The sequence below is a fragment of the Rutilus rutilus genome (assembly GCF_951802725.1).
Source record: "Rutilus rutilus genome assembly, chromosome: 14".
Lineage (NCBI taxonomy): Eukaryota > Metazoa > Chordata > Actinopteri > Cypriniformes > Leuciscidae > Rutilus > Rutilus rutilus.
The window spans coordinates 31922709-32039557 of NC_140219.1; the positions used below are offsets into that span (position 1 = coordinate 31922709).

General features: G+C 41.3%; 4 protein-coding genes, 1 long non-coding RNA gene and 2 pseudogenes across 15 annotated transcripts in view; 4 read left to right on the forward strand and 3 right to left on the reverse strand.

Moving 5' to 3' along the window:
• LOC311303467 (uncharacterized protein) overlaps nt 1-553 on the reverse strand; it is a 17446-nt gene extending 16893 nt beyond the window's left edge. For all 5 annotated transcript variants that reach the window (XM_084429974.1, XM_084429973.1, XM_084429972.1 and 2 more), the window contains exon 1: nt 1-553. This exon is cut by the window's left edge and continues 240 nt beyond it. The gene's annotated coding sequence lies outside the window, so the exon portion shown is untranslated.
• A 61-nt stretch (nt 554-614) lies between these two features.
• Nucleotides 615-10462, reverse strand: LOC311303470 (uncharacterized protein). 4 transcript variants are annotated; one of them, XM_084429981.1, is made up of 7 exons: nt 9930-10462; nt 8672-8800; nt 8086-8187; nt 6123-6208; nt 3265-3382; nt 1856-1957; nt 615-1666 (listed from the first exon to the last, which is right to left on the reverse strand). In XM_084429981.1, the coding sequence occupies exons 4-7, from the start codon at nt 6203-6205 to the stop codon at nt 1658-1660; spliced, it is 312 nt and encodes a 103-aa protein (XP_084286107.1). In that variant the 5' UTR covers nt 6206-6208; nt 8086-8187; nt 8672-8800; nt 9930-10462; the 3' UTR covers nt 615-1657. The 4 variants fall into 4 exon arrangements, 2 of the variants coding, with proteins under 2 accessions (XP_084286107.1, XP_084286106.1); XR_014629758.1 differs by lacking the exon at nt 3265-3382; XM_084429980.1 differs by lacking the exon at nt 8086-8187.
• Nucleotides 10463-22824: 12362 nt separating this feature from the next.
• On the forward strand, nt 22825-34515 carry LOC311303455 (zinc-binding protein A33-like). The gene is made up of 6 exons (XM_084429957.1): nt 22825-23409; nt 23846-23941; nt 24054-24284; nt 31288-31310; nt 31392-31510; nt 31889-34515. The coding sequence occupies exons 1-6, from the start codon at nt 23014-23016 to the stop codon at nt 32431-32433; spliced, it is 1410 nt and encodes a 469-aa protein (XP_084286083.1). The 5' UTR covers nt 22825-23013; the 3' UTR covers nt 32434-34515.
• Nucleotides 34516-41189: 6674 nt separating this feature from the next.
• Nucleotides 41190-44627, reverse strand: LOC311303323 (cyclic nucleotide-gated channel alpha-2-like; annotated as a pseudogene). Its single transcript has 6 exons — nt 44604-44627; nt 44464-44483; nt 43491-43667; nt 43267-43374; nt 42751-42843; nt 41190-42610 (listed from the first exon to the last, which is right to left on the reverse strand). The product of its transcript is annotated as a cyclic nucleotide-gated channel alpha-2-like (transcript).
• Nucleotides 44628-49717: 5090 nt separating this feature from the next.
• LOC311303464 (zinc-binding protein A33-like) lies at nt 49718-56412 on the forward strand. 2 transcript variants are annotated; one of them, XM_084429966.1, is made up of 6 exons: nt 49718-50304; nt 50784-50879; nt 50992-51165; nt 53091-53113; nt 53195-53313; nt 53664-56412. In XM_084429966.1, exons 1-6 carry the CDS (start codon nt 49930-49932, stop codon nt 54260-54262), a joined length of 1386 nt encoding a protein of 461 aa, XP_084286092.1. In that variant the 5' UTR covers nt 49718-49929; the 3' UTR covers nt 54263-56412. The 2 variants fall into 2 exon arrangements, with proteins under 2 accessions (XP_084286092.1, XP_084286093.1); XM_084429967.1 differs by lacking the exons at nt 50784-50879; nt 50992-51165.
• A 10555-nt stretch (nt 56413-66967) lies between these two features.
• LOC311303324 lies at nt 66968-90500 on the forward strand (annotated as a pseudogene). The gene is made up of 12 exons (XR_014630326.1): nt 66968-67392; nt 68449-68544; nt 68657-68891; nt 69009-69031; nt 69113-69231; nt 74645-75184; nt 87355-87845; nt 88278-88373; nt 88486-88716; nt 88834-88856; nt 88938-89056; nt 89207-90500. The product of XR_014630326.1 is annotated as an uncharacterized misc_RNA (transcript).
• Nucleotides 82104-83378, forward strand: LOC311303479. Its single transcript, XR_014629763.1, has 3 exons — nt 82104-82275; nt 82774-82829; nt 83037-83378. It is a non-coding gene; the product is annotated as an uncharacterized lncRNA (long non-coding RNA).
• Nucleotides 90501-116849: the final 26349 nt, after the last annotated feature.

Below are 116849 nucleotides of genomic sequence, written 5' to 3' on the forward strand. Positions count from 1 at the left end.
AGCGCACGTGCAATTCGTGTCGCAAGCTTCTTGCGGGCTCCCATTTTTAATAATCCCAGTCTCACGTGAGAACTCCGGTCTTGCACACGTGATCTCGCATTGTTTCTTTGTCACATCTCGCGTGTCTTTGGTTGTGAAACGTAGTTTGCATGCCACCAGACAGAGTTGTCGGCGATTCTTCCTATTGTAAAGTCATGCAGTGTGAAACCTTCTGTCGCCGATCCATCGTGCAGCGTGAACACAGCGGCGACTGAATCCTGGCCAAGATCGTCATGCAGTGTGAAAAGAACAGTGACCCGACTACTTTGAAAATCGTGCAGTCTGAACTCGGCTTTTAGGTATTTGATCTGTTGAATCGGCTAAGCTGCGTGTGCTAGAAGATGGAAAGCAGCAGGTGCAAGTGGTTGGGCTTCAGGAACATGAGGTCAAATGCACTGAGGACTTCCTCAAACTCATTAAAATGGGAAACAGCTGCAGGTAAGCCAATGCCCACTCATCCCGTAGCCACGACGTCTTTCAAATAATTATACGAAGGAAGGGCAAGACGCATGGCAAATTGTCACTCATTGATCTGGCAGGTAACGAGCGTCGAGCGGACACGTCCAGTGCTGATCGGCAGACTCAGAGGGAGGGAGCCGAAATCAACATGAGTCTGTTGGCTCTAAAGGTCAGCGCCTTAAAAATACCACACCAGAGCAAACTCTAGAGCATGAGCAACCTTTTGGTCAAGAGGTGCCATTTTGAATTTAAGTTAATCATTGTGATCTTGCATGTCCCAAAATATTAGGAATGTATCAGAGCTCTGAGCCGTAATAAGCCTCACACCCCATTCAGAGCGAGCACGCTAACACGGGTCCTCAGAGACTCATTTATCGGTGAGAACTCCAGGACATGCATGGTAAGTTTGATTAAGCCCTCTTTCTCAAACATTGGGATTGGGAATTGCACAGCTGTAATTGTGACTGTTGCCTGCTCAGATCGTCACCATCTCTCCTGGTATGACCTCCCGTGAGAGCACGCTGAACACTCTTGAGATTTGCCAACATTTGCTGATGTCAACAGCCTCCACTGTCGGCAAATCTTCAAGTTCGACCCGAAAACTCACTCATCTTCATGAGGAACGGGTCACGTCCAACATATCTGTTTACTAACTCCTTGTATCTATTTCTTGAAACTGGTTCTAAATTCGTACAATACGGACTCTCCGCAACGGTTTCCTCCATAGACGTATTCTCCATGTTTACTTCCTGCCCTCCATCTGAAATCGCCCCGCCTTCGCGCGTCATCATAATCACGTGACTGAAACCCAACCGGCGTTAGCCCATAAGATTTCAGCGAAAGTGGAGAAGGGAGGAGTTCCCATATACGTCATAGCTGACGTAATGTTTCGTTCCCGCCTCTCAGGGAACCGAGGTTATTATGATTGTAATAACCGGAGACGTTTTAACCAACAACAAATGTGAAAAATTCAAACACAAACACTGTTTTTAGTTCCCACACGCCCGTCTATTTGACTATTCCCATCGTCCCATAAATGAGGCATGGCGGCGACCTTCGGCAAAGATCGTCGTGGGGACTTTTGTGAAGATAAAGAGCAGCGATGGTGAGTTCATATTTGGGTCGCTTGTAACCGTCCGTCAGAAATGGCATCTGGCATCTACATAGCCTGCAACATATCAGTGGGGAGCATAATTAGTTAATTCATGAATATGAATTATGTGAATTGTGGTGAAGTTATCTTTTTTACAAAGTTTTTACAAACATGCAAGTTCTCTGGTCAACATTTGTAACAATTAATAATTATTAATAACAATGAATAATAATGCTGGTTACACATCTTAGTACAATAATTTACCTTGATCATGTAATGTCCTATTCCCACTGATCCCCTCTGATAGGGCTTGGCATCCGACCAGGGCTCCAGACTAACTTTTTTCACCTCCGTCCTGGAACCGTCCTGAAAAACGATTTGAACCATCCTAAAGTGAATGTCAACCGTCCCAAAATAAACATGTTGTTTCTGTACTTTGTTATTATCATCTATAGCTGTTAGTCACATAATAAAAACACCATTAAAATGTTTATGATATATATTATTATATTTATTTAGCTCCATTCAAAGTAGTTATCTGTAAACAGGTAAAAAACAGATTTAATAAAAAATAACAGGAGTTAAATGCTTTTTTGTATTCATGCAGAACAAATCTTTTTTCTTTTTTTTTTCTTCTTTTTTTACATATACGAAAATTAAGATAAAAATACATACAGCTCAAAACGTTTTTGAGTTGGTTGGATTAAAAAAAATTACAAATAAATACTGGTGACTAGCCTACATATCTCAAAAATATCATCATTCTTTATTCTTTCAAGCAGCAGACATACTTATTTGTATGAACTAAATATAATGAATCATTATTAAAGCTATTAACGAGCAGTGAATGCTTTTCTCTTTTTCTTTTGTTGCTTGATCAATATTAAGAACACAGACCGCATTAGGTTTATTACCCACTGTCACTTTAAGACATCGGATCATGTCCAATGACATGCGGATCCAATTGCACTGATGCACATCCGATACACTCAAAACTGTTTAAGACATAACCAACATAGTTTACGTGAATACTCTCCAAAACGGAGATTTCGACATAGTGTTGTGTGCATTTGCCCATTCAGACACGAAAGAGAGCTCAATAGGTGTCTATGTGCATGGCGGGACGCTTCGGGTCGGGTGTGCGCGCACAGAAAACCGTACCGAATAGAGCTCTTTTTTTGCGTCGTCACTCTTATTCAGATCTATATGTCTGCTCTACTCATTCTCCCAGACGTTTACATTTTTTAACGTTATATGAGACATGCAGCGCATGTCAACCCGTGTGGCGCTGGGTAGATCAGCACGTTACAGTACAAATGTGCGCATCTACCACAAACGCAGGACATCAGTTCTGACTGGATCGCTTCCCAATTCGTCACTATCTAACATTTTTGTCTAGTTTTTATTCGTTGACGAAAATGTCAATAGATTTTTGTCATGGTTTTTGTCATTCAAAACTAGTTTTTATTTAGTTATCGTCTCGTTTTCGTCTGTGAAAATAAGCCATGTGATAGATGTACCGCGAAACAAGTCTCCGGGTGAGTAGCCGGCCAGTGATAGTAACTATAGTAACAGCGTGAGAAGACGCGCTCCGTTGTAGTCAGCGCTTGGTCAGTTAGTATTTAAATTTTCTAAATAAAATTACCCTAATAGTAATAAATGAACACACATACAAAAATGTCTTTCGTCCTGTAGGCGTCCTGGAGAATATTTCTGTTCGTCCTAAACACATTTTCTGTCGTCCCCAGGACGATAGGACGCCGTTTGTCTCGAGCCGTGCATCCGACGTCACTGCGCAGTGCATAATATATATTACACACACACACATACATACATACATGCATACATACACACACATATACATACTTTACACTTCAGTTCCAATTGAACTCATGTGGCAAACATACTTACAAGTGTTATAAAGAGAATTTCTCGTGCTTCAGTCACAGTGATAAAAAAAACCTCTAGATCAGGCTGGGTTACACCTCGGAGTATCTGAGTGGATCAGCTGAGTGCTTTGTTTTGATCACATTCATTCAGCGCACTTTATTAGCCTTAATTAGCTTGCTCACTTTGCTGCAAAGTCGACAGAATAGTGCTAAGTTAGAAAATGCAGTATAAATCACTGTGTTGGGCGATATGCTCAATTTTCATCTCGTCCTATCGTCAGCCTGTTCGATCGGCGATACACGATATTATTGTGTGACTCAGAGTTTTCCATTTATTATGTCAGTTGTGATGTAAATAATAAAGTATTCCAACATGTAAGCGGGAAACTTACGGACACATATTATCCTCTCATGCCGTTACATAGGATTTTGACAGTACTTCTGCACCAGATGAAAACACATTTCAAGAAAGATTCAGAGTTTGCGCCCGCGAAAAGCTCGCTCTGTCTGGACTTTAAATGGATTAACACGTTTACCTGACCACATGCATGGTCGGCTTATTAAGCATAATCGCATTAAGAACATGGATGTAAACGTGCTCTTATTCCCTAAAAGTGAAAGCAAAATGGTCCTAACTTTTGGCATCTGTCTCTTCATTAAAGTCCGCGTGAATCGGAAGTTGCAACCGACTTTATTTCAGTGTTGTGACGTATTTCCAAGTGAAAGGGAATATTGAACAGAGGGCAGGGTTTTTGCTTTAGCGCTCCTCCTCTCCATCTCTGCTCATAGCAGACTAACGGTTGGAAGGGAGTAGGGATGGCGAAAACTACACATTTTCTTGATTGACCACCGAGCCTCATTAGCCGGTTGAAACCGGTTAACCGATTAGTTTAAAATATGCTACGCTATTTGAAATAACAGCCATTTCGAGCCGCGCCTGCAATTTCGCAACTCTATCGCATCTCTCTGCCGCTCTGCCTCCCACTCGCTCACACACACTGCCGCCCTTCCACTCACGTCACTTTTTTTAAATCCCCTACAGCGCGAAACATGAGTCCCGCAAACGCGGCGCCGAGGAGCTTGTATGTAATTGGAGGACAAATGGCTCCTTAGTTTCGAAATGGTTTGGGTACAAGGTGATCGTGTTGAAAATAAAGGCGTTGATCTAGCGTTAGAAGCTCATTTGAAACATTGCCGCGGCTCATTAAAGAAAATGACAGCTCCGAAGAGACGCCGCTTTAGTTTGAGGTAGTGCTAACAATAATAAAGAAAGATGATGATCATCATCACTTTACATCATAGATGATGTGCTACTACTGTATTTAAGCACGGTATCACACAAGTTGCAACTTACATCTGTGTCATTCTTTTAGTGAAATGGTCCCACACACTACTTTTCTTTGCACGCTTCATCCTGTCGTCTGCCCTGGCTCTAACCTCGCGTGTTTTAGCCTGTAGCCTTTACTTTTCGCAAACCTTGTGAGCATGTGAACCCAAACGCTGTGACCTCGCGCCAAATGTTTTTATTGGTTTATTAAGTACAAACAGTTAGTTAGCGAGTTATGAAAAATTGAGTGTGAGGGATTTGTTCACTTCACACAAAAATATCTTGGAATGAGATGGCTAACTGTAGTAGCGTTTAGTCCACTGTCTATAATAGCCTGATTTAGAGATCACTTTTTTTTTCTTTTTTTTTTACCGACTACCGACAACTTTGATCGGTTAACGTTGATACGGTCAACCATCGGTCAAACGGTCATCGGTTAACATCCCTAGAAGGGAGGGTTAAGGATGTTAAGGGCAGTCATGGCCTAGTGGTTAGGGAGTTGGACTGGTAACCCAAAGGTTGCTGGTTCAATTCCAGAGCCGGTGGGAAATGACTGAGGTGCCCTTGAGCAAGGCACCTAACCCCTAATCGCTCCCCGGGCGCCACACAAAGGCTGCCCGCTGCTCTGGGTGTGTGTATCCACGTTTGCAGTGTGTGTGTTAACTACTCACTACTCTGCTCCTAATGTGTGTGCATTAACTTGGATGGGTTAAATGCAGAGGTCAAATTCCAAGTATGGGTTACCATACTTGGCCGTCACGTGTCACTTTCACTTTCACTTTCATACAGACGTCATCAGAGAAGGGACGCCATTCCAGGGCGGAAGCAAATTTTCAGATTTTGATTAATGATTACCACGACAAACAATTTGTTTTCTGTGTATTAACTTAAACGGATTAATTGTTCACCTCAAGACAAAGTAATGTGCGCTAACAAAGTAAATAGGGTGTATTTTGATTTCATGATATACGTTTTCTTTTAAGGCGGTGTTTGAAGCTGCTTTTGATTTTCACAGATGACTTATTTGCTGTGTTTGGATCTAAAGACTGTTAGCTATTAAGCCTATATATTTTTAGTGCTATTATTATTAATTTGTAATTGTATTGTTATTAGTGTTATTAGTCAGTCATTAAATGTTTTGTGAATATGCTATGGAAACAAAAAATGCTGGCGAACAGCAATGTCGTTTTCATCTTGGCTTAAACAACTGTGTAAGAGTGATGCGTCTCTTTTATAAAAAGCACTATTGACAATTTGTGAATAGATCACAAAATAGACTGAGGAATAGACTGATGTTGGATCATCTGAAGATTACCTTTCTGCTCGTCTCCTCAGATCTTTTAACTTTTGTGCCATGCAGACCTTGATCTCAGTGCCTCCGATGTGTCTTTTTGACATGGTCTGTAAGAAATGAGATTGATAACATTACAATTTGAAAACAAGTTTGGAATTAGCTGCCAAAGTGGGCCTAAATAAACCAGTAATCCATACTGTGTAAAACAGATGTCAATGATTCATCAAAAAGTGCAAAAGCATTATTTTCATTAGAGTATGACCTCTTTAAATTGGAGATGTGAAAAAGAACATTTTTGTATGCTAAAGGAGTCATGAAATTGATAATCAAAATATTCTTGATATTTACACATTTAAGAGGTGAGATTAGAAAATGATCACATTTACAAACATTGGACATTTTTAGCGCAAAACACTTTGCAAACTTTATGAACTCCAGGAACAAAATATAAAATACTGAAACTGCATTTAAAGCGTCAATGATTTAAAGTGCCAACGATTTCGATTCTGGCGCACTGCAGCAGCTGACCACTAAGGAGCGAATGTACAGTGAAGTGACAACGTGACATTAGGGGTGTCGAAATTAATCGTTTCAACGATGCATCACGATGCAAACGAGGACGATTCGGTATTGGTATAGTAATAGACCATAACCGATTATAATGTACTGACACTTTTCTGACGTCATTTGTCGGGTACGTGCTTTGTCGCGGTAGCACTGAGGGAGGCGAGACGCGAGTGTAAACGCAGCCATAGTGTACCTTTAATTAAAGTTGTATATTATTTCCATGAGGATAAAGATGTTTATGTCAGTGAGTGGTCAGTGTGAAACAAAGCAAAGGCGATACATGTATGTAGGGCTGTAATCAACCAAAGAAAATCTTGGTGGACTGAAGTCCTGAAATTTTCGACTAAAAATCTACAAAAAATTACATTGGGAAAAAAACGTTAAATTAATTAGCTGCACACTGTGCGCAGTACTTGGGAGACTTGTTTGTCCGCCTAAATGAATTATAAATAAACATAAAAAACTAGTAGGCTATTTGCAGTATATTAAATCATTTTTGACCTAATTATTTTGCACTGAAATGAGTCTGACACACGAGTCTGTCGGCTCTGACAGCGTTGCATCACGTGCACCTGCGCAATATCATAGCCTATGATTTCTGAAAATAGTACTATGTTGTCAACTAGTGATATCATGACAAGAACTTTTGAGGAATATGCAACATAATTTAGACAATTGTTTTTGTCATATGTATTATAATAACTGACAGACACTATCATTTCAGCCGCTCTGTGGAGCTCAGCTTCGCGGCTGAGACACGTATAGACTATTAACTTTTAAAAAAAAATGCTGCCACACTGCCGATGTCTTTGTTGACATGGTAGAAGAGGACTGACTGACTATGAATTAAACGCTCTCACAATTAAATAAATAATATTCAGCAAACCTTCTAGTAGCCTACTTTCTTCAATCTGTCACTCTTCTCCGGTGAGTTGGGCTAATCCAAAAGAAGTGAAAACAAGGGGGGTGTTCTGAAGACAGACTGTTACCTGTGAAACAGGGGTGCTCTGAAAACACCCCCATTAGCAATTAGTGCTTTCCACCTGATGAAATGAACGCAGCAAAAAATCGACCAATCAGAATTTTGGTCGAGCCAGAACGTATCGACCAAATAATCGACTAATCGACTGGGAGATTACAGCCCTACATGTATGAATGATCAAATTAAAATTGTTCACCCAAAAATCTCAATTTTGTCATCACTTACTCACCCTCAAGCTTTTCCAAACCTCTTTTTTGTTTAACAGAAGAAAGAAACTCATACAGGTTTGAAACAATTTGAGGGTGAAATTTTGGGTGCACATTTCTTGAAATTACCACCACAAAACCAGTAGTTTTGATCACAAAACTCACTAGGAGAAAAAAATTATAATTGCAAAATGCAGTACAGGTGGAACTGTAAAATTGAAATGCTTACCCTCTTGCATTTGAAAGTTTAATTTTCGCAAACGCCTTATCTCCTTTTCCTTGGTTTTTCAGCCTCTCCCTCAAGCTCCTTTACATAATTTTTGTAGTCTCTCTATCAGTGTAGAAAGAGGAGAAGCATACAAGAGAAAGAAAATAGAGAAAGCCACTTGAAGTGCTGAAGAACTTTCTAGAATCTTGTAATTATGAAAAGATATCTGTTATCTGTTGCTCAGGTAGAGACAACTAATGAATTGTGTTTTGTTTTCTCTCACCATGTACTGCCTATTTGGTGACATATGTATAAAAAACACAATTTTGCCACATACTCCCCTCTTCAGTTACAAATTGATCGCAATGCGATTTTTGTGCGTTTTAAAAGTTGATAATATATTTGTTTCAAATGTACAGTTTGCAAAAGGGCATGTTACAGTCTCATGTTGCTTTAGATGGCTTGCAAGAAGGCTAGTCTTTTCCTCACAGATGTCACTGAACTCACAAACTGAACAACTGAATGTAGAAAACTCTCTTGCTTTTTTTTCAGAGTGAAATCTTGCCAGATGAGTCTTTAACGCACCTTTGGTTTTGAATGTACTCACACAATGTATGTAAATGCAGTGAAGTGTTCTGGTCACGTGCCAGCGTTTCAGTAGATCTTGCTGTAGGAGAATTGACTGGCTTTTGTCAGAAAACTTGCAATGACGACAGATCATCACTTTGGCTACACCCTGATGGAGAAATAAAAGTACAATTGATCACAAAAAATAAAAGTACAATTGATCACAAAATAATAATAATAATAATTTTACGCTTATAAAATAAAATAAATTAACATAACTATATTAGTTAGGCCTGTTTAAATGTGTGATGAAACCGGAGTTGCAACCAATTTTACTCCATATTGTAATGTATTTACAATTGAAATATACTTAGGCTATACAATACAAAGTGTTTCAAAAATTGAAGAACTCTAATCCAAGATTATGTGATCACTAATATGAATCACTTGCCACCAGTGCACAAATTTGAGTACACAAAATAATATTATCAGCTGATTCACGACCTAAGAAGCTTATTGAGGCACCCACTGATAACGGCCTTGTGAAATGTCGTCCTCAAGAGCCCAAAATGCGGTTTCAAATTGAGCGCCATTTTATCGTACCTGGACCGTTAGATATTCAGGTTTATGTCGGTCTCTTCACGGGACAATTGCAAAAGTTTACACAATCTTAACCGCATTCATCACGCTCACGTTACTCTAAAATAGCGCATCAATGTGTTTAACATTAACAGTTAACTTAGGCTACACGTTTCATAGATTTCAGCATTTCTCGCATCCATAAAAGTATTGTAGGCCCAACGTTACCTTTATATCATTCATTACGTCATATCAACTCTTCAGTCTTCACATTACGGAAATATCATATAACACACCGAAATTAAACATTACACATTATAGTAACACATTTTACAATGTTTTTTGAATTAAAAGAGGTGATATACCACGTTCCCTAAGCTAAAAGTACGTTATAAGGGGGGCTTTCCCCTCGTACGTTACGCTTGTAAATATCCACACAAAAACAACGAATATGTTTACGTTGTACGGATATGTTGTACATAACGTTAATACGTTTTTGTCGATAAACTTGAACATATTCTAAAATTTAACATATTCCGTGCCGAGTGAACTTGACGTAACGTTACACTTAACTTTCTCTCGGACATAACTTATAAAACATTTCTAAATACCAATCACAAATACGTCTCAGGACGTAACAACACACAAAAACATCGATTATGTTTTACATTTTTGTCGTTATTAGGTCTAAAATTGATCATTTATTCAGTGGCACTTACCTGCAGTAAGTTAAAGTATGACTTTGACAAAATGTCTCCCTCAGTACCGCAGCCGAGCCGCTGCCTTGTAAAACCCGCGAAGTCAAATGAGCTGTATATCCTTCCCAGTGTTGCCAGATTGGACTAAACTTATGATGATAAATGCAGTTTTGATAACGAATAGAACGATTAGCCTACAACAACCCGCCAATCAAGCTTGAAGTCCGATTGGACAGGATTCCCCTGAACCTTATTGGCTAACCTGAAACATACCTAATTTAAACGTCATCCTACATTATATAATTTATTTTATAGTTCGTTTTCATGAAAATTATAAAAAAAATACTGTTTATAGTTAAAAATAAAACCCCGCCCGTTGCATCAAAAAACAAGCCCGAATTTTAAAGACCCGCCCAATGCATTTTTTTCCGGTCGGACGTGACCAAAAGGAGCCCAATCTGGCAACACTGATCCTTCCGCGAAGTCAAATGAGCCATAATCCAGATCCTTCCATGTAGCGATGCGCTTTTATTTTGTATTTATTACCAAAAATAGACGGCTTAAATTAAATATTTTAAAAATAAAGGTTTTATATATTAAAGTTGTGTGGCCATCCGCTCTCATAATGCAGAAACGAAACCTCGACAATTTGATAAATGTTGTTTTGATATTATAACATTTTATTTATTAGGCTATATATTCATTTTAACAACAAAACAACAAATATGTTCTATTTTATTAAAAATATTTTAATACTTAATACTTTTAGCAAATATTGGCTAGATTTGTGTTTATCAGTCCAGTCAACATTAGCCATTCTAAAGTTGACTGGATTTATTTTTTCAAATATATTTTTGCAGACTTAATATAATATGTCTTCTTAACTAATCCCAAGCATGAATATTGGTTCACCTTAAACATTTGTGCTCTTCCAACATTTTATTAATTGGCTTTTTTACATTTGTAGTGTATGTATTGCCTTTTAATTGATCTACATTGCCTTTTTATTTACATTAATCAATTTTGCGAAAAATTTGTGCTTGTCAGTACTTAATTATCACTTTTGTATCCGGCACTAGACTGCATAGCTCAGCTTATGGGGATGAATGAAACATCAACATCGTGTAAGTTGTGTTTGGGGATTTGTCCATATAACATTTTAATTATGAACGAGATTCAAAAGATCCGAGTCAGTAAAATATCTGAACTTCCCATTACAAAGAAGCTGAAAATGTACAGTATTTGTGACGTGGTAACATGATTCACATGTCATATTTTACAACATGTGCAAATATATTTCACATGAGCTCCACATTATAACCTATAGTAACATGTTTTCCACATGTGCCACATGCTCCATTATGTTCACATGTGGTGACATGTTGTTCATATGTGGTGAAACGTTATTCACATGAGAACACATGTGATCACATGAGGACATCACATGTGGAAAACATGTGATAACATGTGAAATTCATGTGTTTTTTCTGTAAGGGTAAGCACTATCAGTAACAAGTGTCATAAGCACATTTAATAACAGATGATTCTATCAGACAATGTCCTTATTCATTGTGTGTGTGTGTGTGTAGAGATAGAGAGAGAGAGAGTAGGCCTACACATTAAATCTTATTGAATCATATAAGCTTATATTATATTTTGTCACACTTTAATGGGAAAATTAATTTATTTAATGAACAAATCAAACACAAACATGTAAGGCTTTTACTTGTACACATAACATTGAAACTATGGAGTGTGTTGTGGTTGCTTCATCTGCCAGAGCTTCTTCTAACGCAGGCTTCTGGCTCCTTTATGTTAAATAAGCACCAGATGGCGCTGTTCTCGACACTCTCGAAGCTTTGAATCTTTTCCCGGAACAGTCAGGAGAAAGCCTCAGTGATTCATGAGGCTTCCTTTCCCCATCCCTACCTAATGCTATATAAACACAGACACAAAAAACACGTTGGCTAGCTAACATTCCTCCGACGAAGTGGTCGCTGCAGACACGGGCATTAACAGACTCAGAAGGGAAACAGATTATTACCTATTTTGACTGTAAAGATAGCAAATTATGTAATATTGTAAATCTCTTTATTTTACTAGGTAAGTTCCATATTCATAAAGCAAGATTTTAGGCTTCCTACACTATTAAAAATGTTGTTGGGGATAAAGTACCATAAGGACTCTGGTGCTCTCAAACATTCCTTCAACCATTTCACCTTAAAAGTGTAATTCAAGTCCCCAAAGTCCAAAAGTTCAAATCCACCTTCATCCTTAAACCAGAGAGCACCGCTTTTTTACATGATGGTGTCTGTTTTTCCACACAAAGTTTGTAAATATAGTATTTATATCTTTACATGTTGAATCATGGACATTAAGAAGGAGAGAGCAGGATAGACAAATCTTGAAATGCCTTCTGCTTTAATCAGCAAATGTCTCTTTGAAGCCATAAATTTAGTATTGTTTTAGATTTCTTCAATTTAGGCGAAAAATTTAGTTGTTGCCGTTCCTTGGGATCCTTGCAGATATGAATACCTAAATATTTTACACATTTCTTAACAGGTATATAAAAAAAAAATCCTCTTCATTCTGATACAGTAAGATTTCACATTTAGATTTATTAAGTGTTAAACCCGAAGCAGCTGAAAATTGGTCAATTAGGGTTATAGCATTACCAATCTGATATTTGTCACTCAAAAAGAGAGCTGTATCATCCGCTAATTGAGTTACTCTAATTTCCTTAACAAAAATAGACAATCCTTTAATAATAGGACTATGTTTAATATGTAATGATAATAATTCAACCACCAGCAGAAACAAAAACGGTGAAATAGGGCAGCCCTGTCGAACTGATCTCAGTACAGGAAATCTTTTTGTGGTGTTTGGATATAATATCACAGAACTATCAATATTTTTTATAAAGCATTTCAACTGTAGATATAAAATGTTGTCCGAAATCAAAAATCTTAAGTAGCCTACTTTATTGTTCTACCGTATCAAATGCTTTATAAAAATCAAGAAATACTATCAGTGCCTCAGTATTGATGTTATCAGAATAGTCCAGCAGGTCGAAAACAAGTCTTATATTGGAGCTAATGTGACGGTTAGACATAAAACCTGTTTGTGTTTCACTTATTATCTCATGAAGACCTCTTTTTAGCCGTTTAGCAAAAATGAATAATAAAATTTTGTAGTCAATATTTAAGAGTGTAATAGGTCTCCAATTTTCTATCATTAAATGATCTTTATCATGCTTAGGGAGAAGACATATTAAACCTTGCTTCATACTCGTGGACATTTCCTTTCTTAAGTGCATTCTTTAAATAAATCAAATAGAGGATTTTCAATAATTTCCCCAAAATGCAGATAAAATTCGACTGAAAGCCCATCATTACCCGGCGATTTGCCTTTTTTTATTGAGCTAACAGCCTCTGAGATTTCTACTTTAGTAATGGGACGTTCCCAATCCAATTTAAATTGTTCAGATATAGTTGGTGTAAATGCTTTAACTGATTCAACAAATCTATCACAATCATTGAAATGAATATTAGATTTATATATATTGCTATAAAATGTACCAACATATCCTGAAATGTCTAAAGAATTAGAGGTGATGTTATTATCAATTTTAAGAGTAGTTAAATGATTTCTCTTACGATTTTGTTTCTCTAAAGCAAAGAAATAACTCGAATTTCTTTCCCCTTGTTCCAGCCATTTTGCTCGAGACCTTACAAATGCCCCTTCAGCCATTTCAATATACATATTATCTATGTCCTCTTTTAATTTTTTCATCATTGTTTCTTCTTCCTCTGAAAGATTATCCTTAGTCATTAAAACATTTAATTTATCCATAATACTTATTTCTTTGGCTATTTTATTATTTTTTAATTACTTTGCTTCGTTTAATTGCTATTTCTCTCACTTGAAACTTGAAAAATTCCCAATTTTGTATGTGATTCACTTCGTTATTATCAAATATGCTTTTTGCTGTTTTTTTTACTAAAGCACAAAACTCATCATCTTTTAATAAATTATTATTTAGTTTCTAATAACCACGTATATTACCCTTTTGTTGTTTTGTTCCTGCTAAATGGATTGAAATTAATTTATGATCAGAAAATAGGGCATATGTGATGATTCTGACACAAACTGCAGTCAAGAGGGAGATATAAGCCATAGATCAACTCTAGACTGTACGGATCTACTGACGTTGCTCCAGGTAAATTCGTTAATGTCAGGGTTTAAAAACCGCCAAACATCTATAATTGCCAGTTGTTCACAAATATACACAGTACTTTTAAATCTTGAATGTGGAGTTAATCTTACAGGTACTGTATCTACAAAGTCATCTGGAGCATCATTATAATCGCCTCCAATAATCAAATATGCATCCTTATATTTGTTTTTAAAGGCTTCCAGTTTCATACAAAGTTGTAAAAACATTATTTTTGCTTGAGCTGTATTGTTATAGTTATATAAATTACAAACTATAAAGAATGAATTGTCTAATTTGAAAACTAAGATTATCCATCTACCCTCAATTGAGGTCACTGATTCAATTATATCTCCTTTTAATGTATTAAGTAGAATGGCGACACCTGCTGATTGTTGAGAGGCATGACAGAAATAACATATATCACCCCACTGTGCTTTTCAAAGCTTCACATCATTGTCCACCGAATTAGTCTCTTGTAAAAATATCAAATCAGCATTTTTTTCGTCTACTGAATAAAAATACTGCTTTCCTCTTGGTGCTATCACGAATACCCCTGACATTCAACGATATTATTTTTAAGGAACTAAAATGGAAGTCTGTCATAATGCAAGAAAAGAAAAACACTGAACTGGATGTCTGTTAAAGTTATAAGAACTAGTTAAAGAAAAAATACTCTGAGATAGAAAATATCAGAGATCAGCTTACCGCCAAGTATAAAACTCTGAACACGAGTACCTCAATTAACTCCTAAAATTCTTATTTTAACTATTGGAGTGAACAGATTGCTCTTTTAATTGTCTACCAGGAGAGCAAATTAACCCATTATGATCGGTTGGCATAATTAACTTGAAATTGTACCTCACATTAAGGGAAGTTTAACAAGTTATGTGGTGTGTCTCACACCGTTAATGATGACAGCAGGACCCTGCCATTTACTCACAAGAGGCCACAGTATATTTCTGCATTGTCTCTCCTGTTGGGTTAAATCCTCAGTCATCCGGAGGTTCTTTTTCTTCATGACAACAGCGTTGAGGGAAGCTCTCCATAGTTTGAATCTGAAGGTGCGCATGGTAAACTGAATGATGATTGGACGTGAGCTCTTATCCTCTCTCGGGCGTCCGACCCTGTGCACAGTGTCCACCATGAATCCAAGCTTGCTCTTTTCCTCTGGAATGATTTCCGCAATAATCTCCACCTCATTCCTCCCATCCTCGTTGCTGCTTTCTAGAAGATTCAGAAGACGAAGATTCCATCTCCTACTGTACCGCTCCGACAACTCTTGTTTCTCCGATTGTCTTCTGGTCACTCATTTCTTTACTGTGTCCTCAGTACCTTTCCCACTGGATTTCCAACCCTTTCACATTTTCTTGCACTCTAGCAATCTTGGACTATTTTTCGTTACCATTTCTTCAAACTTCAAAAAAACGGTTGTTTAAGCCATTAATGGCTTTTAGGATGTCAGCATTTGAAACTGTTTCCTCTTCTTTAGTACAGACCTTCTTGGGATTTGGACTTTTTGTGGGAGTATCAGGAAGTACAGGTGTACATAAACCAGAGAACGAACTTTCAGCCTCTATATCCATTATCAAGCCTTCCTTTCTCACCTTCTTGGCATCTCTCTTTGACATCTTAGCAAACTTATCCTGGCTATTTAGCAAAACTTTAGCAACTTTGGCTAACAACGAACAGTTCGTAAGCTAATTGCTATTTCACAAACTTTGACCAGCTAAAGTCCTTTTATTCGAGCGAAAGAACTTACTGGATGCAAGAGCAACGTTCCATTCCTTCGTTTATCGATGATACAGTCTCAATAAGTCAATTTAAATCATTGGCACTCGGTCAGAGTCTCGGAGCTCAGAATAAGACGTCTGCACAGGTCGCCATCTTGGACCAACCCATCTGAATTCCGCGCTCTCGCGATGCAGCAGCGTGACGTCACGTGAAACCAACCTATTCTGGATTATTCTGATTTTCAAATTTGTGTTCATTGTAATGGTCTTGTTATAGTCAAATCACCTTCATTTATATAGCGCTTGATACAATACAGATTGTTTTAAAGCGGCATCCCTGTAGTAAACAGGAAAATAACAGAATCAGTAGACCAAACAGAATTAAATTCTGTTCTAGCTCTGAAAAAAAAATGAATGTGTTGACTTGTTCATATACTCTTTGTTTTGGATAGGAAATAACATACTTGCTGAGAGCTCTGAGCTCGAGACTTGACCCTGTAATGGAAAAAAATTGATTTCCATTGATCTTTAACATATATTGCAAAGTAATCTGTCACATGTCTATATTGTGGAATGTGAACAGGATATATGTATGTTTGTACATCTGTCTCCGTGCAGAGTGAGCCAGGATGGGGATAGCTGAAGAGTGAACATCTGACCTTAGAGGTCAGGATGCATCTAAATTTGTTGGTCCCAGTGTCAGAAGTAGTGATGTGGAAAACTACTAGGAAAAGCAACAGCTGAAGGAGACCTTGGTAAAGAATATAAAAGGTGTTGCACAGCTCCTCCTCCGTGTCTTACACTCTGCAGGCAGGTAGGCTCTGAATGTCTGTAAGACTGTCTGAACTTCTCTCGCAAGGGAGAATTTAAAAAAGACTAAATTTGACTCAGTGTCTCTTACACAGTGATGATTGTTTAATTATTGTTTTTGCCAAAACAACCCGAAGCCAGAAGTCCAACACCAACCTGACAGAAACTCAAGAAAGTGTTTATTTTGTTTAACGTGTTTATATTTTATTTAACATTTGTATCTCTTGAATTGAAATGTTGCATGTATATTTTTAATAAACGTTAAAGAAAATCGTAAATGGGCTTTTTCGTTTAGACTTGTTTTGGGATCCTTTATTAATTTGGATGTATTTTTTTATTATTAATATGGATTTATTATTATGCAACAATAACAAATACAAAACAAGACAAAACAGTAACAAACAATAATAGACAAAATAGATACAAATTAAATGAAAACAATATAACAGGCCGAAAAATGGCACATCTTTCACACTGTTTACAAGTCAAAACGCCCTTGGTGTCATGATCAATGAGACGGAAGCAAAGATGCAAGTAAAACTCTTTATTTGTAATATGGTCAGATCGAGGGTCTCTGGAAGGCTGGTGACGCAGGGACTAGATGGTCAGCAAACCGGTAGACGAAGTGATGAGGTGATGTCAGTGAATGGTGAAGTAAAGTAATGGTGAACGCCAGGTGAACACGAAACAGGAACAAGAGCACAAGACTGAAACGCAGACTGGAACAGGACCAAACACACACGGAGGACATCAAACAACGATCTGACAAAGAGAGAAGAGTGCGATGAGTATTTAAGGATGATAGAATAGACTGCAGCTGGTGAGGGGAGTGAGATCAGCTGGATCGCTGATCTCTCTGAAATGAGCGGTAACGCCCACTCGCACACACCCACACACACATAACAACAAGTACACGAGACAAGAAGGAAACAGTGAATTCATGAACCGCGACAGTACCCCCCCCCCCCCCCTCCTAGGAACGCCTCCTGACGTCCCCAGACTCCCTTACCTGTCGATTGTAATCATCAATAAGGGAGTGATCCAGGATGTCTCTAGCAGGTACCCAACTTCTCTCCTCCGGACCGTAACCTTCCCAGTCCACCAAGTACTGTAACCCGAGTCCCCTCCGCCTTGAGTCCAGAATACGATTAACCGAATATGTAGGTTCCCCTTCTACGAGTCGCGGTGGGGGGGGGAACCGGGACTGGCGGATTAATACAAGAACGAAACACAGGTTTTATTTTGGATACATGGAAGGCGGGATGAATCCTCCTGTACACTCGAGGGAGTTTGAGGCGGACTGCCACCGGGCTAATGATCTTGGTGACAGTGAATGGGCCGATAAATTTGGGAGCAAGTTTATTAGAGACGAAGCGGAGAGGAATGTTCTTTGTAGAAAGCCACACTTTTTGACCAACGACGTATACGAGAGGCTTAGACTGGTGGCGATCGGCTTTAGCCTTGGTGCGCGGGGCTATGTGCGGTGACACCTCTGGATGAATGCGTGAGCAGAGGGGACCGCGACTTCGGTTTCCAGACTGGGAAAGATTGGTGGCTGGTATCCTAAACTACACTCGAACGGAGATAGACCCGTAGATGAAACTGGTAACGCATTGTGGGCGTACTCCACCATTGACAGATGTTGGCTCCATGAGGAAGGATTCTTGGAGACCAAACACCGCAACACTCTTTCCAAATCTTGGTTGGCTCTCTCGGTTTGACCATTGCTCTGGGGATGAAACCCTGACGACAGACTGACAGTCGCTCCCAACAATCTACAAAACTCTCACCAAAATTTGGACACAAACTCGGGTCCCCTGTCGGAAACCACGTCTGTCGGGAGGCCATGTAAGCGAAAGACGTGATCTACGACGGTCAACGCTGTCTCCTTGGCTGAGGGTAATTTGCGCAAGGGAAAAAAGTGGGCCGTCTTCGAGAACCGGTCCACCACGGTCAAAACTACCGTGTTGCCCTGAGAGGGCGGGAGGGTGGTGATAAAATCTAGCGCAATATGGGACCAGGGTCTCGAAGGGACAGGCAGCGGTTGAAGTAACCCATCTGGGGGTCGATTGGAAGTCTTACCAGTGGCACAAACCGAGCAAGCCAAGACAAAACTGTGAATGTCGTGAGCCATAAGTGGCCACCAGAATCGTTACTTGACCAGAAATTTAGTGCGATTAACTCCTGGATGACAAGCCACATTGGAACAATGCCCCCACTGAATGACGTCGGACCGTAATCCCTCCGGCACAAATAACCGATTCGGTGGGCAACCGGGCGGAGGCGTTACCCCTTCTAAGGCCGTCCTGACCTTCGATTCGACCTCCCATGTGAGTGTGGAGACAAATAGGGTCTCAGGTAAAATGCACTCGGGAGTAGACGGGCGTTCGGAACGGTCAAAAATGCGTGATAAAGAATCGGGTTTGATGTTTTTGGAACCCGGGCGGTACGAGAGAGTAAAATCAAAACGACCGAAAAAAAGTGCCCACCGAGCCTGCCTGGAGTTTTAGTTCTTTTGGCGGTTCTAATGTATTCCAGATTCTTGTGATCAGTCCAGACGATAAAAGGTACCCCCGAACCTTCTAACCAGTGGCACCATTCTTCCAATGCTAACTTGACTGCCAACAACTCTCTGTTACTAATGTCATAATTACGTTCAGCAGGAGATAAACGATGGGACAAAAACGCGCAAGGGTGCATCTTGTCGTCTGAGGGAGAACGTTGAGATAACACTGCACCTACCCCCACTTCTGACGCATCGACCTCCACGATGGGGGCTGAAACAAAGCAACCTTTCAGTTTGACAAACACAGCCTCGGCTGTGTCTGACCACCTGAACGTAGTTCTGGGGAAGGTCAAGGCGGTCAGAGGTGCGGCTAGTTGGCTGAAATTGCGAATAAAACGCCGGTAGAAGTTGGCGAACCCCAAAAACCTCTGTAGGGCCTTACGGGAATCTGGACTTGGCCAATCTACCACAGCCTTAACCTTCTCAGGATCCATACGCATTCCCTCAGTTAAAACGATGTACCCCAGAAAAGGAACAGACTGTGCATGAAAAGCGCATTTCTCCGCCTTGACAAAAAGACCATTCTCTAGCAACCTCTGAAGCACTTGTCGAACAAGACAAACTTCCTGGAGAGAAGATGAAAAAATCAATATGTCGTCCAGGTAAACATATATGAATTGATCGACCATATCTTGCAGCACGTCATTGACGAGTGCCTGGAAGACCGCTGGGGAGTTGGACAACCCGAAAGGCATGACCAAATATTCAAAGTGCCCCCTGGGGGTGTTAAAAGCGGTCTTCCATTCATCCCCCTCCTTAATGCGGACCAAATGATAAGCATTACGTAAATCCAATTTCGTGAAGATCGACGCTCCCTGCAACCTCTCGAAGGCTGAAGACATCAACGGCAAAGGATAAGTATTCTTTACCGTGATGCTGTTCAGCCCCCTGTAATCAATACAAGGTCGCAGAGATCCGTCCTTCTTCCCCACAAAAAAGAACCCCGCCCCCGCTGGAGAAGAGGAAGGGCGGATGAATCCCGTTGCTAGAGAATCAGAAATATATTTCTCCATAGCCTCCCTTTCTGGAGCAGAAAGCGAATACAACTTGCCTTTAGGCGGAGACTTACCTGGCAGTAAATCTATGGCACAGTCATAGGGACGATGCGGAGGAAGAGAAGCAGCACGAGACTTACTGAACACTTCCTTCAGGTCGAGGTACTCCGCGGGCACGTTAGACAAATCCACTGCCTCCTCCTGAAACACAGAGACAGAAACAGACGGACAGGCAGACACAAGACAAGACTCATGACATTTAGTGCTCCAGGTCAAGACAGATCTCTGTTGCCAGTCCACTCTAGGGTTGTGACGGATGAGCCAGGGGTGCCCGAGAACGATGGTTGCCAGAGGTGAGTCCAGTATATAAAAAGAAATTGTCTCGGAGTGGTTGCCTGACGTGATGAGGGTGATGTCTTCAGTGGTGAGGGAGATGGTGGGAAGTTCTTGACCATTGAGGGCGTGTACAGCAATCTTGTGTGTGGGGGGTTTGAGGGGAATCTGAAGTTTGTGTGCGAGTGTGTGGTCCATGAAATTACCCTCAGCATCAGAGTCCAGAAGTGCCTGACAGTCGTGGGTGTTGGTTGACCATCTCAGTCTTACCGGAAGGAGGGTAGATGTGGATGAGGTCTTTTCGGCGGAGATCCCACCCGATAGTAGCCTCATACTTACTATCGGGCTTTTTACCGGACGGTTGAATGCAAAGTGGCCTGCTCCACCGCAGTATAAGCAGAGGCCCTGGGATCTCCACCTTTCCTTCTCCTCCCGGGAAAGCCGAGCTCGCCCTACCTGCATGGGTTCGTGATCGCAGACAGGGCTGACCACGTCCCCGCCGCTGGAACGTGGATCCTCAGCTCCTCCAGAAGTGCGGCAGGACCCGTCGCTCGACACGGGACAGTCGTGCATCTACTCTCAACGCCAGCTCGATCAGTCCATTGAGAGATGTAGGCAGGTCCAGGGCGTAGATCTCCCTCTGGACACGGTCAGCCAACCCATGCAGGAACATGTCCCACTGCGCCTCTTCGTTCCATTGACACTCAGCCGCTAGGGTTCGAAACTCAATGGAAAAGTCAGAAACTGATCTCTCTCCCTGACGCAGATCTGCCAGTACTCCCTCTTTCCCGGCGACGGCCCGATCAAAGACTCGTTTCATTTCAGCGGCGAGTGTCTGGAACGAGGCGCAGCATGGATCTTGGTTCTCCCACACCGCCGTTCCCCATAGCGCCGCTCTCCCAGTCAGCAGCGTCAGGACGAAGGCGACCTTGGCTCGCTCACTGCTGAAGGTCCTGGGTTGGAGAGAAAAATGCATAGAGCATTGTGTTAGAAAAGCTCTGCAGTAACTGGGTTCACCAGAGTAGGATTCTGGGACTGGAAGACGGGGCTCCGACTGGGAGGGGCTCTCTGGTGGTGTGGGGGGAACGGGCGGCGTGGGCGGCGCAGTGGGAGCTCGCAGATGTTGGAGTTGCTGGGTGAGCTCGGACACCTGCGGATTTAAATATATTCATAGATTTAATAATGACGGCTGGCATTAAAGATGCTGAAGCAACGTTTTAAAACGTAAGCCTAAAATAAACAAAAAAGTGTTGTTATCAGTGTCCGGACCACTCATAAGCATTAGAGACCCCCTATAAGGACCAGAACAAATTAAATTAATTGAAAATAGAATACTAGAAACATAAAACTAGATGTTTCTTGTTTTTGTTTCATTATTGGTGACAGGATAAGTTATTTTCCACGTTTCTGATCAGATGGGATGCATTTCCCTTTTCTGACAGTAGATGGCAGGGTTGCTCACGCTCTCACGCCACACAGTGAATAAATGCGACTATACGCTGACAGACGAAACATAGCAGGATACTTTCGATAAGTAACAAAGTCTCAGCCTTTGTACGTTTTGTTACGAAATAAAAAATGCATATTGTGCATGCAATTGTGTACAAATCGGTTATTAAATTAACCTTTAATAATAATGTACCAGCCGAACCACAGAGTTCACAGTGTAGTTTTTCTCCTTGAGAAAAATTAACATACTATGTGTATGTATATCCAAATGAATAGATATTGAATCAACATTGATTAGCAAACTTGATGCTCACTCCATGCTGAACTGGAAGATGGTGATGTAAGTTTTCCTACCAGCATTAAAAAATAAAATAAAAACCCTCTGAATTCAGAAGCACATACTAGTACACTACTCGTACTACATTTACCATATTCTTTTATGGCAGAAATAGGAAGAGTAGTATGCTTGTATGCTGTCTGAATTCTGTAACTGATACTGTAACGTGCCAGAGAAAGCAGGAGAAGGTGAGCATCTAAATGCAGTTTTTTTATAATTTTTTTAACACAAGGTAAATAAAGTAAAACAGATATCAACATGAAAAACTACAAAGGACTACAAAACATGGCACAGAACAGGAAATAACATTAGTCCACACAAAACAAGGGGAACACAAGACAGGAATCATGACGGATACCATCCATGACCCCCCCCCCCCCCCCCCACACACACACACACACACACACATGTACACAACCACACACACACAAACTCCACCCTCTTACAAACCTTACCAGGAAGTGACTAGTCATTATTTTTGCCTTTCATTTTTACTGAAAGCTGAAACGAGTCAGTGTTGTGAAGAACAGAGGAGGACACATTATATTATAGCATTTTTGTTTATTTCTGAATTAACCCAGATTAGATTTTAATTGTAATAGTTGTTTAAACAAAGTTCAGAAAGTGAAAGTAAATTGTAGATCATTGGATCTTTTACAAGATGAGGAAATGGATTCAAAATCTGTGGAAGAGCTTTCTTGTCCCGTTTGCTGTGAAATCTTCAAGACTCCTGTTATTCTGTCCTGTAGTCACAGTATTTGTAAAGAGTGTCTACAACAGTTCTGGAAAACTAAGAAAACTCAGGAGTGTCCTGTCTGCAGGAGAAGATCTTCAAAAGATGATCCTCCAGTTATTCTTGTGTTAAAAAACTTGTGTGATTCATTGATAAAGGAGGGAAATGAGAAATGTTCATCAGGATCTGAGGAGATCTGCAGTTTACACAGTGAGAAACTCAAACTCTTCTGTCAGGAGGACAAACAGCCTGTGTGTTTAGTGTGCAGAGACTCAGAGAAACACGCGAATCACACATTCAGACCCATCAGTGAAGTGCTTTCATCTTACAAGGTAAGACAAATGTCTCTCATTTCATATGCTGAATACAGTGCTAAACATAGAAACAGTATTATTTGTGTATACAATAGACCAATAGACCATTTTTACTCAGACTAAATCTTTATATCTCTCTGATATAAAATTCTGCTCTTCGACCCTCTGATGTTCAAATCTTCTTGAATGTAACAGCATTGGCACAAAACATCTTTTGAAAAGATAGAAATGTTCTGTATTTGCACAACCACAAATTTACAACTGCATGGATATAATAATTAGAATTTGCCATGATGATTTCTTGATGTTTCTTGATGTCCTGCAATTTTCAGACACAAATGCTTCCATGAGAATGACCCATTCATCATATGAATAATTTAAAAACATCCAAACATACAATGTTTAAACCTCTTAGAGCTGCATAAGTTTCACAGATTTTCATCTTAACCTGTAGGAGGAATTTAATACAGCACTGACGTCCTTACAAAACAAGCTCAAACATGGAGAAGAAATGAAAGAAGAGTGTGATGAAACAATTGAACACATCAAGGTGAGGATATAAAGAGTTAAATACTCAACATTCACACACAGAGTTTATTATTGACATTAGTGGAGTGTGTGTTCATACAGCGCTGACTGAAGTGAATGTGATTTGATTTCAGTCTCAAGCTGAGCACACAGAGCGTCAGATTAAAGAAGAGTTTGAGAAGCTTCATCAGTTTCTCAGAGACGAAGAAGAAGCTACAATCACTGCACTGAGAGAGGAAGAGGAGCAGAAGAAGCAGAGGATGAAGGAGAAGCTGGAGGAGATGAACACACACATCTCAGCTCTTTCACACACAATCAGAGACATGGAGGAGATGATGAAAGACAATGACGTCTCGTTTCTAAAGGTGACAAATCAATCTGGCTTCATTCTCTGTGCAGAAAACAACTTGTATAGAGAGACTCATTGACACTGAGGGCCCTATCTTGCACCCAGCGCAATTGACTTTGTACACTGACGCATGTATCATTCCTATTTTGCACCCGCGCAAAGCGGACTTTTCCCTCCACAGACGCACGTCGGTTAACTAGCAAATACACTTGCGCTCCCCGGGGCGGTTCAGCGCAAAGAGGAGGCGTGTTTCGGCGCAAACGTTCCCTCATGCTATTTTGCAGGTTTAGAAAACAATTCCGCCAGTGACCAGGAAAAACCTAGTCTAAAGTCAGTGGCGCGTTGCGCATGTTATTCATGCTATTTTAAGGGCGCATGCTTGGCCATAATCAATGTAGCGTGTGCACAACGCGCATTACAATTTGATGCTCTCATCTACACAGAAGCAGCCGTTTTCATTTTTGCAAATCATACATTATTACTAGGAAAAATATTAGGTCTTGTAGGTCTTGATAAGCCTAGGGCTTCTACGTATCCCTTTTCGAACAGTGTGATTATTATGCAAAAAAAAAAAAAAAAGGTTTTGTTTTTCTTGATTTTGTTTTATTTTTCTTGATGGATATTTAATGTGTTGCTGTCTTTGGTTTCATTTATTTTTTAATTGTTCGAAATAAAGATTTCATTCATTTATTCATATTAATACACGAGGGAAATCATTGTTGTGTCCATGAAGATGTGAAAATAAAATAGGCATAAATCTAGCTTACACATTTAATCATACGCCCAAATTATCATACGCCTGTTTAACCGAAGCTAATTTGGGTGTGTTTGTTTCTCCATCCCCAACGTCACTTCTCTGTGTTTTACGGCCGTGACGAGGACGTCGGTCTCCTCGGCTGTGAACCGCTCCTGGCGCGCGCCTGGCAAATCCGCCGTTATAATAGGAATCCGCTTAGAAAAAGCGCGCCTGCTCTTAAAGGGAATGTGAGATGTCGCTCTGATTGGTTTATTTCACGTTACGCCCAAACCACACCTATGAATAATGAAGCTACTTCAGACCAACCCCTTTTAGATTTGCGTCGGGCGCAAGAGTAATTTATCCCGCCGGGAAAATAGCAACAGCGCCGAGACCCGCCCACAAAGTTACTTGCGCTTTGCGCTTTGACACTTGCGTTTCAGATCGTTAAAATAGGGCCCTGAGGGGGCGCTGTTGCGCGTTGAGAATGTAAGACGTGTTTTCGTTCGCTCTCGGGGAAGGTGACAGATTTACTCATATATTGAACAGCAGGATCTTTTTTTGTTTTGTTATATAACTTAAAACCAACCTCCTAAACTCTGGTACTATTCTTACACTGATTATAAGTGTAAATATGTCGTCGTCTCGCTCAAAAGGTGACGCGGGTAAAGGAGGCCGCAGCAAAGCACCGCTCTCCTCAAGCGACGCGAACGGGTCCACGGTGAATGTGTGCCCCGCGGATGAATCGCCCGGGACTGTTACTTGTCTTCAGACAATGTTGGACTCTGTCAAGAATGAGATTTGTCAGAAAATCGATTCTTTATCTTCTGACTTACGCTCTGAGATCACTACAGTGCGATCAGACGTCAAAGGCTGGTTGGAACCTTTGCAACAGATGGTCGAAGCCAACACTAGTACCATAAAAGAACTGGAGCGATCTTCGTCTGATCATAGCGATCATATTACAGAGCTTGAGAATTTGGTAACGTCGCTCAGTGAGCGCGTAACTCATCTTGACTCTAAGTGCGAAGATTTGGAGGGACGTTCCAGGAGAAACAATATCCGCTTAGTGGGGCTTTCCGAGGGCTGCGAGGGTTCGCGCCCCACTGAATATGTGGCCCAACTTTTGCAGGAGATTTTGCACCTCCAGGATAAACCCTTGCTGGATCGAGCACATCGTACGCTCCGTGAAAAACCAAAGAAAGGAGAACCTCCTCGCCCTTTTGTCATCAGAGTGCATTACTTTCATGTGCGTACTGAGATTCTTCAAAGAGCCGCGGATCTCTCCCCTCTCTATTACAACGGAAAGAGGCTGTCCATTTTCGCGGACTACACTACGGCTGTGGCTAAGAAGCGGGCTTCATTCAGAGATGTTAAACGCATCCTCCATTCATGTCCTGGAGTCAAGTTTGGCTTGCTTTTCCCTGCAGTGCTGAGGATCACGTTACCTGATGGAGTTTCACACAAGTTTACGGAGCCATCTGCTGCACTAAACTTCGTTCGCAGTAACGTGAAACCTGCGGATGCGTCAGGTAGCGAGTCATAGTAATTTACAGATGGGGCAAGTATCGGCCTGAGCAACACAGATGGATATTATGTTTTTTTTTATAATTTTTTTTTTTATTGGCTGGTGCTTCATTATTGAGAGCTCATGATTGTAATCATCATGCCCCCTCTACTATCATCTTTGTGAACTATTCTTTGCTGATATAGGGGACTGGTTAGAACTCCATGACTGCTGTTCTGTTCAGTGATATTTTTATATTTTCATACTTAAAATACTGTTACCTTTTTCGAAGCAACATTACGCGAGTTGTGTTAGCGCTAGTGTTGTTACAGTGTGTCTATTTAGGGGTTAATGTTAAAGGGGGTTGTATCTGTATCTCATTTGGGGAGATGCTTTTTTTTTTTTTTTTTTTTTTGTGCCACCTACAGTGTTTTGCCAGATTATTTTATTATTTTATCATTATTACTTGTACACTTGATTTATTACTTTTACTTTAAACATGTCACAGTCTAAGACAGGGTACCGAGCAGGAGGTAACAACTTAAAGTTTGTTAGTTGGAACTGCAAAGGGGTAAACGAACCAGTGAAACGTAGTAAGGTACTACATCATCTTCATCATTTGGGGGCACATATCGTTTATCTCCAAGAGACTCATCTCAAAACAAAAGACCATCAGCTACTAAAAAGAAGATGGGTAGGCCAGGTGTATCATTCCACATTTCAGGGTAAAGCCAGAGGGACAGCAATCCTTATACATAAATCAGTGCCCTTTGTATGTTTAGATGTTAAAACGGATCCTAATGGCAGATTTGTCATCGTCTCAGGGAGAATTGGTAACACAGCACTTCTTTTAGTTAACATTTACGCCCCTAATTGGGACGACGACAAATTCTTTAGACACTTATTTTCCTCATTGCCAGACACTTCTTCATATTCTATTATTATGGGAGGGGACTTCAACTGTTGGCTTAATCCTGACCTTGATCGTTCTTCTCTCAGACGTAATTCACCCTCAAAATCTGCCCGGGTAATTCAGTCTTTTATGGAAGAATTTGCCATTTCTGACCCATGGCGTTTCTTTAATCCATGTGGTAAAGCATTTTCTTTCTTTTCCCATGTTCATCAAACATTTACACGCATTGATTATTTTTTAATAGATAATAGACTTATCCAATCAGTGGAGTCGTGCAATTACAATGCTATTGTAATATCGGACCATGCACCAGTTACCATGAATATTTACGTTGAGGGGCTCAATGGTACACGCCCACCGTGGCGATTCAACACCCGCATGCTATCGGAAAACAGTTTTGTGGAATTTGTTTCTCAGCGAATAGATTTTTTCATATCCACAAATAGCAGTCCGGAGATATCTGCATCTCTTTTTTGGGAAACCCTTAAGGCATTTCTTAGGGGGGAAATAATTTCATATACTTGCCATAAGGCAAGGTTAAACAAAAAGAGGCGTTCTGAGATAACGCAGAAAATAACTAAATTAGATAATATATATGCTGTTACCCCATCTCCAGATATTTATAAGGAACGCCAAGCATTACAAGCAGAATTCGATATACTCTCAACAAGTCATGTAGAGAATTTACTGCTCAGAACTAGGTCTAGGTACTATGAAGAGGGAGACAAGGCAGGTCGGCTGCTAGCTCTCCAACTGCGGCAGGAAGCAACTTCCCACCTTATTTCCCAAATTAAAACACCTTCAGGGACAACAACAGATCCCATATTAATTAACAACCATTTTAAAGATTATTATACTTCCCTTTATACATCTGAGCAAACTGCCAACCTCTCTGACTTTGATCATTTTTTTAGTACCCTCAGTATCCCTACAGTGGATTCTAATTTTGTTGATCAGCTAGAAATACCCATCACTATAGATGAACTTGCTAAAGCTGCTTCCTCGATGCAAAGTGGCAAATGCCCTGGACCCGATGGGTATCCAGTAGAATTTTATAAGATATTTTTTAACAAATTGGCTCCCATATTATTGGACATGTACAACGAATCATTCAATTTATCAAAACTCCCTCAAACACTTAACCAGGCCTCAATCTCCCTGATCCTAAAAAAAGATAAAGATCCTTTGGACTGCTCTTCATATCGTCCTATTAGTTTGCTTAATGTTGATTTTAAACTTTTATCAAAATTATTGGCGGTGCGTCTAGAATCTGTATTGCCTTCAATCATATCTTCAGACCAGACTGGTTTTATTAAGGGTAGGCATTCCTTTTTTAATATTAGGCAATTATGTAATGTTGTTTATAATTCCTCACCCCCTTCTATCCCAGAAGCTGCTCTGTCATTGGATGCTGAGAAAGCATTTGACCGGGTAGAATGGGAATATCTTTTCTATACATTAAAAAAATTTGGTTTTGGTGAGAATTTTATTTCATGGGTGAAGTTGCGGTATTCTGCTCCTCAGGCCTCAGTTAGGACTAATAATATTCGTTCAGAATACTTCAATCTTTACCGTTCCACCCGCCAAGGATGCCCTTTAAGCCCCCTTCTTTTTGCTATTGCCATTGAGCCTCTTTCCGTTGCTTTAAAGTCTGACCCATTAATAAAAGGAATAACAAGATTAGGTATTGAACAGAAGGTCTCATTGTATGCAGATGATCTTCTTCTGTATATCTCTGATTTTTCTATTACAGTACCTGCGGTTCTTAACAATTTAAAATTATTTGGTTTTATTTCTGGTTACAAGCTAAATTTAGGCAAAAGTGAATTTTTCCCATTGAATGCAGTGGCCAATAAATACCCTTTGCATACTTTACCATTTAAAATTGCACAGTGCAATTTTAAATATCTCGGGGTCTGTATAACCAACAGATGTCAAGATCTTTTTAAATTTAATTTTGATAATCTACTGCTTCAGGTTCAGAAAGACTTTGAACGATGGTCGATACTTCCTATATCCTTAGCTGGTAGAATTAATTCTGTAAAAATGAATACCCTCCCAAAGTTTATGTATTTGTTTCAGTGTATTCCCATTTTTCTCCCTCAATCATTTTTTCAGAGAGTAGACAGATTAATTTCAGAGTTTATTTGGGATAAAAAGACTGCTAGAATTAGCAAAGCACTTCTTCAACGACCTAAGTCTCTTGGGGGTATGGGTTTACCCAACTTTAGACACTATTACTGGGCAGCTAATTTCAGGGTCTTCCAGTACTGGTTAAATCAGGCCCAATCACAGTGCTCACCCATGTGGCTTGCCATGGAAGTAACTTCATGTATTCCTACTACATTAACTGCCCTGTTATATTCCCCTATTAACAGTTCATTTTCTCCTTATACAAAAAATTATATTGTAAAAACTTCACTGCGAATCTGGAGACAGTTTAGGCGGTATTATGGATTGCAAACATTTTCTATGTCTGCCCCTATAGCGTCAAACTTTGCTTTTTCACCATCAATGATGGACAATACTTTTTCCCAGTGGGCAACACACGGCCTATCAATGTTTAAAGATTTATATATAGATGATGTTTTTGCATCCTTTCAACAACTCGTGGATAAGTTTTCACTGCCCAGAAATAATTTTTTCCGATACTTGCAGGCTCGCAGTTTTATCCGTAATATGTACCCTCAATTTCCTAGGCTCCCCACTCCCACTTCCATAGATTTATTTCTTGAGCCACTACCTATTGGAAAAAGGATGATTTCTTTTTTTTATGACAAAATATGTTCCCTACATAGAAGCTCACTGCTATCTATAAAAACTCAGTGGGAGGAAGACTTATTAGAGGAAATTTCAGATGAACTATGGGAGAGTATTTTATACAGGGTGCATTCCTCATCTGTGTGTGTCAAACATGGATGGATCCAATGCAAAATACTCCATCGCACTCACTGGAGTAAGGTCAAACTTTCTAAAATTTATTCTGACATTGACCCTATATGTGACCGTTGTCGTCAGGCTCCTGCAACCCTGGCGCATATGTTTTGGTTTTGCCCAACCCTACATGGGTATTGGACTGATATTTTTGAGACAATGTCAGAGGTAGTTGAGACAATAATTGAACCTGTGGCTATAACAGCACTGTTTGGTACACTTTCTTTGCCAGTTCACTGTCCACGGTACAAGGCAGATTTTGTGGCCTTTGTGACCCTCCTGGCCAGACGTCAGATTTTACTGCATTGGAAATCATCTGTCCCGCCTACTCACACTTTATGGATTAAAGACGTTTTTCACTGTATTAAACTGGAGAAAATCAGATACTCACTGAAGGGCTCTCTCAAGAACTTTTACAAAATGTGGGGTTCTCTCCTTGCATATATGGAAACATACACTCCTTGCATACTGGAAAATAGTTAATTGTACTTTCTTCTAGTGTGTTAGTGCTCCTGTACTCATACTTATTGATTGTGTTGTTTAGACATTTACCTTGGTTGGCACAGGTGTTTTTTTTTTTTTTTTTTTTTTTTTTTTTTGGGGGGGGGGGGGGGGGGGGTAGTGGGGAGGTTGAGGGGTAATTTTTGCATATTTGATAATGTATGGGTTTCCTTGAACATTCTTATTTGGGGCTAATATTTGTTCCCTTTATATTAGGTTTGTCCTGGACCCCTGCTTATCTTCTGATCTTACCCTTTTTTTTACACTTTTTCTCTACATATGTTGTACAACTGTGTTTTGGAATGGTTGGAATTTTGTAATATGTGGAGAAATTTATAAATAAAGTGAGGAAAAAAAAAAAAAAAAAAATAGGGCCCTGAGAGTGTTTGACAAGATATTAAAATGTTTTCAAACTCTATATTTTCCAGAACTATAAAGTCACGATGGAAAGGTGAGTGAGCTGCTCGTATCTCTTCTCTCAGTGGATCTGAACTCAAATTCACTGCAGTTCTGACTCCTGAATGTTCCTCAGAGTCCAGATCTCACAGCCGGATCCACGGATGAGTTCTGGAGCTTTGATCCATGTGTCGCGTTATCTGGGTAACCTGCCGTTCAGAGTCTGGAAGAAGATGATGGAAACTGTCCAACACAGTGAGTCTCAGCAGACTTGACACCAGTGCAGAAGATAGTTCACATATAAACACACACAACATCAACATTTGATAGAAATATATTTAATAATTTCCAAGTGAATCTGAACTGTATTTCAGAAAATCATCAGATCATGCAGCGAACTCATAATGAAAAGTTTATTCCTCATTATCTATGTTTATGTATTAGGATAAAATAGTGTTTATTGAATACTGATATTAAACCTGAAGCCTCAATCAATTCTGACAGTAACTGAGAGACCATTGTCATGATTTTATGATTCATGATTTCTTTCAACAAAGTCTTTATATGTGTTTTACATTTACATTTCTAATACATCATATTTCATCCTGTAATCTGATGTTATTCTCTTTGCAGCTCCGTTGACTCTGGATCCAAACACAGCACATCCTCATCTCACACTCTCTGCTGATCTGACCAGTGTGTCGTACAGTGATGGAGATAAAACACTTCCTGATAATCCAGAGAGGATTGACAGTTATGCATGTGTCCTGGGATCTGAGGGCTTTAACTCAGGAACACACTGCTGGGATGTGGAGGTTGGAGACAATACATACTGGATTCTTGGAATAACCACAGCATCAAACCAAAGGAAGGGAGAGGTTTTCTTTAAGTCTAATGTCTGGTATGTGCGATACATAAACAGCAAATACAGCTCAGAATCCCCAGAGCAACCCGTCACTGTCTTTACTGTTAACCAGAAGCTTCAGCGTGTGAGAGTTCAGCTGGACTATGACAGAGGAACAGTGTCATTCTCTGATCCTGTAACCAATAAATGTCTGCGCACATTCAGGACATCCTTCACAGAGATGGTCTTTCCATTCTTATATAATGCCTACACATCTTCTCCTCTGAGGATCTTACCAGTTAAACTGTTTATTACAGCAGAAAATCACAGTTAAATCTGATTCTGCTTCTAGATTAATTCAGTTTTGCAAATTATGCTTTAATAATAACACTGTAATAAAAGGGTCTCATTGATCAATCACACTTAAATGTAAAATTTAGAGCTAACTTAACACTTGTGTGTCCTAAAGGACATTTTTGTCTTTTTCAGTTTAGTTTTTGGATGTTTCCTGTGTTAATGTACCCTAGAAACCCAGAGTTCTCGCGAGAGCACAAGTTGAATTTGCTCAGCGGGTTACTCTGGTGTCGAGTAATGATGCTCATTAAATATGCCCCTGTATCCAAGCTGCACCAATCACATCGGTTTATCTGATATAGGCGGGCCAGAGGCGAGCTAAACAGATGACAGCGCTGTGACGTCGAAGTCTTTAGTAAACATTGCAAGATGGCTATGGATGAACACCAGTTGTTTGAAACGGCTTTGGCCGCTACAATGAACGAGTTAAACTTGGCTTTTTATCTAAAAGAGGAACAGAAGACGCCGCTCGAATCGTTCCTTTGCAAGAAGGACGTTTTTGCTGTTTTGCCGACCGGATAGGGCAAGAGTCTAATCTACCAGTTAGCTCCGCTGGTAGCTAGGCTTATGGAAGGTTGTGATTGGTTGTAGTGTTATCCAATTGCGTGCAGTGAGATTTTCAAATTTTCATTAGTCGATGCCAGACCATTAATCTTTCAGATTTAGGTCTGGATTTCCAGGCTAGTGTTAATGCCAACTGCATAAATTTTGACACAAGTGTGTATTTTTATTGGAATTTTCTTATTTCACCCTCATCTTTTTCTGACGATAAAACACTTCCTGATAATCCAGAGGATTGACAGTTATGCATGTGTCCTGGGATCTGAGGGCTTTAACTCAGGAACACACTGCTGGGATGTGGAGGTTGGAGACAATACATACTGGATTCTTGGAATAACCACAGCATCAAACCAAAGGAAAGGAGAGGATTTCTTTGAGTCTAATGTCTGGCGTGTACGATACATAAACAGCAAATACAGCTCAGAATCCCCAGAGCAACCCGTCACTGTCTTTACTGTTAAACAGAAGCTTCACCGTGTGAGAGTTCAGCTGGACTATGACAGAGGAACAGTGTCATTCTCTGATCCTGTAACTAACACACATTTACTCACATTCACATCCACCTTCAACGACACAGTCTTTCCATTCTTATATAATCACTGCACAACTTCTCCTCTGAGGATCTTACCAGTTAAACTCTTTATTACAGCAGAAAATCACAGTTAAATCTGATTCTGCTTCCAGATTCATTCAGTTTTGCAAATTATGCTTCAATAACAACACTGTAATAAAAGGATCTCATTGATCAATCACACTTAAATGTTAAACTTTGAGCTGACTTAAAAATCTGAGTTCTGTTAAGTCATTCTGTTTAAATATGTATATATGTATATATAGCACCATATGCAAACTAATGCACTTCAATTTATTTTAAGTACATATGCAGTGACAAATATAAGTCATAACACCATGGATAAGACAAAATGTCCACTGATGATGTAACAGGACCCGTTCTCAGCACCAGAGACTGCAGTGCATGCTGGGATTTGGTGACAGCAACAAAAACATCAACACTGTTATTGAACTGAATGGAATCAACGTTGAACTGATTCAAAGTGAATCAACACTGAACTACAGCTGAACAATGACACTGTCGTCTTTTTAGAGCTGCTTTACAGCAGAATTGATTTATGTTTCCATCATTGATCATTATTTCCCTGTTTATCTGTAAAGCTGCTTTATAAAATAAAGGTATATAAATATATTAGCATTCTGCTAATAATATATAAATTCTGCGTGTTATAAATAAAGGTAATTTGACCTAAAGTCGCAATGAAAAGGAAATAGTGACGGATCTTTTCTTACATTTTGTGACGCACATCCAAGTGTAACATAATAAAAAAAGAAATAGTGCAGGGCAGGTTCATCAGTTGGTAATGAATCAGATGTTGAGATGTGGATGTTGCACTCAAAAATGAATGTGAGCTTACAGTCGATTGTAGAGTTTAAGGAGAATAAATGATTGGATTAAATATTACAAAAATTCAAATAAATAAAAATATACGTGTTCATGGATGAATCGTTTACAATAAGATCTGCGCTTTTTCAAAATAAATATAATTTCATTACATTTTTTTTTATTTTTTTTTATGCACTTGTCACAATAATCCTGTGTAAGTTAAATTTTACTGAAATAAAAGTTCAAAGTTAAATGATTTTCTCTACTCTTCCCTGAGTCAAAGGAATATTGATAAGGAACTTGATATAAGGACATCATGTAAGTATTAACAGTGTTGTTGTCAACTCTTCACTATAAAGTAGATTCTGTTGACTATAAAATAGCACTCTGTTGACGAAGGCTGTCCCAATGCGAAGGCTCCTCCAAATGTGTCCGTCGTTTCCCGAGAGATAAAGGATTCAACAGATACAACAGCTCATTCGCTGCCTTGCAGAATTCAGAATTTCAGGAGAAATTGCTGGATTACAGCCTTTGAATTGGGACACAGTCTGAGTGTGTGTGTGCGTGTGTGTGTGCCTGTGTGTGTGTGTGTGTGTGTGTGTGTGTGTGTGTGTGTGTGTGTGTGTGCCTGTGTGTGTGTGTGTGTGTGTGTGTGTGTGTGTGTGTGTGTGTGTGTGTGTGTGTGTGTGTGTGTGTGTGTGCGTGTGTGTGTTACCAACTCCCTCTGCTGGACAGGCTCATGTAGTGTAAGGGAGGATGCTGTCACACAGTATTTCCCAACCCTGCAGCCCTAGTGAGAAAAACCTATACCAAAATATATTTAAAATACATTTATTTTACTCTAAGTATACTACAAACCCATTAACATATTTACTGACATATTGTTTTAGACTTACTGGTATAAATATTATAAATAAACTTTATTTGGAGTACTTCTTTATTGCACAATGCACATTTTTTAATTTTAAGCCTAAAATGTTTTAATATCACATTTAGTAAGGATAGTATGATTTCTGTATAATATCGGTCTTTAAATACAAGATATTTAAAGTGTGCCTAGAGTTTACTTGCATTAGTTCCATTTAAGCACAATCAAATATACTTGACCTGCAGTTAATGATTAAAGTGAAAAAATGTGAATACACTTTCTATTTAATTATCAATACAATGACTTTTACAACTGAATGGCAACAACAGAAACTACTGTAGGATATTTCTCCCCCCAAACACAATATTGAATTATTTTACTGAAAGATTAGTCAAACTCATTAAAACCAGTAACGTGCTTGAAAGTGAATAATTAAAAGAAGCTGCTCAAAACTAAGCGTAGTGTCAGTTTTGGCGGGTCACGTTAGCACATTAGAGCACGTTAGAGTCCTACACTCAGCTGATCCACATATTATCAGCAGCTGTCACGTTTCTCAGGAGCTCATTACCCTCCTCCCTCCCCAGCTCCTCTCGTCCAGTCAGGATTTGGCATTCTGATTCCCCTTGAATCAGAATAAATTCTCGAATTATGTTGTATCTTGAATTAATGATATCTGCAATACATTCATGTTGGTTCTGTTCTGTTTACCCTAAGGGGGGTTATTGCTGCTCTTATCCATGCTAGACTGCATGGATGTGCAGGGAGTTCTTGCCCAGAACAGAACCATACCGCCAATCCAAACTGTATGCTAATTGTCAATCGTATTTGACGATAGTGGTCCTGACAGAATTATTCAGAATCTGAGACTGTGTTTGTTTTTGCATGCAGCTTGCGAGGACAGGTCATGTGCATTATTTTTATCATCAGATTCAGATTACAAAATTACATTCACAAATCAGGTAAATATTTCCATGATATTACCATAAATCTGTAACATAAGGTAAAGTAGAGTGTGAGTAACGCAGCTAACACTGGCACAACTGTGAAAGAAATGTTAATCTTTCCTTAAAGATTAGAGAACCTTCTGCTCGAGGTGAACCAAAAACAACTGATACCAGCTCTCAGTGATATGTGTCGGGTCCCCGTTTTGATAACAGTAACTTTCTCAAATGTTTACAAAACAAGCGGGAACCCAGTGTGCCTGTATCTTTCTCTATTGCTGTTCTATTACATGATAGAAAGTCTAAGGCCTTCAATAGCCGTACAGCAAACCTAACTAATCTGGTGCCTATTACACGTCAAACTAATATTGCTGTGGGGAAAAGTAAGTCTGTTAAGTTAGCTCTTTTAAACATTCGCTCACTTAAAAATAAATCACTTCTAGTCAACGACTTAATAACCACAAACAACCTGGATTTTATGCTTCTAAATGAAACCTGGCTAGAAGACAGGTACAGTGCAACAATCCTAAATGAAGCAGCCCCTCCTAACTTTACTTTTATGAGTGTCTGCAGAGCTGTTAAGAGAGGTGGAGGTCTAGCTGCTCTTTTTAAAGATAGCTATCAATGTAAGCAAATATCATTTGGGAATTACCTGTCTTTCGAATATCTGGGTATTGTGTTAAAAGGTGCTCCACGCATTTTACTTTTCATTATTTACAGGCCTCCAAAATACTCTCCAGCCTTTGCTGAGGACTTTGAGCCCGATCTCACGGGAAAACGTACAAATTCTACGAGGTGGCTTATTCGTACGAATTCATACGACCTGACTCGTACGAATTAGTACGTTTTGTGCAAAATCGTACATATTTGACGAATTGGCCAATTCGTATGAATTTCATACGAATGACCTACCCCTGACCCCGCCCCTAAACCTACCCATCACGTGGGTTTAGACAAATCGTACAAATTCGTACGAGTCAGGTCGTACGAATTAGTACGAATTAGCCAACTTTTTATCATTCGTACGAATTCGTACGAATTGGTCGTGAGATAGCGTTGGGACTTTACAGAACTGTTATCAACAATTACCTCAGAGTTTGACTGTTTTGCCATTGCTGGAGATTTTAACATCCATATAGATAATGGAGAAAACAATATGGCAAAAGAAATCAAAACTGTTTTAAAAACTTTTGATCTGACTCAGCATGTACATGGACCCCCACACAATCGTGGACACACTTTAGATTTACTTATCAGTAAGGGTCTAAACATTTCATCGATTGTTATTAAGGATGTAGCACTGTCTGATCATTTCTGTATTTTCTTTGATATATTGATCTCTCCTGCCACTGAAGCTAGATCTGTGTCTGTCAAGAAGAGATGCTTAAATGAGAACAATAGTGTCCTATTTATGAAGGCTATATCCTTAACACCAAGCATATCTGCAGACTCTGTTGATTTTCTCCTTGATTCTTTTAACTCAAAAGTTAAAGGTGTAATTGATGATATTGCTCCTGTTAAAGTCAGGAAGAAGAGTGGCAGACAAAAGGCACCTTGGAGAAACTCAACAGCAGTGCAAAATATGAAAAGACAATGCAGAAAAGCAGAGCGCATGTGGCGGAAGACAAAACTTGTAGTCCATTATAACATCTACAAAGACAGCCTTCATGCTTTCAATATGGAACTAGGCAAAGCTAGACAGACTTTCTTCTCAAATATTATAAACAGCAATTTAAACAACACACGCACTCTTTTTGCTACTGTAGAGAGACTGACAAACCCCCCAAGCCAGATTCCCAGTGAAATGCTCTCAGACAGCAAGTGCAGTGAGTTTGCTTCTTTCTTCTCTGAGAAAATCAATAATATCAGAAAGGTGATCAGCACATCCTTGACTTGCGCTGGGGTCAGACAGATCAAACCACCTGAGAAAGTAGTTACTATGTCTGATTTCAAAGAAATTGATGGCAAAATTTTGGAAGAAACCGTACAGCACCTTAAAACATCAACCTGCACTCTTGACACACTTCCCACATCGTTTTTCAAAAGTGTGTTAAACAGTTTAGAAGCAGATCTTCTAGAAGTGGTAAATGCTTCACTTCTCTCTGGGAGTTTTCCAAACTCCCTAAAAACTGCAGTTGTCAAGCCCCTCCTGAAAAAGAGCAATCTGGATAAGACCATATTAAGCACCTATAGACCGATCTCAAATCTTCCTTTCATAGGTAAGATCATTGAAAAAGTTGTCTTCAATCAGCTGAACAAATTCTTAAGCTCGAATGGATACTTTGACAATTTTCAATCTGGTTTCCGACCGCACCACAGCACAGAGACAGCGCTCATAAAGATAATAAACGATATTCGCTTAAATACTGACTCAGGCAAATTATCAGTGCTGGTACTACTCGACCTCAGTGCTGCATTTGACACTGTCGATCACAACATACTTCTGGACAGGCTGGAAAACTGGGTGGGGCTTTCTGGGATAGTCCTAAAATGGTTCAGGTCATACTTAGAAGGGAGAGGTTATTATGTGAGTATAGGAGACCATAAGTCTGAGTGGACATCCATGACATGCGGAGTCCCTCAAGGCTCAATTCTTGCACCACTCCTGTTCAACCTGTATATGCTCCCAATGAGCCAAATAATGAGAAAGAACCAAATTGCTTACCACAGCTATGCAGACGACACACAGCTCTACTTAGCCCTATCGCCTAACGATTACAGCCCCATTGACTCCCTGTGCCAATGCATTGATGAAGTTAACAGTTGGATGTGTCAAAACTTTCTTCAGTTAAACAAAGACAAAACTGAAGTCATTGCGTTTGGAAACAAAGATGAAGTTCTCAAGGTGAACGCATACCTTCACTCTAGGGGTCAAACAACTAAACATCAAGTCAGGAATCTTGGTGTGACACTAGAGTCAGACCTTAGTTTCAGTAGTCATGTCAAAGCAATAACTAAATCAGCATACTATCATCTGAAAAATATAGCAAGAATAAGATGCTTTGTTTCCAGACAAGACTTAGAGAAACTTGTTCATGCTTTCATCACCAGCAGGGTGGATTATTGTAATGGACTCCTCACTGGCCTTCCCAAAAAGACCATAAGACAGTTGCAGCTCATACAGAACGCTGCCGCCAGGATTCTGAGCAGAACCAGAAAATATGAACATATCACACCAGTCCTCAGGTCTTTACACTGGCTCCCAGTTAAATTTAGGATTGATTTTAAAGTATTATTACTGGTATATAAATCATTCAATGGCCTAGGACCTCAATACATTGCAGATATGCTCACTGAATATAAACCCAACAGATCACTCAGATCATTAGGATCATATCAGCTTGAAATACCAAGGGTTCACTCTAAACATGGCGAGTCCGCTTTTAGCTATTATGCCAGCCGCAGCTGGAACCAGCTTCCAGAGGAGATCAGATGTGCTCCTACTGTAGTCACATTCAAATCCAGACTCAAAACACATCTGTTTAACTATGCATTTACTGAATGAGCACTGTGCCAATGTTCGTCCGACTGTTTGTACTGTATTTTATTTTGTATTCTTCTAAACTGTTTTAATTATTCTTATTTCTTTTTATTATTTTAATTTCTTCTATGTAAAGCACTTTGAATTGCCATTGTGTATGAAATGTGCTATATAAATAAACTTGCCTTGCCTTGCCTTGCCTAATCAGAATAAATCTATATTAACAAATATGTTTTAACTGTCACCACCCCACATCACAATTATTTGTAACTCTGGGGGTCCCGTAGCCTGACGTCGTCATACTCATATTCTAGTCAGAATGTGAGTCTGATACTGCTCCATTGGGCTGTGATTATGGGGCGTGTTTCAACCGAACCAGGAAAGAAAATGCCTCTGCACTCAATTGGATAGACCTACAACCAATCAGAGCAACGGAGTAAGTGACGTATGTTTTTCATTCATATTTCCGATCGACAAATGCCTTGATCAGGGTTCTCTGTTCCTCTTTTAAAATGAATGCGCTGTTGATATCTTCTATAACAGACGCGATGGCAGAATCTACACATGATGTTTTATAAACAAAGTTTGGGAGGAAGCACGTTCAAATAATCAATCCAATCAACTTGTCATCAAACAATTACCGTCTACCCAATCAGCATGAGAAGAAGCATATATATATATATATATATTCACTCTGTCAACTCACCTAACATTCCTTGACAGTTTTCAGCATCCCTCCACTCACTCTCGGCTTGTTCTTCCACAGCCTGGAATACGGGGGGAGTACTTTGGTTTCGGGCTGAATACCGAGCCCGGAACCTCTCCTCGGACAGCACGCCAAATATGCATTTATTCTATCTGACTTATTTGTAAGTGTGAACTCGTGAAATCTCAATTCTCCAGCGGCAGTCATCTTTGTTGTAAACAAATTCAACCCAAGCGCTCTTTGGTGACGTGAAAGATTACGTTACTGTTGATCATCTGTCCATCATCGTATAAAGCCCGTCCTGGCAATTTGATTGGTCTGAACAGCTTTTGTTCGGGCATAATAGCTCCACAACGGATCAAGTCCTGACCGAACTTCCCGACCTAAAAATTTTGTGGGCGGGGCTAAGTTCGGCTGGCATCCAGGCTTTTATTTTCTAGAAGACTAAAATGTCTGGAGTCCTCATCTCATGTGGGTATAGACTAGTTTAATTGTATTTGTCAGAAGTACGGTTAATGTTTTATGTGGGAATTTTTTTTATTTTGGAAAACATCACACAATAAGCAAACAAAGTAAAGGCAGGATGGCCAAAAACGTAAGGAAATTATGTTATTTTGTGTATAACTAGGGTTTGTTCCATGACATTTATAAATATAAATGAAACAATTCCACATGTATACTAACTGTTTTGACAGCTATAATTGTTGTAAAGTGTTCATATATTATTGCTATTGAGTGGTTATTAAGACTAGTACAAGGTTCTCTCTTAAAAATAAGTGCTCAGAGTTGGATGTTGACCTCACTGTGTGTACCATCACCATCAATAGTGCTTTCATTGCCATCCGAGAGGAATCCGCTTCCAGAGTGATGTGTCCTACACTCCAACGCTGTAAGTCTCTGCTTCAGCCGCTGTTGAGTAGCTGTGTATTCAGCCAGTAACCGAGCAAACCGAGTCTGTAGTATTTCAAGAGAAGCTTCCAACCTCTCCACTTTCTCCTCAACCCGCTCTTCTCCCATTCCACCGGCCTCCAACTCCTCCAGCAGACCCTCTTTCAGGAGAATCTGTCTTCCCCTCTCTTCCAGAACTTTCTTAGCATCCGGATACTCCATTACAGCCTCCATCAGGTCATCCTTTGACAAACAAAAGAGGTCAGAGTAGCCAATGCTACGGATGTTAGCTGTACGACGGTTGCCCATTTTGCTCCCTTTGATGTTGAGGATGCTAATCTCGCCAAAGCAGCTGCCGCCCGTCAAGTGTGCATACTGGGTCACCCCATCATCAGCCACAACAGCAAGGCGACCCTCTTTAATGATGTACATCTCTTTTCCTATGTCTCCCTTTCGGCAGATGTAGTCTCCAGGGCCGAAGACCTGAGGCCGCAGCTTGAGCACCAGTTCCACTAAAAGCCCTGCCTCACAGTCCTGGAAGATACGGACCTTCTTCAATGTTTCTAAGTGCACATTGATTGCAATCTCAGCCCGCAGTTTGTTTGGCAGATTCTTTAGGACATCCTGCTCATCAATTGCTTTCTTGTTGGTCCACAAGTAGTCGAACCATTTGATGACTCTAGCTTCTAGCTCTTTGCTGACCTTTCTGAACTGCATGTAGTGTTTGATGGCATCAATGTGAGCTTGGAACTCGGTCCGTGTGGCATTCATGTTTGATATCATGGCTCCTACATTACCAACAATGGTGGCGAAAATGAGAACGCCAACAAGGAAATCAAAAACAACAAAAAGATACTCCTCATCCCGCACCGGAGCTGGCATTTCCCCAATGGTCGTCAAAGTGAGGGTTGACCAGTATAGGCAGTAGACATATCCTCGTGTTAGAGTCCCAAACTCAGGGTCAGAAATGTTTGGGTAGACCCACTGGTCGGATCCAAAGCCCAGAGACTTGGAAATGGCAAAGTAGATGCAGGCATTCCAGTGAATGATGACTAGGATATAGAGCACCAAGATGCAAATGCGGAAAATGTTGGGGCAATTTGTGCGGGTCTCTGTGCGGTCGAAGAACTCGAACAGGCGTGAGAAGCGCATCAGCCGATTGAAACGCAGCTCTGGTACGTGAATGCCAATGACGATGTAGGCTAGATCCGTGGGCAGTATGGATAGGAGGTCTAGCTTGAATTGCAAAGTATGAAAGTAGCTTTCTCTTAACTTGGTAAGGTCCTTCACCAGAAGACCCTGCTCAAGGAAACCTATAGTGAAGATATACATTGTCAATTCTTGATGATTGCTCATATACACTTAATTTTAGCACCAAAGCACCTATCTAATCAATAGTGCGAAGTGTCACAACAACTCTTTAAAAACATGTGAGATGCTAAAAGATTCTGACCTGTTCTCAGTCTTGCACAGGTGTCCAGTATATAAATGACATCAGAGAGAAAATCCAAAACCAGCCACAGAATGAAGCTCATCAAAGCAGGCTCTGTGTTTGGGATATGAATAATGAAACACCATCAGCTTGAGTCAGGACTAACCCTTTCACATATGGCACAACAACACTTATTTACATGAATCATCATCAAAATGAGTGGCTAGATCACACACTCTTGCTCATGAGGTCTAATTATACCGCTTGGATTTAATGGACGAACAGCTGCTACAAATTATTTCATCACAGGCCATATACATGCAGTGTTCAGCATGCAAAATTATTAGGTTTATTATTTCTTACACTTACAGTATTTAGATTAATTTACTGAATAATTTGCGGTCAAATTTTTCATTGGAATCATTGGATTTATTTTAGGACCTTAGCTAAGAAATGCTATTGATGTTCAATATATCAGCTTTAAACTCCAAATAAAATGATTTGAGTGTAGATAAATTAACATATCTTTTGTCTTACCTAGCCACCACAAAGCACCAGTTGTACAATACAGCTGTGGCAATAACAAACAGCCAGCGGTAGTACAGGTCATCAGCAGGTGCCAGTATGAAAACATCAGACTTTTTCCTGATAACCAAATGCATTTCATAATTTTATGTGGTTGCATGTTTGTTAAAAAAGGCAATGTAAATTTCATACAGCTATGTATGAATGGTGATAATGGTGTGACAGGACAAACTCACTTGGTTTTGGCGCTGTTGTTCCCATCATGAGCATCAGATCTACTGATGCTTATCCGACTGGGAGCAACTTGAAGTTCAGGTCCTCGGAAGCGCTCTAAAAAAGAATCTGGCCTTTCCTCTTCTTCCTGAAGGCTCTTATGGGCCCAGTCTCTAAGAGTGACTACCATACTCACCAACCTTGGAAACAAAGGGAAATAATGAATCAGTGTGGAAATACCCATTGTGAGCAATTGACCAGAATTCAATTTCAAGAGTTCACCTTCCATCCAAGTCTAAATTGAAATAAACTAAATAGCCTTCTAGATGTTCCCTAACTTCATACATGGAGAACGTTGAAAGGTACTGCAAAGGATCTCAACAAGAGTGTCCTGTCCTTTGGTTCTGGGGAGTCCTGGGAGAAATTGCCTGATTAATTTGGTTCAAACGTACTTTACCAGGGTTCCTAAATTCTGTAGTTTCTGCTGTATGTAAGGATGTGAAGCTTAGGAAAATTACAGATCTACGGATCTCGCAGCACATTTCAGCTGTCTCTCTTTAAACAATGCACAGATAAGTGCAGGGAGTACCCCTATGTGCTTCAGTGGTGACCTAAAAGAGTTCCCCTCTAAAAGAGCAACACAGTGAATCCCGTCTTTTAAAAGATGCCTGTCTGTCTGCGTCCTTTTGGATGTGGCCAATTTCTCTCTCCTTCAGATGGCCACAATCGCTGTCTTGAATGCCTAGGTCGAACATGAACATGGCTATGTTTACGGTATGTATTGTAGCGCTCCACTAAGGGGAAAGAGGAGAACACACACGGAATGCAGTGTAGCGTCACCCCGGAAGGCGTCTTTATTTGTTCTAACAGTGAGAACTTAGGTGCAATCAAACTCAGTCTGTGTTTAGTGCAGTGTTCCGTAGTAAGAAGTGAAGTTCCTCCTTGTCCAGCGAAGAGAGGGGAGATTAGCCAAATAGCTAGGTGATCCGTACTCACTTGGGGAAGTCAATCACTCTCTAGGTAAAGAAAAGACACAGAGGTTAAAACCGCACCCAGTGAGAGTCTATACGGCTCTCCTCTCATCTTCCTTGCTGGAGTTTTTATCCCCCTCTGAGTGATTGCCTCATCGTCATCACCTGGGATCGCCAGGTGTTCCCCATGATTAGTGTTGCCAGGGGTGACGAGTAGGGAGCCAGAGATTTCTTGTCACAGTATATAAATCGCCAGGGCGGTATCCACTTTCATTGCATGTCACAACTCGCCCACCATCTCCTGTGGAGTCAGCAGCATCTGAAGTCACTGCGAGCCACTCATATCCTAGGTGACCCCAGTCTCGCAGTGGAGACTCCCTCCCCAGGTGGATAAGCTGATTTGGAGTAAATTATGTAAGGCACAAATAGATCTGTTTGCTTCCCGGGAATCCTTCCACTGCCTTGTGTTGTATTAACTGACCTAGCCCTCAGCATCAACGCACAACTGGCCCAGGGGCCAGGGATCAGGCGAATCAGGGAGAAGGACAAGAAGTCCTATTAGTTGCACAATCTGGCACCTGCATCCAGAACACTGGAACCTCCATGTCTGGTCCCTGGATGGGACATGGAGGAATTCAGGGGGCTATCACCAGCGGTGATAGATACAATCATTCAGGCAAAAACCCCCTCTACTAGACGGCTATATGCTTTGAAGTGGCATCTTTTCACTACATGGTGTTCTTTCCGAGATTAAGATCCACAGAGGTGTGGCATTGGATCAGTGCTTTCCTTCCTTCAGGAGGGCCTAGATAAGTAGTTATCCACTTCCACCCTTAAGGTGTATGTGGCTGTGATGGCAGCAAATCATGACAATGTGGGCAATAGTTCTTTTAAAATATTCAAGGCATTGTATGGAACAGATAGAGACCAAACATGATTTAAAAAATGATCAAGTCATCGTTCATGCATTCGCTTATCAGTTATTAGGTCTGTCCTGTGAACTGTTGTGTTAACAGTCAATAACCATCAACATAAACTGTGCTTTGCATGAAGTTGAAGTGGATGTTTTGCAGTTTATATTAGTATAAGGCCTTCAAACATATGTATGAATGGATTAACCCTCTGAGGTCGGCAATCACGCCGGCATGATCTGCTCGCTTTTTTCCTTATCAGTGCAAAGGAGACTCTAAATAGTATGTTAACTTTGATGTTACAAACCAGTTTCATACATCAATCGATCCTGTTAAGTGTGTATTATTTTTGTGTATACTCACAATAAAAACAAAAGTGTTGTGCTTTTTGCCAAATAAAGAAAAATAAACATGATGCGAGTTCAGCTTTCTCTCTGTCAGTGAAGTCAATTCTGAAACGCGTCCGAAAATGAACCATAACTCAGCGAATACTTAGTCAAACAGGCATACAGACACACAGGCATGAAGCTTGAATTATCTTCTTTTGAATGAAGTAATTTATATAAAAAAAACAAATATTCTCAGTTTATGTAATCTGTATGAAAAGAGAGAGATGTCAGTCGTTCTCATCTCAGCTCATTATTTTTAATTTGACTCAGCCCGTGGAGAGCGCGCGCTATTCAAACGCAAATTATCTGAGGCAATCCATGTAAACTGTGAACACCCCCATATTAGCTCAAGAAAACACATTGTACTTGTTTACACCGTCTCGCAGCGCTGTGAGGAATAATACTATCGTAATAATAATAATGGAAAATGTACCACAGAAGTGCGGGTATTTCGAGGAGCAACGGATGACGCTGAGCTGAGGAATACTGTAGTAAGTTTTTTTTTCATTCTCAAGTGAATCGCGTTTCTGTGTGTGAATGAATGAATGGCAGAGATGCGCGCTGTTTACCACAACTAGCAAAAAGACGGTTTAAATTTGAATCGCGTTTCTGTGTGTGAATGAATGATCCGCTTTTATATTCCTTATAATAAAAACGAAAGACCTATGTTACAGACATATGAAAGACAACATTTCGCTGACTAGTTTTGGATAGATTATACATTTTTATTCTAAAATATAAGCTTTTGTTTGCCAATTTTTGCTCATATGTTAAATAAAGTATGTTTTGTCAAAAATAAAGTCATCAAATAATATGTTATTAGTGTTTTTTCCAATGTAGCCTAGGCTATATTCAAAGTAATGAATCCTTAACTTTGAAATATGTATGTTAAAATGTATACTTTAGTTTTTACAAAGAAAGATTACATTTGAATTGTTGTAATTGTAACCTTTTTAATAAAAAAGGTATATGTAAACAAACTATTAAAAGGTATAAGCCTTTTCTTTAAATAATTTTTATTGTGTTTTATTAGTGACAAATTTGGGGAGAGGATACATATTCTAAAACTGAAAATACAGTATGAGAATTAACTGCACAATTACTAGACATGTTTTCCTTGGATATTTTGCAAGCACAATTTGTGGGAAAATAAAAAAAATTGAGATGCTTCTAACTGTGAACCAATTTGGTAGAATATATATACTGTATCATTCTGATATGATTTTTTTTTTTTAAATCAATGTTGGAAGCCGTTGTGCTGCTTAATATATTTTTATAACCAATGATACGTTTTTTTCAGGATTCTTTGAATACAATTTTGATTGCAATCAACAATTTTGATTATTTATTTTGCTCACATTTGATTTGCTTAGAGCCCGCATCAACGGGGCACAAGCATTTACTGTGAGATACCTGCCTTTACTTTTGTTTATTTATTGCTCACAATTGCTTTGTTTATAGCCGACTGATTATTTTTTTATTTTGCTCACATTTGATTTGCTTAGAGCAAATTTAGAACATTTAGTTCCTCCACATAGAGGAATTACAATAAAACAGATTGAAAAACAAAACCTTTGAATCTCCTCTCAGTCTATTCTTTGTTCAGGCTGCCTCACTTGATGGCCCATTAGCCATTGGGGGAGTGTCTATGTCACACCCCTGGTCTGAATCTCATTAATATTGATAGGCCATTACCACTCCCACGCATAAACCTCTTCTGACAAAAAAAAAACTGACTTACAAAGTTTAAATCAATGTATTGTTTTTATGTGAACGATTAGGCAGGATGATTTTCAGATCATTTTGAAGAAAAAACTCTAGGCGACAACATCCATTAGTCAAAAGTCTTATTGACACATATTTAGTATGTGTTTTGTGGCCTTATTTCAGAAGCTTTAGTTTTTAGTTTTTTTCAATAACCATGCATAAATATTATTCTCTCAAAAATACAAACATGAACATATATGTTGCTCACATATTATGGTAGCCCTGTTTGTGCTAAATAGAGTGTAATTACACCTTTGCCATTAATATGTTTATAAGCAACTGAAAAAAGCACAAATGTCAGGGCATGTCAAAACATCTCAAGGACCCCAAAAAACACATCAGACCCCTGAGGGTTAAGATAGGTATCTGTGGTCCTGAAGGAATTTTTATGGCGGTTCTTGCCTAAACCCAAGGAATGAGTTTGGTTGTTAGAGTCCACCTGTGACCAATGGGAAGTCCTCTCCTTGGTGGTGGTGGGTGCAGAAGGTCCCCGTTCCTGTCCTGTAAGAGGTATCTGGTAGTTGTCTTAGCATCTTATCTGATGTTGCTGAACATTTGTTTATGTTCATTCACCAAGGATCCAATCACAGTGTGGCACATCTTCTTCCACACCAGCAGTTAGAGGGGCCTTGCCATAAACTGGTCCCTGGAATGCCATCTTAACTGATTTTCACCACAATAGCTACCATGAAAATACTAAGATGTTGTTGTTGTTGTTTTTAAAAGTCAGTGGATCAGTTACACAAAAGAGAGTCAATATTAAAATGATGGATTTAAATATATTCATAGATTTAATAATAACGGCTGGCATTAAAGATGCTGAAGCAACGTTTTAAAACTTAAGCCTAAAAGACACAAAAAAGTGTTATTATAAGTGTCTGGACCATTCATAAGCATTAGAGACCCCCTATAAGGACCAGAACAAATAACATTAATTGAAAATAGAATACTAGAAACATAAAACTAGATGTTTCTTGTTTTTGTTGCATTATTGCTGACAGGATAAGTTATTTTCCACGTTTCTGAACAGATGGGATGCATTTCCCTTTTCTGACAGTAGATGGCAGGGTTGCTCACGCTCTCACGCCACACAGTGTATAAACATCCAAATGAATAGATATTGAATCAACATTGATTCACAGACTTGATGCTCACTCCATGCTGAACTGGAAGATGGTGATGTAAGTTTTCCTACCGGCATTAAAAAATAAAAATAAATATTGTCCAGACAATACCATTGCTACTTTTTACCATATGGTGTGGCAGTGTCCAGAGGTCAATAGATTTTGGCATAGTGTTTCATCCATCCTGTCTAGTATTATCAAAGGACCCATCCCTCTTTCTGCTCAATGACACATCGTCTCTAAAGCTAACTATTAACAATAGGCGTCTTCTTCTCAATAGGATCCCTGTGGATATCATAATGATGGAGGAAGGATGGACGGGTGGCAATGGGAAAGGGTTGAGAGGTGTGTGTTTGTCCCCCTTTTTTTTTTTTTTGTTAACGGTTTAATACCTTGAGCGAATCTTGTTAGGTTAGGGGTTGGAGGGTGGGCTTGGGCTGGGTAGGATATGGGGAGGAGAAGAGAAACAGGCATCAGAATAAGCAACACTTTACTGTGCCTCTGTTATATTTTCAATGATGATGTAATCAGCCTAAGGTTTTTCTTTCTCTTGTGAAGCTGTTTCCTCTCCAATGTGTAAATAATGATTGTAAGAAAATAAATAAATAATTGATCACAAAAAAAAAAACTCTGAATTCAGAAGCACATACTAGTACACTACTCGTACTACATTTACCATATTCTTTTATGGCAGAAATAGGAAGAGTAGTATGCTTGTATGCTGTCTGAATTCAGCAACTGATACTGTAACGTGCCAGAGAAAGCAGGAGAAGGTGAGGATCTAAATGCAGTGTTTTTTATTTATTTATTTTTTTAAGTAAATAAAGTAAAACAGATATCAACATGAAAAACTACAAAGGACTACAAAACATGGCACAGAACAGGAAATAACATTAGTCCACACAAAACAAGGGGAACACAAGACAACACCGTCACACACACACACACACACGTACACACAGGGCCCCACAAACTAAGAAATACAGTACAAGTACATACACACACACACACACACACACACAAACTCCACCCTCTTACAAACCTTACCAGGAAGTGACTAGTCATTATTTTTGACTTTCAATTTTACTGAAAGCTGAAACGAGTCAGTGTTGTGAAGAACAGAGTTTATATATATATATATATATATATATTATATATATAACATTATATTATAGCATTTTTGTTTATTTCTGAGTTAACCCAGATTAGATTTTGATTGTAATAGTTGTTTACTCTTTAAACCAAAGTTCAGAAAGTGAAAGTAAATTGTAGATCATTGGATCTTTTACAAGACGAGGAAATGGATTCAAAATCTGTGGAAGAGCTTTCTTGTCCTGTTTGCTGTGAAATCTTCAAGACTCCTGTTTTTCTGTCCTGTAGTCACAGTATTTTTAAAGAGTGTCTACAACAGTTCTGGAAAACTAAGGAGACTCAGGAGTGTCCTGTCTGCAGGAGAAGATCCTCAAAAGATGATCCACCAGTTATTCTTGTGTTAAAAAACTTGTGTGATTCATTGATCAAGGAGGGAAATGAGAAACGTTCATCGTTACACAGTGAGAAACTCAAACTCTTCTGTCTGGAGGACAAACAGCCTGTGTGTTTAGTGTGCAGAGACTCAGAGAAACACACCAATCACACATTCAGACCCATCAGTGAAGTGCTTTCATCTTACAAGGTAACACTAATGTCTCTCATCTCATATGCTGAATACGGTGCTAAACATAGAGTATTATTTGTGTTTACAATAGACCAGTATTTATTTTTACTCAGACTAAATCTTTATATCTCTCTGATATAAAATTCGGCTCTTCGATCCTCTGATGTTCAAATCTTCTTGAATGTAACAGCATTGGCACAAAACATCTTTTGAAAAAATTGAAATGTTCTGTATTTGCACAACCACAAATTTACAACTGCATGGATATAATAATTAGAATTGGCCATGATGATTTCTTGATGTTTCTTGATGTCCTGCAATTTTCAGACACAAATGCTTCCATGAGAATGACCCATTCAACATATGAATAATTTAAAAACATCCAAACATACAATGTTTAAACCTCTTAGAGCTGCATAAGTTTCACAGATTTTCATCTTAACCTGTAAAGGATTCATTTTATAAAAAAAGTTACATACAGCACCTTTAACCTGTAGGAGGAATTTAATACAGCACTGACGTCCTTACAAAACAAGCTCAAACATGGAGAAGAAATGAAAGAAGAGTGTGATGAAACAATTAAACACATCAAGGTGAGGATATAAAGAGTTAAATACTCAACATTCACACACAGAGTGTATTATTGACATTAGTGGAGTGTGTGTTCATACAGCGCTGACTGAAGTGAATGTGATTTGATTTCAGTCTCAAGCTGAGCACACAGAGCGTCAGATTAAAGAAGAGTTTGAGAAGCTTCATCAGTTTCTCAGAGACGAAGAAGAAGCTACAATCACTGCACTGAGAGAGGAAGAGGAGCAGAAGAAGCAGAGGATGAAGGAGAAGCTGGAGGAGATGAATAGTCAAGTCAAGTCAAGTCAAGTATATTTGTATAGCGCTTTTCACAATACAGATTGTATCAAAGCAGCTTCACAGTATTAAATTAAAATAATACAACAAGGTTTGTTTCTAGTGGAATTTATTGATAAAATCAAATTAGATATCCAGAATATCCCCAACTGAGCAAGCCAAAGGCAACAGTGGCAAGGAACCGAAAAACTCCATCAAGTGACCTAATAGTGTCCTAAAACTCCATCAGGTGACCCAATGGAGAAAAAAAAAAAAAAACCTTGGGAGAACCCAGGCTCAGTCGGGGGCCAGTTCTCCTCTGGCGTTTATTAACTAGAGGCCGGATTGTAATTTGGACTGTAAGATTAAAAATATTATATGAATGCCTGGCTGAAGAGATGCGACTTTAATCTAGTTTTAAACTGGGAGAGCGAGTCTGAGCAACGAACAGTATCAGGAAGGCTATTCCAGAGTTTTGGAGCTAAATGTGAAAATGCTCTCCCTCCTTTGGTGGTTCTGGATATCCTAGGTATGACCAAAAGCCTTGAATTTAGTGATCTTAAAGAGCGCGATGGATTATAGGGCGATAGAAGATCCGTTAAATAGACTGGAGCTAAGCCGTTTAGGGCTTTATAAGTCAGTAGCAATACCTTGTAATTAATACGGAACTTTATAGGTAACCAATGCAGTGATGATAAAATCGGTGTTATATGATCATATTTTCTTGATCTAGTAAGAACTCTAGCGGCGGCATTTTGGACTAACTGTAGCTTGTTAATTGAGGATGCAGGACAACCGGCTAATAAAGCATTACAGTAATCTAGTCTCGAGGTCATGAATGCATGAACTAACTTTTCTGCATCAGAAACTGATAGCATATTACGTAGCTTAGCAATGTTTCTAAGGTGGAAAAAGGCGGTTTTTGTAACATATGAAATATGATTTTTGAAAGACAGGTTGCAATCGAGTATAACACCCAGGTCTTTTACTGTAGAGGATAAAGTAACAGGACATCCTACTATATTAAAGTTGTATTGCGAGAGGTTTTGTGGGCGGTTTTTTGAACCGATAAGTAGTACCTCTGTTTTGTCTGGATTTAATAAAAGAAAATTACGCGTCATCCAATCTTTTATATCTTTAACACACTCTGTCAATTTGGATAATTTATCGTTTTCATCTGGCCGTGATGAAATATATATTTGAGTGTCATCAGCATAACAATGGAAACTAATTCCATGTTTCCTTATAATATTTCCAAGTGGCATCATATATACTGAGAATAATAGAGGGCCTAACACAGATCCCTGCGGCACTCCATAGTTTACTGGAGTTATGATCGATTTTTCTCCATTTAAATAGACAAAATGGTAGCGGTCAGATAAGTATGATCTAAACCAGCTTAATGCTTGTCCTTGAACACCAGTATAATTTTGTAGTCGATCTAAGAGTATTGTGTGATCTATAGTATCGAACGCAGCACTAAGATCAAGTAAAACTAGTATTGAGATACAGCCTTGGTCAGAAGCTAAAAGTAAATCATTTGTGATTTTAACGAGCGCAGTTTCAGTGCTATGGTGCGGCCTGAAACCAGACTGAAACTTCTCATAGATATCATTTTCTTGCAAGAAAGAACACAATTGAGCGGACACCACTTTTTCTAATATTTTAGACATAAATGGAAGATTTTAAATGGGTCTATAATTTGCTAGGTTATTATGATCTAATTGTGGTTTCTTAATGAATACACACATCTCTTAATGAATACACACATCTCAGTTCTTTCACACACAATCAGAGACATGGAGGAGATGATGAAAGACAATGACGTCTCGTTTCTAAAGGTGACAAATCAATCTGGCTTCATTCTTTGTGCAGAAAACAACTTGTATAGAGAGACTCACTGACACTGAGAGTGTTTGATAAGATATTAAAATGTTTTCAAACTCTATATTTTCCAGAACTATAAAGTCACGATGGAAAGGTGAGTGAGCTGCTCGTATCTCTTCTCTCAGTGGATCTGAACTCAAATTCACTGCAGTTCTGACTCCTGAATGTTCCTCAGAGTCCAGATCTCACAGCCGGATCCACGGATGAGTTCTGGAGCTTTGATTCATGTGTCGCGTTATCTGGGTAACCTGTCGTTCAGAGTCTGGAAGAAGATGCTGGAAACTGTCCAACACAGTGAGTCTCAGCAGATTTGACACCAGTGCAGAAGATAGTTCAGATATAAACACACACAACATCAACATTTGATAGAAATATATTTAATAATTTCCAGGTGAATTTGAACTGTATTTTAGAAAATCATCAGATCATACAGTGAACTCATAATGAAAAGTCTATTCCTCATGGTTTATGTTTATGTATTAGGATACAATAGTGTTTATTGAAAACTGATATTAAATATGAAGCCTCAATCCATTCTGACCATTGTTATCATTTATGAATTCTTTCAACAAAGTCTTTATTTGTTTTACATTTACATTTCTAATCATATCTCATCCTGTAATCTGATGTTATTCTCTTTGCAGCTCCGTTGACTCTGGATCCAAACACAGCAAATCCTCGTCTCACACTCTCTGCTGATCTGACCAGTGTGTCGTACAGTGATGTATATGAAACACTTCCTGATAATCCAGAGAGGATTGACAGGTATGCATGTGTCCTGGGATCTGAGGGCTTTAACTCAGGAACACACTGCTGGGATGTGGAGGTTGGAGACAATACACTCTGGAGTCTTGGAATAACCACAGCATCAAACCAAAGGAAGGGAGCGGTTTTCTTTAAGTCTAATGTCTGGCGTGTGCGATACATGGACAGCAAATACAGCTCAAAATCCCCAGAGCAACGCTACACTGTCTTTACTGTTAAACAGAAGCTTCAGCGTGTGAGAGTTCAGCTGGACTATGACAGAGGAACAGTGTCATTCTCTGATCCTGTAACTAACACACATTTACTCACATTCACATCCACCTTCAACGACACAGTCTTTCCATTCTCATATAATCGCTGCACAACTTCTCCTCTGAGGATCTTACCAGTTAAACTCTTTATTACAGCAGAAAATCACAGTGTGATATATCAAAAAAACAAAACTGAAAAGACAAAGAAAAGACGAAGACAAAACTGAAAATTAGTTTCCTGTGTTAATGCCAACTTCATACATTTTTGGCAAAAGTGTTTATTTTTATTGGAATTTTCTTATTTTACTCTTATCTTTTTCTTTCATGAATCAATTTTACACTAGTAACACAAAATATTTACACTCAGGACCTTATGGACAAAAATAAAAATTCTTTTTTTTTATCACAGGGCCATTTAACAAATAAACATTTAACATTTTTACTCTGTTGGTAAAGATACATTTTCTCAGGTTTGGCCTATAAAGCAAATACTCGCTTTATTCATGTTTTTTGCGTATTTGTGTATCAATTGGATAAATGATGCAGCTATAATTTGTGTGGATGTCAGTGTAGTTTGTATGCATGTACTAGAAAAATGGTGTGTGTAGTATTTGATAGAGAAAGTTTCTACTGTACTGCAAATCACAAATCACAGCGTTGATTACACCAGTGCTGGCATTTAATGGGGAAAGTTTAGTACTGAACCCAAACTAAATCTCACTGAAAGCTTTTTTTATTTTTATTTTTTTTATTTAAAACACAAGTTGTTTAGATTTATGGCTTTTATTTGTTTGCAGTTTTTGAGTTTAACATGTTTTATTAAATATAGCCTACATTTTATATATATATATAAAAATTATAAATCATTTTCATGAATTTAAACCCCTATTTAAGCCCCTTTCTTTTTTCACTTTTGTAACTTTTTTTTAACAATAATCCTCCAAGAGTCTTCTTCTTCTTGAGGGTCTTCAGAATTAAATTTGTGCTCCGAAACTTCAAATGTTTATGACAGTTTATTTTTTGACATGGACATCAAAGACCTCAGAGTAACTTTATACATTGACGCTTAAGGGTTAAAAATCTGATTTCTGTATTTAAAAAAAAAAAAGTTCTTATTATTATTATTATTATTATTATAATAAATGTGATAAGTAACCATTAAATAAGTCATAAAATAATGAAAGTAAATCCACGTTTACAATATGTAAGACAACATAAAGTGTTAACACATTTTAGTCATAGACCCTTTTCAGATTTCCAGGTTTCTCAGAAGCAGAAGTCGTCATATTTGGGGAAACTTCTATAGCGGTGAATGAGAGACTACATTAAATATATTTTTCGTGTTTCCATTTGCTCAAATGGCAAAAGAAAAACTCCACAATAGAGTTAAAAACTTTCAAAAAGAGGGAAAAAAATTGAGAGGGATTGATAACAGCAGTCAGAAGAGAGAAAGATGTCAGTTTATCCGTCACTCCCACAGTCACTGTATTAGAAACTTTTTTTTTTAAAGAAACTGTATTATTTTTTTTTAATTTGAGGCAAAGGTAATATAATACAATGTATAGTGTTATAAATGTACATCTTTTTTAAAAAAAAATTAAATATAAAAAAACTGCAGGATTTAATATGTTGATGTCCGTTAAAACACTATCCAAAAGTTAGTTAGTATGTTAATTTTACCGAAATCACTGTGAAAGGGTTCTTCTTCTTGCCAGTGAAATCCTCATATGTTCATGTATTATCCTATTGAGCTCTGAAAATTATGAATTCACTGTGAGGCAAGCAGCTGTTTATATATTCATGCAAAATGATTGACAGAATAACAAGACTAGATGCTTTCAAACCGTTATTTAGAACATTTTCAAATTTTTTACAATTTTGAATATTTTTAATAAGGTTTAAGTTGGTTACAGTGTGACAGATTTTCATCATTCAAAAATGGGATGCACAAAACTGTCTAATGTATAGCAGGCGTTGAAAAAATATAACGTTATGATTAAAAACATTATAATACTAACATTATAATTTAAAAAAAGCATCATACCAGATGCAAAATGATGCACTCCAATGGATAATAAAGGTGTCTTTGATTATGATTTCACTTTTTTAACTTTAGTTAGTGTGTAATGTTGCTGTTTGAGCATAAACACCATCTGTGATGTTACGACACTCAAAGTTCAAAGCAAATGGAGATATTTCCTTTTACAGAAATCACTTTTTAAGGACTACAACACACGGCTATGACACTGTTGTCTTTTTAGATCTGCTTTACAGCAGAATTGATTTCTGTTTGATCATTGATCATTATTTCCTGTTTATCACTGTAAAGCTGCTTTGAAACCATCTGTATTGAATAAAGCGCTGTATAAATAAAGTCGCAATGAAAAGGAAATAGTGACGGATCTTTTCTTACATATTGTGACGCACATCCAAGTGTATCAGATTATCAGAAATGTAGGGTAGGTTCATCAGTTGTTGACTGGATGTTGAGATGTGGATGTTGCACGCAAAAATAAATGTGAGTTTACAGTCAATTGTAGAGTTTAAGGAGAATAAATTATTGGATTAAATATGACAAGGATGAAAAAAAAAGTGTACATGGATGAATCATTCACAATAAGATCTGCACTTTTTCAAAATAAATGTAATTTCATTCCAAATGCTTGGAAATTTCACTTTAATTTTTTTTACTTTTATATGCATTGATAACAATCTCGTGTCAATTTAATTTTACAGAAATAAAAGTAAAATATAGTTGTTAACCAAGAAAATAAATCAATACATGAAGAGAAACTCATAAACCATCTGATATGACCATCAGTAAAATAGATGTGAAATAGTTTTGAGAAATATATGACCATTTGAACTGCCACCTTACCGTGGTGGAGGGGTTTGAGTACCCGAACGACCCTAGGAGCTATGTTGTCTGGGGCTATATGCCCCTGGTAGGGTCTCCCAAGGCAAAGAGGTCCTAGGTGACGGGTCAGACTAAGAGCGGTTCTAAAACCCCTTATGATGCCTACAAATTCGAGGACTGTGACGTCGCCCGGCATGGCGCAGCCGGGGCCCCACCCTGGAGATAGACCCGGGGTTGGGGCTCGTATGCGAGCGCCTGGTGGTTGGACCTCCCCCCATGGGGTCCGGCCGGGCTTAGCCCGAAGGAGCGATGTGGGGCCACCCTCCCGTGGATCCACCACCTGCAGGAGGGACTGTAAGGGGCCGGTGCTAAGTGGATCGGGCGGCAGTCGAAGGCGGGGGCCTAGACAACCCGATCCCTGGACGCGGAATCTAGCTCTAGGGACATGGAACGTCACCTCTCTGGCGGGGAAGGAGCCTGAGATTGTGCGTGAGGTTCAGAGATTCCGACTAGAGATAGTTGGGATCACCTCTACGCACGGCTTGGGCTCTGGAACCACACTCCTCGAGAGAGGATGGACTCTTCACCACTCTGGAGTTGCCCATGGTGAGAGGCGGCAGGCTGGTGTGGGTTTGTTTATAGCCCCCAAGCTCAGCCGCCATGTGTTGGAGTTCACCCCGGTGAATGAGAGGGTCGCTTCCCTACGCCTTCGGGTCGGGGATAGGTCTCTCACTGTCATTTGTGCCTACGGGCCAAACGGCAGTGCAGAGTACCCGGCCTTCTTGGAGTCTCTGGGAGGGGTGCTGGAAAGTGCTCCGACTGGGGACTCCGTCGTTCTACTGGGAGACTTCAACGCCCACGTGGGCAGCGACAGTGACACCTGGAGGGGCGTGATTGGGAGGAACGGCCCCCCTGATCTGAACCAGAGTGGTGTTCTGTTATTGGACTTCTGTGCTAGTTACAGCTTGTCCATAACGAACACCATGTTCAAGCATAAGGGTGTCCATCAGTACACATGGCACCAGGACACCCTAGGCTGGAGGTCGATGATCGACTTTGTAGTTGTTTCATCTGACCTCCGGCCGTATGTCTTGGACACTCGGGTGAAGAGAGGGGCGGAGCTGTCAACTGATCACCACCTGGTGGTGAGTTGGATCCGATGGCGGGGGAGGAAGCTGGACAGACTCGGCAGACCCAAACGTACTGTGAGGGTCTGTTGGGAACGTTTGGCCGAATCCCCTGTCAGAGAGATCTTCAACTCCCACCTCCGACAGAGCTCCGACCAGATCCCGAGGGAGTCTGGAGATATTGAGTCCGAGTGGACCATGTTCTCCACCTCCATTGTCAACGTGGCCACTCGGAGCTGTGGCCGTAAGGTCTCCGGTGCCTGTCAAGGCGGCAATCCCCGAACCCGGTGGTGGACACCGGAAGTAAGGGATACCGTCAAGCTGAAGAAGGAGTCCTATCGGGCCTGGCTGGCTTGTGGATGCAGCTGACGGGTACCGACGGGCCAAGCGGACTGCAGCCCGGGTGGTTGGGGAGGCAAAAACTCTGGCCTGGGAGGAGTTCGGTGAGGCCATGGAGAAGGACTATCGGTCGGCCTCGAAGAGATTCTGGCAAACCGTCCGGCGCCTCAGGAGAGGGAAGCAGTGCCCTACCAACGCTGTTTACAGTGGAGGTGGGCAGCTGTTGACCTCGACTGGGGATATCACCGGACGGTGGAAGGAATACTTCGAGGATCTCCTCAATCCCGCCGTCACATCTTCCATTGAGGAAGCAGAGGTTGAGGGCTCGGAGGAGGACTCGTCCATCACCCAAGCTGAAGTCACCGAGGTAGTCAAGAAACTCCTCGGTGGCAAGGCACCAGGGGTGGATGAGATCCGCCCTGAGTACCTCAAGTCTCTGGATGTTGTGGGGCTGTCTTGGCTGACACGCCTCTGCAACATCGCGTGGCAGTCGGGGACAGTACCTTTGGACTGGCAGACCGGGGTGGTGGTCCCTCTTTTTAAGAAGGGGGACCGGAGGGTGTGCTCCAACTATAGGGGGATCACACTTCTCAGCCTCCCCGGGAAAGTCTATTTCAGGGTACTGGAGAGGAGAATCCGGCCGATAGTAGAACCTCGGATTCAGGAGGAACAGTGTGGTTTTCGCCCCGGTCGTGGAATACTGGACCAGCTCTATACCCTCTACAGGGTGCTGGAGGGTTCATGGGAGTTTGCCCAACCAATCCACATGTGCTTTGTGGATTTGGAGAAGGCATTTGACTGTGTCCCTCGCGGCATCTTGTGGAGGGTGCTCTGGGAGTATGGGGTTCGGGGCCCTTTGCTAAGGGCTATCCGGTCCCTGTACGACCGGAGCAGGAGCTTGGTTCGCATTGCCGGCAGTAAGTCAGACTTGTTCCCGGTGCATGTTGGACTCCGGCAGGGCTGCCCTTTGTCGCCGGTTCTGTTCATAATTTTTATGGACAGAATTTCTAGGCGCAGCCAGTGGCCGGAGGGGGTCAGGTTTGGGGACCACACGATTTCATCTCTGCTCTTTGCGGATGATGTTGTTGTGCTGGCCCCATCAGACCAGGACCTTCAGCATGCACTAGGGCGGTTTGCAGCCGAGTGTGAAGCGGCTGGGATGAGAATCAGCACCTCCAAATCCGAGGCCATGGTTCTCAGTCGGAAAAGGGTGGCTTGCCCACTTCAGGTTGGTGGAGAGTTCCTGCCTCAAGTGGAGGTGTTCAAGTATCTTGGGGTCTTGTTCACGAGTGAGGGAAGGATGGAACGGGAGATTGACAGAGGGATCGGTGCAGCTTCTGCAGTAATGCGGTCGCTGTACCGGTCTATCGTGGTGAAGAAGGAGCTGAGCCGTAAGGCAAAGCTCTCGATTTACCGTTCAATCTACGTTCCGACTCTCACCTATGGTCATGAGCTGTGGGTCATGACCGAAAGGACAAGATCCCGGATACAGGCGGCCGAAATGAGCTTTCTCCGCAGGGTGGCTGGGCGATCCCTTAGAGATAGGGTGAGAAGCTCGGTCACTCAGGAGGAGCTCAGAGTAGAGCCGCTGCTCCTCCACATCGAGAGGGGCCAGCTGAGGTGGCTCGGGCATCTTTTCCGGATGCCTCCTGGACGCCTTCCCGGGAAGGTGTTCCGGGCATGTCCCACCGGGAGGAGACCCCGGGGAAGACCAAGGACATGCTGGAGGGACTATGTCTCCCGGCTGGCCTGGGAACGCCTCGGTGTCCCCCTGGAAGAGCTGGAGGAAGTGTCTAGGGTGAGGGAAGTCTGGGCATCCCTGCTTAGACTGCTGCCCCCGCGACCCGGCCCCAGATAAGCGGAAGAAGATGGATGGATGGATGGATAGTTTTGAGAAATCACACCAGTCTCTAGACCAGCGCTGCCAACTTTTGAGTTCAGCTTGGAGTGAGAATTATAGTATTAACACAAATTTCACAAATAGATTTGATTCGATAAGCTTGTGGTTTGATTTCCATCTTGATTTCAATTAGATTCAATGTTGATTCATTTTGAAATACTGTATATCAGGTACAGTGTGTTATTGTGTTTCTCAAGGAAAAACATCTGTCTAAACTAATGCTGTGAACAATAGCCTACAGGGAACCATGTCAGCCATACATTATTATAAAAAGTTAAAGGCACAGTATGTAATTTTGGCCATATTCAAAACCATAACGCAGGCGTAGTGTGGAATCATGGGAGTTGTCGTCTTCACCTCCACTGCCAATGGGAATCAATCCAACGACAATACAGTTCACGGGCATCAGAGATATTATCACTTTATCATTATTGGATTGTGCTGCTAACACATTTAGTAGTTTTTATGATATTTTAGCTTTAGTTTCTGAGAAGGGTCATTCTGTGTCAAATCAGCCAAAATTCAGAAACGTAAATAGTGATTAAAGTCAAAATATTAAATGTCACAGATGTATATTTTCTGAGTAATCCACTATTTTGTAAAGGAGGTCAAAATGACAGTTTTTCACCTGAGATTAGGAGCCAATTTACAGGGGTGCAAAAAAATGACTTTAGAAAGATGGCAGCATCATATTATTTTTACACAGAGATTAGTAGGTCTATTAGTTAAATAAATAACAGTCAAACTAGAATTGTTTCTTATTTCTCTCTATCAAAAACTGCATCAGGGATTGTTTTTTACACACAAATAAACTGTATTGTAAACTGTAAACACACTGCCCTGCACTGCGTGCCATAAACTGCCTTACATTTTAAGCTTTACAGAAAGCAGTAAAACTAACTGGTTGTCATTAACGTTACTGGACAAACTCTACAATGCTGTGTCCTGTGCAGATCTATCTGTGACATTAGCAGATCTGCTTGTTGATGATTGTGTTTAGGCTGTGGTAAATGCAAAGCTCGTTGGGTCCACAGAAAAGGTTGCTTGCTAACATTATTATAAAAAGGCAATAACTTATTATTAACTTATTTTGTGAATTGTTGGCATAACTAACTTTTGATTGTCAAACTATTGCGATTGTACGTGCACACTAAAAAAGACAGTACAGTGAAGTTCACCTCCAACGCATCTTTGTCTTGGCTGTCTGTCTTTGGGTCCTGTGCTGCCACTGATGGTGTTTGGCTGTCTGTCTTTGGGTCCTGTGCTGCCGCTGATGGTGTTTGGCTGTCTGTCTTTGGGTCCTGTGCTGCCGCTGATGGTGTTTGGCTGTCTGTCTTTGGGTCCTGTGCTGCCGCTGATGGTGTTTGGCTGTCTGTCTTTGGGTCCTGTGCTGCCGCTGATGGTGTTTGGCTGTCTGTCTTTGGGTCCTGTGCTGCCACTGATGGTGTTTGGCTGTCTGTCTTTGGGTCCTGTGCTGCCGCTGATGGTGTTTGGCTGTCTGTCTTTGGGTCCTGTGCTGCCGCTGATGGTGTTTGGCTGTCTGTCTTTGGGTCCTGTGCTGCCGCTGATGGTGTTTGGCTGTCTGTCTTTGGGTCCTGTGCTGCCGCTGATGGTGTTTGGCTGTCTGTCTTTGGGTCCTGTGCTGCCGCTGATGGTGTTTGGCTGTCTGTCTTTGGGTCCTGTGCTGCCGCTGATGGTGTTTGGCTGTCTGTCTTTGGGTCCTGTGCTGCCGCTGATGGTGTTTGGCTGTCTGTCTTTGGGTCCTGTGCTGCCGCTGATGGTGTTTGGCTGTCAGTCTTTGAGTCCTGTGCTGCCGCTGATGGTGTTTGGCTGTCTGTCTTTGGGTCCTGTGCTGCCACTGATGGTGTTTGGCTGTCTGTCTTTGGGTCCTGTGCTGCCGCTGATGGTGTTTGGCTGTCTGTCTTTGGGTCCTGTGCTGCCGCTGATGGTGTTTGGCTGTCAGTCTTTGGGTTCTGTGCTGCCACTGATGTGTTTGGCTGTCTGTCTTTGGGTCCTGTGCTGCCGCTGATGGTGTTTGGCTGTCTGTCTTTGGGTCCTGTGCTGCCGCTGATGGTGTTTGGCTGTCTGTCTTTGGGTCCTGTGCTGCCGCTGATGGTGTTTGGCTGTCTGTCTTTGGGTCCTGTGCTGCCGCTGATGGTGTTTGGCTGTCTGTCTTTGGGTCCTGTGCTGCCGCTGATGGTGTTTGGCTGTCAGTCTTTGGGTCCTGTGCTGCCGCTGATGGTGTTTGGCTGTCAGTCTTTGGGTCCTGTGCTGCCGCTGATGGTGTTTGGCTGTCTGTCTTTGGGTCCTGTGCTGCCGCTGATGGTGTTTGGCTGTCTGTCTTTGGGTCCTGTGCTGCCACTGATGGTGTTTGGCTGTCTGTCTTTGGGTCCTTTGCTGCCGCTGATGGTGTTTGGCTGTCTGTCTTTGGGTCCTGTGCTGCCACTGATGGTGTTTGGCTGTCTGTCTTTGGGTCCTGTGCTGCCGCTGATGGTGTTTGGCTGTCTGTCTTTGGGTCCTGTGCTGCCGCTGATGGTGTTTGGCTGTCTGTCTTTGGGTCCTGTGCTGCCGCTGATGGTGTTTGGCTGTCTGTCTTTGGGTCCTGTGCTGCCGCTGATGGTGTTTGGCTGTCAGTCTTTGGGTCCTGTGCTGCCGCTGATGGTGTTTGGCTGTCAGTCTTTGGGTCCTGTGCTGCCGCTGATGGTGTTTGGCTGTCTGTCTTTGGGTCCTGTGCTGCCACTGATGGTGTTTGGCTGTCTGTCTTTGGGTCCTGTGCTGCCGCTGATGGTGTTTGGCTGTCAGTCTTTGGGTCCTGTGCTGCCGCTGATGGTGTTTGGCTGTCTGTCTTTGGGTCCTGTGCTGCCACTGATGGTGTTTGGCTGTCTGTCTTTGGGTCCTGTGCTGCTGCTGATGGTGTTTGGCTGTCAGTAGAAGGTGTGCTGGTTGTCCCTAGAGCTGTAGGCACCTGCTTTATTTCAGGAAAGACATTTGAAAATAGAAATGTATTTGAAAATTGTGTTATTTGTTAAGTAATGTATCCAAATGTGCTTAATGTTACCGCTGTTTTTTTTATTTTATTGAAATGGCTTGTTGATGGAGGTAACACAGACTCCTCTCCTGCTTTGCTTTCTCTGCCTCCACTTCTCCTTCAGGATTCGGTGCTCCTATGAAATTAAATGTATAGTAGACTTCTTATATATTTTGTACAAGTTATTTTTTGTGTAGTAGTGTAGTTACAGTTAATCGTATGAAAGACTTGGAATTTCTGTCCAAATGACATGGTAATGAGCCAATAAGGCCAATAATTATTATTATTTATTTTGTTGCATTAGGTGGTGAACAGACGGACAGTTGGACAGATGCAGGGATGGAAAATGCATCCTTAGGCCTGTCTTACCAGATTAGCTATTTATTATGTGTTTGTATTTTGTGTAATTTTTTGAAGCATAACACTTACCAAGACAAATTTAAATACAATACAATGTTGATTGTTTTAACTTTCTTTTAGTGATACGTTCTGCATCGTTAAATTCAGTACTTTTCATTAAATGTTTTATAAAAGACAAATATGCTTAGTTCCTTGAGTTTTATTTCAATTGTTCTTTGTAAAGAAAAGCCAGTGGTCAAGTGTCTGCAACAAGAGATATTAGACACATGCCTCATGCAACAAATAAAAAGGAAAAGTTGGCTATACACTGCCCACCTGTAGGCCTATGTCTCCTCTGTCTGTGCAGACTCTTCTGTAGGCCTTTCTGTAGATGTGGAATCCTGCAACTTATATTGCAGCCATAAAGCATACAAGTATAAATTAAGTAAAGTTATTTATGCACTTGCAGGTAGGCTAGTTCCTCCATATATGACAGTTATCTGAGAGGGTTTATTCACTGTCCAGTGCAATGGAAACAAATGGACATTACAAAGTCTTATACTTTCTTTCCTTTGGAAAGTTAGAAAATGTCCACTTACTGCACATATTTCAGCCACCACTTTCTTGGGAACAGATACAAGTGTTGGTGTATTATGTAAAAGTGCACAAAAGAGGAAAACACAATGTCATTACAATGAACTACACTCGGGAAAAATGTGATCAACTCATGGCAAAATATTTTTACATTAACATAAGTTTATCAGGTTTCACTTTCACAAGTCAAAGCAATTCATCATTACTCAATATTTAACAGTTGAAATGACTATACGGCTTAATTTAATGCAGCAAAAAATATTTTACAGTGTAGGCTACTAAGATCTTTTCTATTCTCAGCCTTTTTCTTGGTTGCTTTTATAAACAGACAACCATTTATTTAACAGTGAAGAGACTATAATATAACAAAGAAATTACCATTATGTAGAATAATTGTACTTCCCTTTTATTTGTTCCCATGTTCTAGTGTGGTGACTCTGACATTACAATGAACAAAGTAATTATGCAATTATTAAAATACAAAAATATAGGCTAATAAGTGATAAAAACATCTAACATGGCCACTTCTAACGGATTTAAATTGTCTGCTACTTTTTGCCAGCCCTCTCTCCTGGCTTTTGCAGACTTTGAGGTGTTCCCTGGCGTTTTGATTTAACATTAAAATTCCGTTCTATTTAGTTCAAATTTAGTTCAAATTAGTTCTACCAGAAAGACTCGGGAGATAAAATGATATAACAAGAGTAAATTTATTAATAGCTCAGCAAGCATAGTCTTTGGCGTAGGCCCCGTCCTTAGCAAGCAATGCGAGGGTAACGGAATCTGCAAATCCAGCCTGAAGATGAAGGCAGGGGCGCAGCCGACCCCCTGGAGGTAAAGGAAGGGACCATCCTGGTGGTGGTGGGGAGGATGGAGGGAAAGGACCATCTTGGAGGTGGTTGGGGAGGATGGAGGTAATTGGCGCCGTCAGTATCTGCGAACTCAGACGGATGTAAGTACCATTCTTTTATACTGAGAGTGTTAACACATGATTGGTTAGAAGTGAGTTAATTCATAACGCGCTGATTGAGTCTTCCTGGCAGAACTTAACGCTAAGCTTACATTTCTTGCTCTGCTGAGGAGAAAAACTGAGTGCGCTCTTTTGGCCACGCTGAACAGCCAAATAGCAGCGTTGCTGATCAATGTTTCTACTATCGATACATATCCCCTTTTAACCAGCGCATGAACGCGCAGTTATCTCAGATAACTCAATCCAGCGATACTAATCATAAACAACAGGTGTGTTCGAAGAACCCAATTAGCCGGATCATGATTAGCACGATGATATCATCTTGGATGTGTCATTTGATCTCGGATGTAATAAGCAATTAACGTACGAAGAACGAGCCCCTGGCGTTTGTTCTTTGAAATCTTTGAAAATGTCTTTGAGAATAGATGGTATGGGGGTCCTTCACCATGCCTGCCCAGGTCCCCTGAAGATACAGTATAACATATTATTTTTACATCTTGTTTGGTCATGTTTTAGGGAAACTTCTCTGCATACTCTACATCATATCTATACAGTACCTAAAACAACATCTGTACAAAGATGAAAGTTATCCTGATGGTGAAGAGGAAAGGTAATGAGACCAAAACTGACAAGATCCACACGCCTTGAATAATTAAAGGACAATTCTGGTATTTAACACTTTGAGTCTATTTTGTAGTTTGTTTTGGATGAACAAGAGTGGTGGACAAAGAAATTTTGACAATGGTTCCTGTCTCGACTTTTTGACTATTTTAGAATTTCCCATGACCGCTTTTGGGAGTCTATGGCCATGCACAAAGATGTCCTTAAAACAACCCTTAACGTTCGTTTTCAAAACTGTGCAACTCACCGAGTGGTTACTGGTGTTCGTTGATGATTAAAAACAAATATATCCGCGCAATGTATGATTTCAATCCGTTTATTTTTCTATAGTGGAACTATTTTTTCAGATACCTCACAACCACGTATAAACTTCCGCTCTTCCGAGTCCTCCAACGGAAATCAATGGGATTTTACAAAATGCCAAATAAAACACAACAGAAACTGTATTTCGCTACGCTACTTGTTTTAAATCATCAACGAACACCAGTAACCACTCGGTAACATGATAATACCAGAGATAATACTATGTTGTTGTTTTTTTTACAACAAGTCAGTAAGTGAAGTCAATATTAAAAAATGACGGATTTGAATGGATTCATACATTTTATAGACAATAATGACTGTTGGTATCAAAGATTATGAAGCAATAACAACTAATATAACTGAACTTATTATAAAAGCCTAAATTAGGTTAAAGTTTTGAAACTTAAAACTTAAAAAAGAAAAGAAAAAAAAAAAGTTGTTATTATCAGTGTTTAGACAGCTCATAAGCATTAGGGACTCCCTAAGGACCGGAACAAATAATTATATAATATTATAAAATAATAACATAATTATAAAATAATAATACTTAGGCCTATGATGTTCTTTTATTTTATGCTACAGATTCTTTATTAAGTTCATTAGTCCAGAGTTTGCTTGAAAGCACAAATAAAATAATATGAGTATCCAGTAAGTCTTCAGAAACTCCACCCTTTTACAAAACCAGGAAGTGACTAGTCTTTATTTCTCTTTCATTTTAACTAAGAGCTAAAACGAGTCGTGAAGAACAGAAAAGGACACATTATATTAGGATTGTTGTGTATTTCTGAATGAACCCAGATGAGATTTTGATTGTAATGGTGATCAAACCAATGTTCAAAAAGTGAAAGTAAATTGTAGATCATTGGATCTTTTACTAGACGAGGAAATGGATTCAAAATCTGTGGAAGAGCTTTCTTGTCCTGTTTGCTGTGAAATCTTCAAGACTCCTGTTATTCTGTCCTGTAGTCACAGTATTTGTAAAGAGTGTTTACAACAGTTCTGGAAAACTAAGAAAACTCAGGAGTGTCCTGTCTGCAGGAGAAAATCATCTAAAGGTGATCCTCCAGTTAATCTAGCGTTAAAAAACTTGTGTGATTCATTGATAAAGGAGGGAAATGAGAAACGTTCATCAGGATCTGAGGAGATCTGCAGTTTACACAGTGAGAAACTCAAACTCTTCTGTCTGGAGGACAAACAGCCTGTGTGTTTCGTGTGCAGAGACTCAGAGAAACACACCAATCACACATTCAGACCCATCAGTGAAGTGCTTTCATCTTACAAGGTAAGACAAATATCTCTCATCTCATATGCTGAATACAGTGCTAAACATAGAGTGTTATTTGTGTATACAATAGACCAGAATTTATTTTTGTTCAGACTAAATCTCTGCATCTCAAATCAAGCCTCTGTGGCTCCCTCTGATCACTGCATCAACATCGCTTGAGTACTTATCCATTTCACAGACTTCATTTTCCATGATCCCGTACCTGGTGCTGATTACACACACACCTGATCCCTATCCCATGGACTATATAACCAGCACTCTCACAAGCTCTCATTGTGAAGTTTTGTTTTGCTGTGGGTTACATCTCTGAGCGGTTTTCTCTGTTTTTGATTTCCCTGTGTATGACCCTGGACTGTGTACCTTGTAATATTCTCTGCTGCCTGCCTACTTACAGTACCTGTGCTCTGTCTTCCTGGATTAAGTCTGTACTGTTTGCCCTGACCCACTGCCTGGTTTGTGATTACGTCTCTGCTCTGCCTGTCGCCGTTGACTGAACTGTTTGTTGTACGAGTATCTCTTTTAATAAAGCTGCAAATGCATCCTAACTCTGCTGACTCAGCGTTACACTCTGACTTTCTACTGATATAAAATTCTACACAAAACTTTGATCCTCTGATGTTCAAATCTTCTTGAATGTAACAGCATTGGCACAAAACATAGAAAATAATTTTTTTGTCATGGGTTATTAATGTGTTTTCATTAATAATATGTGATTAATTACAAGACACACCAAAAAGTGACTGATACTAACATACTTTCTCTTTCTATATTTGTATTTGCACAACCACAAATTTACAACTGCATGGATATAATAATTAAGAATTGGCCATTGAAAAAAATTAATTTGTTTGGTAAAAACATGATTTATTGACGTTCATCCTTTCCAAATTATATAATTAAAAATATACGTCCTGCAATTTTCAGACACAAATGCTTCCATGAGAGTGACCCATTCAACATATAAATAATATAACAATAAAAAACATCCAAACAATCAATGTTTAAAGCTCTTAGAGCTGCATGAGTTTCACAGATTTTCATCTTAACCTGTAGGAGGAATTTAATACAGCACTGACGTCCTTACAAAACAAGCTCAAACATGGAGAAAAAATGAAAGAAGAGTGTGATAAAACAATTGAACAAATCAAGGTGAGGATATAAAGAGTTTAATACTCAACATTCACACACAGAGTTTATTATTGACATTAGTGGAGTGTGTGTTCATACAGCGCTGACTGAAGTGAATGTGATTTGATTTCAGTCTCAAGCTGAGCACACATGCAGAGCGTCAGATTAAAGAAGAGTTTGAGAAGCTTCATCAGTTTCTCAGAGACGAAGAAGAAGCTACAATCACTGCACTGAGAGAGGAAGAGGAGCAGAAGAAGCAGAGGATGAAGGAGAAGCTGGAGGAGATGAACACACACATCTCAGCTCTTTCACACACAATCAGAGACATGGAGGAGATGATGAAAGACAATGACGTCTTGTTTCTAAAGGTGACAAATCAATCTGGCTTCATTCTCTGTGTATAAAACAACTTGTATAGAGAGACTCACTGACACTGAGAGTGTTTGATAAGATATTAAAATGTTTTCAAACTCTATATTTTCCAGAACTTTAAAGTCACGATGGAAAGGTGAGTGAGCTGCTCGTATCTCTTCTCTCAGTGGATCTGAACTCAAATTCACTGCAGTTCTGATTCCTGAATGTTCCTCAGAGTCCAGATCTCACAGCCGGATCCACGGATGAGTTCTGGGGCTTTGATTCATGTGTCGCGTTATCTGGGTAACCTGCCGTTCAGAGTCTGGAAGAAGATGCTGGAAACTGTCCAACACAGTGAGTCTCAGCAGATTTGACACCAGTGCAGGGGCTCGTTCTTCGTACGTTGCTTATTACATCCGAGATCAAATGACACATCCAAGATGATGTCATCGTGCGAATCATTATCTGGCTAACTCGGTTCTTCGAACACACTTGCCGGATATGATTAGTATCGCTGGATTGAGTTATCTGAGATAATTGCGCGTTCATGCGCTGGTTAAAAGGGGATATGTATCGATAGTAGAAACATTGATCAGCAACGCTGCTATTGGCTGCTCAGCGTGGCCAAAGAGCGCGCTCAGATTTTCTCCTCAGCAGAGCAAGAACTAATAGTTTATTCTGAATTTTAATGTTTAATCAAAACGACAGGGAACACCTCATAGTCTGCAAAAGCCAGGAGAGAGGGCTGGCAAAAATAGCAGACAATTTAAATCCGTTAGAAGTGGCCATGTTAGATGTTTTTATCACTTATTATTTTTGTATTTTAATAATTGCATAATTACTTTGTTCATTGTAATGTCAGAGTCACCACTATAACTCCTGCGGGCTGTAAATTAAAGTGGCGCTTGTTACCCCCTTGTTCTGTGTAGTTACAGGGTAAGTGTAACTCCTGCGGGCTGTAAATTAAAGTGGAGCTTGTTACCCCCTTGTTCTGTGTAGTTACAGGGTAAGTGTAACTCCTGCGGGCTGTAAATTAAAGTGGCGCATATTACCCCCTTGTTCTGTGTAGTTACAGGGTAAGTGTAACTCCTGCAGGCTGTAAATTAAAGTGGCGCTTGTTACCCCCTTGTTCTGTGTAGTTACAGGGTAAGTGTAACTCCTGCGGGCTGTAAATTAAAGTGGAGCTTGTTACCCCCTTGTTCTGTGTAGTTACAGGGTAAGTGTAACTCCTGCGGGCTGTAAATTAAAGTGGCGCATATTACCCCCTTGTTCTGTGTAGTTACAGGGTAAGTGTAACTCCTGCGGGCTGTAAATTAAAGTGGCGCATATTACCCCCTTGTTCTGTGTAGTTACAGGGTAAGTGTAACTCCTGCGGGCTGTAAATTAAAGTGGAGCTTGTTACCCCCTTGTTCTGTGTAGTTACAGGGTAAGTGTAACTCCTGCGGGCTGTAAATTAAAGTGGCGCATATTACCCCCTTGTTCTGTGTAGTTACAGGGTAAGTGTAACTCCTGCGGGCTGTAAATTAAAGTGGAGCTTGTTACCCCCTTGTTCTGTGTAGTTACAGGGTAAGTGTAACTCCTGCGGGCTGTAAATTAAAGTGGCGCATATTACCCCCTTGTTCTGTGTAGTTACAGGGTAAGTGTAACTCCTGCGGGCTGTAAATTAAAGTGGAGCTTGTTACCCCCTTGTTCTGTGTAGTTACAGGGTAAGTGTAACTCCTGCGGGCTGTAAATTAAAGTGGCGCATATTACCCCCTTGTTCTGTGTAGTTACAGGGTAAGTGTAACTCCTGCAGGCTGTAAATTAAAGTGGCGCATATTACCCCCTTGTTCTGTGTAGTTACAGGGTAAGTGTAACTCCTGCGGGCTGTAAATTAAAGTGGCGCATATTACCCCCTTGTTCTGTGTAGTTACAGGGTAAGGGTAACTCCTGCAGGCTGTAAATTAAAGTGGCGCTTGTTACCCCCTTGTTCTGTGTAGTTACAGGGTAAGTGTAACTCCTGCGGGCTGTAAATTAAAGTGGCGCATATTACCCCCTTGTTCTGTGTAGTTACAGGGTAAGGGTAACTCCTGCGGGCTGTAAATTAAAGTGGCGCTTGTTACCCCCTTGTTCTGTGTAGTTACAGGGTAAGCGTAACTCCTGCGGGCTGTAAATTAAAGTGGCGCATATTACCCCCTTGTTCTGTGTAGTTACAGGGTAAGTGTAACTCCTGCGGGCTGTAAATTAAAGTGGAGCTTGTTACCCCCTTGTTTTGTGTAGTTACAGGGTAAGTGTAACTCCTGCGGGCTGTAAATTAAAGTGGAGCTTGTTACCCCCTTGTTCTGTGTAGTTACAGGGTAAGTGTAACTCCTGCGGGCTGTAAATTAAAGTGGAGCTTGTTACCCCCTTTTTCTGTGTAGTTACAGGGTAAGGGTAACTCCTGCGGGCTGTAAATTAAAGTGGCGCTTGTTACCCCCTTGTTCTGTGTAGTTACAGGGTAAGTGCAGTAAATATACAATAAAGGATCCCATTTAATTTCTGACTTTTATTTTACAAAAAATTTGTCTTTTCTACAGTATACTCAAACAACAAAGTGAAACATTATACCCCCCCCCCCCCTTATTTGCTTCTCTTGCTTTTCTTCTTCTTTCTTTTATTGCTCTTCTTTTTCTTAACTTCCACTGGGGTTGAGGAGTTGATGGAGTCCCATTGGTCTTGCTGCACTGCAAAAATATGAATATATATACATGCTCTTAGCAAGCTACACCTTCAATTTTAAGTTGTCGAACAATCCTCCACTCTAAAACATTTTGTGCCACCTGATATTACTGTAGTAGCTGTAATTTTGAAAAAAACACATTTTGGTGAAGTTTGAGGCAGGTTATGGGGGGGGTTGTGATATTTTATAGTGATAATGACTGTAGTGCAGCAGAACATGTTTTAAAAAAAGACATAGTTGTTCTGACAGCAACAAAAAAACAAAAAAGCATGAAACACAAACATGAGGGCTGTGGCACTATAGGAACAGCATATCTTTGTGTCATTGCAGATGGGACAGCAGATTTCATCTTTTCAGTTTCCTTTTTCAAAAAATCACACTCATCTTTGAGCAAAGTGGTCTCTGCTTTAAGAGTGATAATCTTATCTTTGAAAGAAAAAAGAAAGAAAGAAAGAAAGAAAGAAAGAAAGAAAGAAAGAAAGAAAGGTTAGACGTTTAAATTTAACTCCTGCTCTACTCCAGGGCTTATACTTGTGACCACTTTCCTATTTTTTAAAACATCAAATTGAAGAACTAAACATCACTGGGACTGTTATAAATGCACTTGTTAAAGGATTAGTTCACCCCAAAATGAAAATTTCCTAATAATTTACTCACCCCAATCATGCCATCCAAGATATCCATGTCTTTCTTTCCTCAGTGGGAGAGAAATTATGTTTTTTGAAGAAAATATTTCTGGATTTTTCATCGAAACGATCGGTGATTTTTTAAAATAATTTTTTTAAATAATTTATAGACTTTTTACCTTCAATAGTTCGGATTGAGCTGATCAACAAACGGACAGGGAACTACGTCATCACGTTGAAAGGTACGCCTGCGCCGCCCGAAGTACCGCCCCACTGTTTACAATGCGACCGTACGTAGGGTAGGAGGATAGTTCAAATAGTATTGTTTGCGATTATATAGTAATAGTATTCAGTGAATATGAATATGAATAGTATATGAATAACATTCTGATGAATATGAATAGTAGTTCAAATAGTATTGCCGGCGCAGGCGTACCTTTCAACGTGATGACGTAGTTCCCTGTCCGTTTGTTGATCAGCTCAATCCGAACTATTGAAGGTAAAAAGTCTATAAATTATTTTAAAAAAAAAGACAAAAAAAAGACCTATTGTTTCGCTAGATAACAACCTCTTCTTCAGCTGTGATCGCGTACAGCCCGTTTAAACACTTCAAAGACTTTTGAAACTGCATTGATTTGGACTTAAAAACGATGGTAACCAATGAAGTACATTGTTAGACGAAAAATCCAGAAATGTTTTCTTCAAAAAACATAATTTCTCTCCCACTGAGGAAAGAAAGACATGGATATCTTGGATGGCATGATTGGGGTGAGTATATTATTAGGAAATTTTCATTTTGGGGTGAACTAATCCTTTAACAAGTGCATTTATAACAGTACCAGTGATGTTTAGTTGTTCAATTTGATGTTTTAAAAAATAGTAAAGTGGTCACAAGTATAAGCCCTGGAGTAGAGCAGGAGTTAAATTTAATTATATAAATGGGTATAATGTTTTACTTTGTTGTTTAGTATACTGTAGAAAAGCCAATGTTTTATTAAGTTGTTTTATTTTTGTAAAATAAAAGTCAGAAATTAAATGGGATCCTTTATTGTATATTTACTGCACTTACCCTGTAACTACACAGAACAAGGGGGTAACAAGCTCCACTTTAATTTACAGCCCGCAGGAGTTACACTTACCCTGTAACTACACAGAACAAGGGGGTAACATGCGCCACTTTAATTTACAGCCCGCAGGAGTTACACTTACCCTGTAACAACACAGAACAAGGGGGTAACATGCGCCACTTTAATTTACAGCCCGCAGGAGTTACACTTACCCTGTAACAACACAGAACAAGGGGGTAACAAGCGCCACTTTAATTTACAGCCCGCAGGAGTTACACTTACCCTGTAACTACACAGAACAAGGGGGTAACATGCGCCACTTTAATTTACAGCCCGCAGGAGTTACACTTACCCTGTAAATACACAGTTGAAACGGGTAACAAACACTACTTACTATGTAACAATACGAAACAACACTATTTGCACAGTAATTACAGAGAAAGGTACTCTTATTAAAAAAACTAAACAAAAAAACTTTTAATTACACAGTATATTTGCCCTGACATTTAAGTGTCATTGCAATACAATGTGATAAGGTAAGTACTACATGGTACGTTCTAAATTAAAATCATAGCAGAAACACATTTTTTTGGCTTAACGTTAAGTAGTTTAGTAAGAAAAGCCAATAAATAGCATTGCCAATGTTTTTCGAAATCAGCTGTTTATAAAATTGTTTCAGATTCAATTTTTATCATACTGTGCTTGCATACAGCCATATATATATATATATATATATATATATATATAAGTTTAATTTACAACCCACAGATGTCAAAATTACCCTGTAACTACATTGCACAAGAACATATTTTGCCAGAAATGTGATAAAAACTTTATACAACAGACGTACAATTTTTGCCTGGAATATATTAACAGAATAGGCACCTGTTAGTTTTAAAATAATTACATTATAAATAATTTGCTTGTATATCTGGTTGTACCCCTTTATAACCCAAAACTTAACATATTGTTCCCTTATACCTACACGGAGGTACACTATAATTACAGAAACATACACTGTAATTTCGGTTTACTTACGAAGTTCTTTGCAGGTTGTATATCTGCTTGTTACCCCTTTATTACCCAAAACTTAACATATTGTTCCCTTATACCTACACGGAAGTACACTATAATTACAGAAACGTACACCGTAATTTCGGTTTACTTATGCAGTTGTTTGCGGGTCGTAATATAAAGTGTTACCAAATAGTGTTTATTGAATACTGATATTAAACATGAAGCCTCAATCCATTCTGACAGTAACTGAGAGACCATTGTGATGATTTATGATTTATTATTTATGAAGTCTTTATATGTCATTTACATTTCTAATACATCATATTTCATCCTGTAATCTGATGTTATTCTCTTTGCAGCTCCGTTGACTCTGGATCCAAACACAGCAGCTCCTCGTCTCACACTCTCTGCTGATCTGACCAGTGTGTCGCTCAGTGATGTTTATAAAACACTTCCTGATAATCCAGAGAGGTTTAACTGGTATTTGTGTGTCCTGGGATCTGAGGGCTTTAACTCAGGAACACACTGCTGGGATGTGGAGGTTGGAGACAATACATTCTGGATTCTTGGAATAACAACAGCATCAAACCAAAGGAAGGGAGCAGTTTTCTTTGACTCTAATGTCTGGCATGTGCGATACATGAACAGCAAATACAGCTCAGAATCCCCAGAGCAACCCGAGACTGTCTTTACTGTTAAACAGAAGCTTCAGCGTGTGAGAGTTCAGCTGGACTATGACAGAGGAACAGTGTCATTTTCTGATCCTGTAACTAACACACATTTACTCACATTCACATCCACCTTCAACGACACAGTCTTTCCATTCTTATATAATCACTGCACAACTTCTCCTCTGAGGATCTTACCAGTTAAACTCTTTATTACAGCAGAAAATCACAGTTAAATCTGATTCTGCTTCTAGACTAATTCAGTTTTGTAAATTATACTTCAATAACAACACTGTAATCAAAGGGTCTCATTGATCAATCACACTTAAATGTAATTTTTTGCTGCATTTGTGGATTCGTTGTCAGTTGTCTCGGAAATACAGTCTAACCCTAACCTACACTTAAATGTAAAATTTAGTAACACTGATGGTGTTTGGCTGTCTGTCTTTGGGTCCTGTGCTGCCACTGATGGTGTTTGGCTGTCTGTCTTTGAGTCCTGTGCTGCCACTGATGGTGTTTGGCTGTCTGTCTTTGGGTCCTGTGCTGCCGCTGATGGTGTTTGTCTGTCTGTCTTTGGGTCCTGTGCTGCCACTGATGGTGTTTGGCTGTCAGTCTTTGGGTCCTGTGCTGCCACTGATGGTGTTTGGCTATCAGTCTTTGGGTCCTGTGCTGCCACTGATGGTGTTTGGCTGTCTGTCTTTGGGTCCTGTGCTGCCACTGATGGTGTTTGGCTGTCTTTGAGTCCTGTGCTGCCGCTGATGGTGTTTGGCTGTCTGTCTTTGGGTCCTGTGCTGCCACTGATGGTGTTTGGCTGTCTTTGAGTCCTGTGCTGCCACTGATGGTGTTTGGCTGTCTGTCTTTGGGTCCTGTGCTGCCGCTGATGGTGTTTGGCTGTCTGTCTTTGGGTCCTGTGCTGCCGCTGATGGTGTTTGGCTGTCTGTCTTTGGGTCCTGTGCTGCCGCTGATGGTGTTTGGCTGTCTGCCTTTGGGTCCTGTGCTGCCGCTGATGGTGTTTGGCTGTCTGTCTTTGGGTCCTGTGCTGCCACTGATGGTGTTTGGCTATCAGTCTTTGGGTCCTGTGCTGCCACTGATGGTGTTTGGCTGTCTGTCTTTGGGTCCTGTGCTGCCACTGATGGTGTTTGGCTGTCTGTCTTTGGGTCCTGTGCTGCCGCTGATGGTGTTTGGCTGTCTGTCTTTGGTCCTGTGCTGCCGCTGATGGTGTTTGGCTGTCTGTCTTTGGGTCCTGTGCTGCCACTGATGGTGTTTGGCTGTCTGTCTTTGGGTCCTGTGCTGCCACTGATGGTGTTTGGCTGTCAGTGGAAGGTGTGCTGGTTGTCCCTCGAGCTGTAGGCTTTCCTTTATTTCAGGAAAGACATTTGAAAATAGAAATGTATTTGAAAATTGTGTTATTTGTTAAGTAATGTATCCAAATGTGCTTAATGTTACCGCTGTTTTTTTTTTTTAAATTGAAATGGCTTGTTGATGGAGGTAACACAGACTCCTCTCCTGCTTTGCTTTCTCTGCCTCCACTTCTCCTTCAGGATTTGGTGCTCCTATGAAATTAAATGTATAGTAGACTTCATATATATTTGTACAAGTTTATTTTTTGTGTAGTAGTGTTGTTACAGTTAATTTAATGAAAGACTTGGAATTCCTGTCAAAATGTCATGGTAATGAGCCAAAAAATAAATAAATAAATAAATAAATAAATATATATATATATATATATATACAGTATATATATATACATATATATATATATATTAATTACAGTAAGGTGGTGAGTGTCAGGAACATAAAGAGGATTTGTGCAACAGTTTATTTGGCACAACAAAAATCCAATAAACATCCAGCGTGTGTAGTGACACACACACGAACAGAAAGCTGGTGTAACAACTCCAGAGCCGTCCGTACAGAACCCTGCGGACACAGGCTGTGGAGACCACCTCAGGTGCAATGCCCAAACGGTACGTCAGAGCGTCAGTCAGAACGAGACTGAGGATAGCGGGCACACGGCCAGCTGAAAGACTCCTCGTCTAGGCGTCCTGAGCACAGCAGCAGAAGGAGGTAAAACACAAAGACACAGAGCACAGGTACAACCGTACATGAAACAACAGCACGAAATCTACTGACAACAAGGGGCAAACACAGCAGAGAATATAAGGGAGTAAGGGAACAAGCGACAGGTGAGGGCAATCAGCTCGTGAAGAATCAGCGCTGATTGCCCAGGTCACGAGCTGCAGAAAATGACAGGACAACACACAACAGGGAAGCCGATAAAGCACCCTGAACCATGACAGTGAGCAGACAGACAGTTGGACAGATGCAGGGATGGGAAATGCATCCTTAGGCCTGTCTTACCAGATTAGCAATTTATTATGTGTCTGTATTTTGTGTAATTTAATTATTTTTTTTGAAGCATAACACTTACCAAGACACATTTAAATACAATATAATGTTGATTGTTTTACCTTTCTTTTAGTGAACATTCCGCAATGTTAAATTCCCTTAAAAGTGCAGTGTGCATGTCTTTGTCATTATGAAGCCTATGTCCTCCATGAAATGTCTGTGAAAAGACGTCTGACTGAAGATGTCCTACAATATGAAATTTTACATGAGTGATTTTAATCAGGTTAGCAGAAGATATAATTTGAAGACATTTTTCATGTTTACTGTGTACCTCAAGGTCCTCAGGAGCAATGCTGCTGTCATCAACAGCTGATTCCCCAATGATGGTCAACAAAGTCTGGATGTTGTTGAAGTGCTTCTCAACATTTTCAGAGCTGCATGGGCTTGAGAAGATGACAGTGCAACTGAGGATCATTTCATCAAACTCAACAATGGGACTTGCTGTGGTCAAAAGTCTGAAAACATGCGTGGCCAACTTGTAGTTCTTGGGTGCACTGAGAGAGAAATAAAAATAACAACATTGTCATAAATCATCATGAATAATTTGTTGCCATTAATTTGATTATCTGTTTTACGAAAAAAAAAAAAAAAAAAAATACTTACTGCTTTTTACACTGGGATTTAGCATTTTTCATTATATGGCTTAGACAGCGGTGCTGTCTTCAGTGGTGCCTTTCCCTGTCAATATTTGATAATAACTGTGGAGCAAGGCATTGAGGTTAGTTTGGCAGAAGACGAGTGAGGACCATGGATCCATCACATATTATCATGAGTGGACTGATGTTTTTGTGTCCATATTTCTGGATAACCTCATCCGGCTCATCTCTTTTTTTCTTCTACCATCATCTGGAGACTGAGTGTTTCATTTTTATGTTTCATGTCCTTCATTCGTTGTCTCCAGGAAATGGATTTCAGAACACCTGGCGATGGTGCCTCATCTCGACAGCCAGACTCTACCACAGATTCTTTAAGGTTTTCCATTTTCTTAAGATAGAGAGCCCTTGGTAGTGTTGTTTGCAATTGCTGATTTATTTCCTTTTGGTCATCGGCTCATACCGGTCGCCTTAGCAGATCTGTTTTATTGTGAACTACTGTACCATGTCACCTCTGAACGACACCTGTGCTTTAAGTGTGTTCTCACTGTGCACAACAACATCAACTTCTACTGGGCAGTCAGTGAACAAGCAATAGCCAGAGCATTTAAAAGCAGGTGTGTTCCTGGTTGATCCCTGTATTTTAACCCTGTGGCCTGTAAAAGCAAAACTGCAATGTGGATGGATTGTGCGAATGCCTGAAGAGATAATGTTAGTCCACTGCAATCCCTTGAAGTGATCCTTTTTTTGTTTTTTTCTTAGTTTTCTTCAGGCAGTTTGAGGAATAAAAAGAAGGTGGTGCAGGAACACTCTCTGTAAAGGATTCATCTTCTTTGGCAAGACGGACATCATTCGTCAGTGTCACTCCAACTGTCACTGTCTTCCACCTTGGGATCTTTGTTGTGGACCTACAAGAGAATAAACAGTAATAATAGAACGTCATATAATATATCATTTTAAATAATTTAATTTGTGTTTCAACATCTGTGGTAGTTTTCTAAAACAGCATACTGGTGGTATGCATAGAAGTAAATGTGTATAAGTTTAAACAGAAAAGCCTGCCTCGCATAAGTATGTGGTTGCAAAGGGCATTAACACTTTAAGTGCTAGCTTTGACAATCTTGGATACTCCACCATTGCTGAAGCCCAGAAATCCACCAGTGACTTTAAAAGGTATGTTGTGTCTCCCATCAGATGATAACTCCAGTATCTTTTCTTGTTCTTGAAATGAGATGTGGGATTGGAGGAGTGACATCAAAAGGATTCCGAATCCATGTCTGAGATTGGTCCATAGGGGGGAAGTAAGTCCGCAGATTTTGGCTGAGCTGGTTGAGATGTTCAGTTATGAGGCCTTTGACACAATCATTTAGCACAGATTTCCAGGATTGCAAACATTCAGATAGAAGAGGAAAGCACTCGGTGGAGTTTGTATTTATCCAGTTGGCCCAGAAAATAAGCTTTTTAATAAGTGCTTCAACTTTGTCCTGGGTGTTGAAAACGGTGGTACTAAGACCCTGCAGACTTTAAGTTCATTCAAAGTAGAAAATATGTCTGCCAGATACGCCAGCTTCTGAAGCCAGATGTCGTCTTGCAAGCATGAAGAAACAACTTGGGTTGTGAACAAAAAATTCCTGAACTTCACATCTGAGCTCAAAAATTCTTGCTAAAACCTTTCCACATGATAACCAGCGCACGTCTGTATGCAGTAGAAGTGTTTCATGCTCGCTGCCCATTTCGTTGCATAGAAAAATCTGCGAATTTAACGGACGAGCCTTGATGAAGTTGACGATTTTCACGACGTCATGAAGTACAGCCAAAAGTTCACCTGGCATGTTTTTCGTCGCTAGGGCTTCTCGGTGGATCCTGCAGCGGACCCAGGAAACTGAAGGTGCAACTTTTCAGATGAGATCTACTGCTCCTTTGTGCCTCCCCATCATTGATTTCACCCCATCTGTACAAATTCCAACGCAGCTCGCCCAGTCAATTTTGTGTACTCTGAAAAAGCTATTCATCAAATTAAAAATATCTTCCCCTGTTGAACATGTGACAAGGGGACAGCAAAACAAAAAATCTTTATGAAATGTGTTCTCAAATAAATAAGGGCCATACACCAAAAGATTAGCTATTCGCTACGTCAGTAGACTCGTCGATTTGCAGTGAGAAGAATTCACTGTTTTTTATTCTGCTTATTAGCTGGCTGAGGATGTCAGTAGATGTCGAATCAATGCGACGAGCCACAGTATTGTCAGAGAGAGGGATTTTGTCCAGCGTCTTTGCTGCTTTCTCCCCTAGAATACAGTTTACCATGTCTTTGGTAACAGGTAAGCACAGATTTTCTCCAATTGTGTGGGGCATACCTTTTTTAGCTATGTGGTTGCTCGCCAGATATGAAGCTTTCTGTGCATTTTTGGAAGTCCCTAAGCCTGAATGGGAGTGGATAATTTTTTCCTTCTTCTGCAGTTCCTCCAATTTTCCTTGGAAAAAACTTGCAGGCATGTCTTGTGATTGACTATGTCTTGTTTGTAGGTGCCGGACCATATATGAGGGCTTGAGACTGCTATTAGCTAAAACTTCACCACAGACTACACATTGCGGTTTTAGACTTTCTGCATCACCAATCCATGTAAACCCGAAACCAATGTAACAGTCACTGTATTTGCGTTTCTTACATGACATTTTCTCACTCTGGAATGTAGGCCTATTTCTCTTGACCAGCACATCTCTGTTCCCGCCTCTTCACCCCGTTCATTATCCTCTGAGTCTGTTCGATCGGGTTTCTCCATATATTCAGTGCCGTGGTCGGTGCACATCTCCACAGAAGAGGCCCATGTAGATGGCTCACTCCTACTGTCCCTTGATTTCTTTAAAGTGCCCGTTTTTAACCAGGTGTCCATTTTGATGAATGTAGAAAACAAAAAAATAAAGGAATGAATTATCACTTAGCGCCTAATATGAACAGGGCGGGGCTATTGTGACACAGACGTGCTTGTAAAATTAAATTAAATCATTTATAATGAGTAATTTATAGCTTGTAATGTGAAATTTAATTTCTTAATATAACTTTCGTATGTGAAGTTTACCTCAGTTAAATACATAAAAATAATAACAAGACAAACAAAAACGAGATAAACATTTTTTTCCTGCTATAACAAACATTCTCTCGCACACCCCCGGTGGCCAGTCTGCGCACACCAGTTTGGGAACCTCTGACCTAGATCAATATCCAGAATTTAATTATGAAAAAAACACATCATTAGTGTTTTTTTTGCCCTACAAAAATGTAATATTTCATATACATTTTAATGGTGTAATTAAAAAAGGCCTTAAGACATTTCTTTTTAGCAAAGCTTTTGGACCCCCTTAGATGTTTTTTAAAGAACTGCTTATCTTTTTTGTTTTTAACCTGTAGCACTTTGAGATCTCTGATGAAAAGTGCATTATAAATAAAATGTATTATTATTATTATTATTATTATTAAACAATAAGACTAACTGTTCAAGGAAAACATCTTGGAGCGCTGCTTGTTTGAAGGACCTTTGTTAAGTAAAACAAGAAGGCAGGGGCATAGGAATGAGTTTAACATTGGGGGGACACATGTCGGAAACCTGACAGATCCGTTAATGGTTTGAACAGAAATATGTCATAAATTAACTACACTGCAAAACATTCACCAACATACTTTATTCTACTAAAAAGATACATTTGTAAAGATAAAGGAAAACACATTTTAAATGGCAGTAATTAACACAAAAGGTTGAAAAACACTGTTCTAGGCAAAAGAGCTAAAATGTTTTTCCTCCTGTCATTTGCAGCCACAGATTGCTTGCAAATTGACTTCTTGTCCAGTAAGTCAAGTTTTTCCTGATGGATATGACAAACAGCAACATGGTTAAGTCTGTTTTGAGTCATTGTGGAATGGAGCCAAGTTTTTAGCCTGCGGAGGACACTAAAACTTCTCTCTGCCTCAGAGGATGAAACAGTTCCAAACCGCATACTTCCCTACTATTTAGTATGGGAAAAAGAGTAGGCGAGCGAAAAAGTATGTACGAATCCAAAAGAGTAGGCGAGAATTACCTGGGTGACGTACTAATAATCGGGAGATTCGGACTTAAGTGCGTTCGAATATGCCTACTTTTATGCAGTACGTTCGAAACATCAGTATTCATAAAAGAGTAGGCGAGAAGTTCCCGGATGGCTTACTGCTTTCGGCCAGATTTTTGAGTGCTCAACCGATGGATACTCTTCTATCCCAGGAGGCCACGCGAGAGGATACGTCATTATCAAACATCGCAGAGATCGGCGACGCGGGTGCTTTCAAATGTGAGTAAACACGGTTCCTTTTGTTAAAATTGCATGTGTTGAACTACTGTAGAGTAAACTGTTGAATTGTTGAAGGTGTAAAGACGTTACACAGTAATGTATAGTTGTGATTTTGCTGTAAAAACACGTTTTATTATGTATAACGTTAGCTAACAGGGGAGCTCCAGTAAAGACACGTAAGTTACGTCTCTAAAGTGGATTTACATAAACCATATACATATTAAAGATGCTTATTTTAAATGTCTATTTACATCTGACAGGAAAATCTTGAAATATCACAACATGAAATAGACATCTGAGTGATGAATGTGTGCTATTATGTAGAACAAATCTATAAAGTAACTAACGTTAAACATAATCTATTTTATTTGTCCATTAGTAGTTGATAAATTGAGGAACATTTATGTTGGATAAAAAGTTAAAACAACCTCAACATGTAAATGTAGTGTTGAGTTCATAAATCTCAGAGGTAACGTGTATCTTGTCTGGATGTTACAGGGACAGATGAACAGATGTGTGTTTATCTGGAGGAGAGTGGCTCATGAAGGCTTTGAGTGAGTATACTACAGAAATGAATAACAACTATTTAAATCTTAAGTTGTAGTTTATTTTAATTATTGTAATTTCAAACAGATGATGGATGAAAGATGATGGCGGCATTTGTGGAAAAAAAGCGTTTTTGTCTTCTAAATAATACTGAAATCAAATGACATTGTGCGTTTAAAATTACTGCTTTTGTGTTATGTTTGTGCATTTTGTAGGATCTGAAATGTTAGCAGGCTGGTGTGAGCACTGAGGATGAGGAGCCCAGAGCTGAATCCTGGAAACGGTGCCATGGATGAGTCCCTCCATCACTCCACCTGCCCTTATGAGACCCTCCATCACTCCACCTGCTCTTATTGCCTCAGATTGTGAAGCACAACACATCACGCAACAACCTCCGGCACGAGGGAACGGCTCACCTCTGGTGGTCAGCTGATTCATCAGAATAAAGCTGCAGAATGGGAACCGCTGTGTTGAGAGATGGCAGAAGGATGTGGGGTTGAGCGCCTGTAGCCTACATACATGATTGTAGTTTGAATAAAGCTTTGTTTCATATGTTGACTTATGCATTTGTTTATTGTGTGATGGTGACTTTCATTCATTCTTTTACTAATTTATTAATATTTCTCATTGTTGTCAGTAAATAAAATATAATTATTTAATTAATGTTTTATTTAATTGTTTGAAAGGAAAATGTAGATATGTTCATTATATACACATCTAGAGTGTATTCAATCATGCATAGCTATGTCATATGACATACATTACATTTTGTTTGTTTTATTGAATTATATCATTTTCAGTAAAAAGTAATATAATTAAGTATTGGTCAGCATTTATCGTTGTTGTTATTGTATGTTTTGGGGTGGGATAGCAATGCAATTCATTCTGAGGTAATATTAATTTTTAATATTAATGATACTTATATTTTTCAAGTATAAAATCAACAGTTTTCCTCCAAAGGCGAATCTTCGAAAAGCTGCCCTTTGTGCAGACATTACAAATGCTGAGGAAACCCGTTCTAGGTAGGGCTGTCGAGTTACTGATGTTATGAGATCTGTAAAAAATCTCATGTATGCAAACCCATAATATATATATATATATATATATTATGGGTTTGCATACATAATATGAGATTTTTTACACAGGCAAAAAGAACCTACAAGGTTGAATATCTTAATATATTTTCTTAAATAATTCATTATAATACATTTAAAAAAAACATTTTTTGTTATTTATAGGCCTATAGGCCTGAGGGATGAAACGACAGTTAAATTCAACAAGAAAAAGAGGAAAAAATAAAGCAGTTAGCTACTTTTGCTTGTGAGATGACAAAGAGATGACAATTTTGGGATTTCGTAATAAAAATAAATAATATCGTTAAGGATAAAACGGTGGGTCACATTAGTAGGGTTAAATATAAGAACTTAAATCAACCCTAAATGTATTCACAAAATAAATGGGCAGCAGTTTCTTCAAAAAGACCACAAAATGAGCAAGTTTAATCAATATCAAGATATTGTACAGATAGATGAATTAAACGTGTCGTTCAAATCTTTTAAGTTGTTGCGCGTGTGATAACGCGTCGTAGGTCACATGATAACGTCAACATGGCAGATGTCCGGTTCGCATTCATACTCAACGAGATCTGGCTATAAAGTACCTACTCTTTTAGCGCTCGTTAAGTATGCGGTTTGAAACGCAGCCTCTGAGTTAGTAAAACTCCCATCTGCTTGTTGCCATCATGAGCATCAGATCTACTGATGCTTATCCGACTGGGAGCAACTTGAAGTTCAGGTCCTCGGAAGCGCTCTAAAAAAGAATCTGGCCTTTCCTCTTCTTCCTGAAGGCTCTTATGGGCCCAGTCTCTAAGAGTGACTACCATACTCACCAACCTTGGAAACAAGGGAAATAATAAATCAGTGTGGAAATACCCATTGCAATTGACCAGAATTTAATTTCAAGAGTTCACCTTCCATCCAAGTCTAAATTGAAATAAACTAAATAGTCTTCTAGATGTTCCCTAACTTCATATATGGAGAACTTTGAAAGGTACTGCAGCTTCCCAAAGGATCTCAACAAGAGTGCCCTGTCCTTTGGTTCTGGGGAGTCCTGGGAGAAATTGCCTGATTAATTTGGTTCAGACATTGTACTTTACCAGGGTTCCTAAATGCTGTAGTTTCTGCTGTATGTAAGGATGTGAAGCTTAGGAAAATTACAGATCTACGGATCTCGCAGCACATTTCAGCTGTATCTCTTTAAACAATGCACAGATAAGTGCAGGGAGTACCCCTATGTGCTTCAGCGTTGAACTAAAAGAGTTCCCCTCTAAAAGAGCAACACAGTGAATCCCGTCTTTTAAAAGATGCCTTTCTGTCTGTGTCCTTTTGGATGTGGACAATTTTTCTCTCCTTCAGATGGCCACAATTGCTGTCTTGAATGCCTGGGTCAAACATGAACATGGCCATGAGTACGGTATGTATTGTAGTGCTCCACTAAGGGGAAAGAGGAGAACACACACGGAATGCAGTCCAGCGTCACCCCGGAAGGCGTCTTTATTTGTTCTAACAGTGATAACTTAGGTGCAATCAAACTCAGTCTGTGTTTAGTGCAGGTGAAGTGTTCCGTCTGAAGTCACTGCGAGCCACTCCTAGGCGATCTCAGTCTCGCAGAGGAGACTCCCTTCCCAGGTGGATAAGCTGATTTGGGTAAATTATGCAAGGCACAAATAGATCTGTTCGCTTCCCAGGAATCCTCCCACTGCCTTCTGTGGTATTAACTGACCTAGCCCTCAGCATCAACGCACTGTCACACAGCTGGCCCAGGGGTCTGCACAAATATGCAAATCAGGGAGAAGGACAAGAAGTCCTATTAGTTGCACAATCTAGCACCTGCATCCAGAACACTGGAACCTCCATGTCTGGTCCCTGGTTGGGACATGGAGGAATTCAGGGGGCTATCACCAGCGGTGATAGATACAATCATTCAGACAAGAACCCCCTCTACTAGACGGCTATATGCTTTGAAGTGGTGCCTTTTCACTACATGGTGTTCTTTCCGAGATTAAGATCCACGGAGGTGTGGCATTGTATCAGTGCTTTCCTTCCTTCAGGAGGGCCTAGATAAGTAGTTATCCACTTCCACCCTTAAGGTGTATGTGGCTGTGATGGCAGCAAATAATGACAATGTGGGCAGTAGTTCTTTTTAAATATTCAAGGCATTGTATGGAACAGATAGAGACCAAACATGATTAAAAAAATTATCAAGTCATCGTTCATGCATTTGCTTATCAGTTATTAGGTCTGTCCTGTGAACTGTTGTGTTAACAGTCAATAACCATTAACATAAACTGTGCTTTGCATGAAGTTGAAGTGGATGTTTTGCAGTTTAAATTAGTTTAAGGCCTTCAAACGTATATATGAATGGATTAAGATAGGTCTCTGTGGCCTCTCTCTTTGCTTCTGCATCCAGGAGGTCCTGAAGGAATTTTTATGGTGGTTCTTGCCTAAACCCTAGGAATGAGTTTGGTTGTTAGAGTCCACCTGTGACCAATGGAAAGACCTCTCCTTGGTGGTGGTGGGTGCAGAAGGTCCCCCTTCCTGTCCTGTAAGAGGTATCTGATAGTTGTCTTTGCATCTTATCTGATGTTGCTGAACATTTGTTTATGTTCATTCACCAAGGATCCAATCACAGTGTGGCACATCTTCTTCCACACCGGCAGTTAGAGGGGCCTTGCCATAAACTGGTCCCTGGAATGCCATCTTAACTGATTTTCACCACAATAGCTACCATGAAAATACTATGTTGTTGTTTTTAAAAGTCAGTGGATCAGTTACACAAAAGAGAGTCAATATTAAAATGCTGAATTTAAATATATTCATAGATTTAATAATGATGGCTGGCATTAAAGATGCTAATGCAAAGTTTTAAAACTTAAGCCTAAAAGACACAAAAAAGTGTTATTATAAGTGTCCGGACCACTCATAAGCATTAGAGACCCCCTATAAGGACCAGAACAAATAAAATTAATTGAAAATAGAATACTAGAAACATAAAACTATGTTTCGTACTACATTTACCATATTCTTTCATGTCATAAATATGAAGAGTATGCTTGTATGCTGTCTGAATTCTGCAACTGCTACTGTAACGTGCCAGAGAAAGCAGGAGAAGGTGAGGATCTAAATGCTGTTTTTTTATTAAATTTTTTTACACAAGGTAAATAAAGTAAAACAGATATCAACATGAAAAACTACAAAGGACTACAAAACATGGCACAGAACAGGAAATAACATTAGTCCACACAAAACAAGGGGAACACAAGACAGGAATCATGACAGATACCATCCATGACCCATCCCCACCCCACACACACACACACACACACACACACACAAACTCCACCCTCTTACAAACCTTACCAGGAAGTGACTAGTCATTATTTTTGCCATTTTTACTGAAAGCTGAAACGAGTCAGTGTTGTGAAGAACAGAGGAGGACACATTATATTATAGCATTTTTGTTTATTTCTGAATTAACCTGGATTAGATTTTAATTGCAATAGTTGTTTAACCAAAGTTCAGAAAGTGAAAGTATATTGTAGATCGTTGGATCTTTTACAAGACGAGGAAATGGATTCAAAATCTGTGGAAGAGCTTTCTTGTCCTGTTTGCTGTGAAATCTTCAAGACTCCTGTTATTCTGTCCTGTAGTCACAGTATTTGTAAAGAGTGTCTACAACAGTTCTGGAAAACTAAGAAAACTCAGGAGTGTCCTCTCTGCAGGAGAAGATCCTCTAGAAGTGAACCTCCAGTTAATCTTGTGTTAAAAAACTTGTGTGATTCATTGATAAAGGAGGGAAATGAGAAACGTTCATCAGGATCTGAGGAGATCTGCAGTTTACACAGTGAGAAACTCAAACTCTTCTGTCTGGAGGACAAACAGCCTGTGTGTTTAGTGTGCAGAGACTCAGAGAAACACACCAATCACACATTCAGACCCATCAGTGAAGTGCTTTCATCTTACAAGGTAAGACAAATATCTCTCATTTCAAATGCTGAATACAGTGCTAAACATAGAGTATTATTTGTGTATACAATAGACCAATAGACCATTTTTACTCAGACTAAATCTTTATATCTCTCTGATATAAAATTCTGCTCTTCGATCCTCTGATGTTCAAATCTTCTTGAATGTGACAGCATTGGCACAAAACATCTTTTGAAAAGATAGAAATGTTCTGTATTTGCACAACCACAAATTTACAACTGCATGGATATAATAATTAGAATTGGCCATGATGATTTCTTGATGTTTCTTGATGTCCTGCAATTTTCAGACGCAAATGCTTCCATGAGAATGACCCATTCAACATATGAATAATTTAAAAACATCCAAACATACAATGTTTAAACCTCTTAGAGCTGCATAAGTTTCACATATTTTCATCTTAACCTGTAGGAGGAGTTTAATACAGCACTGACGTCCTTACAAGACCAGCTCAAACATGGAGAAGAAATGAAGAAAAAGTGTGATAAAACAACTGAACACATCAAGGTGAGGATATAAAGAGTTAAATACTCAACATTCACACACAGAGTTTATTATTGACATTAGTGGAGTGTGTGTTCATACAGCGCTGACTGAAGTGAATGTGATTTGATTTCAGTCTCAAGCTGAGCACACAGAGCGTCAGATTAAAGAAGAGTTTGAGAAGCTTCATCAGTTTCTCAGAGACGAAGAAGAAGCTACAATCACTGCACTGAGAGAGGAAGAGGAGCAGAAGAAGCAGAGGATGAAGGAGAAGCTGGAGGAGATGAACACACACATCTCAGCTCTTTCACACACAATCAGAGACATGGAGGAGATGATGAAAGACAATAACGTCTCGTTTCTAAAGGTGACAAATCAATCTGGCTTCATTCTCTGTGCATAAAACAACTTGTATAGAGAGACTCATTGACACTGAGAGTGTTTGATAAGATATTAACATGTTTTCAAACTCTATATTTTCCAGAACTATAAAGTCACGATGGAAAGGTAAGTGAGCTGCTCGTATCTCTTCTCTCAGTGGATCTGAACTCAAATTCACTGCAGTTCTGACTCCTGAATGTTCCTCAGAGTCCAGATCTCACAGCCGGATCCACGGATGAGTTCTGGAGCTTTGATTCATGTGTCGCGTTATCTGGGTAACCTGCCGTTCAGAGTCTGGAAGAAGATGCTGGAAACTGTCCAACACAGTGAGTCTCAGCAGATTTGACACCAGTGCAGAAGATAGTTCAGATATAAACACACACAACATTAACTTTTGATAGAAATATATTTAATAATCACTTGAATTTCTAATACATCATATTTCATCCTGTAATCTGATGTTATTCTCTTTGCAGCTCCGTTGACTCTGGATCCAAACACAGCACATCGTCATCTCACACTCTCTGCTGATCTGACCAGTGTGTCGTACAGTGATGTAGAAAAAACACTTCCTGATAATCCAGAGAGGATTGACTGGTATTTGTGTGTCCTGGGATCTGAGGGCTTTAATTCAGGAACACACTGCTGGGATGTGGAGGTTGGAAACAATACATACTGGATTCTTGGAATAACCACAGCATCAAACCAAAGGAAGGGAGTGGATTTCTTTAAGTCTAATGTCTGGTATGTGCGATACTGGAACAGCAAATACAGCTCAAAATCCCCAGAGCAACGCTACACTGTCTTTACTGTTAACCAGAAGCTTCAGCGTGTGAGAGTTCAGCTGGACTATGACAGAGGAACAGTGTCATTCTCTGATCCTGTAACTAACACACATTTATTCACATTCACAACCACCTTCAACGACACAGTCTTTCCATTCTTATATAATCGCTGCACAACTTCTCCTCTGAGGATCTTACCAGTTAAACTGTTTATTACAGCAGAAAATCACAGTTAAATCTGATTCTGCTTCTAGATTAATACAGGTTTGCAAATTATGCTTCAATAACAACACTGTAATCAAAGGGTCTCATTGATCAATCACACTTAAATGTAAAATTTAGAGCCAACTTAACACTTGTGCGTCCTAAAGGAAAAAAAAAAAAAAAAAAAAAAAAAAAAATCCTGTGTTAATGATATATCAAAAAAACAAACCTGCAAAGACAAAGAAAAGACGAAGACAAAACTGAAGATTAGTTTCCTGTGTTAATGCCAACTTCATACATTTTGGCACGTGTGTTTTTTTTTTATTGGAATTTTCTTATTTTACTCTCATCTTTTTCTTTCATGAATCAATTTTACACTAGTAACACAAAATATTTACACTCAGGACCTTAAGGACAAAAATATCCCCATTGAACACTACATATTTTTTTTTTCTTTTTTCTTTTTTCCCCAGGGCCATTTAACAACATTGAACATTTTTATTCTGTTGGTAAAGATACAAAATTTTAATTTGGACTTTTCCAGAAGATGGCGCCATTTTCTCAGGTTTGGCCTATAAAGCAAATACTCGCTTTATTCATGTTTTCTTCTTCTGCATATTTGCGTATCAACTGAATAAATAATGCAGCTATAATTCATGCTCTTCTTTTTTTTTGGAAACACAACTTGTTTAGATTCATGGCTTTTATTTGGTAGCAGGTTTAAGTTTAACATGTTTTATTAAATATACATTTTATATATAAAAAAATAAATAAAATTTGTAACTTTTTCTTTTTTTCACTTTTGTCTTCTTCTTGAGGGTCTTCAGAATTTAATCTGTGCTCCGAAACTTAAAATGTTTATGACAGTTTATTTTTTGACACAGACCTTTTTGTCCTCAAGAAAAACCTCAGAGTAACTTTATATATTGACACATAAGAGTTAAAAATCTGATTTCTGTATTTAAAAAAAAAAAAAAAAAATGTTGTTTTTATTGTTATTATTGTCACCGGTGCAGGCCGGGGCGGACTCGGATGACCAGCCGCCCCTGACTCCAGGCACCACCGTGAGGAGCCGACACCACAGGCACGCAACAGATGGACAAAAGAGGAGGCAAGTAATTGAGTTCAAAGTAACAATCTTTATTGAATAACAATCAACTTGGGAGAAGGATAAGCAACTCTTTTCTTCTAGGGCTATTCGACCGGGGTGGCCGCTGGATCGATTCTTCACGGTCTTCAGGGCACAATAGTGCAATAGTAACTCTAAAAGCTTACTTCACAGCGTGGCTGCACATCTGCAGGACTCAGACAGTAAGTAACAGGTAATGTATGCTTCTCAGTATCAGATACGTCGCCGGGCACAATGGTGGAACAGTGACTCTAAAGGCTTACTTCACAGCGTTGCTGCACATCTGCAGAACTCAGACGGTAAGTAACAGGTAATGTATTCTTCTCAGTATCAGATACGTCGTCGGGCACAATGGTGGGACAGTGATTCTAAAAGCTTACTTCACAGCGTTGCTGCACATCTGCAAGACTCAGATGGTAAGTAACAGGTAATATTTCTTCTCTCAACAGCAGATTCTCTTATCACAACATGAAGGGGAAATTGTAACTTTAAAACTCACTTTACAGCGTTGCTGCACATCTACAGGACTCAGACGGTAAGTAACAGGTAATGTTTCTTCTCTCAACAGCAGATCCTCTTACCAGGACATGAAAGGAGAATTGTGACTTTAAAACTCACTTCACAGCGTTGCTGCACATCTGCAGGACTCAGACGGTAAGTAACAGGTAATATTTCTTTTCTCGACAACAGATTCTCTTATCATGACATGAAGGGAAATTGTGACTTTAAAACTCACTTCACAGCGTTGCTGCACATCTGCAGGGCTCAGACGGTAAGTAACAGGTAATGTTCCTTCTCTCGACAGCAGATTCTCTTATCAGGACATAAAAGGAGAATTGTGACTTTAAAACTCACTCCACAGCATTGCTGCACATCTGCAGGACTCAGACGGTAAGTAACAGGTAATGTTTCTTCTCTCGACAACAGATTCTCTTATCATGACATGAAGGGAAATTGTGACTTTAAAACTCACTTCACAGCGTTGCTGCAGTCTTCAGGATTCTTCTCCCAGCATCAAACACTTTCACCAGACATTCGCGAGAGACTCAATGGGCGGCTTTACCAGCGAGGCTGTACCTCTTCAGAGCTCAGTCGGTAAGTATAATAGTTCGGGCTTTTCCACAGCCATACGGTTTTTCCCGAGACTTGTAATTTCAGAGAAAAAGAGAGGATTAACAAGAGCCTTCAATGAGGAATACTCCACAACAGTACTCAATGGAAGAGAAGATACTACAAAGCATTACTTCACCAGTTCAATTGTTTCGTTCTGGAATTTGGATGGAGACAAGTAGATCATTTCACAAGAATGAAAGCAGGCATTGGGAGACTTTTCTCAGCATAACACAGCACTCGTGTTCACTACAAATCCACAGCATTAATTTGGCGTGCAGCAGGTAAGGCAAACAACTGCAAATCACTCACACAGTAGGGCTGATCAGAAGCCTCGCTTCATCCATGCATTTCATTGGGAATATTCAACTCTCAGTTCTTCTCCAGTGTATCTGAAACAGACGTCCTCCTCAGTAGTAAATTTCACATTCACAATCTTTTCTTCAAGCTTTACATTTAATTCAATGATGTAATCAATTCACTTATCTTTCTCTCTTCCTCTTCCAGCACAGATCCAAAAACAGCAGTTCAATCCAGTAGTATTTCCCACACAGCTCTAAACAACAGACTCCAATGGCAGTTCTTCACTTACACGAATTTCCAGGGTTACCGCATTCAATGTAAGCGCCCAAACAGGAGATCTTCTACCCCCAGACGCGACGACAGAGACCCAGCCAACAAATAGTCCAAGGAACACCAACCAGCAACTACACCACCAGCAACCGTCTTAACTGACTGAGCCCAAAAACAACTTGCTCTTTTTTCTTCTGTCCTGAACGGCTCCTTTTATCCTCCTCTTGTGAAGCGAAAAGCCTATACAAACGCCGCTCCCCTCTCTCTCACACCTGCCGTGCATCAGCGGTAATCAGGTCGGGCAATGCCTCAGCTACACCCGGAACCGGAGTAAGGTGTCACACCAAAATAATCCCCTCGGGGAACATAGAAAAAGGTTCCGCTTTTCCAAGCATTCTGTCACCCGTGACATCCCCCCTTGCCAATCGGTTCTAGTCCCTAGAACCAGTCTTCTCTAATGCCATTCGCCATATCTCTCAGGTGGCTGTCCTTGGTTGTCTCGCTGGGACCGTCGGGGTGGCGTGAGTGGAGCCACTCGGGCCTCCGCTTCGGGGTTCCCTGGGACTATTGCCCACCCTACCATGGGCACATTAGAGGCAGGCGGCGCACTCTGTGTTTCAGCCGTTGGCTGTGGATAGTTCGGACATGGACGGAGCAAATTTCGATGAAGTACTCGTATGGGTCCCGGTTTTCCCTCAGGCCGTATCGAGTAGACTGGAGCATCAGGCCCCTGTCGGTGTTCCACCACATAAGGTGTCGATTCCCAACGATCACAGAGCTTTCCTTTCCCCGGACGTCGGTTGTCCCTTACCAGCACTCGCTCTCCAGGCAGTAAAGGGGCTTCTCGGGCAGTTCGATCATACAGTCGCTTGTTCTTAGCTGCTGCAGCACTCAACTGGTCTGAAACTCGCTTGTAGGCATTTAGTAATTGTTGCTGGTGTCGATTTACCCAGTCCGTGGTGCTGTACTCTCCTTCGGTGGCCTCGGTACCCAGGAGCAAGTCTACAGGTAGACGTAGATGACGCCCAAACATGAGGTAAGAAGGGGCATACCCGGTGATACTGTGCACGCTATTGTTATAGGCTTGTAGCAACGTAGGGAGGCTCTCGGCCCATTGACACTGCTGCTCACTCTCCAACGTTCCCAATAGCCCCAACAGGGTCTGATTGAATCTTTCGCACCCCCCGTTGCCTTGGGGGTGATACGAAGTCGTGTGTGTCTTTCGACAACCATAGAGCTGGCTCAGCTCCTGTATGACTCGGGACTCAAAATTTGGGCCTTGGTCCGAATGGAGGGTCTCTGGACAGCCGAACGGCTGTATTACTGTTCTCCACAGGGCACTGGCTGTAGTCACTGCCGTCTGGTCTACAGTAGGGACGGCCCAGGCATACTTGGTAAACAGATCAGTCATTACCAGGATATTTTGATATCGGTCTGCAGGTCGCCCTAGGGTCAGGAAGTCAATCCCTATAATGTGCAGAGGCGCCTTCGGCCGAAAAGGAACCAGTGGGGCTCGAGGTTCCTTCCGGCGTTTAAACAGCATGCACCGTGGACAACTCTGAACGAACTCTTCAACTTTCTTCTCCATCTTTGACCAGTAGAAATACCTCCTCAGCAGTGACAAAGTCTTTTCTTGGCCCTGATGGCCAGCATGGGTGTGATAGGCAGTCAACAGCTCTTGGACTTGGTCCTCTGGGACCACCACTTGATACCTGGTTTCCTGAGTTCTTTGATCTCGCAGTGAACGACAGATTACCCCACCTCTAATCCACAATCTCTTCCACTGCTTCAGGAGCTGTTGCACTCCCACTGTCTGAGCCTGCCTTTCCTCGGCTCGCAGCCTGAATCCTCGCCTAAGATGCAAGGCAACCTGACACAGGTCTTCATCTCCCTGCTGTAATCTTCTCCACCGTCCGGGGTCCCATCCCCAACTGGACGGAACATCCCCCTGGGTCCCGGGGGCTTCCACGACCGCCACCAACAATCCATCCTCTTGACCAAAGGTATCGAGGTGCGTTTGACCGTTTCTCTGAATGGCTGGGAGTCTGGACAATGCATCAGCATTCGCGTTTTCTCTGCCAGGTCGATATTTAAGCCGATAGTCGTAATTAGCAAGCTGAGCTACCAAATGCTGCTCCACTGCTCCCAACTTAGCAGTCTGCAAATGGACTAGAGGGTTGTTGTCTGTGATCACAGTCACCTTAGCTCCCCACAGGTAATCTTTAAATTTCTCGGCCATGGCCCATTTCATGGCTAGCAACTCTATCTTAAAGGAACTGTAGTTTGCTGCGTTCCGCTCTGCAGGGTGTAAGCTTCGACTGGCATAAGCAATTACCTTCTCCACTCCTTGTTGCTCTTGGGCTAGTACTGCCCCCAATCCTGCATTGCTGGCGTCAGTATACAGGAGAAACGGCTGAGTGAAGTCTGCATAGGCCAGGATAGGGGCCCTCAAAAGTTCCTGCTTCAAATTTTGAAAGGCTGTTTCACATGCTGAGTCCCATTGCACCGTCGATGAGCCTTTGCCACGGGCACGTCCAGTACCAGCAAGAAGCTGGTTCAATGGCTTAGCAAGCCCAGAGAATCCTTTAATAAATCGTCGATAATATCCTACAAAGCCTAGGAAGGACCGCACTTGTCTCACTGTTCGTGGAGGCTCCCAGCCTTGGACTGCTGCAACTTTCTCTGGATCAGGGGATATACCGGCAGCGCTGACTCGATGTCCCAGGAACTGTACCTCTTTGCGAAACAACTGGCATTTATCTGGTCTCAACTTTAGCCCATATCTCTCCATAGCCCGGAAGACATTCTCCAAGTGATGCAGGTGAGTTTGAAAGGCAGGGGAAAAAACGATTACATCGTCCAAATAGACCAGCGTGGATTCAACTAGTTGCCCTCCCAGGCATCGCTGCATTAGTCGCTGGAAGGTCGCGGGGGCGTTGCACAAACCGAACGGCATCCGGTCCCACTCGAATAGCCCGAACGGTGTGGTGAAGGCAGTTTTCTCTCTGTCGCGGTCATCCATCTGTACTTGCCAATATCCGCTGGCCAGATCCAAAGTTGAATACCATGCTGCTTGAGTCAAACTCGTGAGTGAGTCTTCGATCCGCGGCAACGGGAATGCATCTTTCTTGGTCACACTATTGAGCTTGCGGTAGTCGACACAGAATCTCCAGGCTCCCGTTTTCTTCTGTACTAGGACAATCGGGGCTGCCCATGGACTACTACTTTCTCGAACGATCCCTCCATCTAGCATCCCTTTTAGCAGGGCACGGACTTCAGTGTAGAGAGTGGGGGGCACCGGACGGTACCGCTCCCGACTAGGTGTTGCTTCTCCGGTGGGTATTTGGTGCTTATTCACTCCTGTACAGCCATAGTCTTCCTCATGGGTTGAGAACACATGTTTCCACTTCTTCAGGAGCTCCTGGAGCTGTAACACTTGCCCTTCTTCCAGGTCCTCACCCTTCAAAGACTCCCCCATCAAATGGGTCGGCATTCCTCCTCTCACAGGGCCTGAACTAGCCTCCACTGGACGGACGGCAACTTCTACCACTGCAGGGCTCACCTGCCTGAAACAGACGTCTTGTTGCTCTTGGACTTGGACAGGGCGGACAGATGAAACTCGAACCAGACGTTGGTGTCGACGAAGGAGCACCGGGTAGGGATGGGCATTTCGCACCTTCACTGAAACTCGCCCTCGTCGTATAACCGCTAGCCCATGGGCTACTTCGATGGGTTGAAAATCTTCGTGGGGCTCTACCAGGACACAGTTGCCTGACTCACGGGGTCCAGCGGGCACTCGGACCCAGAGAACGGCCTCACTCCGAGCTGGAACAGACAAAGCGTACCGGCAGGTGACTCGACCGATATCTTCCCGCTCTTGCACCTGACTTGCTGCCTGGACTCTTCGGCAATCGGCCAGGATCTGGTCCCAGTCCTGCCTTACTGCTAACGGGGATGTTCGGGCCGGTCGGTCTTTAAACAGCTCTTCCCAGCAATCCAGGACAACATTCATCCCTAGCAGTGGAGACAGATGGAGATGGAGACCCAAGCAATGGTCCCGAACAATGACAACACCCTTCTGGTGGACAGGAACCCCTCGAACCAGAAAGTCTACCACGATGTACCCAGTATAAGGAATGTCCAATCCATTCGCTCCACGTAATGTGAGTCTTGAAGTTTCCGTCCTATGAAGTCGATGATCCGCAAATAACTCCAGAGCCAGACTCTCTGAAAACAATGTAACCTGAGAACCTGTATCGACCAGACAATTAATCTTCATTCCATTAACTTGAACTTCCACGGTGGGACAACGCCCAACCCAGTCGTCTCTCATCACCGGAACAGAACAAGGGTCTCTTGGAGGGGTCCCGGCCACTTGACCCACAGTGACCGGTGGGACTAAAAACCCCCTTGCGAACTTCGACGACGGTCGCACTGGCGACTGATGTGTCCCGGATTTCCACAATTAATACAGATGGGTCGACCCTGATGATCCCACTGAAACCGGGGGCCCGTCGGACGCGGAGGGCGGCGTACCGGTCCTTGCCCCTCCTCTGAATATGATCTTCCTCGCACCATCGGCCCACCTTCAACTCGACCTCGATGAAGCTCACCCAAAAGACTCCGAGACAACTCTGCCATCTGTCCCTTAACATCCTCCAGTAATTCTGTCCTCAATATCTGCCTCCACTCATCTGACTCAACAGGCGCGGGTACCCTGGCGCTGCTGGCCGCCACACGAACTGGTGTCCGAGTCGTCTCTCCCTGATCTGACTCCAACGCCAAGGCCTCTTGTCGAAGAGCCTCAAACGACATAGTGGGGTCTCGTCGAAGCTGGAGCCGTATTTCCTGGCGCACCGGTCCTTCACGCAGCCCCAAAACAAACTGGTCTCTCAATAAGCCATCTCCGTCTCCCAGTCCATGATCTTGACGACCTTTCAGCCGGCCAAACTGCTCCCGCAGTTTCAGGGAGTATACTCGCAGAGTCTGCTGAGGCCCCTGCTGACAGTTGAAGAACTGGGCACGAAGAATAGCTACTGGGGTCGAATCTACATATACTCCAGACAAGAAATCAAAGATATTCTTCGCAGTGGCCCGCGTGGCTTCTGATGCAGTTCCCTTTTGGCTTCTCCTTCTAACGATCCTAGCACAAACTGTACCTTTTGTAATGCGCTCAGTCCTTGTAATCCAGCCAGATATTCTGTCTGCGCTTTCCAGTCCTGAAAACTCAGCTCCGATCCTGGTCCTCCGTAGCGTTGTGCCCAAGGGGCTCCCATCATGATGGGCATTACTTGCGAGCGAACTGGTGGAACCTCTTCGTCCACCATCGCGTACCTGTAGCCGCTACAACTCACGGTGGCAACCCTGCCGACTTACGCCAAATTGTGTCACCGATGCAGGCCGGGGCGGACTCGGATGACCAGCCGCCCCTGACTCCAGGCACCACCGTGAGGAGCCGACACCACAGGCACGCAACAGATGGACAAAAGAGGAGGCAAGTAATTGAGTTCAAAGTAACAATCTTTATTGAATAACAATCAACTTGGGAGAAGGATAAGCAACTCTTTTCTTCTAGGGCTATTCGACCGGGGTGGTCGCTGGATCGATTCTTCACGGTCTTCAGGGCACAATAGTGCAATAGTAACTCTAAAAGCTTACTTCACAGCGTGGCTGCACATCTGCAGGACTCAGACAGTAAGTAACAGGTAATGTATGCTTCTCAGTATCAGATACGTCGCCGGGCACAATGGTGGAACAGTGACTCTAAAGGCTTACTTCACAGCGTTGCTGCACATCTGCAGAACTCAGACGGTAAGTAACAGGTAATGTAGAGCCCTGCATTTCAGCCCGAGCCCGACGGGCCCCGACTTTTTTACGCCCCTAGGGCCGGGCTTCAGGCCAATTTTCACGTCATAGTTCACATGCGGGCCGGACCTCGGTCCTTTTTTGGGTTATCCTTCTTTTTATATTTTTAGACATTAATTAAAAAAATATGAGAAGTTGACGTCGACGATAGAAGAACAAACATAGAAAGACATTTAATAACCTCATAACTTTCATAATCTTATAATTACACTGACATATGATTGACATGACAGTCTCACGCACGCAAGCACGCGCACACACAGAAGGTTTCCCGTCAGCGCAACCAACGATTCACCTCACTTGCAAATAATGCAGAATATTAAGAGAAAAATCGCAGAGTGATAGAAGAGAGGACTGGGTTAAAATCTCCCACTGTGGATGCTATTCTTTTTCTCCACAATGCTCTGTAAGAGACTGTTCTAACTTTTCGTTTGATTGGACTTTATTTTCGTTTAATTGTTGGAATACTGATGTTTTTCGTTTTTCGTTTGTTTGGACTTTATTTTCGTTTAACTGTTGGAAACTACTGGAAAAAAGAATGGCCATGTTCTGTGGTGCATTTTTGAGGTAAGATAACCTGCAAGTTTGTTTTTGATTTTTTAAATTTAATTTGCTCTATTGCTCATTTCGTTTGCGAGCGCTGTTGCGAGCAGCCCGAGCCTGCCTCAGTATTTAAAAAAAATTGACTCACTGTGGTTTAATAAATAAACATTAAACTAACTGTCTGTGATATGCTTGAAGTGTTTTATATCTATGGATTTTATTGTAGCCAAGTAAAGTATTAGCGTTGATTTGAGAGACTAAATTGATCAAACATGTTTTACTCGCTGTTGGCTCGGGTGCTTGGTCGTAATTTTTAGCGCAATTTTCCACCGGACAAAATTGCGATTGTTAACTCATGATTTCTGTTCTGTCTGTGCGCACCAATCTTGCACTTCTATCTACTCCTCAACCAGACCACCTAGAGACTTCGGGTTTTCGGCATTATGTTAAGGAAGGTCTAATCTCGGGAACGCACAAAAAAAATCCAGGAAATGATTTACTATCTCTTAGTGTTGTGATCCCATGACGTCAGAAAATTGCGCTAAAACACTCACTTTTATTATTATTATTATTTTTTTAAATGCTCCAAACATTTGTCTAAATTAACTTAATAAAGAAATGAAAGAAAAGAAACATAACTAACAAAAGGGACATATTTTAATGGCTGCAAATAGGGCAGGCTGCCACTGTAAAAAAAAAAAAAAAAAAAAACGGGCTCGGGTCGGACTCGGGCCTAGATTTGAGGCCCATGCAGGGCTCTAAGGTAATGTATTCTTCTCAGTATCAGATACGTCGTCGGGCACAATGGTGGGACAGTGATTCTAAAAGCTTACTTCACAGCGTTGCTGCACATCTGCAGGACTCAGACGGTAAGTAACAGGTAATATTTCTTCTCTCGACAACAGATTCTCTTATCATGACATGAAGGGAAATTGTGACTTTAAAACTCACTTCACAGCGTTCTGCACATCTGCAGGGCTCAGACGGTAAGTAACAGGTAATGTTCCTTCTCTCGACAGCAGATTCTCTTATCAGGACATAAAAGGAGAATTGTGACTTTAAAACTCACTCCACAGCGTTGCTGCACATCTGCAGGACTCAGACGGTAAGTAACAGGTAATGTTTCTTCTCTCGACAACAGATTCTCTTATCATGACATGAAGGGAAATTGTGACTTTAAAACTCACTTCACAGCGTTGCTGCAGTCTTCAGGATTCTTCTCCCAGCATCAAACACTTTCACCAGACATTCGCAAGAGACTCAATGGGCGGCTTTACCAGCGAGGCTGTACCTCTTCAGAGCTCAGTCGGTAAGTATAATAGTTCGGGCTTTTCCACAGCCATACGTTTTTTCCCGAGACTTGTAATTTCAGAGAAAAAGAGAGGATTAACAAGAGCCTTCAATGAGGAATACTCCACAACAGTACTCAATGGAAGAGAAGATACTACAAAGCATTACTTCACCAGTTCAATTGTTTCGTTCTAGAATTTGGATGGAGACAAGTAGATCATTTCACAAGAATGAAAGCAGGCATTGGGAGACTTTTCTCAGCATAACACACAGCACTCGTGTTCACTACAAATCCACAGCATTAATTTGGCGTGCAGCAGGTAAGGCAAACAACTGCAAATCACTCACACAGTAGGGCTGATCAGAAGCCTCGCTTCATCCATGCATTTCATTGGGAATATTCAACTCTCAGTTCTTCTCCAGTGTATCTGAAACAGACGTCCTCCTCAGTAGTAAATTTCACATTCACAATCTTTTCTTCAAGCTTTACATTTAATTCAATGATGTAATCAATTCACTTATCTTTCTCTCTTCCTCTTCCAGCACAGATCCAAGCAGCAGTTCAATCCAGTAGTATTCCCCACACAGCTCTAAACAACAGACTCCAATGGCAGTTCTTCACTTACACGAATTTCCAGGGTTACCGCATTCAATGTAAGCGCCCAAACAGGAGATCTTCTACCCCCAGACGCGACGACAGAGACCCAGCCGAACAAATAGTCCAAGGAACACCAACCAGCAACTACACCACCAGCAACCGTCTTAACCGACTGAGCCCAAAAACAACTTGCTCTTTTTTCTTCTGTCCTGAACGGCTCCTTTTATCCTCCTCTTGTGAAGCGAAAAGCCTATACAAACGCCGCTCCCCTCTCTCTCACACCTGCCGTGCATCAGCGGTAATCAGGTCGGGCAATGCCTCAGCTACACCCGGAACCGGAGTAAGGTGTCACACCAAAATAATCCCCTCGGGGAACATAGAAAAAGGTTCCGCTTTTCCAAGCATTCTGTCACCCGTGACATTATTATTATTATTATAAATTTGATAATAACGTACAATACAATATGTTTACAATATGTAAGACAACATAAAGTGTTGACACATTTTAGTCATAGACCCTTTTCAGATTTCAGGGTTTCTCAGAAGCAGAAGTCGTCATATTTGGGGAAACTTCTATAGCGGTGAATGAGAGACTACATTAAATATATTTTTTGTGTTTCCATTTGCTCAAATGGCAAAAGAAGAACTCCACAATAGAGTTTTCAAAACTTTCAAAAAGAGGGAAAAAATAGAGAGGGATTTATAACGGCAGTCAGAAGAGAAAGATGTCAGTTTATCCGTCACTCCCACAGTCACTGCATTAGAAAACCCTCACAGCGGTAACTCGTTTTTTTTTTTTTTTTTTGATGCAAAGGTAATATAATACAATGTGTATAGTGTTATAAATGTAAAAAAAACAAACAAAGGAAATATAAAAAACTTTGCAGGATTTACGTGTCACGGTTGCTCTGTCGATGAAGATGAAGATGAAGATGAAGAGTTTCCAAGATAATTTAATAAACCACAGGTAATACAGACTCAACCAAACACATACGAGACCAGACAATGAACAACAGACATGCAGGAACTTAAGTAGTGCAGATAACGAGGTTCTAATTAAACAGCTACACTTTTTTTTTTTTTTATAAATTTTATACATTGTGTACCTGTTTGGCTTGATATTTTATATTCATTTCATTTATTTTTGTTCTCAGGTGAGTAATTTGCAGAAGGTGCAATCCTTTTTTTGTAATGTTGTATTAAAGGTCCCGTTCTTCGTGATCCCATGTTTCAAACTTTAGTTAGTGTGTAATGTTGTTGTTACAGTATAAATAATACCTGTAAAATTATAAAGCTCAAAGTTCAATGCCAAGCGAGATATTTTATTCAACAGAAGTCCCCTTTCAAAGCCTACAGCGAACGGCCGGTTTGGACTACATCCCTCTACTTCCTGCTTTAATGACGTCACTAGAACAGTTTTTTGACTATCCTCCGCCCACAGTAATACACAAAAAAAGGGGGCGTGGTCTTGTTGCGCTCCCACGGAGAAGAGGAAGAGTTGCGTTTGTAGAGTGTGTTTGTCACCATGTCGTCGAGACCCTGTTATTTTCATCCCGGAGTCAAATCACCTTTGTTTGGTCTTCCCAGGGACGCTGTACTTAGAGATCAATGCGCATGCATCTCCACGTTATGGTAAGAGGCGTGACCTTTCCGGGCAACGTGCGCTAAGCTGCTGTCGAATCACAACACAGGAACCGCTGGCACAATCAGAACTCGTTACGTATTTCTGAAGGAGGGACTTCATAGAACAAGGAAGTTATAAGCCCGTTCAAAGGACAGTGAAAACAGCGGTATACAGATAAGTAAATTGTGTGAAAAATTGTTTTTTTTACAAGCGAAACATGTTATATTGCACACTGTAAACACAATCAAAGCTTCAAAAACACACGAAAAACGGGACCTTTAAGAAGACATGTTATACATGTTTTACAGTAAGTTGACAACTGTATTGTTATATAATTGTTGGCACTGGCACTTATAAACACTAAATGGGTAAAGATTGCAATAAATAGGCTTAGTTTTGGAGCCAAATGTTGGAGTTGGAATAAATACCTCTGTTTTTTTGTTTTTTTGAGAAATAAAAGCCATGCTTGATCATTTTACAGCCACATCATTTTCGTTATGCATTATTTGTTTTGGCTGTTTAAAAACACAATTTTATTTTTAAATCCGATTAATCGATCGATTAAGTGCTAGATTAATCAATTACAAAAAGAATCGATAGCTGCAGCCCTACATATATCCTCAGTGTTCTCTTACGAGAGGTTCTCTCGTACTGCGTAAGTCTTACGCTAGGGGAAAATCTCTTTTCCGCGAGATACTGAAGCCAAAAATGATCCTTAATTTTGAAATAATGTAAAGCGCGTTGCGGCAGCATGCAGACACAGGCGAGACGGCTCGCACGCCTATTGGCTGCCCTGCGGCAACTGCAGCAGCCTATCGATAAGGCCTTTTCGTGACGTCAGCTCCAATGGGGGCGCTTCGCGCCCAATACGTCACGTCCCGCCAGAATGGCCGTGGCCTAGGGCTATAAATATAGCTTCGAGAGGCTAGCTCACTGATTTTTCATCTCTTCTGCGAAGCTCTCGCATCGCTGGATCCGGAGAGAAGCCGCGCCGTCTGAAGAAGCCTTTCAGCGGGACGAGTCGACACTCTAAAGCCGCTGGCTGCGCCGCCTTCAGTCGCCTTCCTGCTGCGCTATCCGGCGTTATATCCTTTCTCTGCTACTGTGTTTTGTGTATATGTGTGCTCGCCGCCGCGACACACACTCTCATTGCACTAAAAGAGCCGGGCGTCTTTTTCAAGACGCCCCTTTCCTGAGGATCACGCAGCTCTCGCGCTCGCTGACGGCGACTGCCCTCACTGCGAGCCAGTTACTGCCTATGGTGACTCTGAGGACTCACCTGGCATCCTTCTCCGAGACTGCTCCTCCGCCCCCCCCAACCCGCAAAGCTCGCCGGTTTGCCCGCTTGCCTTGCCTGCTTGGGGGATGATACCTGCTCTCCCTCTGTTCGAGCCGCGCAAACCGCGCCGTTCACAGGGGATGTCAGGAGCGGACGGTCACGGGGCTAGCTTTCTCTCTCCCTCTGTTCAAGCCGCGCAAACTGTGCCGTTCACAAGGGAGGCTGGAAGCAGACGATCGGGGTTAGTTTTTCTTTACGTTACAAGAAAGCTACCCTGCCCTTGCGCCCCATTCACGCGTCACTCACCGGCGAAAAGAGAACTCAGTTCCCTGATTAGGCGACTGGAAATATCAATATTGCAGCAAACGAGCCTGTTGTAAACACGCACGCTTGCAAGCAAACGCTGAAGAAAACATGTTGACGCTCTGTTATATGCTCATGCATCTATAAGCCTTTGTGTTCCCCCCTGTGGCTCAGTGGCGGAATCATAGGTTTTTCACACGAGAGACCGGTGTTCGAATCCCGGTCTGACGGCAGATATATTATGCCGCCAATGCTTCGGTCTCTCAGTTCCCTGAAAGGCGACTGCAGATGTGCATTTTGCAGCCAACGAGCGCGTTGTACAACTCGCTCGCCTGCACCCAAACACCGTTTCTATGGTTCCCGTGCGTCACTGGCGAAAGGAGAAAAGGGGTGTTTTTAGCCCCGCTGCGGCCGGGCCGACATCCACTCCTCACACATTTCTCATTCCCCTCTGAAGTTCAGGTGACTGGAAATGTCAATATTGCAGTAAGCGGAGCCTGTTTTGCACGCACGCCTGCAAACAAACGCCAGCATGTTGACGCTCTCTGATAAAACTCACGCTAACTGAATGCCTATGTGTCTTCCTCTGTGGTCCACTGGTAGATCATCAGGCGTTTGCGCGAGAGACCTGTGATCGAATCCCGGGTCTACCGGCAGAAATTTTTTTGCCGTCAATGCTCGCTCTGGCAGTTCCCTGAAAAGGCGACTGCAGATGTGTATTTTGCAGCCAACGAGCGCGTGGTACAACCCGCTCGCCTGCACCCAAACACTGTTTCTATGGTTTCCGCCTCTGAAGTTCAGACGACTGGAAATGTCAATATTGCAGTGAACAAGCCTGCTGTGATACACGCAAGCCTGCAAACAAACGCCAGCATGTTGACGCTCTCTGTTTCTATGGCAACTTCTCGCTCGTTCAGTTCCAGTAAATGCGACTGTTCCAGTGTATTCTGCAGTAAACAAGTCGGCGAAGCATACCGCTTGCCTGCACACAAACGCCGCTTTTACGGCTACCCAGATAAATCCCATAAGAGTGTATTTTCTGGTGTCCCGGCCACGGCCGATGGTGTTACGAGTGTAGCCAAAATGCCCACTGCCCAGTGCTCATTCCTACACACAAACACAGCCCGTCACAGGGCTCGCGCACATGAAATCGACCCAGATCGATTTGCGCATTAAACGTGGTAAATGTGCCCACTGCCCAGTGCCCACAAACACTACGTTCCGCATATCTCAAGGTTTCTGTAAAAACAAAACCAACGTGCTTTCGCTCTGCTCAGGCGGACAATGCTCTCAGTGTTGTAAATGTGCCCGCTATCCCGCGCCCACATTCACACATAGACATGACAGGTCCTACGGGACTCGCCCAGCCCTCCCCTCTCGGTTGACCACCGCAAAGGAGTCGAGCGCGGGCAATCTGCCCGCTGTTATCAGCGCGCCCCCTGCCTCAAAGCGCGACGCTTATGTTGCAGCACACCGAAGCCCCTCTGTCGCTGAGTGACCAGAGCGCTCCGCATTCAGCCCCTAGCCATTCGTGCACATGCATGGGCAAGGCTACCCAGGGGTTTTGAAGTGGGTGCTAGACATTATAGAAAGAGGCTATTCGCTACAGTTTCGCCGACGCCCTCGCCGCTATGTGACGCGTGTCGAAACTACGGTAAAAACAGAAGTAGCACCACCTACTTCGAGACGAAATTTTGAAACTGTTGAGCAAAGGGGCCATAGAGCCTTTATCTCAAGCTCAGAGCGAAGGAGGGCTATACAGCAGATACTTCCTGGTACTGAAAAAAGACAGGGGTCTCAGACCCATACTAGATCTAAGGCAACTGAACAGAGTGCTTGCGAAGCGACAGTTCAGAATGCTCACGACCAGAAAAATCCTCATGCAGATTCGCCGAGGAGATTGGTTTGTGTCAATAGATCTGAAAGACGCATATTTTCAAATACAAATAGCGTCACGTCACGGGCGACATTTGAGATTCGCCTTCGAGGGCCAGGCATATCAGTGCTCAGTCCTACCGTTCGGCTTGTCTCTAGCACCCCGTACATGTACGATGTGTATGGACGCAGCACTCGCACCCCTCAGACTACAGGGCATGCGAGTATTGAACTACTTGGACGATTGGCTGATTCTAGCTCAATCTCACTCGGTGCTCATAGAGCACAGGACCATTTTGCTCGATCACCTCGAGAATCTGGGTCTCAGAGTCAATTGGGCGAAGAGTTCTCTGTCTCCCAGACAGATAATATCTTTTCTGGGCACAGAACTGGACTCGCTGTCTATGATAGCGCGACTGTCACCACAGCGTGTACTAGACATTCAGCGCGCAGCGAGCTCTTTCCGCTGCGGCGCATCTGTCCCGCTCAAGAAATTTCAGAGGATGCTAGGTCTCATGGCCTCAGCATCATCAGTACTTCAGCTGGGCTTGCTTCGCATGCGCCCGCTACAGTTCTGGCTGAAAGCGCGAGTACCGCGCCGAGCGTGGGCTGCTTCGTCTCAAGGTCAATCAGAAATGCATCGCAGCTCTGAAACCTTGGAAAGCAAACGACTTGTACTAATCAGGTGTAAGCCTGGGGACTTCCTCGAGTGTGAAGGTAGTGTCTACGGACGCATCCACCTTGGGATGGGGAGCACTGCTCAAGGGCAGACCGTTCTTCGGCCAATGGTCAGAACGGGAGAAGCTTCTACACATAAACTGCCTCAATGTTGGCAGTGGACAACGCGCTGACGCGTTTTTGTCCCCAAATACAAGGACACTACGTCCTGGTCCGCTCGGACAACATGTCAGTGGTGTCCTACATAAATCGCCAGGGCGGCCTCAGGTCCCGAAACCTGCACAGGCTGACAGAACGCCTCCTGGTGTGGGCTCAGCGCAACCTGCTCTCGCTGAGAGCAGCGCATGTGCCAGGGCTCCTAAACGTAGGACCGGACAGACTGTTCAGGAACAATGTTCCGACAGGCGAGTGGCCTCTACACCCACAGACAGTCCAGCTGCTGTGGAAGAAATTTACGTCCTGGTTCGCTCGGACAACATGTCAGTGGTGTCCTACATAAATCGCCAGGGCGGCCTCAGGTCCCGAAACCTGCACAGGCTGACAGAACGCCTCCTGGTGTGGGCTCAGCGCAACCTGCTCTCGCTGAGAGCAGCGCATGTGCCAGGGCTCCTAAACGTAGGACCGGACAGACTGTTCAGGAACAATGTTCCGACAGGCGAGTGGCCTCTACACCCACAGACAGTCCAGCTGCTGTGGAAGAAATAAGAAGAAAGAAATAGGAAGTAGGAGGGACCTACTCTCTCAGGCCAAGGGCTCGTTTTGGCATCCGCGCCCAGAGCTGTGGTCCCTTCATGTTTGGGCCATCAACGGGTACCCGCTGACCTCCCAAGTGGAGTGTTAAAACACGATCACGCAGGCTAGAGCTCCGTCTACGCGACGTCTCTATTCCTCGAAATGGTCAGTGTTCTCCAGCTGGTGCACAGCTCGTGGCGTGTCGCCCCTAGACTGTGGGGTGACGGAGGTTCTCTCCTTCCTACAAGAGCTGTTGGACAAGGGCAGGACCCCTTCCACGCTCAAAGTGTATGTGGCGGCCATAGCAGCGTTCTCAAAAACAACGCTGGGTCAGTCAGTAGGAAGGAACGATTTAGTCATCCGCTTCCTTAGAGGAGCTAAGAGACTGAATCCTCCCAGACCTCCCTCAGTCCCTGTATGGAACCTTTCTACAGTGCTGGAAGCCATGAAAGGTGACCCATTCGAGCCTTTACAGACGATTGATCTTAAACACCTGTCATTCAAGACAGTGTTTCTTCTGGCTCTCGCCTCAGTGAAGCGCATAGGGGACTTACACGTGCTCTCAGTAAGCGCGACATGCATGGAGTTTGGGCCTAATGACTCAAGAGTTATACTCAAACCTAAGCACTTATGTTCCAAAATCCCTCAACACACCGTTTAGGGCGCAGGTCATTTCCCTGTCAGCCCTACCGGTCTCTGACGAGGAAGGAGACGCAAGCTTCTGTCACAGGTCGGGGTGGGCCAAGCCAGACTGCGCCCACCCCTAAACCACTGTCACCCAGAGGAGCGTATCAAGGAGGAGGCAAGAGGCAGGAGTAAAAGGAATGGCAACTTTATTTTCTATTAAAAAGCAATTAAGAAATCCTAATCTAAAATTCCTTGTCTTCTTCTTCCCAGGAACCCGGAACAGCACCGCCGGCGGGTATGGACCGGCGAGAATCTCAGGTGAGTATCACAGGTGAGTAAGGATATCGAGGCTCACTTCCTTCACGGACTGGTGTCAGACTCCCAGTGGGAAAGCGTTGGAAAGGTGCGTATCACAAGTGAGTAGAGAGAACGGGGATCACTTCCTTCACAGGTGAGAGTCAGACTTACAGTGGAAGGGCGTTCGACAGGCAAGTGTCACAGGTGAGTAGAGGGATCACGGCTCACTTCCTCACAAACTGGTGCCAGACTCACAGTGGGAGAGCGTTAGACAGGTGGATATCACAGGTGAGTAGAGAAATCACGGCTCACTTCCTCCACAGACTGGTGCCAGACTCGCAGTGGGAGGGCAGTAGACAGGTGAGTATCACAGGTGAGTAGAGGGATCACGGTTCACTTCCTCACAAACTGGTGCCAGACTCACAGTGGGAGAGCGTTAGACAGGTGGATATCACAGGTGAGTAGAGAAATCACGGCTCACTTCCTCCACAGACTGGTGCCAGATTCACAGTGGGAGAGCAGTAGACAGGTGAGTATCACAGGTGAGTAGAGGGTTCAAAGTGCACTTCCTTTCCAGACTGGTGCCAGACTCGCAGTGGGAGAGCAGTAGACAGGTGAGTATCACAGGTGAGTAGAGGGATCAAGGCGCACTCCCTTCACAGACTGGTGCCAGACTCTCAATGGGAGAGCGTTAGACAGGTGAGTGTCACAGGTGACAGAATCGGCTTCAACAGCAATACACAGTTCTCACATGGGTTGCAAAAGACGGATAACTTCACACCATGCAGGTAGGCTTCAGGGCTGCAGCAGACTCAAGGTCACAGACAGAGCGGGGTTTCTCTAGAACAGACAGAATCAACTTCAACAGCAATACACAGCTCTCACGTGGGTTGCAGGGGACAGATAACTTCACCCCATGCAGTTGGACTTCAGGGCTGCAGCAGACTCAAAGTCACAGACAGAGCAGAGCTTTCTCTGAAGCAGACAAAATTAAGACTTCACACAGCAGTATACAATTCTCACGTGTGCTGCGGGGGACAGATAACTTCACACCATGCGGTTGGGCTTCAGGGCTGCAGCAGACTCCAAGTCACAGACAGAGCAGAGCTTTCTCTAGAACAGACAGAATCAACTTCAACAGCAATACACAATTCTCAAATGGGGTGATGTTGTCTCGCAGAGGTTCTTCTTTCTAGACACCGCACGTAGATGTAAGCAATCTCACTCAGCTCTCACGGTAGATAGTAGACCCCCAGGACGCATGGGCGGTTGCACAGCAATAAAGATATTCTTCCACACACTGCAATCCAACTCTAAGCATGCAATCGTGAGGGGAAACGTCAATTTAAACACTGCAACTTCACTCTTCTAGTGCGCATAAGGCCAGCACTCACCCGCAAGTCCTGGTCTACCGCACTGATGATCGACAGGGGCGGACAGAACACTCGAGAGATTTTTCCTCGCGGTCACAGACTGACTTCACTTCGCTGAACTCCAATCGGGGAGAGGAGGTGAGAGATCGACAAAGAATCAGTATTTCACTCGGTGAAGGGTGTACACATGCTCCAAACACTTCAATCCAATACCCAATTTAGTGGAGAACACAATGCAATTATGAGATTCAGTTTGTTAACTACTCATCTCTCTCTTCTCCAGCTCAGTCAGCGCGTTTCATTCCTCTGGGCCGTCCTCGCGTCCTCTCAAACAACGCTCCTCTTCCTTCAAGACAACCCCTCAACTGCAGTACCCATAACCATAGGGCACTTGCCCTTGGGACTTTGGTGCTGGATCTTAGCATGCACGGCGTTTTACACTGTGTTCCCCAAGCGTAAGACTTACGCAGTACGAGAGAACCTCTCGTAAGAGAACGTACTCGGTTACTAACGTAACCTCGGTTCTCTCTAGAGAGGGAACGAGTACTGCGTATCTTGCCGTGCCTGCACACGCTCTGGTTCGCTTCGGCGATGAAAAACCAGTGAGCTAGCCTCTCGAAGCTATATTTATAGCCCTAGGCCACGCCCATTCTGGCGGGACGTGACGTATTGGGCGCGAAGCGCCCCCATTGGAGCTGACGTCACGAAAAGGCCTTATCGATAGGCTGCTGCAGTTGCCGCAGGGCAGCCAATAGGCGCGCGAGCCGTCTCGCCTGTGTCTGCATGCTGCCGCAACGCGTTTTACATTATTTCAAAATTAAAGATAATTTTTGGCTTCAGTATCTCGCGGAAAAGAGATTTTCCCCTAGCGTAAGACTTACGCAGTACTCGTTCCCTCTCTAGAGAGAACCGAGGTTACGTCAGTAACCGAGTACGTTTTCTAGTGTCTATTTTGGGGGTTTAGTGAAAACCAGTAACCACAGTTGCCACCTATTAACAACCTGGCCGCTACCTGCAAGAAATGTCAGATTTTCTTTGCACTAAATTATTTTCTACTGTAAACATGCTAGATAGATGTCTTTTAAATTTTTTTATATTTTTAAAACAAAGAAATTTGCTGGCATTCAGTTTTTTTCTGCCAGTACGTAGCCAGCTGCAGCTTGCAGTTTAAGAACACCATCTAAAGTTGAAATGGCTTTAAAACATGTACATGCAAAAAATGCATGGCCCTTGAGAATGTCTGCATCTTAATGTTTTTTACTGCTTACTGTATTCCACTATATTCTATATGCCCCAAAGATTTACAGTTTCAAATATTCCTTACAGAGAGTGTCCAGAGGACGACTGCAGAAACGGAGGCAAGCATTGCAGCGGCTGTCGCCTTCTGTTTGAAATATGCCCCAGACAGGGTGGGCGGAGGTGGAAGAAAAAATAATGTTTCTGAAGTTTAATTTTTTTTAGTTCATAAGTGGGGTCTGAGTTCCGGACAGTTTGTTGAGTTTTGTTAAAAATTTTGTTTTCTTTCATTTTTCAAACATTATACCTGCTAAAAACCTGCATGTTAGCATTGAACTTGTGAGCATGTTTCCATGTTAGCATTAAGCTCAAAATACCCTAGTGCCCCCTAAGTAGACTACAGCTTCAAGGAGCATTTTCATTCTGTTTGCCACCATAAGTAGCTATTGAAGTATTTCTTTCCAGAAGTATCACAACTTGAAATAGAATCTATGTCAGATTATTACTATATTGTGGATCACATTATTCAATATCACTGTCTCCATTCCATTGCATAAAGCCTGAAGATATAATTGCTGCAACATGTTCTGTAAACATTTTTTGAGAGTATTTGAAGTATTTTTTAGGTTTGGACTGGGGTTAGGGCTGTGCTTGATTATCAACCACTTAACAATTTGCTGTTGGCCTATCTACAATTGTGTATATTGAATCACGTTCATCAGTTAGGTTACAGACAGAAGATGTGTAAATCTGTGTTTTATTTCTTTCTTTACTTAAAATCTTAATCATTATTCTCTGTTCCCAAAATGTCTCCCTGGGCATTCAAAGGAATTTGAGAAGTTTGCTAAGCTGTGATTAACCTGAAACCCTCAAACTCACCCTCGTCCCAATTAAATATCTCTCCATGTTGGCATTGAAAGGATATTCTGTGCCTTTCTATTCCAATAAAAGGAAAGTCTTTTAAAACCACAAGTTTTACAATAAAGAGGTTATTTTCTTAACTCAATGAATGTCTTTGTCTCTGCTCGTGTCTTAAAATGTGGGTCTGTCCAACTTTTGATCTTGATATCTGTCTAACCTTAGTATGACATCATCCCAGTTTCTCAATATGTAGACTTTTCATTTACAATAAAAACAAAGCTCTGTAAAAGTTTAATGTCATGCCAACAAAATCCAAACTAACTCTTAATTTATTTATTTTTAGTTGCAATTTGTCGTTAACATGATTTTCATTTCCAACAACAATCCAATGTCTGTTCTATGTTTGAGGTTGATGTCAATCCAACGTTGGGTTTGACGTTAACGCGATTTTTAGTCCCAACTAAAATCTAACATCTGTCCAACGTTGGAGGATGATGTCGATACAACGTTGGGTTTTGACCTCGACACAATTTTCATTTCCAACTAAAATCTAACGTCCATCTAACGTTGGATATTGATGTCAATCTACGTTGGGTTTTGACGTTAACACGATTTTCATTTCCAACAACAATCCAACGTCCATCTACGTTGGAGATTGATGTCAATCCAACGTTGGGTTTTGACGTTAACACGATTTTCATTTCCAACTAAAATCCAACGTCCATCTACGTTGGAGGTTGATGTCAATCTAACGTTGGGTTTTGACGTTAACACGATTTTCATTTCCAACTAAAATCCAACGTCCATCTACGTTGGAGATTGATGTCAACATGACTTTAATTTCCAACAACAATCCAACGTCTGTCAAAAGTTGTAGGTTGATGTAAATCCAACGTTGGGTTTTGACGTCAACCCGATTTTCATATCCAACTAAAATCAAACATCTGTCCAACGTTGGAGTCCGACGTCAAAATTATGTTGAACTGACGTCCGGTGCCTGCTGGGCAATTAAGCCACCAAAAAAAAAGAAAAAAGAAAAATATAAAATTAAAGAAAATACAATTAAATCAACCAATATAACAAATAAATATTTCAATACCCAATCATCTCAGCACACGCACACACTTCCATACACACAAACACCACCACAAACACGCGTTCACACCGAGCTCACTCAAATACGCGCTCGCCTCAACACACACTCAAATAAAGACTCGTTCACATAAAACGTGTTCACACAAACATGCGCTCGCACAAACACACGCTCGCATCAACACACACACACACACACACATACACATAAAACCCCGCTCACACAACCGTGCGCTCGCACAAACACACGCTCGCATCAACACACACGTGCGCTTCTAAATCACGGTAGTCCGTGGTGGGACTTGAGCGTGCACCCTCTCCAGTCTTCACAGCACAGCACCACGGGTCGCAGTAATGAGCTGCCACACAGCAGTAAAACAACAGCGGGCAGATTTCTATAAAATAATTAGTCAATTTGGTCATTAACCACGCATACACTATATCTAAAATTACATCTCTGGTTAGCAAACCACTTACAAAGTACCATACAAGTAGGCTACCATATAAACTTACCTGCAGCACAATTGACTGGCCCTCGGTAAGAACGGTGAACAAACCACCAATACTGTCTCGATCACACTATATAAACGAGTCATCATTAAAAATGGCACTATTAAAGAATAATTGCAGCAACATATCAATGCAGTAACATACCTTGATATATGTTAATGCAATTGAACATCCACAGGCCCACGGCAAAAGTAAAAAAAAATGGATTTCCAACTTATGCAGGTCTACAACACTTACAGTTTTTCTCGATTGTTTACACACATTTTCTGAAAGCATGCCTCATATTCTCAGAACTCTACACACAAATCAAAAAACACACACACAATGGGCAAAACCCCTCAATTCTCCTGCAAAATGAAACTTTACATTCAAAACAATGTTATTTCTTCTCAAAATGGTATTTTCTTTTCAAATGACACACACAAACCATCATATGAATAGACATTTATAAGAACCAGCTGGACACTGATGTGCTCAATGTAAAACACTATGATGAATGGAAAACACTTCTTCTCCATTCATCATAATGACTTGGGCCTTTTTTTGTTCAGTGTTACACTTACTACAGACAGTACATACATAAGTGTGTTGTAAAATATTTGAGAATATTGTTTTTATACTCAGAACACACAAATACACGGTAACAAATATATTTTATTTTTCCCACAAAAACATTATACACAGTGTACATCCCAACCAACACAGAGTTGTACATACAGTGGTCTACATACAAAACAACAGAAGAATTGACTGTATACAGTTACAGTAAAAAAAAAAAAAAAAAACATCCAGTGTTGGCATCCATTGCTCCATTGAAGAGCTCACCTGTTGAAGAGCTCACCTGTTGAAGAGCTCACCTGTTGCCCTTTTATGCTAAAGCTCTGATTGCTAATTGTAAAACTGTGTGACGGGTGTTTGCCCATGTGATGAGTCAGTGTACATATTTGAATGGCAGTGTGTTCCTTGTGAAAACAAGAGATTTTCTGCATGAAAATTGTGCCAAAAGCAGAGAATTGTGTGTAATGTTTTGAAAAAAGTGTGTTTTAGATCTGCAGTTTGAGTGTAAAGCAGGAATTGTGCTTGTAGTTCAGCAGAACTGGTTCAGGGGGTTGGTGAATGAGTTACATGTTGTGGTCATTGTGTCTCAAGTACCAGTATTTGTGTGTAAACAATTGAGAAAAACTGTAATACGCGCTCAATGCTTGATGCATAATAGATTGCTCTTGCGACACAAAATAATGCAGCCTGCGTACCATGCCGGAGGGAAAACGGAAGTAAAAGGAAATCTCCGCGTTTTTAAAGGGGCGTGAGCTTAACTTCCGCCCAGCTCCATCCACCCACACAGAACGGAAAACCCTAAAAGGGTCACCCCATTACATTCGCAAATTGACTTCTTGTCCAGTAAGTCAAGTTTTTCCTGATGGACATGACAAACAGCAACATGGTTAAGTCTGTTTTGAGTCATTGTGGAACGGAGCCAAGTTTTGAGCCTGCGGAGGACACTAAAACTTCTCTCTGCCTCAGAGGATGAAACAGGGACTACCAAAAGCAACCTGACCAGGTTTTCCACTTGCCCAAATAGTCTACGTACCTCAACAGGCAATCCACGAATGATCTCTGCAGCCTCTGCACTGTTACTAAATGAGTAGTTCAGGCGAAACATAGAAAGCTGCACTGAAAGTGACTCTCTGTTCAACTCTGGGTATTTCTCAATGACTGCAGCATCAATCTCTCCACTCAGAAGTGTCTCTTCCAACTTTTGCAACTTTAGTCAGCAAGTCATCCTGGTTAAATAGCTCACTGAGCTGTGCATCTACAATATCCAGGACTTTAAAGAATTCCACTCTGTAGTGGTCCATGGCACTTTTAGGCTGATGTGCCTCAGCTCCTTCAATGAAGCGTTTTGGGGGTGGTCTGGTCTGTGGAATGGTAATGGGCTTAACACCTAAAGACTGGGGGCCCCACAATGAACGTAAAGTGCTAGTGGCTGCTCTTGTTTTATCAGTGCCTGTGCACCAGCATGCTTCCCAGCCATATTAGCTGCCCCGTCATAAGTTAGACCTCGTAAACCATGCCTTGGTAAGTTTAATCTCAGCAGCTACTTTAACTACTCCAGCAAGGCTTTTTCCTGTCGTATCAGAAACAGAATACAAACCAATGAACTCCTCATGCGGCTTCAGGGCATTGTCAACATAACGCAAGCAAATACTTTCTTGTTCTTGACCGGAAATGTCTTGTGTTCCACCCATAATAACTGCATACTGAAGAACTGGTAGAGCTCTGATTGTATCAGCTATTCATCTAATAATATTGTTGCTCATTGTAGACAGAATTTCATTCTGGATCTGTGGACTGATGTAGTCTTTCTGGGACCTCTGCAACCATTTGGCTAAAAGGACATCATCCTCTGCCTTGTCTTTCAAGAGTTGATAAAAATGACTGTTTTCATCCTCATGCCCTCTCAAGGCCTGTCCCTGTCGTGCCAAATATTTGATTGAACTCACAATCTTCCCCAGACAGTGCCTGTTGTCTGCTTGTTGATTTGCCAAAGCACTGAACAACTGTGCATTTACAGGATGATTTTATTGTGCAGTCACAGAGACAGCATGACGGTGTGTATGACTACTTTCATGTGCTTTACATTTTTCAATAGCTTTTTTCCAATTTTGGAATCCAGAAGTGATAAAGGCAGGCTCTGATTTTACAACAAATGGTGTGAGTTTGTCCTGGTAAATTCTCATGCAATAAAAACACAAACCCCCCTTCTGCACTGCATCATAATGTAGCCAGGGAAAGTCCTTGTACCACCGCTCTTGGAAGGAGAGAGTTCTGTTAGACAGAACTTGAGTGTCAATTAATTTTGGGTGTGGCTGATATATATTTTTGGGTGTGGCTGATATATATTTTTGGGTGTGGCTGACTCTGTCCTCTGTCCCCTGACTTCAGTGTCTCTCAGCTGTCTGTCCCTGCTCTGAACACCCTAAAAGGAAACCAGTCACAATGTCACACAATGCGACGAGACTGCAGTTACTACAAGCACCCTAACCCTTAAGGTTTGGTGAATAAGGTGTGGAAAAATACTGATGGGAAAGCTAGTGCAATATTAAAATCATGTTTGTTATATTATTGTTTAAGTTAAACCATGTCCACTTCTTATCATGTTCAAACCTTCCTCTCATAATTAAACTAAAATCAACTCACCCTTCATATAACACCTACCTGCAACTCTGCAGTGCTGGCTCTCCCTGCATCACCCTCACCAGTGTTAGTTTCCAGCTGAACTTCTTCTGATCTCTAATATGAAAGCAGTGGAGATGAATAAGGTAGCCTATAGAAAAATACTGATGGGAATGTCAAGAACAAGCGAAAAACACACAGACAGACTAACTCCTTTCTAGATGTGGGAGATGTGTAACCTTACTCGTTTTCAAGTTACATGGGTTAAGTTAATAGAAAAATCATGTTCTTTTACAACAGGGCTCGAAATGAACTTTTTTACTTGGTAGCACTTGGTAGCACCAGCAAAAATTTAGGA

Bases quoted from the DNA above. Each gene is read 5' to 3' on its own strand.
- LOC311303470 (XM_084429980.1), bottom strand. From the start codon at position 8,785: ATGATCTGTCGTCATTGCAAGTTTTCTGACAAAAGCCAGTCAATTCTC. The intron at 6,209-8,671 runs GTGAGTACATTC...CATTTCTTACAG, and splicing joins ACTGCATTTACATACATTGT to ACCATGTCAAAAAGACACAT. The intron at 3,383-6,122 runs GTAATCTTCAGA...TGCACTGCGCAG, and splicing joins CTGAGGAGACGAGCAGAAAG to TGACGTCGGATGCACGGCTC.
- LOC311303455 (XM_084429957.1), top strand. From the start codon at position 23,014: ATGGATTCAAAATCTGTGGAAGAGCTTTCTTGTCCCGTTTGCTGTGAA. The intron at 23,942-24,053 runs GTGAGGATATAA...ATTTGATTTCAG, and splicing joins AAACAATTGAACACATCAAG to TCTCAAGCTGAGCACACAGA. The intron at 31,311-31,391 runs GTGAGTGAGCTG...AATGTTCCTCAG, and splicing joins TATAAAGTCACGATGGAAAG to AGTCCAGATCTCACAGCCGG.
- LOC311303464 (XM_084429966.1), top strand. From the start codon at position 49,930: ATGGATTCAAAATCTGTGGAAGAGCTTTCTTGTCCTGTTTGCTGTGAA. The intron at 50,305-50,783 runs GTAACACTAATG...TTTAACCTGTAG, and splicing joins AAGTGCTTTCATCTTACAAG to GAGGAATTTAATACAGCACT. The intron at 50,880-50,991 runs GTGAGGATATAA...ATTTGATTTCAG, and splicing joins AAACAATTAAACACATCAAG to TCTCAAGCTGAGCACACAGA.